This window comes from Amborella trichopoda, chromosome 12 (genome assembly GCF_054954075.1).
Source record: "Amborella trichopoda isolate Santa Cruz 75 chromosome 12, AtrichopodaSantaCruz75HAP2 v2.0, whole genome shotgun sequence".
NCBI lineage: Eukaryota > Viridiplantae > Streptophyta > Magnoliopsida > Amborellales > Amborellaceae > Amborella > Amborella trichopoda.
This window is the reverse complement of record NC_142347.1, coordinates 38,932,506-39,063,261: the sequence shown is the minus strand read 5'-3', so window position 1 is coordinate 39,063,261 and position 130,756 is coordinate 38,932,506. Positions and strand designations below refer to the sequence as shown.

Here is a 130,756-nt window from a genome sequence, read left to right as displayed (position 1 = left end):
ATGCATCCTGATGTCCCATATGAGAGAGCTCTAACACAACTAATCTCTATACAAACATCTTCATGGTGTCACTATTAACAGTGTAGTAGATGTCGCTTAGAAACCCTGTAACCAACCAAATCAGAAATAACAAACAAGCCAAGTGGTGGTTAAATAATAGGAATTGGGTGCCAAATTGGGAACTTGCTGATCTATGTTGGCTCACTTATTCCAGGCAAGTAGATCTATATGGAGAAAAAAGTGAAAAGAAAAAAAAGGAAAGGCTGCCCAGGTCTTGGGAATTGCTTGAGCCCCTATAGTGAATTGGATGTTGCAGCGAACAACCCAGTCCTAGATATCTGAGGCAATTCCCTTGTTCACGGCCAATCAGAACTAAGGACTCTTTATGATGTAGCTCAAAATTCTGCTCTTGAGTATCTACACAATAGAGATAAGTTTAAAGTTTGCAGGGGGAACCACAAAAGAGTAAATTAGTTATTCAGTCTATCATTTTATGTCTTTTATCTATTTTTTTTATCTATTTCTTGAGTCTTTTTATTCACTTAGAGAAATAAGTAGTAATTTCTAGAGTCTTTTATGTCTTTTTATTCACTAAAAGTTTTTTTATGATAAAGACCCACGACTAAATTAGATGGGTGACCAGGCTCAAGTTTTATTTAGGGCTTTTTTTTATATATAAAAGGGATGTCCTAAAGCATATGAATTATTATGTTACGGACTTTTATGTAAAACCTTAGAGTAGCAAGTGCTCATCTTTTACCTCTAAGTTTTTAATACTTCTCTATTATTGGATTTTCACTATCTTCTTCTTTGTTAAAACCCTAGCTCAAGCTACTAGGTCCGCACTAGGTTGGTATCATAGCAAACGGTGATCAGTAAGGAAAACATTATAACACACTACTGTAGCAAGTATTGTAGCATCGATTTTTGTGCTCTAGATCAACAACCATGCCTCCATGACGAGGAAAATGAGGAACAACGACAACTATAGAAGCCTTTTATGCTAGTTCGCGAGAAGAGATTGCAAATATGAGGAGATTGGTCATAACCCTAGCTTTGTGTTTAGCGCATATAGAAGCCCCATTTTGGAGTATGAAATTGAGGCAAATGAAGAATATATAAATCATTTCCATGATCAAGCTCCAAGGAGAGAGGTAGTAGATTGTACGGAGGTGGAAAACCAGTCTAAAGGTTGTGATCCTTGAGTTTTATGGAAGTTTATCTGAAGAAAATCATGGAGAAACTTTGTTCTCATCATATGGTTCTCAAGATTAGCATATTGTAAACTGGGACTCACCATCAGTTTTTGACGACTACTTGGATGATTTGAGTGTTGAGAAACAAGTAGATGATCATAGCATTAATAGTGATCCAATCTTTAGCAATGAACCTCTTGATGGAAATAGTGATGTTGTCCTTGATAGTGATCCCATCTTTGATGATGATTTGATGGGTGATGATCTTTATGAAGAATAGAAAGCTGAAGAAACGGACCAAGAATATTATCGTGACAATAAAGATGTTGTTTTTCTTGATGTCTTACCCGAAAATGGATTATCATATGAGGTTGTGCCCTAAAGATTTGGTGATATTTTCTCATGCGCTTTTTGCTAGTGAGATCAATATAGAAGGTGACTATCGAATGGTTGCTTATGTGATTCCTGATGTTGGAGTTCAATTTCAATCTTTTTTTTGTTTTGAGTGGAGAACCTCTATATCTAATCACTTTGTATAAACTGAAGGAAATCGCAGGGGCAATGCATCATTAATCTTGATCTGCTTCAAAATTCATGGTAGAGTATTCTCCGATGTGTTCAGGACCAAGTTTGTTGTGGTTATGTACTAAAGTATGGTGATTCCCAATTGGGCAAAAACATAGTTCATCCAATCTCTATGGGAAATGCAGTAAAATGACACGCCTTGATCGAAAGTCTCGCCAAGGAATGACCATTCAAAATTTTGAAGAAGATCAATAACAATGCCTACAAATTGAAGCTTCCTAGCCATATTCACAATTCTAATGTTCTCAATGTCCAGCTTCTTATTCCATATTATGGTGATACCTCCAACAACGAGCGGCTGAATTCAAGGGTAAATTCTTTTAAGGAAGAGGGGATTAATGTATCCCAAACTACTGCTATCTAGTATATAGACAAGAGAGATAAACTTAAAGTTTGTAGGAAAAACCGCAAAAGGGCAAATTAGTATTTCTTGGCCCCTATTTTTTTAGATTATCGACTCAAGATATAGAAAACATGCTCTTTTTGGTATTTCTTGACCTTAAATCTTAACTACTTCCTCGTTTCTACTCGTATTATTACTAAACTTGTATGCCATATAATATATCTCAATCCGACTAATTTTAAAATATTTAGATTCTAGAGCACTGTTCTAAAGTTCGAACTTTATACCATTTTGAGTATCATTGATCGAAGTTATGTCATTTGCAAATAACATATACTATAATAGCTCCTCTTGTAAGTGCCTAGTTAAGTTGTCCATAATTAAGACAAAGAGGTATGAGCTCCCTGATGTAGACCTATTGTCGTTGAAAACTCACTCGTCTCTCCACTAGTTGTTCACACATTAATTAGCTCCCCGTCATATATATCTCTCACCAAGTTGATGTAGTATATGGAGACTTATTTTTTTTCCAACACTCACCAAATTAAATATCGAGGTACTCTATCATAAGTTTTCTTTAGATCAATAAAAACCATGTAGAGGTTTTTTTTCTTCACCCTAAACTTCTTGATCAGTTGCCTACGTAGGAACAGTTGTTAACTCCTTGTCGTAAAACCAAATTAGTTTTCTGATACACTCGTTTTATGCCTTAGTCATTGCTCAATCACTCTCCCCCACAACTTTATAGTGTGGCTTATAAGTTTGATCCCTTGATAACTCACACAATTTTTTATGTCTCATTTGTTCTTGTAAATAAGTACTATAATGTAACAATCCTAAACTTTTGAAAAAAAAAAAAAGAAGAAGAAAATAAACTTTTAATACATGATGATTCGTTTGAACATGATGGTCCTTAGGGACCATCTCTACTTTTCAAAGCTTTTCGTTTAAAAGCTTTGTTGCTTCTTTGCTCTTGCCACGTCCACTAAAGGACGTGGGCTTTAGTCGTTTAAAGCGTAAGCTAACGCTCACACCTGTAACGTAATAAAAGAATAAAATACTATATTAGTAGAATTTAAATTTAGAGAGATGAGGACTCCTACCTTAGAAACTTATGAGATTTTTCTCTCTGGTCGAAACACAGTGAACTCCTCTCTCTAGCCGAATTTTTATGGGAAGCTCCTTCTCAAGTATTTGTGGGTAAGTGACATCGTCTTCCTAAAAAATAGTATGTTTTTAATAAATAGTGATATTTCTGCTTTTAATAAAATTGTGATATTTCTTTCTACTATTTTGAATATTTAGACATTGTAAAATTCATGTGCAAATGACTGCCTTATTATTTAAAAATTGACATTTTTGCAATTGATTATAGTATTATTGTGAAATGTTTATTTGTGGATTGATATCCCATAAATTGTGATAATTCCGTATTCTTGAATTTTTATAAGAGTTTTTCTATACATATTAAATTGGCAATTATGCTAGAATGCCTTTACAAACTGCTACCTTTCTAAAATTGAGCCCAAAATATTTGATTAGTTATTTTTGAAATGTTATAGAGAGTGATTGTTATTAATGGTTTAAGTGAAATTCATATTAATGATTTGAGTGATATGTTGAGTACATGATATTGCTGCTTTCGAATGTTTAAAGAGATTTAGAAATAATTTAAGTATGCAAGTGGACTCAGCCGGTTCGCCGGTGAGGTATAAGTGGACCTATCTGGGACGCCGGTAGGGATTAAGTGGACTCATCCGGTAAGCCGGTGAGGTATAAATGGACCTGCAGGGATTAAGTGGACCTATCTGGGACGTCGATAGGGATTAAGTGGACCTATCAGGACGCTGATGGGGTATATAGGTGACCTACTTGGGACGCCAGTAGGGTATTTTGTGAAATCCTTTGAATTATGCATTGACGCGTTAAAGTGTTATGTGCATTTCAATTATTCGGATTATACTTAATTATGCAATTACTGAAAGTGAAATTGTTGATGCATTTCTGTTAATAGATCTCATTTTGGAAAATATTGATATCTTTCAACCATGATTATTTTTAGGATTATGATGATCACTTACTGAGTAGCCAAACTCATCAAACTATGGTAAACATTTTTCAGGATAACTGCGGTTTCATTTGTGTCCTCGTCAAGATCAACTTTGGGAAGATAATGTAGTTTTGCTTAAACTTTCTTTATTTACTTTGTAAGACCTCGCCACTGTAAATTTGTCCTATCAATAGATGTATATATGTTTTGTTTGTCACATCTCAGGAATAACAGTATTGTAAATTCTTGGGGAGTGACAATTATAGTATCAGAGCAATAGGTTTAAGATTTTTAGGAAATTTAAAAATATTTTTCAATAATCAGGTACACAAATTTAGAGGACTAAATTTCTTTAAGGGGAAAAGAATGTAACAATCCTAAACTTTTGAAAAAAAAAAAAAAAAAGAAGAAGAAAATAAACTTTTAATACATGATGATTCGTTTGAACATGATGGTCCTTAGGGACCATCTCTACTTTTCAAAGCTTTTCGTTTAAAAGCTTTGTTGCTTCTTTGCTCTTGCCACGTCCACTAAAGGACGTGGGCTTTAGTCGTTTAAAGCGTAAGCTAACGCTCACACCTGTAACGTAATAAAAGAATAAAATACTATATTAGTAGAATTTAAATTTAGAGAGATGAGGACTCCTACCTTAGAAAACTTATGAGATTTTTCTCTCTGGTCGAGACACAGTGAACTCCTCTCTCTAGCCGAATTTTTATCGGAAGCTCATTCTCAAGTATTTGTGGGTAAGTGACATCGTCTTCTTGAAAAATAGTCTGTTTTTAATAAATAGTGATATTTCTGCTTTTAGTAAAATTGTGATATTTCTTTCTACTGTTTTGAATATTTAGACATTGTAAAATTCATGTGCAAAAGACTGCCTTATTATTTAAAAATTGACATTTTTGCAATTGATTATAGTATTATTGTGAAATGTTTATTTGTGGATTGATATCCCATAAATTGTGATAATTCCGTATTCTTGAATTTTTATAAGAGTTTTTCTATACATATTAAATTGGCAATTATGCGAGAATGCCTTTACAAACTGCTACCTTTCTAAAATTGAGCCCAAAATATTTGATTGGTTATTTTTGAAATGTTATAGAGAGTGATTATTATTAATGGTTTAAGTGAAATTCATATTAATGATTTCAGTGATATGTTGAGTACATGATATTGCTGCTTTCGAATGTTTAAAGAGATTTAGAAATAATTTAAGTATGCAAGTGGACTCATCCGTAATTTTGGTGCCTCACAAAGTTTGAGATATTTTTTTGTAAACATTGAGTCTAGTCAATAACACACTGACAACCACCTATTTTAAAGTGTGGCAGACAAGAGTGATTGTGACAAATACAATGGGAACATACTGGTAGAAGAACCGTTGGCATAAATGAGGGCAGACATCATATATATATATATATATATATATATATATATATTCGTAGGATTATGATATCGAAAGTGAAAGAAGCTTTGAAGAGGATGAAGATATGAATAGCTTTAGGATCAGATGGTATCCCAATATAGGTTGGAAAGTGCACGGGGAGATCAACATTGCTTGGTTGACCAAACTGTTTAACAAGGTGTTGAGAATAAAAAAATGCTAGATAAATGGATGAAAAATATTATATGTCACACCCCAAGAATTTACAAGACTGTTATTCCTGAGATGTGACAAACAAAACATATATACATCTATTGATAGGACAAATTTACAGTGGCGAGGTCTTACAAAGTAAATAAAGAAAGTTTAAGCAAAACTACAATATCTTCCCAAAGTTGATCTTGACGAGGACACAAATGAAACCGCAGTTATCTTGAAAAATGTTTACCATAGTTTGATGAGTTTGGCTACTCAGTAAGTGATCATCATAATCCTAAAAATAATCATGGTTGAAAGATATCAATATTTTCCAAAATGAGATCTATTAACAGAAATGCATTAACAATTTCACTTTCAATAAATGCATAATTAAGTATAATCCGAATAATTGAAATGCACATAACACTTTAACGCGTCAATGCATAATTCAAAGGATTTTACAAAATACCCTACTGGCGTCCCAAGTAGGTCACCTATATACCCCATCAGCGTCCTGATAGGTCCACTTAATCCCTATCGGCGTCCCAGATAGCTCCACTTAATCCTTGCAGGTCCACTTATACCTCACCGGCTTACCGGATGAGTCCACTTAATCCCTACCGGCGTCCCAGATAGGTCCACTTATACCTCACCGGCGAACCGGATGAGTCCACTTGCATACTTAAATTATTTCTAAATCTCTTTAAACATTCAAAAGCAGCAATATCATGTACTCAACATATCACTGAAATCATTAATATGAATTTCACTTGGGACGCCAGTAGGGTATTTTGTGAAATCCTTTGAATTATGCATTGACGCGTTAAAGTGTTATGTGCATTTCAATTATTTGGATTATACTTAATTATGCAATTACTGAAAGTGAAATTGTTGATGCATTTCTGTTAATAGATCTCATTTTGGAAAATATTGATATCTTTCAACCATGATTATTTTTAGGATTATGATGATCACTTACTGAGTAGCCAAACTCATCAAACTATGGTAAACATTTTTCAGGATAACTGCGGTTTCATTTGTGTCCTCGTCAAGATCAACTTTGGGAAGATATTGTAGTTTTGCTTAAACTTTCTTTATTTACTTTGTAAGACCTCGCCACTGTAAATTTGTCCTATCAATAGATGTATATATGTTTTGTTTGTCACATCTTAGGAATAACAGTATTGTAAATTCTTGGGGTGTGACATATAATATTTTTCGTCCATTTATCTAGCATTTTTTTGTTCTCAACACCTTGTTAAACAGTTTGGTCAACCAAGCAATGTTGATCTCCCCGTGCACTTTCAAACCTATATTGGGATACCATCTGATCCTAAAGCTATTCATATCTTCATCCTCTTTAAAGCTTCTTTCACTTTCGATATCATAATCCTACGAATATATATATATATATATATGATGTCTGCCCTCATTTATGCCAACGGTTTTTCTACCAGTATATTCCCATTGTATTTGTCACAATCACTCTTGTCAGCCACACTTTAAAATAGGTGGTTGTCAGTGTGTTATTGACTAGACTCAATGTTTACAAAAAAATATCTCAAACTTTGTCAGGCACCAAAATCCATCAAATTTAATATGTAATAGCTAGGAGTGATTGTGACCTCCTTATAACAATAGTAAATGGTCTCATATGTACAATTTCAAAATTCAAAATTAATTTTTTTCGAGCTTTGGGACACACCCAAGCCATCAAATTTCATATCGGATGGTTATAAGTAAATGTGAAGATAAATGGTCTTATAATATATAATCCCTATTGGTTTTTGCTATGTTAAAGAAATGATGTTGTTTCTTATTATCTTTGCTCCATTGTTTTTATAAAATAGACTTCTAAACAACCACCTCACAAAAGTGGTCAATCTCATTGTTTTTTTAAAAACAACCATTAGGATCAGAAAATTTTGATCGGGATTGAGAACTGGTAGAGACTGAACTGCCTGTTATATAGGTACTCACCTAGTTCCTTCATGGAGCCCAGCGAGTCTATGAGGAAACTGAATTTAAATGAATTTTTTCTAAAATATTTAAGGTTTCTATCCAATCTCATGTGAACCGCCTCCGCCAATTTTGGCCAAACTGTCAAAAGTTTTTGAGCAAGAAATTAAGCAAAATTTAAAAAGATGGGGTCATACATGCGACCACATTCGAAAACTAACAAATCAGCCAAGAATAATATAGTCACTTTCTAAGTCAAAAAAAGTTAATTCTGACTTTGGGGCGATAATGACATATCACTAAGAAAATTAGTCGTCACAAAAAATTTGGTATTGTATGAGAGGGTTCAGAAGTTCCACACTAGTAGTAGCCATAGTACCAATAATAGGGTGCGGTTTCCATAAGGTTGCAATCTTAAACAATCCAATTAAGATGCACCTTCAAATTTATCATAACATTTATAATTTTGGTATAAAAATTTTTTAGGATTATTTAAAAATATATTTTCATATCTAAATATGAAATTTTAAACTCCATAAATGGCTAAAATCAAGTAGATATATAAATATATAAAAATATTGAAAATGGATGGTCTAGATAATGTGTTGCAAGATGCACTAATTCTGGGACTCAAAATCTCTTCTTTTTTTTCTTTTTTTTCGTATTCATACAACTCGATGTTGAGATGATCAATTAGAGGGCTTTTCAACATTAAAATAACCTTTTTCCGATGGATTTTTTAGGTGCATCTTTAATTCAACATTTTAAGGTTGTAACCTTATATAAACTTTTTTTCATAATAATAACCATGACAACAACATCAAGAATTCATGATAAAAATAATATATGAGAAAGTTTATATAAGGTTGCAACCTTATATTTTAGAGGTAAGGTACACCTCAAAATTCCAGTCCAAATGAGTGTTCCGAAGTTGAAAAACCATGCAATTGTTAATCTTGACTTCGATATGTATGGATATAAACAAAAAAGAGAATTTCTAATCCTAAAAATAGTGTGCCCTATAACAAGTTATTTGGACTACGTGTTTTCAATATTTTCAAGTATTTATAGATCCGTTCGATCTACACTTTTTAAATATTTTAAATTTTATAATTAAGGTCGAACATAGATTTTCAAGTCATCATAATATTTCTTTTTAACACAACTTCTAACAAAATTTGAGTGTAAGTTGGTCACCATATACAAACCTCTCCCGTACATATGGTATTTATTTTAAATAGGTGAGGCACTCAAGTGGGAATAAGAGGTGGGCCTTCATTTGGAGAATTGTCTTCACATTGTCACCATCGCATTGTTGCCATACGGGGATTCATTTGAATGAATGCAATGTTTTTTGGAATTGTGTTTGTGTTTTAATATGATCGGTGATGTCATCTGTGTAGACAAAAAAAAGCATAGCACTTTATTGACTATTTATAAGCATAACATGGCTCATCTAACAACATTCTTGCCATGACTGCATCTTTGTGTTGGACTTTAGGGAGCAGTGTCATACTCCTTGCTTATTATAGAAATTCAAGATTTCTCTCTCCTGACTAATTGGGTAGGCTTCTCTCTACGGTTTATGATTCAGGGGACGCAAATGTAGATATGCATACATAAACTACTTTTTCAATGTTAAATACTTAAAAGGAAAAAGTTTATATAAGGTTGTAAGTTGTAACCTTAAAATGTAAATATATAGATGCACTTTAAAAATCCATCCAAAAATGTTGTTTTAATGTTGAAAAACCCTTTAATTGTTGTTTTAATGTTGAAAAACCCTCTAATTGATGTATGACTATGAAAACAAAAAGGATTTTGAGTATAAAAAATAATGCATCTTACAACACATTATCTAGACCGTCCGGTTTTAAGATCAAACATAGATCTACTTGATTTTAACCATTTTTGGAGTTTAATATTTTATAATTAGCTATGAAAACAAATTTTGAAATAACCCTAAGAATATTTTACATCAAAATTATATGTCATGATAAAATTTGAAGGTGCGCCTTAATTGGATTGTTTAAGGTTGCAACCTTATGGAAATCACACCCATAGTTAAACTCTTTTGTGTATTTTCACAAAGGTAAACGTTTATATAGAACCTCTAAACAATCAAGTTAGGACCTCAAAAATTTTACTAGAAGAGGTTGTTTTGAAGCCCAAATATCCTCAAATTGATCATCTCGACATCAAGATGCATGGGCATGAGAAAGAAAAAAAGATGGATTTCAAACTTTAGAAATAATGCATCTTGTAGCGCATTTTTGGACCGTCAATTTTCAAGATTTTCAACTTTTTATAGATCTGCTCGATCTACGTTATTTTTTAAACGTTAAGTTTTATAATTAAAGATGAAACGATATTTTAAGGTTATCACAAAGATTTCCCGTATTGAAACCACATTTCTCGACACTATTTGAAGGTGCGCTTTACTTAAATTAGATAGAGCCTCAGCTCTCTACAAACCGCACCTTTTGACAAATTTCCCTTGATTGGACGATTTGTGACACTTGTACCTGTTACATTGTATACCTATCTCTGCATGTATGTGTATATATTTTTATGGGGCAGATGGCTATGATCCGGTGGGGTGCGATACGCTTGCTCCCACAGGAATAGTAGTATTACTCGGTGAAATTTTTTTGATCTGAACTGTTGAGATCTACTTAAAATTCACTAATGGTAATTTTTCACAAAAATTAGATTTTCAATCTTGAGACAGTATTGTTTTCCACTACATAAAAAGTACAATTTGATTTTATTTTATTTTCTTTCAAGGTTGGTCGTTAAATGGAAGATGTTATATCCCAAAATTTATGGCCCTAAAAATATTCCTCAACTTGGTTTTGCTCAAAGGAGCAAATGAACATTATGCTTCGTCAGGAGCAAAGAATTTCTAAAGTTCATATATGAAAGTATGAATTTTTTGACAATCAGAAATGGTCGATTAACATTGTGTAACTTTGAGCCAGGGGTGGCAATGGACCCGGACACGACTCGGTCCAAAAATTGGAACCGTGGGGTGATTCTTGGACCCGAACGCTATTCGGGTCCGGGTTCGGTCTAGATCCAAGTCTCATATTTCTGAATTTATAAAAGGAAAAAGTTTATATAAGGATGCAACCTTATAATGTAGAACTACAGATGCCCCTCAGAAATCCATCGAAAAAGGTAGTTTTAAGTTGAAAAACCCTTTGATTGATCATCTCAACATCAAGATGTATGACCATGAAAACTAAAAAGATTTTAAGTCTCAGAAATAGTGCATTTTACAGCATATTATCTACACCGTCTATTTTCAAAATTTTCATATGTTTGTAGATCAACTTGATTTTAGCCATTTTTAAAATTTAAAATGTTATAATTAGATAACAAAATAGATTTTGAGATAATCCTAAGAACATTTTACATCAAAATTATATACCATGATAAAATTTGAATACATAGGTATTTTAATTTTTTAGTCAAGTCCACTCAGGTTCAGTTGGGTCCAAAGCCGAATTGAGACCCACATTATATTTTTGGGTCTGAGTCTGGGTCCGCCCAACCCGTTGCCACCCCTACTTTGAGCCTTAAAAATGGTTGTATTTTTTCTCAATAACTTATTCTACATAACCGGCTATCTTGCTTCCATGATTCCGGATCCATAAAGCATATTCCTATTTCTAGTCGAAATCATTGAAATTAAAAATCAAAAGCAGACAAAGGGCGGAGGTCTCATGGACTACAATCCCCCTTACATAAATCCCACCAGACCTTCAAAAACACCAAAAAGCATAGAAACGCAATAAAAGAAAAAGGAAGCAGCATGAAGGAGCAAAAGGTGGTCTTGGTCACTGGATGTGCCAAAGGTGGCATAGGCTATGAATATTGTCTAGCCTTTGCCGGAAAAGGATGCCGAGTCTACGCCTCCGACATCGCGGTTCGGGTTCACGAGATTGCAGGCTTGCCCGAAAATGTAAGTAAACTAGAAATGGATGTCACCTCCGATGACAGTGTCACTAATGGAATCTCTGGAATTTTAGCAGACTCGGGCAGGATCGACATAGTCATAAACAATGCTGGCATTGGCTGCACAGGACCATTAGCAGAGGTCCCCTTGGATCAATTAAGCAAAGTTTGGGAGGTGAATGTACTAGGTCAAATCCGAGTGGCTCAAGCAGTGGTCCCTCACATGGTGGCACAAGGGTCTGGCACAATAGCGAACATAGGGAGTGTAGTCGGGTGGGCTCCGACTCCCTGGGCTGGAGGATACTGCGCTAGCAAGGCCGCAGTGCATGCATTCACAGAGGTTTTGAGGGCCGAGCTCAAGCCACTTGGAATGCATGTGGTGCTAGTGGTGCCTGGTGCAGTGAGGTCAGGGCTCGGGAAGGCTAACACTGAGGAGCTGGGTAAACAACACTGGAGATTGTATGCAAAATACGAAGAAGCCATTGCCGAGAGGGCGAGGGCCTCGCAAGGGAGCAAGGCAACAGATGCTGCTGTGTTCGCAAGACATGTTGCTCGTAGGGTGCTTGGGGTCCGGCCACCCCCGAAGCAGATTGTGTTTGGGCACATGACAGGACTATTCACAATGTTGGCTTGGTCACCTAGGTGGGCGAGGGATTTATTCTTTGCCAAAAGATTTGGTCTCAAGTAGTTACATGTTAATGTTGGCTTATGGCTTAACCCCCAATACAACATATCTAATACCTCGAAACTTGCCAATCACTGCAAATTGATTCTAATAAATTTAACACCCAATAATCGAATATATGGTGCGGTAGATTTGATAAAATATGATGAAATTAAGAGAAAGCAAATAGAAACCACATATTACAAATCATAATAGCACAACCACATATTACAAATCATAATCAAAGCACTATAGATATACAATATATGTGGTTCATCCAAAATCAAGCCATATCCACATGCAACCGACAAGGAAATGATTAAGTACCGATGGAAAAAATTTACAAGTTTGTGGGTTTTGTAGAAATTACTTCATACAATGGTAAAAAAAAATCAAATTGATTTTCCAATTGCAATAACATCATCAATCGACTCTTTGCTTTGTCTCCGTTGACTAATATCATGACCACAAGGAAATTCTGATGAAATCTGACCCAATAATACCAATGGAAAAAATTTACAAGTTTGTAGGTTTTATAGAGATTACCTCATACAATCAAATTAATTTTCCTACTGCAATAACAACATCAATGGACTCTTTGTTTCTCTCCGTCGACTAACACCGTCGCCACAAGAAAATTCTGATGAAATCCGGCCCAATACAAGGGCATAATGGTGTTAGGGTTTGTGCAAGAAACTTCCAATCTCTACCTCCTAAGAACTTCTCTGCACTTCTCTTATGTTTTTCTCTATCTAGAATTCATTTTTATGAGCCTCCATAAAAGGCTCTTTTCACATGACAAAATTACCCCTTAATAAAGAGGAAATACTGTATGGGAGTGATTTTGGCATCACATTCCAACAATCTTCACCTCGATGTAAAATCACACCCTTTCCATGCCGATCATATCCAGTTATTCCCTTTTTGAATAATCTAGATAAATTTAGCCAATGTCACGAGCTCTTTAGTCCAATAGCCATACGCATGTCTTGCTCATCTTTCTTCATGCTTGTTCTTCTTATGCAAACTCCACCTTATTTAATACTCTCATCATTGAGTTCTTGAGGTCATCTTGCCTTCACATATGCTCTACGTGAATCATTTTTTACACACCTACAAGCACAACTGGTGCTTGATCTCATAGCACCAATATCTTGTGCATAAGTCTCTCCCACGAAGCTTTGTTTATGTTCACGGCCTTGGAAATGCTTGCTCATACTCTTCAAATTTTGAAATACCCTCAATCCATTCCAAAATTTTCTTCCTAGGCTAAACACAAGCCAATAAAAAAAACCACAAACAAATTAAACAACAAATCTTATACTAACCATGACAATGATCAAAATCAACACTAAAGTAATATATAACACTTAAGTCATAACACTTAATATATCAAACTTTTATTTTTCAAAGTTCAAAATCATATCTTCCATCAAACTTCTCCACTTCTTCCCAAATTATTATACACTTCCCTTGAGCCATGAAACCACTTGTTGGAAACGAGGAACCGAGGCTAGCTTGATTACCTCTTATTGTTGTGAACCCCCCTACTACAACATATCTAATACCTCAAAACCAATTTGCCGATCACCCAAGAAATCGAACATCTGAATCAAATATATGGTGAAGTAAATTTGGTAAAAATATGTTGAAATTTCGAAAAAGTAAGATAAGAACTCTAATGGCACAACTACATACTATACATCATAATCAAAGCATCATAAACACACAATATAAGTGGTTCACCCAAAATCGGACTACATCCACCGGCAATAGGCAAAGAAATGTTTCGCTATCAATGGAAAAAATTTACAAGTATGTAGGTATTATAGAGATTACCTCATACAATAACATTATCGATCGACTCATTTTTTTGCTCCATCGACAAACATTGTTGCCGTAAGAGTATTCCGATAAAATCCGGCCCTATAGAAAGACACAATGGTGCTAGGGTTTGTGCAACAAGCCCCCAATCGCTATCTCCCATAAACCTCTCTACATTTTTCTTATGTTTCTCTTTAAATTCATTTTTATGGGCCTCCAAAAAGGTCTTTTCATGTGATGGAATTACCCCTCAATAAAGAGTAAACACTAAATAGGAGTAATTTTGGCATCACGTCCCAATAGGCATCATGATGCAAATTCATTTAAGGGATTTGGCCTCTTAGTTCAATGCGCGAGGCACAAGGACCTCACAACCACAGTCTTAAAAATTAAGATAATTTTGGTTCTTTTATTTATTTATCTATTTATTTATAATTTTGCTATGGGATTCCAATTTAGGACGTAGTGCTCCAAAAATCATCATGGCAACCAAATAAGGCCAAACGAAATCCCATAATCTGAAATAACCTGCCCACAATAAATGCACAAGGCCCTCTACAGTTTAATATCCCAAATTAAGATATTTTTTTTTAAGTTTAGTGGTAGGAATCAAACATAGGACCTAGTGCTTTAACCAATCAAACCCAAGTTGAAATGTCATAACTAAAATAGCATGTCAAAGATAAAGGGAAAACTCTTTATGCCCCCTTCCTAAAAGATCTAAATGTCGGAACCCCTCTAAAAAATTTCCTCAACAATTTCCTTGCCATATTTTTTCTTCGCATCTAAACACTGTGTAAAAGTTTTAAGCAAACTGGGACAAAAGTTTTTTTGTTCTAGATTGTTTAAACATTTCACTTAGGGGGTAGATGCAAAGACAAATAGTGGAAGGGATTTACTGTGAAGAAATTTTAGTGGTAGGTACTACGTGTGGGGTCTTTTAGGTAGGAGGAAATTGCAATTTTGTAGAGGGGCAATATGGATTCAAGGAAAAGTTTATATAAGGTTGCAACTTCACACTATTGAAGTAAGGGGCATCTCAACTTCTCAAAGAGAGTGCTATAAAGTTAGAGAACCCTCCATTTGATTTCTTAGACCTCAAAATATATGGATATGAAGAAAAATGAATTTTAAGTCCCAAAATAGTGTATCTTGTAACAAGTTACCTGGACCAATGATTTTCAAGATTTTCAAATGTTTATAGATATGTTCAATCTATACCATATTTAAATTTTAAAATTTAAAATTTCATAATTAGGGATAAAACTAGATTTTCAAGCCATCATAAGGTTTTAGACATAGTAACTACATCTCCATCAAATTTTAATGGTGCACCTTACTTCTACAGTATAAGGAGGGGCCTTATAAAAACCTTCAAAACCCATCAGAAAATGTGGTTTCCCTTCCGTTGATCATCTCAAACTGGAGGATGCCCAAGTTGAAGGTCCTTGCTTAGACCCATCTTATATCCGTCATAGATCTTGACCGACAATAGATGCCCACAATATGGCTCAAGTCGAAGGTCCTACCTTAGACTCATCATATATCTATCTTAGGTTTTGACCAACAACAGATGCCCATAAATGGCTTAAGTCGTAGGTCCTACCTTAGACCCATCCTATATATGTCTGTTTACGAGGAAAAATCATAGATCTTCGAGTGAAGATCCCCAGATCTGACACTACAAACTCATTACTCAAAGATGTGATAGAGAAATGCGATCAATTAAACTCTGATCTAAGAGCTGATCTATTCATATATGAATAGATCTTCTCTTAAATCAACGGCAGAGCCGACATCAATCCTTATAAATAGATTTTCTAAGGATTTTGATTTTAAGGATGTTTACTTGCTACTTTTGATCAAATTCATGTGGTTTGACGGTTTTCTGAATACTTCCTTTCCTCTTGACTGTAAAACATTCCATTTTGAAGTTTGGGTTTCCTAAGACTGGAATTTCATGGTATTTAGATAAATTTCTAGAATATTTTAGCTAGATTAGGACCGGGATCCTTATGGCTTATATCGGTTTCTAGTGCGTTGAGCTAGTGTGGTCCCTAGGGGTTTAGATAGGCATTTTTAATGCTTTTTTTATGGCTTAGGGATCAATTTCTATGCCTTGAGACCTAGAAATTCAGGAAAATTTGTCAATACCAAACTAGGTATCTGCACATTGAAAGACAATGATAGGCTATGGCTTTGGCTTTAAGAGCTTTGAACACTAAGATGCTACTGATTTAGAGGGGCTTTTTAGCGTAGAGGGCATTATTCATACACATGAGACCTATATGACAATAGAAATATTAGAGATTTAGGGGAACGCTATTTAGCAATTGAGCTCAAAATCATTCTATATTTTTTATAAAAGCTGGACTTACAAAGTTTTAGATAGATCACAGATCATTGTGGTAGGCTGATCTCAATAGGTAGGGGTCGCAACAGGAGTTAATTTAATAATATTTAGATTCACGGTGGAAATGGAAGGGACCAAAAAATCCTTCAATCTTAATACCTACGAGTGGAAGACATTGATTGACATATTGGGAGAAGGTTGTGTCCTATTTAATTTCAATGGTCTAAAAAACCTCATAAAGGTAGAGGCATACGTGATGAGGTCGACTTGAAAAGGATAAGGGAGCTAGGGATCAAGGTTGGATGGTTGGACCAAAGGGGCTTAGTACAGTAAGATGTGGGGTACCTAGGAGGTGCATATGGTGTGGTTGCACAAAGAGACTATGATGAAGATTTGATGAGAGAAGCCACAAAGCTATGTATATTGAAAGAACCTCAAGTATGTCTTCCAAGAGGCCTATATCAACATGAGGTATGGCCTCGTATGTGGTTGCCTTGTAAAAAGCCATCTTTGTGGCCCATTGATGAGGTAGACACTTGAGATCTATCTCAGTATTCTAGACCTGGTTTTGGCAATTTTTTCTTCTTAGACCATAAGTAGGACTCCTAATTACCTATAGGAAACCTCTTATATATTGTAGCACCCCTTAGATACAAGAATAAACCATACTAATACCTTGTACTTCCCATAAGATTCAGCCTAGGGATCTCACTCATTGGCATATAAGACCTATTCCATGTTGTCGGGAGCTTTCGACCGGTCCAAAAATCACTAAATTCCAATATACGTTTTGAAAGTCATGGGCAAAATACCAAACAATATCTAAAACAACTATATGGTCCTCCACAGTAACGAACTTACTTAATTCCATATCTATCCTCTACACATTTTTATATTATAGTTTTATGCATATTCAAAATTGTAATCCTGCATCTTTTAATTCGTAAGATCCCTAATCTCCAAACTATATAAATTAGGGTTATTAATTGGAGCCTCCAGAAACTCTTAGAGCTTCAAGAGATCTCTGAGAAAATTTCAAGGGGCTTTCTAATGAGAGCTCCTAACTCTGAAAGGCTTATAGACTCTTTGAGAAGAAGAGAAAAATCTCAGACATCCTAGATCTGACCCTCAAGAAACCTAGAACAGTATATTATCATATCAGATAATAGTTTGCATTCAGTCCTCAGTATTCAATTTCAGTAATATTTCAACCACGATGCTTATGACAACTATTTCATTTATATATGATTTATCAGTCTTCTTGAGTGGTTTCTTTCCATTTACTTTTCTTTTTTTACCATTTCTATTCATTTTCTTTTAATTAAATCATATTATTTTCTTTCTTTATTTTGTTCTTTGAGTCCTTTTTTTTGGTTAATTATTTTACAAAACCTATCATACCCCAAGAATTTACAATACTGATATTCCTGAGATGTGACAGTCAAAACAAAGCAATTTTAGATATCTACCATGCATTGAATCAAAATCAAAACCCCCTTTTATTTGTTTTTTTTTTTTTTTTCAAAATTTTAGGATTATTATATAAACTCTGTTCATAACTAATATTAACATAAAGGTCTAAACATATATACATCTCTTGACAGGACAAATTTACAATGGTGAATTCTTACAAAGTAATAAAAGAGAGTTTAAGTACAATTACAATATCTTCCAAAGTTGATCTTGACGAGCACTCAAAATGAAACCGCAGTTATCCTGAAAAAAATGTTTACCATAGTTTGATGAGTTTGGCTACTCAGTAAGTGATCATCATAATCCTAAAAATAATCATGGTTGAAAGATATCAATATTTTATAAAAGGAGATCTACTAACAGAAATGCATCAACAGTTTCACTTTCAAAAATGCATAATTAAGTATAATTCGAATAATTGAAATGCGTATAACATTTTAACGGCAGTGCATAATTCAAAGTATTTCAAAATATACCCTACTGGAGTCCCGAGTAGGTCACTTATATACCCCATCAACGTCCTAATGGGTCCACTTAATCCCTATCGGCGTCCTAGATAGGTCCACTTAATTCCTGCAGGTCCACTTATACCTCACCGGTGTACCGGATGAGTCCACTTAATCCCTAACGGTGTACCGGATAGGTCCACTTATACCTCACCGGCGAACCTGATGAGTCCACGTGCATACTTAAAGCATTCCTAAATCTCTTTAAACATTCAAAAGCAGCAATATCATGTACTCAACATATCACCGTAATTATTAATATGAATTTTCATTGAAACCATTAATAACAGTCACTTTCACTAACATTTCTAAAATACCCAGTCAAATATTTTGGTCTCAAATTCAGAAAGGTAGCAGTTCGTAAAGACAATCTAGCATAATTGCCAATCTAGTATGTATAGAAAAACTCTTATAGAAATCCAAGAATACGGATTTATCACAATTTATGAGATGTCAATTCGCAAATAAACATTTCACAGACAATGCTATAATCAAATGCAAAAATATCAGTTTTCAAATAATAAGGCAGTCATTTGCACATGAATTTTACAATGTCTAAATATTCAAAAATAGTAGAAAGAAATCTCACAATTTTACGAAAAGAAGAAATATCACATTTAGTTCTAATAATTTTACAGTATCCAAAATTCTCTAACGATAGATAAGAAAAATAAATTTATTTATAAGAATTTACAGCATTTAAAATTTCTTACATAGATAAAATATCACAATTTTATTAAAAAGATTATTTTTCAAGACAATGAGGTCACTTACCTAAAATATTTGAGAGGGAGCTTCCGATAAAAATTTAGCTAGAGAGAGGAGCTCACTGTGTTTATAAGAGGGAGAGCGAGAGTGGAGTTCTGTAAGGCGATGCCCTACCCTTCACCCTATTTAAATCTTTTTAAAACGCCTCCACCTCATGTATGAGGTGTAGCGTAAATGTCCACCTTTAACACATAAAAACCACGTCCACTAAAGGACATGGCAATGCAACAAAGCTTAAACCAAATGAAGGTAAAAGCTTTTGAAAGTAGTGATGGTCCTAAGGACCATCATGCTCGTATGGACCATCACTTATTAAAAGTTTTTTTTTTTTTTTTTTTTTTTGAAATTTTAAGATTATTACAAAACCTAAGATCAACGACTAGTTAGTATGCTAAAAGGAGACTTTTGGTGGGTTCCTTTTCGAGATTGAGTAGACTAGGCATTAAAAAAACTTAGACTCATGAAGGAAGCCCATTTTAACAAAGGGTGCGGTTTGTTTAGAGTCGAGGCTCTAAACAGTCAAAGTAAACACACCTTCAAAATAGTGTTGAGAAATGTAGTTTCAATACTGGAAATATTTGTGATAGCCTTAAAATATATTTTCATCTTTACTTATAAATTTAAATCTTCAAAAATAGTGTATATCGAGCAGATCTATGAAAACTTGAAAATTGATGATCCAAAACTGCATTACAAGATGTATTATTTATGATGCAGGGAGAAAAAAATTACTTATAATAAAAATAAAACAATGACAAAGGTAAGATATTATACCCTATCTCAAGGTCCGCAAGGAAATCCACCCCAACAATAGAATATACCATCTCTCAGGGTGGCAAGAGAATCCACCCCAAAACAAGGTAAGCAAGGAAATCCACCTCAAAAAGATCTTATCATAAGATCAACTTTAATCCACCTCAAAATGATCTTATCACAAGATCAACTTTATTTAATTCTCATTTTCTGATCATTTTCTTATTTCTTTACAAAGAGGGATCTCTTCCTGTTAACTACATTTCAAATAAAATAAATAAATAACTAAAAAAAAACTCTCTCACGTTTTTTCTTCCCTTCCCTATTTTTTCTCTCTTCATCTCCCTATTTTCTCTCTCTCTTTCCGCACGCATCACCTATCTCGCCCTATTGTCTCTCTCGCTTTTTCTCTCTTTCACGTCCCATCCTATTTTCTCTCTTTCTAACTTTCACATTAGAATAAAAGATAACTACCACTTATTATTTCCTAAACCAAAAGATTCTTACTTTATCTATATGTTATTATCTAAACTAAAAAGATATGTCTTCCCAAAACAAATCACACACCCAATTAAGCCCTCTTGACTTATCTCTTCTTACCCCTAATTAAAAATAAAACATAAAGAAAGTCCAATTTTTTTTTTTGGATCATTCTCCCTGGGTTGGGAGAAGCTCGACCTTGAGCTTATCAAACTCAAATCTTGTAAGGGCCTTCTCAAAAGTTGGTGATGAAGCCTTAACATTATCTGTGGTATTTTTTCTTCAATTTATGGCTCATTCATCAAAGGCTTTACGCTTATCAAAATAGAACATTGAGATCTCATGCTCTAAGTTGAGTTCTCTTTTAAACTCACAGGGTTGGATTTTAAATGTTGCATCACACATATCTTCTTCTTCATAGTTGATTTTCAAAATTTCTTCTTCAATTGATATTTGAAATTTCTTATATATCGGTGTCGCCTTTTGTATCGATACCTACCTCTTCATATTCTTCTTCCTCTTGTTCTGATTGTAATATATAAAAGAAATCTCGTAGACCATGTTCTACTACTTTGCTAATACTCTTTACTTGGTATTCTTTGATTCTATCAAATCTTTGATGCAATCGCTGTCACCGCTGATTTATGTCACGAACTTCGCTTCGTACATCTTCTAAGATCTCAATGCCCTCCATATAAATACGGATCTTATGACTCTGATACCAACTGATGTAGGAAAAAAAAATACTTAAAATAAAAAATAAAACAATGACAAAGGTGAGATATTATATCATCTTTCATGATCTTCAAGAGAATCTACCCTAACAAGAGAATATACCCTCTCTCAGGGTATGCAAGGGAATCTACCCCAAAAACAAGGTCTACAAGGGAATTTACCCCAAAAAGATCTTATCACAAGATCAACTTTATTCAACTCTCATTCTCTAATCTATTTACAATGAGAGATCTCTTCCCTTTAAATACACTTCAAATAACATAAATAAATAAATAAAAACAACTCTCATGTTTTTTGTTCCCCTCCCTATACTCTTTATCTTCATCTCCCTATTATCTCTCTCTTTCTTCATGTGTCACCTCTCTCTCTCTCTTTTATCTCTCACTTTTTTTTTCTCTCACATACCATCCTATTTTTTCTTTTTCTCACTTCCTCATTAGAATAAAATATAACTACCACTAGTGGTTTAAAAAACGAATCGGTAACCCGATCGAGCACCCCAAAAACCCATCCAGCTCAGTGAATCGGCGATCCGAATCAAGAATCGGCCGAATCGGTTGAATTAAGCTCTAAAAAAAACTAAAAAAAATATTAAAATTCATTATAAATGTTGTTTTTTAGGAATCCAATAAGAAATCGGGGTATTACATTATCAATTTTCATTTTTTCATCAATATGTTAATATTGAGATATTTTTTTTCCTGTATGAACTTATTTTAACCATTAAATTACATCACACAAAATAAAAATCCTGGAGCTATCATGGATGAAGTACATAATCATACATGGAATACAATAAAGAATGGTTTTTTTATAAGAACCTTTTAGTTTTTTTTGACAAAAACCTTTTATTTTTTTACAAGAAATGTTTGTCGTATTACGTTTTTTATGTTTTTAGCAAGAACCTTTTTTTTGACAAAAAATACTTGTTGTATTATTAATTTTTTATTAAAACTTTTTTTTTTTACAATAACTTTTTATTACTTTTTTATTTTTTTGACAAAAACCTTACAAAAAAAAGAAATTTGAACAGAAAAATAATTGATAAGAACCTTTTATTTTTTTTATAATTTTTTTATTGTTATTGATAAGAAAAAAATTTGACAAAAATCGAAATTGATAAAAAAACCTTTCATTTTTTTATTAGAAAAAAAATTGACAGAAAAAAAGAAAAAAACAATCCTTCATAGGGGATTCGAACTAATGTCCTCCACACAAGAAAGGTATGTGATAACCGGTATGGCACATGCAACTTAGTGATATTGGAAGTGCAAACAAAATAATATAATATATCAATGTTTCACGTTAATACATTTTCACATTATACCACATCGAAGAGGTAAAAGGAAATGTTAGTGAATAAATACTTCCTCGTACCCAACAAAGATAACGCATACAAAGCAATGAGAGCCACGTGACGAGGTGTGCGGACCTGACAATGCACACTGTTAAAGAATCGGGCGGGCGAACCGAGCAAGTTTGAATCACTGACTACCACTTATTATTTCTTAAACCAAAAGATTTTTACCTTATCTATATGTTATTCCCTAAACTAAAGATAGGCATTTCCAAAACAAATCACCAGCCCAACTAGACCCTCTTTACTTATCTCTTATTATACCTAATTAAAAATAAAAAATAAATAAACTCTAATTTTTATTTGTATCATTCTCCCTGGGTTGGGAGAAGCTCGACCTCACCTTATTAAACTCAAACCTTGTAAGGGCCTTTTCAAAAGTTGGTGATGAAGTCCCACCATTCTCCACGGTATTTTTTTTTCAATCTCTGACTCATTCATCAAAGGCTTTATGCTTATATCAAATTAGAACACTAAGATCTCAGGCTCCATCTTAGGTCCTCCTTTAGATTCACAGAATTGGATTTTGAATGTTGCATTACATATATCTTCTTCTTCATTATTGATTTTCAAATTTTCTTATCTTTCTTCACAATTGATATTCGAAATTCTTGTATATCGGTGTCGCCTTTTGTATCAAGACCTACATCTTCATATTCTTCTTCCTCTTGCTCTCATTGTAATCTATAAAAGAAATATTGTAGACCGTGTTCTACTATTTTGCTAGTACTCTCTAGTAGGTCTTTTTTGATTCTATCAAATATTTATATTTGATCCAATTGCTGCCACCACAATTTATGTCACGAACTTCGCTTCGAACATCTTTTAAGATCTCAAGGCTATCCATATCAATAGGGATCTTACTGCTCAGCATACCAACTGATGCAGAGAGAAAAAAAATACTTATAATAGAAATAAACAATGACAATTATAAAAGAATATACCCTTTTTAGGGTTTGCAAGGGAATCCACCCCAACGAGAGAATATACCATTTCTCAGAGTTTGCCAGGGAATCCACTCCAAAGCAATGTCTACAACAGAATTCATCCCAAAAAGATCTTGTCACAAGATCAACTTTATTCAACCCTCAATCTCTGATCTCTTTATAATGAGGGATCTCTTCCCTTTAAATACACTTCAAATAAAATAAATAAATAGCTAAAAAAAACTCTCTCTCACGTTTTTTCCTTCCCTCCTTATTTCTCTATTTTCATCTCCCTATTCTCTCTCTCTCTTTCCTCACATATCACCTCTCTCTCCTTATTTTCTCTCTCTCACGTACCATCTTATTTTCTCTCTTTCTAACTTCCACATTATAATAAAAGATAACTGCCGCTTATTATTTTCTAAACCAAAAGATTTTTACCTTATAAAATAAAAAGATAGGCCTTTCCAAAACAAATCACGCACCCAACTAAGCCCTGTTCACTTATCTCTTCTTATCCCTAATTAAAAATAATAAATAAATAAACTCCAATTTTTATTTTATTCAATTTCCAAAACTTGAAATCCATTTTTTTATGATGCCTATGCATCTTGATGTCGAGATAGTCAAAATTTGAGGATATTTGGGTGTCAAAACAACCTCTTCTAATGAAATTTTTGACGTGAGCTCTAATTTGATGGTTTAAAGCCTAAGGTATTTATAAATTTTTCCTTTAACAAAATGGTGTTGCCATTATGCCATATAGCATCAACATTTATGAAGTAAAGTGCGTACTAGCTAATACAAGGGAGGGCTAATGTCAACGATTTGTAAAGCGCATGCCCTCACATCTACTGTGGAAAGACAGACGTGTGGAAATTGTTCATAAGAAAGAGTAGAATACTTGTTAGGCGTGTTGATAAACGCTTTTAGTTGGATAAATGGTTGGCTAATTGACCCCCTTAAAGTTTAGTTCCTAGAGTTCTTTACAAGAGGATGTGCACTTCGATCCATTGTTATACAAGTGTTCAAAGGAAGAGGAAACAATGCATAGAAGGATTAGTCGACTTAAATACAGAAGAACCAGTGTGGTGGTCACAATCTCTTTTACTGATTTCCAAGACAGATTACACCAATTCTTACTATAAAAGCGAACAGTGGGCCTATTCAAGTACCAAAGGCGACGAGTGAACATGCGGGTTGTTCGCCTAACTAAGCAGCGGATCAAGTTAATTAGAAGTTCAACTTTGTAGGTAAATTCTCAATTCTCCATTATATAAATTGCTATATAGTGATAGATTTTTGTAGCCACCGGCAGTTGAACAAAAGGTCTAAGATTTTCCAACCCTAAAAGTTTAGGTATTTGCCCAGCTAGCTTCTATGGAAAAATTGTTGATGTTTGACTAGTAGAGGAAAGATGCATGCCAATATGTCATCTTCTCTTTTATTGTTCATTTACTCTTTCTGGAAGAGTGTTGAAATAACATGCTGGTCCGCCATTTTCATCATCAAAGTATTTTTTCAACTATTTGAGATCTACTATACAAATCCTGACCCGCCGTTCTGTTCTACCATGTGACATACATTAATACCTACTAACCATAAAATGGGCTGGTGCCTTGGCGGTAGAGGGGATCATAAGAGAAGGTAAAATTACAACTTGCTTTGGCCTGTGTGGACCATCATCTAATGATGCCTAAAGCTAAATCCCAATTGCAAGGAATATGGTTTATAGAGAGAGCCTACAAAACTTGATCGTTGTGGGGGATTCAATCAATGTGATTGATTCGATGGGGTAAAGGAGGGGAATACAAAAGGGCTGGTGAGCTTTGATTGGATTTTGTGGGACAAACTTCAAAGATTTGAACTCTTAAACTCAACCGTCCAACATGATATATATGCCACTAATCCGAAGCTTAAAGCACAATTGGTATGTAATTTATTGTCTTGTTTTTTTTTATTTGTTTTTGGCAATAAACTTTAAGGGTACGAATTCTTGACCTCCCTCACCGAAAGTGATATATCTACCACTAACCCAAAGCTCAAGAGACAAAAAAGCAGACACACATTGTGTGTCTCAAAACTTGGATCGGTGGGGTGGATCGTTCACCTTACAGATCTGTGTTGGATCATTGGATAGGTGATCTAGATTGGTCGGAATCCTTGACCCATAAAAATATTAAAATAATAAAATAAAATAAATAGTGAAATAGTGGTGTATGAGGTGGGGAATGACCTAGGAAAATATTAGTAAACTTAAAACAACAAAAAAAGAAAGAAAGAACAAATGTACAAAGGAGGTAGGTTTTAGTGAGGAAATAGGCCGACGTATAGCTATCTTGGAACCAGTTTAGTACCGACCAATTCTCATCTGAATTGGCGATCCAAATCCTGAATAGCTAGGCTTTAAAACACTATTGGCACCTATTCCAATTTTTGATACATAGAAAGGGGAAAATGGCCATGGCGTAGCTATCTTGGAATCAATTCAGTACCAACCAATTCCTCATTCGAATCAGCAATCTATATCAGGAATAACTGGACTTTAAAACACTATTGGCACGTATTCCAAATTTTATACATAGCAAGGGGAAAATATATTAAAAATAGGGTTGAAACCCTTTACAATATTATTAAAGTGGTCAAAAGATTACAAACTATACTTGAAGGTATGCTTTTAACTTTCGATATCAATCAGGTACATCCTCGAAAAAATATTAAAAAAATTTTAAATTGCCTATTTAGTGTTGGCATCCAAATAATTAGAGATATTTTGATAATTTTACTTCCAAGGAGGCAATAACCAAATGATTGTACTCTTAATTATTCTGACTTCCTAACAGTGAACCATAGCCATTTAGACATTCTTAAATAATTTTTTGAGGATGTACGATATAGAAATTTAAAAACATAAGTCAAGTATAAATTGAAATATATGGACCCCATTAATAAAATTTACGGGTTTTAATGAAGAAAGACATTGATATCATCCATGACTGCATGCAAATGAACTCAGACGCACGTACTTTGGGAAGAGAAGGGACTTCTAAGGCATACCTGCAGTACAGGTTTTGAAAAAAATTTATACAAATTCAAATTTTGTTGTCAGGAGACCCTATTGTACACATGCAACGATTTTGAAAGGGCAATTCTCATTAATTTTAAAAAAAAGGCGCCAGTGTTGAAATCCCGTATTTGTGCATCGGCCAATTGTGTGAGTGTTGGTTTGGCTCTGCAAATTGGAAAGCCTTTATATGCATTAAAAAAACTCTTTATTTGTACATTCGAAAACCTTTGTCTGCATTCAAAATTCTTTGCCTCGGGAATATTTTCATTTGTGTACATTGACGATTTATAGTTATTATTATTATTATTATTTTATTAATTGGGATTAGCTACACGAATTTTTAGTCCACTATTTTACTCTATTTAAGGTCGTACTCTCCATAAGGCTACAAATCTTCGTATCTTTTTGGATTATTTGTAACCACGTCTTTTTAAGCATACCCTTTGTCATTTTCAATCCTTCCACTTGAACTAACTCGCATATCCTTATATGTGCTCTATTATGTCGACGTCACACCTGACCAGTTCACCTAAGTCCACTCTCTCTTAATTTGTATAAATATTCCCACACCAAACCGTGAGAGACAATTTTTTCACATAAAAATATTTCTCAAACATGCGTGAGAGAGATAAAACGAGTTTCCATTGAATTTCTCTTTTTTACATTTTCGGATCGTGGTAGCCGAGGATTCAAGTGGTGCCTACCACTACCACCTCAACCCCATTCCCATTTCCATAACCTTGATGAAACGAAAAGAGAGAGAGAGAGAGAGAGAGGATTAATTGTGGTTTCCTATTTGAATGGGAGTAGATTTGTGTGTGTTATCAAAGGATACTAAGTCGAATGGAAGAGCGAGAACGAGTGAGAGAAGAGAGAGACAGGCTCTGCGCGTGTGTTCACATTGTAAGTAGAGAGAGAGAGAGAGAGAGAGAGTTAGAGAGAGAGTCTTCCAGCGTGTTCATGTGCCTTCATTAAAGGACAGTAATCCAAGTGAAAGTGGAGCGAGAAAGTCTCGAGAGAGGAGAAAATGTCATGTGTTCGTGCGTATCCATCTGTCGTGTTTCCATTAGTTCCATTAAATGAGATCAAAGAAAAACAAAGGCATTATGAATAATAGAGAGAAAGCAGCGTTTAGAGAGAGAGAAGGTGTGTTTGTGGTGGTGTTTACTGGGTTCCCATTAAAGGGGTTGATTGAAATGAAAGAAAGGGAACGCAAGATCGTAGAGAGAGAAAGAGAGTCGCAATTCTGGTAAAGAGAAGGGAGGTGGTGGATTCAGTGATGATTGCAATAATCAAAAGGGATGTCCAGTACGAGAACCCATCTTTCTCTCTCTAACTCCCTTTTTTTTTCAAACCAAATCATTCGAACCGAAAATCTGTCCCCAAAACCCCCTAAAAGAATGAAATTTCATAGCCATGCAAATAAAAAAGAAACTCCCAAAGAATAAAACCCCACCCAACGATCACGGGCATCAGAAAAGAGAGGGAAATCAGGAGAGAGAAATAAACTGTTTGTGAAAGGAAAAGAAGAGAGAGAAAGGAAAACATTGGGACAGTGTGTATAGATGTCACTTCCTACAATGGGAAAATGCTGGTCTCCATATAAACCCTTTCAATCCAGACTTTCTTAAACAAATCAATTTTTTAAAATTTTTTTTTTTTTTTATTTTCTTTTGTGGTGAACAATAATTATATTAACTCTTCATAAAAGCTTTTTTCATGGTTTTGGGGCCCCCTTGCCCATCATTCCTGGAATATTTCAAGTTTATCACTGAGACCCACTTCCCCCTTTTGTCTGGAAGCAGGTGTTGACTACACCCAATACCCCTTTGAAGATTTTACTATTCAAGACCATCCCCTCTCTCTTTCTCTCTCTCTCTAGATATAGGTACACTTGCAGAGAGAAAGAGACAAATAGTCCTTCTTTATTGAAATTTAAAAATCTCTCTTCAGATCCCCCATTTCCCTCTCTTGAAACACGCACTCTCTCTCTCTCTTAAATTTCCCTCTCTTTCTAGATACAGTTATACACTAATTGGTACAATTATACACTAACAGAGAGAGAAAATCACAAATAGAGAAAGAAAATATAAAATCACTCTAATATCTTTCTCTCTCTCTCTCACTCTCTCTAAATTCCCTCCTTTTTCTTTGTTGTTGATTGTTATGGTGGTGTAAGGAGATGAATAAAAAATGCAAGTTTAAATTAGATCCTTAGAATTGCAGAGGAGTACAGAAAGTGTACTGTTGTGAAGTGACTAGTTAGCCAGTTGGCCCTCCTCCTGTCAATCTATCCATGGCCCCTTAAGACTGTAAAAAAAGCAACCTGTTTTAGCCATCTGCCACCCCTCCCACTAGATAGCATGGAAGCATGAACAAGTAATGTCTCTTCAATGGCAACTCTTTTTGGCTCTTAATAATGGGAGGATTTCCTCAAATAAGAACACCCCAAACCCCCATTTGAGCCATTTGAGATTCGGTCCTTCCCTTTCACATGAGGAGTAGGAGAGAAAGAGTGATTTTACCTTTTATTTAGGTGGGTTTTTCTCCTAAGCTCCATTCTCTCTCTCTCTCTCTCTCTCTCTCTCTCTCTCTCTCTCTCTTTTTGGTACATATCTCTCTCTCTTGTTGAATAAAATAAGGGACACAAGAACTTGGGGTGCTTCACATTTCACAGATCCCTATGGAATACTCTCCTACTGTAAAGCTCTGTAACAGTGTTTTTTCACAGCGCTCTTTGTTGAAACTCATTCCTTTTGCTTAGTTTAAAGAAAAATGGTTGTTCTTTTTACAGAGCTTTTTTGCAGGTATTTTGCATAGATAGGAGTGTGGAGACAACCTTCAAAAAAAAAAAAGTAGAGAGAGAGATTAAATAGAAAAAGGAGTGTTCAAAGTCCTAGAGATCAGAAGTGTTTGTATTGAGATCTTCCTCATCAGTTCCTTGGCTAAAAACAAAGAGAGAAGCAGTCCCAAATGGAAGCAACAGACACTCAAGGAATGATAGTTTAAGGGTTTTGCAATGATTGAGTTTGTTTCTTGGTAGATAAAAAAAAATAGAAAGAAGTTTTAGAGAGAGAAGATGAAGTCCATGAATAACTGGCTTGGTTTCTCTCTCTCCCCTCAACTGCCATTAGAGGTTCAAGCAGATGCTCATCAATCTCAGCCTGCAACTACAGTTCCAACCAGTTTCTTTCTTTCCCCTCATCTTAACCCCTCTGGTATTTGCTATGGAGTTGATGCTGAACATGGGGGTTACTACTCTCAAATGTCTTCAATGCCTCTCAAATCTGATGGCTCTCTCTGCATCATGGAGGCCCTGTCAAGATCACATCCAGAAGGTCCAAACCCAACTATCTTTTCTGAAACTTTGATTTCCAAGGCTGTGATTTTCACCTTCTTTTGTATTTCTCGCTCTAAAACTTTGGATAATGGTGATTATTTGGTTCTAAGCTTGTTTTTAATTGTTCTCTGATTTGGGTTTTCTCTCTGTAAAACTTGGTTGTTTTTTCTCTGTAAAGCTTGGTTTCATTGTCAAAGAGTTAACCTCCAGTTTGAGCTTTATTTCTCAAAACTTAGCGCCATTGTCGAATACTCGGTTCTGAGCTTGTTTATGGCGTTCTCTGGTTTGGTTTCCCTCTCTAGAACTTGCTTCCGTTGTAATTTGTTGAGCTTGTTTGCCGGTGGTCTTCTATGTGGATTTTCTCTCTAGAACTTCGTTTCATTGTAAATAGTTGGGGCTGAGTTTTATATTGGGAGTTTTCTGATTTGCATTTTCTCTCTCTACAGGAATGGTGCCATCTTCTTCACCCAAACTTGAAGATTTCATGGGAACTCAACAATATAGTCATGATAGAGAATCCATGGCCCTGAGCTTAGACAGCAATGTCTATTTCCAGCAAAACCCACACCATGAAAACACCAGGAACGCCATGAACCTGCAACATTTGAGGAATGTTCAGTTCCATCACCCATCTTTCCAGCCATTACAGGGAGCCATTTGCTCAACAATGGGTGGGCCTGTAATGTATCAGAGCCCACCATTAGAGGAGCAGGCAAAAGAAACACCATTATTAGAAAACTGTAGCTTACAGCTTCCCACCATGGCCGAAGACGGGTTATCAGGCTTGAAATCATGGGTTAGGCATTTTACTACAGCTTCACCAATGGATCATCAAAAGATGAACATGGGTGGTGATGAAAATGGAAATGGAAGTGTGAGTTCAACTATGAATCCAATTGGGTATGGAGATTTACAGTCATTGAGCCTATCGATGAGCCCTGGTTCTCAGTCAAGTTGTGTAACTGCCCCTCCCCAACAGATGGCCAATAATGGAGTGGTCGAATGCTCGGTGGCCATGGACTCAAGAAAGAGAGCAGGTGGGAAGCTGGTTCAGAAGCAGCCTGTTCATAGAAAGTCCATTGAAACTTTTGGGCAAAGGACTTCTCAGTACAGGGGTGTTACAAGGTAAGTATGAGTACCTCTCTCTCTCTAGACTGCATTTTCTTGTTTCCATTTGAAATTTGATCTATATTGATCTCTCACTCTCTCTCTACAATACTGCATTTTATTGTTTCTATATAATCATTTTTAGGGGAATGTGATATCTTCAGGCACAGATGGACTGGCAGGTATGAGGCGCATTTGTGGGATAATAGTTGCAAGAAGGAAGGGCAAACTAGGAAAGGCAGACAAGGTCAGTCTGAGTTCCTATTCTCTCTCTTTCTCTTTCTCTCTCTTCCTGGTGCTGTTCTGTTTCTTATGTTTCCTCTTTCTTCAACTTTTGACTGGTTTAATCTTTCATGTTCTGATTTGTTGAAATGCCAATGACAAAACACCTGCAGTTTATCTTGGTAAGTTATTCTTAAACTGAACTTACCAAAGAACATCATTGTTTTTTTTGTTTATTTTCACCAAAACATTGTTATTAATATCAAAACTAATTAAGAGAAGGAAAATAGTTTAAGACCCAAAATTTGTTAATCTTCTTCCTTGTATTTTGATACAGGGGGTTATGACATGGAAGAGAAAGCTGCTAGGGCTTATGATTTGGCAGCCTTGAAGTATTGGGGTCCTTCAACTCATATTAACTTTGCTGTATGATTCCCATGGCTCCTATTTTTCTAGAAATTCTATTTTTTGAAAAACTAAATCTAGTTTGACTCTCTGTCTCTCTGCAGCTGACTAACTATCAGGAGGAACTTGAGGAAATGAAGAACATGAGCAGGCAGGAATATGTTGCTCATTTGAGAAGGTAAAAGACAGTGAACCATATAGCAAACATGGGTCTATGTTTCAATCATTGTTCCATTACCTTACCTCTCTATTTATGTTTGTATTATCAGGAAAAGTAGTGGATTTTCCAGAGGAGCATCAATGTATCGGGGCGTAACCAGGTCTCGGTTGTTCGACCTTGATTGCAAATCTTTATATATATATATATATAGCGAGAGAGAGAGAGAGAGAGAGAGAGAGAGAGAGAGAGAGAGAGAGAGAGAGAGAGAGAGAGAGAGACTTAATGGGTATTTCTATTGTACAGGCATCATCAGCATGGGAGATGGCAGGCTCGAATAGGCAGAGTTGCAGGAAACAAAGATCTCTACCTTGGAACCTTTAGTAAGTTCCGTTTCGTCAAATTAAAATCAATCAATGAATACTTCGCCTTTGTTTTGTTTCATTGAGTTCTTCATGGGCATTCGGTATGCTAATATACCGAGACATTCCTAAGGTTACCATGCCCTCTGCATAATCTCAATTAATTACTCAATTCTTAAATCTGATTATGAAAAACTCGTGTATCTATATAATTAAATTCTTCCTTTTTATAGGCTGTATATAGCCGTGTCAATGATGGAAAAAATCCAACAGTATAAATAGTTAATTGATGGAAAACATCCTTGTTCTTGTGTTCTCTATCAGGAAACACTACTAGAGAGAGAGAAAGGGAGAGAGAGAAAGAGAGACTTTTTCAAAAGTGAAATGAGTGATTAAGCTGTTTTTCACTGATTTGATTCTTATCAGTGAAAAGCACACAAACATGACAATAGGACTGTTAAACATATTAAAAAAAAAACATAACAATGGAGCTTTACATGGATGAGTGAGGGAGGGATCAATGACGAGAAAAATTTCTGTGTTGCTGATAATTTAGGTACTCAAGAGGAAGCGGCCGAGGCGTACGACATAGCTGCAATCAAATTTAGGGGTGTGAATGCAGTGACAAACTTTGACATCTCACGCTACGATGTAGAGAGAATCACAGCAAGCAACACCCTTCTGGCTGGAGAACAAGCTAAGAGGATCAAAGGCAGAGAAACCCAAGAGAGGGAAACTCTAGAGAGGGAGACCCATGAACGCATTGACGAGAACCAGGCAATCATATGCAGGCAAAATAGCGTGGGGGACCCAAGTATCCCTGATGGAAGCACCAGCCAAGCCTCTACTGTCCAGAAGCTCGATCAGAAGCTCATTAGCTACAGAAACCCATATCTCTCCTCAAATTTGCATGATATAGTCACAATGGACAGTTTGAATTCAGGTGAGAGAATCGAAGATTCAAACAGGTTTATGAGCCATTTATCAAACAGCTCGTCGATGGTTACAAGTTTGGGCAGCAGCGGAGGTGAGGACCCGAGGCAGGGGAGCCCTGATAAGAGCAATGGATTGTCTATGATCTTCTCAAAGCCAAAATTCATGGGCTCAGCCCCTATAAGTACATGGAGGCCTTCAATTCCAATGGCACACATACCAGTTTTCGCAGCTTGGACTGATACATAGTTGCAGTGGTGACTGCAAAATTTTGCAAGGTATTCAATTTGGAGTAGGTGGGGTTGGATTTGTTGCCATGGTGAATAGAGAGAGAATGTTAATGGTGGGGTTAGGTGAGTGAGATGGGGGAATTCATGATCACTGTGGTCAAAGTGGACCAGGGAAATGTCTGTAGTTTTTGGGGGGAAGCTCAAAAGTTTTGAAATACTAACATGGGAAGATCTGCAACAGGAAGGGTTTGGGATCAATGATTTCATTTTGCAATGATGGTGTTGGAAGATCGATCTCTCTCTGTCTCTCTCTCATGGAGGATGAATGTTTCTCTCTCTAAATCTCTTTCTCTCTCTACTTCAGTCCATTTAGTGGTAGTACGGAGCCAGCTCAATGTTATCTCACGCCCTCTCTAATTTTGAAATGATGTGTTCAAACTTTGATCTTGGAAAGTTACAATTTGACCAAATCTCTCTCTCTAGACAACTTCAACTCAGGGTTGTTTCTCTCTCTCTCTCTCTAACTTTATATAATCAATCTCTTTCTCTCTCTAAGTCTATGTAATCAATATATCTCTCTCTAACTCTATGTCATCAATCTCGTAATCAATCTCTTTCTCTCTGTAAATCTATGTGATCATCTCTCTCTCTAATTTGAAAATGATGGTGTTGAGAGATGAGCGCGCATTCACATCTTGCAGTCCCTCGGGACTTTTGTTTTTCTTTAAGGGCACGGTAAGTACAAAAACCAGGTGGATGTTGCCAATAATTTGTGGTCATTTTTTTGACTAAACTCCCGCCTATTTTTGTAACCTCATCATTTTGTCTTGCTTTTTGCTTTGTGTTTCCAATTGTCTCATAAAAAGCCTCAAATTTTCCAAAATGACATAGATCGATATTCTACACCTTGGGGAGTGTACTGTTCATTTGCTTCCTCAAGTAAAATCCCACCTAGGATTAATTTTATTCAAAAATTTGGGATATCAAACCTCGTTAAAATAAATTTCCTAAATTGAATATAAACAGTCTAGTTTTTTGAGTGGTGAGTTCTTAGGTTTTAAATTATTCAAATTTTGAATTTTATTGATAACTCTAATTTTAAATTTTTTTCTTATGAAAGTATTTATCTAATGATTAGTTGGTTGCCAAAGTTTAATTCAAACAGTCCTCGTCATAGGGAGAAGTTAACTATGCTCCATCGGGAGCGTAGCATGCACGGTCTGAACTTATTAGATCTTTACCTTGGGGTGCCTTTTGCAATGGAAAAATAAGCTCTGGCATTTTTTTGGAGAGGGACTAAAATATCCTAGTAAATATTTAACCGCAAAATTAGGCTCTTCATCCAAGCAACAACAAATTTACGATTGAACATAAAAATTTGAAGAATCATAGTTTAATGTTGGAAATTGATTTTAGAACCATCATAAAGATTTTCATAATCGAAAAGCGATTTCCAAGAATTTGAAGTCAAGCTTTATTTTGTTTTCATAAAACCTAAGCCTTTTAAAAGAAAATTGGTTGTCGTGCTTTAGAAGTTTGTTAGGCAATGAGCTGTGAAGTTGAATATGCTAAAGCCCTTGATGGAAATTTTACAAGGTACCCCCACCTACATATGGCACATCTATGAGAATCGACGGTTGGTATTACTGCTGGTATAGTGTCATAAGGACCTAAGACTCCAAGTTTTTTATTTTTATTCTATAAAATATTTTCTATTGAAATTAACTGCCGGCATAATGTCACAACTCACAAGTTAGATTTTGATCCAGTGATATTGATCAAATGACTCAAGTATTTATTTTTTATTTTCATTTTATAAAACATTTTATATTGAAATTTGGGGGATTGCACTCACAGGAGAGGGGGGGGCACTTGACAAAAGAAGATTTTACCCGAGAGTTATTTTTATGATTTTAATAAAAACTATATAATTTCTTTTTAATTGTTTGTTAGGTGTAGCCCAATGGTAACGGCACTGATTAATAAAAAAATTAACAATACAACAATATTTAGGCTTAACATTATGACTGAAGCTATCCCAACGATTTAGTCAAATCAAATGGCTGGGAACACGGGTCACATGTTTTATGTGTGGATGACAGTATATGTGAAGTTTTCCCCTCATACAAAAGGTGATGTTAGGGCGAATGTCAATGGATGCATGTGCTTACCTTCAAAAATCAATTCTCAGTCCAAAATTCTAAAGGGCTATAATATTGACCTCCACAATCATGAATATTTTTTTTTAATAAATTGTGTATCGAAGATCTAACATTTATATATTTAAATATCCATCAAGTGTAAGTGGCTACCCATTAATCAATCCATGCACCATGTACCATTTCTATTAGTAGTTCAGAGAGGAAATATCATTTTCTTTCGTAAAAGTTTTTTTTTTTTTTTTTCCAAATTTTCACTATGTACTTTCTATTTTTTTATTTTTAGGAAATTTACCAAAATCAACTTTGCATTTTAACAATTTAACCGTTACTATCAACTATTCAAACACTTGGTTATATATATTTTGATGGGTATTTTAAAATTAAATTAAACAATATGGGTAATTTGTTAAATAATTGATCTCTTATATGTATTTCGGTAATTTCCATGGATACTTTTTGAGAAATTTTTCCTTTTTCACAACAACGAAAATTCCCTTGAAAATCGCATATATTCCACTCAGCTGTTCTCACATTTGAAAAGTTTCGGTGTGGTTTATTCCCGCCAAATTTGACATTGTTGTCATTTGTACAAAAGCCTTTTTGTTTCTTCTCCCCTCAATTGAAAAGGATGGGGTACAAACCCTTGAGCTCCATGGTACCTCAACCGTCAATCAAGCAAGACTATTGGAATTGAGGTTAAGTTCTAAATGCAGTTACAATTTTTTTTTATGAATCTTCATGTAATATAGGGTACCTTGAAGGTAAAAGTACATACATATATAAACTTTATTTGTAGAAATAGGGTTATAGTGATCCTCACAAACTATTTTATTTGGATAGTGTAGATCTAACAATATTTTAACCAATGTAGGAAAAATCGAACCAGAAATAGTTAACTAGACGTGGGATTGGAAGCTGTTCAACCAACCTAACCGGTAAACCGGCCGGTTCAATCGGTATAACTAGACAACTCCCGGGCAATCAAAGAAGTGTTAATTTTTTTTAATGAAATATAAAAAGCATATTTAAAGCATGATTAAACAAAGCACATCCAAATGAAGTTTAAAATTAATGAAAAATGGATTTTAATGAATTGTGCCTAGAGATAATTTTCAAATTTTCTAAAAAATATAAAATAAATATTAATGGAAAACTTTTTTTTCCATCTTTGGCAAAATAATAAAAAAAACATTAAAAAATATATTACAAACAAAATTCTTTATTTTTTGAGATTATATATATATATTTTAAATATCTGGCCGGTTCGCCAAAACCAGCCGAAACCAAAACCGGTTAATGGCCGATTCTAATCTAAACGGGTTGTTAGCATTTGAACCACTTATCTTTTTTTATACATTAATTTTTAACAAAAGCGTCACTTTTTTATATTATCTTAAAAAATATTTAAAATCTATACCGTCCCACTAAAATAGAAGGTATAGTGACCTTATAACAATAGCATCATACAAGTATAAATACATTTAAAAAAACAAAAAAAACAAAATAAATTGGTGGATTGGAAAGGTCAATTTTACAATACAAGAAGAACTTTGGGGTGGGTGGGGAAATAAGAGGCACTTTGTTTTAGGGAACGCCACATGTCAGCAATGTAGGGAGCCTTTAACGTAACCATGAATACTGGATTAAGTCATCGCTTGAACAGGGAAATGTCATTTTACCCCATGGGTGAAAGGGCTGCTTTCTAAAATGGTCAAAATTTAAGAGGCCTTTATGGCAACTCATCTGGTTATTCTAATCCCTCCACAGGAAGGAAAGCCCTAAAAGGAGTTAGTATTTAATACTTTTGTGGATAATTAATTGGTGAATTAATTTTAGAATTTAAGTCACGAGCACTAGATTGTTGTTGGTGGGTAAATTTATTGGTGCCAAAAGGAGTTGGAGGATGCAACTCTTTCTCTCTCAAAATTTTCAAATTCTCCTCTATTTTTGATCTCTCTACAGTGTGAGAGAGACGAAGAGAAATAACATTGGTGCGAAAGCCGTTGCATTTACACGCATCTAACATTAGTGCGAAAGCCGTTGCATTTACACGCATCTAACATTAGTGCGAAAGCCGTTGTGTTTAGGCGCATCTGTTTTTTTTTTGCTAACAAAAAGGGGGAAAAGCCAAAGCGAAAATGAGCCAAAATGTTGAAGCAAATAAAGTTATCATTTTGTTATAGTTTTCTCATATCTTTTCCATAAGCAATGGTGCCTCGAACCTGGCAAAGGATCCAAGAGAAGTTTGCAAATGTAAGTGTGCCCCTTTTTTTGGATGCCATTTATAGTTCAAACATAGGTATAGAAGACCCATTGGTGTATAGAGCTCTGTGGAGGTAGTTGTGAGATGGGACCCCTAAGCAGACACCCTTAAGCCAATGACAATGACAAGGTTAAGTAATGTATGCTGGTCACATGCATCATGTAGCAAACAGTGTCCCAAATGCCCTACAACTGCATATTGGCCCTAAACTCCACTGCAAAGTCCTTTATGGGGTACACCTGTGGGGACATGCACCCATTGTATGTGTCATTTCACACCTGCCCATGCATGTGTACCCAAGAGAGAGAGAGAGAGGGTTCAATTTTCCTCTTATTTCTTCATATGTAATTAGCTGTAACATCTTAAAGTAATCATGGTTTTTGTATTACCACCCTGCCATTAATCTTTATATCGTTTGGGTTAGGATTCGAAAAATCGACAATCCAGCTCAGAATCGCGTGATATTGATTGAAATCAAGAGGCAAATATCTCATCCCCAGCTCAGAATCGCTCGATACCGATTGAGATAAAAAAGGACATGCCTCATCCCCAAGTCGCCTAAATTCTCTTTATGCACATGTAGCCTAGTCTAACCTACTAATCTTCTGATTTGGACCTCCGATTCGAGTCGTGTTCCCATTTTTCAAAAATCGGATTGGGCAAGGGCACGATCGCCTCCATTTTTATGAAGGATTATTTGGGCATTCACAAAAAGTTGGAGGGCGTATCATTGGTTGTTATCTTCATGGGTCCCGCTTGTTTTCCGTAGAGGATATTGTTGTCAATTTAAGATGCGTTTTTGTTTGGTGATGTTTCGTGTAAGTGGAAAAAGGGCACGTGCATTGTATGAATGTGAACGTATTTTAGAGATCAAATAAGAGCTGTAAATCTCGCAAGTGGAAAGAGGACATACACCCATCTATAATTTGAAGAGAAAAGGCCAAAGAATCAACGAAGTTGAAGACTCACGAATTCCACACAAGAGGACAAGTTAGAGAGAGAAAGATGTGAAAGAGTTTGTCCAAGAGGCAGAGAAAGAGATGACAGAGGAAGTGGATATTTGTTATAGGGGGAAATTAAAAAGAATGTTAGTCAATCTTTTTCTTTTTTTTTAAAAAAAAGAATTCTCTCAATCCAATGACATCATCAGACGGTTTTTTTTTTTAGTTTTTTTATTAGCTTTTTTATTATGTGATTTTGTTTTTAAGCGATAAGATAAAAAGGAAAGTAAGTTTAGGTGACTGGTCATGTATATTATAGACCTAATACAAAAGCACATAACATGTATCTATCAAAACGTGCGTCGAGGTAGGGGAGGGGGAGGCTCTTGCTAAAAACGTTTGTGTTGATCCAGGGCATAGGCATCAAAATAAGAAATGGAGAAAGCACGTGAAATGGTTCCTAAACTCATTAAACATGCAACTATGTATCCAACTATAAAGATGGGCGTAAGTTCAAAACCAAAAAGCCAATAGAGGTAAGTCTAAATTCTTTTAATTTTCTTTTGTTTTTTATTTTCTTTTTTTTTAGTGTTGACAATGAATTTCATTGCATAAAAAGAAAGACAATTTTTTTTTTTTTTGATATAATTTTATACAAAAAATACAATTATATCAAAGATGTAATCACCAATGATGATCGACAAACACCACCTTTAGCCGGAGCATCAGCCTGAGACTCAGAGTTACCCTCACTACAACAATGTAAAAGCTCAATCGAGCAAGACAGTAGAAAAGAATTAAAGAGAGAGAGAAAGAGAGAGAAGTATGAGAGATAAGGCAGAGAGGGTGAGAGACTAAAGGCATGAGAGAGAAGGAGAGTAAAAGAGAGAATGGGATGTTCTTTCCTAGGTTAATATTCTTGGGGTAAAAGAGAGTTACCCCCTTGAAAAAGTTGTACCCATCTGACCTCTATGTTTGCAAGGGCAAAGACAGATGCTTGTCTTGTGTAGGGTACAATTCGATGTTATTTCATAGGGGTACTTACCTACTTCTTTCGAGCTAAATTCTCCACCAAAATTACCAGGGGCAAATTCCTATTTGCTAGCCTCATTATTTCCATTCCAAGATTTTATGCGCAATTTAATTAATCATGGACCTGGTTTTTATGAGTCCCCCCGACTCGTACTATTTTCATGCTGGCTCCCTTGAACACCTATTATTTGTATCGTTCTTGGATCCAAATATGCAGTGATCCATGATCTACATTGTGATGATTATGAATATATTAAATAAAAAATTTAAAATATGTTTATTATAATTTTTCCAGACCTAGTTTTTCAATAAATTTATTTTTTAGATGGATTTTAGGTCTGAATTTTTAAGGACATGTAATCTCTAACATGGAGATCATGAATATGAATAAATAAATAAATTTTAAAAATCAGAAATAATAATTCTAATAAGAAAACATTTAGACCGTTAGTTTCCATTGTTTTTAGATGGAACACCTACTTGCATCCATCTTTAAGATAGATGCTTTACACTTTCTGGATCGCATATGTAGAAATGCAGTCCAGCCCGTATGAAACAATTTTCCATATTTTCCTAGCCATTGGATAGAGTTATCTAGTTGTGGATGTTCATCTTAAAGATGGATGTTTGTCATTGTGCGCGCAAGTGAGTTTGCTTACTCACAAAATACTTTTTCATTAATCATCGGGTGTTGTTTAGATATTTATGTATTTTCCAAGGGTAGTTACATAAAGTTAAACCTAATAAATCCGTGCATATAATATAAATAATTGAGTGTTTAGTGTTTGTTGAAGTTTATATTAAGGGTTTTGTTAGACTACACCACCACCTGGTGGGATATACTTTTAAATTTTTCAATATTTTTGGACACTTACATACCCTTATCCTATAGTGTAGTAACCTTTTGTCTAGAGGTATTTTAAGTAATTAATCAATAGTAAAGTATAAATTCTTAATATAAACAAACGTATTTATTAACAATAGTGGACAATCACCGATATGGTGTGTGATATCACCCACAAGATGTATTACATGTTTTTTAACTACTAATAAAATGTCACTATTTTTTTTATAGAAATATCCATTCTACTTTTCTAAATGACCAAAAATGCCTTTATTTGAAAACTTTTATATTACAATTCAAGGGCATCTACATGTAAAAAAATATTAAAGATTTTAAGGGTATAGACCATCAAATTGTGTAGCGTAACAAAACCCTTATATTAAAGGTGTTGTTTGCATAAGGTTGCAATATTACATAATCAAAGTAAGGCACCCTTCTAAAATTTTATTGTAAGATGAAATTCTAATGTAAAAAATTCTTAGGATGGCCAGAAAAACTATTTTTATTTCTAATTATGAAATTTAAACTCTATAAATTGTTTAAATCAAGCTGATGTATAAATACGTGAAGTCTTAAAAATGGACGGTCTAGATAATGAGTTGTAAGATGTGCAATTTTTTAGACTTAAAAATATTTTTTTTTCCATATATCATGATGTCGGGATGATCAATAAATGAGATTTCCAACAGCATAACAACATTTTACCACTAATTTTTTAGGTGCACTTTAATTCTACAATTTTAGGTTGCAATCTTATAAAACTTTTTTCCTTAACCTAAAACAAAAGGCATGACGATGTACCACTTAATTTATACACACAATTTAATAATGTACGGCTCTAATGCAATGAGGATTTCTAATTTCCACCATTTCCACGGGTGCAATTAATATTAAAGGAATGCAATCTCGAAAACCGTTTCTTATGTAATATGTAGCATCATCTTTTTCTTCTTTTTTTTTTGAACTGTGCATCATCTTATTGTTACTTGTAAAGGAAGATATGGACAATCAATAATTAAAAGCCAGAATTAATGAATTTGTTGATACTATTTCAGAGAATAACTTAATACAGAAAAATATATTGGTGTTATAGGTGAAAGAGGAAATAAATGTATTTGGTGAAAGGAAAGCAGTTCAACAGGGCTGCAGGCCTATCAAATTAAGTAAAGCCTCACTTCCTAACTCAGGGAAAATTGCAATTCAAAGATTAGAAAAGCTTTCCATCGATCATCTCAGCCTGAACATTGTGATTGTGAGAAATACAGGCTCTAAAAGTAATATATATTATCTAGACCTTTTTTTTCGTTCTAAAAGTAAGTATTCATAGATCCACAAGATCTGCATTATTTTTTTAGTTTTAAATTTTATTGTTGGTGTTGGAAATTGATTTTAAAGCCATCATATATATTTCTGTTGCCGAAAGTGTTTTCTAGACAAGAATATGAGGTGAGGCTTTATTTTGTTTTCATAATTTGTAAGCCTTATAGGAACTTCATACTTCAAAAAATCAACTTTATTGAATAATTGAAGAGAGATAATAGAAAATAACAAGAAACGGACTTTATATAAAGAGGTTTGTTTGTTTGTTGCTTTAAATTGGAGCTGCCACCCCACCTACCAACAGCTAAGTGTTCAGGTGCTGCCAATGCATTCGTTTTCCTGAATGATGATTTTTCAATTTTTGTGAAATCATTCATGATAATCACATGCCCTTTAATACATTTGATGACCAAAACATAATTTCTTAACCCAATTTTTTTTCGCAATAAGAGGAAGGGTCCCCTACCCATTTTCATTAAATAAAGAGCATGATACCATGGATACGGACAGATTCCCTTTGAAAGGGAGTGTTAGCTACATCACGAGGCAAAATGGTAAATCTGGAGGTCGAGTGCGCCAAATTGTAGCCTCTGTAGCTCTAACCCCATGTTTGGCTAGTAGGTCGGCCATGTCATTGGCTTCTCAAAACACATGCTCAAAGGACAGGCAACAACCAAGATATGAATGGTTGTGCAAAAACGCCAAGGGTACATCGTGTTCCCTAATATAGAGCCTACCAACACCATGAAGTACTCGCAAAAACGACGTTAGTGTGCTTTAACTCTTTGATTAAAGGACATGGTTTAAGTTTCAGTTAAAGGTCATGGCCTCCATTCTTACTAAAACTTTCGAAAAATTGACTCCTTTCAAAATGGGGAAAAACAAGTATTGGCCTGTAAGCCCTATTGATCTACCTAACAAAAAAAGTTGATTAGCTGCACTCTCATTTCCAAAGCATGAAATTCTACCGTATAATTAGTATCAATGCCAATTGGAAAAATGAAAGTAGCCATCGTGATCCCGCATTATTCCACGACAACCTGCTCTTCTTGAATTGGGACATCAATTTGGAAGAGATGCTGGGAGGAGGGGTTCATTTTGGTCATGGTGCTAGGAAATCTACCCGTGGGAGCCCCATCTACACAAAGCTTGATGAAATTTGATGGCAGTTTGGACCAATGTACACTTAAGATCTTTAGTTGAGGAGATTCTACCCATTAAAGTATAAGAGTGCTTTCTTGGGAACAAGATCGGCCTTCTATGAGCCATCTATTTTTCTCCTGCCAAATAAACCATATGGTGACCAGGAAAAAGGAAATCCACACTAATGACATACCCTTGGATTTGGATATGAGTTTCCTCCACTTAAATAACAATTATAGAAGATCCTCACCTAAAGGCAAAGATCTACACTGTGAAGAATGATGGAACAATTACAATTAAGCATAAGATGACTTCCTAGTTCCTGTTCAGTTAGACAAAGTGGGCAGCGAGAAACTAGACTAATCCTCAAGTTTGAAGAAGCTTTGTTGCGGATAATCTGCAAGGCAGCGCTGACCAAGTGAACCATTTAGCTGGGGATGAGTGCATGCCTTGCAGAACTCCTTGAAATGGGTCCTTTATATTGAACAAATTCCCATGCATCTTTAACTGAGAAGGACCCATTTGGAGAGTGCATCCATATCAGTTGATCCTCTACTCGAGTCGTAGGTAACGAGTATGATTGCACTCAAATCCAGACTTGAATAGATTTTACCCAAGATTGGGGAGAACTCTATATAAAATATTTAACTTTAAGATTTGGGCTCATACCTAATTCTTTATAAATCCTGAATACTTCCTCCGGGTAACCATGAGTTGGCTAAAAAATCTACTAATTTTCTATTTTTAATCAACAATTGAACTCTATCCCTGAATAAATTCACCCCCATAAAGATACCTCTCCCGGAGTGAGAGTACACCTTCTTAGAGCATGCCTGCCAAAATACTTGTGCTTAGAAATCCGATAACTCGAGTTAGAAATAATTTTCTATGCAATCTTCATCATCTCTGCTTCGTTAAAATCATGAACTCTCTGTACCCCGGGGCCCCCTTTTCCGATTTAAGAGAGATATTATCTCAACCCATAAGTTGTAACTTGCAAGCATCAGCATTTCCCGCCCAAAGGAAACCACATTGTTGCAAACCTTTGAGGGAATACGAAAAGATAACTACATTGAAGATGCGCAAAGATATATTTTAAAAATTATCCTTCACCAGCAAAAGAAAGATAGAGAGCTTTTCTTCTAAATGCTTTCCCGATAAATCATCGCATTGGGAGGATTATGCATCCTTGAAAAGAGGCAAATCCAGGTTTTCAGATGGTAAGGAACCTTCCCCAAAATTAAGTATAGAGATGACACAATGCTTAATAGGAACATTTGCCCCAAAAAAGAAAATTTTGCTCTTGAATGCATTTTAATGCTTTGGCCAGTTGCATTGCAAAACTTGTTTAACGAGGATTTAAGCAATTCTGCAGAGGATAAAGATGACTCACTGAACATTAATACATCATAAACATAAATCAAGTGATTAACTCCTATGTTATTATTGTGATGAAAAGGCTTTAAGGAGTTTTTAACTTGAATAGCATGATCCAATTGCCTACTTAGGAACTCTATAATGAAAACGTAGAAATAAGGGGCCAATAGATCGCCTTGATTAACTCCTTTATTAACACAATTTTTTCACCCAACTTCCATTAGACTCCATTCTACAACGAGGTTTTGATGAGTCGGCTGATGCACTTGTTCGCTAGTGTACTCCATCCGATATTTGTTTTACAGATGGATTTTAGAACAAAAAATTCAGAACTTGACCACTAAGATCATGAGGTTCCAAAAATAATAATTTTACTATTTTTGAAGTACTTTATGGTGAACTTTATTTTTCGCATCATTTTGTTACTTCTCGAGAAATTGTTTGATTTGCACTATTTTTGGAGCGACAAAGATATAGATCCAAGACAAACTTTTTTTCAATGATTTCAAATGTGTTTCATATTATTTATGAAAAACAATATAGAACCAAAATAAATACAATAAGACTATTTACTTTTGATACATGAAAATCACAATCATCATTTATCATTGAATGTGAAATCTGATGGATGAAGATGTCACATTGATAAGGTACAAAATCCAATATAAAATTTTTCGAATGTTGTGACACTTCAATATATTGATTTCACATCCAATAGCTAAAAAGAATTATGACATCCTTGCTCATAATATACAATCCCGTCTAGAACATCTTTTATTTCATAGGTGGTTGCATACAATGCACTTCGTTTATATAGTTTTTTAATAATATCATGATCGGTAGTATGATATTACAACGTGACCATATAGGTTATCATCATACAATCAAATGAGTAGGTTGGTGATAGAGAGAGAGGGTGGGATGTAAAGATTGAATAATGACTTTGGGTGAGACCCACTTCATACATCGCCAATGATGGATGAAGATTTTCTCCATTTAAAAAAATAATATTATTAATGATTAAAAAAAAAAGAATGTTGGATAATATTCTAAACTTAGACCATGACATAGTTGCAATGTTCTTTTATATCTCGCCAGTGATTGTCCGACGAATTCATATATATATATATATATATATATATATATATATATATATATATATATATATATATATATATATATATATATACAGGATAATCTAAACTTTACAACCCTTGAAATTACAAAGGTTCAAGATAGAGAGAGTTGTGAAGGGTGGATTTATCAATTTTGTAATCTATTTTAAAAAAATATATTACTTTTGTGTGGCAATTTTGTAAATATTATTACAAGACAAAAGGTATTATTACAAGACAAAAGGTACTTTTGTCATCTCTATAAATAATTGAAATTTTAACTAAAAGACAATAGTATTTTACAAATAAAATTCCATGACACTAACTTTCAAAATGCCATTGTATTTTTGTGAAAATTTCAAATTTGTCATTGCTTAATGGTAAAGTTACATATTTAAATATTTTTTAAATAAAAATGTAATTATTGTTTTGATAAATACACCTATCACAACCCCTTCTAACTTGAATCTTTGTATTTTGAGGGGTTGTTAACTCTAGACAAACCATATATATATAGAGTAATGGTCCTATATAAACACTATCGGACAATCTTGACCACACGATAAAATTGGGACGGTGATGAAGGTAGGCGAGATCACTATTTATTTTCGCTTATAGGCGTTAAAAAGACTTTTCTTATATATATATATATATGCGAAAGTATATAATGAAACTATTTATCTTTTGCACAATATAGTCACAATTAAATTTTACTATTGGATGTGAAATTGAGTGTCTGTATTTATTTCATTGACCAAGCTTAAAATTCCAAAAATAATTTTACGGATTTTATGACATACCCAAACTATCGGATTTCACATCGGATGGTTATAAGTAATTGTGACCTCTTATACAAAAAGGTAAATTACATTATATATATATATATATATATATTGCGATTTGAATCTATAGAAAATAAAATAAAATTTAAACACTACTAGACATCCGTAATCGTTAGATCGTCTAGATTCAATTTGAGCCATTGGGTTCATATATTCATTTGAGTTAGTGGGCAAATCCCATCTTTTTCCCTCTTATATATATATATATAGTGTACATTTAAAAAAAGAAGTAAATGAAATTAAAGAAAAATGAGAGCATGGCCTAACTGGATTGGCTCTAGTTAGGACCATCCTCATAACCTAATGGCTAGCCCTAGAGCCACATTTTGTCACCCATGTCTAGTTCTTTAGGGCAAGGCCCCGGCCCTAGTTGGGCACATCCCTCAAGCCCTAATAGCAGGGCCCTTTTCTTAGGGCAGAACCCGACCCTAGCTGGGCGCATCCCTCAGACCTTAGGGCCACATTTTGGCTCATGCCTTAGTTTTAGGCCTTAGGGCCACATTTTGTGGCTCATGCCTTAGTTTTTCAGGGAGGGTCCGGGGCAATACCACCCCATGTACCCCTTCCAAAAGCCAAGGGAAACAAATGGCTCTAACCACCTACAAATATTTTTGGTTAAATTATAATCTACTGATTTACCACAAACTTAGATCGAGGGCACTATCGTAATAAATATCATTGGATTCCATCCTCTTACCCCACCCGAAATTTCGCCGAAATTAACCAAAACAAACGAACAACCTACAAACAAAAGCTCCCACCCCAACCTTCCTAATATCCAAAGACTACCCCTACAAATACCCATGCTATGTCCTATAATCAATATCCTATAGGGTCATTCACGATAATTTTTAAGAACCAACGGCAGAGACAGGAATAAAGTGGCGAGTGGGACCCACGTGTTAAAGGGTCACATCGTGTCGGCGCGACACGTGACATGAGGGCCGCATGGAAACGTCACGTCAAAAATCCAAGTAGAATCTACCGCCGTTACTCCATTGGCCGGCCGTCTGACACTCAGCCGTGATTGCGACACGACACGATCGCGTGCCTCGCCGCCGTTTCGTTGACTGTCGAGGTTAGGTCTTTTATACTGGCAACGACATCGGTGCAGAATCGGACGGCTCATATTTGATATTTTTAACACTTGGGACCCTACATCGTGCGTCTTTTGCGTACACGTGGCAGCCTTATTTGCTTTTTTCTTTATTTACTTTTTATTTTTGTTTTTTATTGTTGGGATTTTTCTTTTTACGGAGATTTATAAAAAGCGCGAAGAAGGCGCCATACTTTCTCTCTCTTTTTGTTTGTTTTTTATTTTTTTAAAAAAAATTAAATTCTAATGTTACTAGTAAGATATTGTGATAGGGTTCTAGCTCTACCAAAAGGGTGCGGTTTGTATAGAGCGTAGGTCCTAAAGTATCAAATTAGAGCTTACTTTCAAATAGTGTCGAGATATGCGATTTTAGCATTGGAAATATTTTTGACAACCTTTAAACTATATTTTTATTGTTATCTATAAAATTTAAAACATTAAAAAGTATGCACATCGATAGATATATAAAAACTTGAAAATCTTGAAAATTGACAGTAAAAAAATGTGTAACAAAATATATTATTTTTAAAACTTGAAATCCAATTTTTTTATCATGTCCATGTGTCTTGATGTCGAGATGATCAATTTAAGGATATTTGAGCATCAAAATAATATCTTCTAGTGAAAGTTTTGAGGGAAGCTCAAATTTGATTGTTTAGATCTTCGGCTCTATATAAACTTTTCTCCTACTAAAATGAATAAAGCCTCACAAAATTTTTTTAACTTTTTTGTGAGAAAACCTTCAATTTGATCATCTTGGGTTTGACCATTATGGTTGCGAAAAATTTTATGATTTCAAGCCTTAAAATAAGGATGCGGTTTCTATGCAGCCCAGATCGCATGTGTAAAAATGCGGGCCTCGTAATAAATCTATTTTTTAGATGGATTTTAAGACTTAACTTTTAAAGACATGTAATTTCTAACATAGAGATCACAAATATGAAAAATAAATAAATTTTAAAAACTAAAAATAATAATTTTAGTAAAAAAATATTTGGACCATTAGTTTCTATTGTTTTTTAGATGGAACACCTACTTGCATTTATCTTTAAAATGGATACTTCATACTTTTTGGACTGCATATATAGAAATGCAGTCCGGCCCGCATGAAACAATTTTCCTTAAAAATAATGTATACCATAACACATTATCTAGACTCGTCCTTTCTATTCTAAGAATACGTGTATATGAATATGCTAAATTTGTACTATTTTTTGAATTCTAAATTTTATAATCGATTTTGGAAATTACTTTTAAAACTGAGATTTTTGATACTAAAGTACTTTGAAAACAAAGATTCGAGGTGAGGATTAACTTTGTTTTCGTAAAGCCCAAGAAACAACACCATTTTATTAAAAAAGAGTTTAAAATTTCGATGGAATATTCATAAACAAGAAGTTAAAATTACAATGTTCTGTTACTACTATTGTTTTATCCCGATAAAAAGAAAAAAAAAGAAAAGAAAAAAAAGAAGAAGAAAGATTGGGACATGTTTTTGGCGTTATCAGAATGTCCAAATGAAATGAACGGAAAAAGCTACCAAAATGTACGAAAGAAATGAAGGGGGCAAAGTATTAAAAAAAGGTAACGTAAAATTCTTTGGCATTCAGAAATGGAGGCCGCTTAACTGAAAAGGGTGGTGAGAAATTGTCCTTATTCACCCCCTCTCTTTAACTTTCATCTGCACAGGAAAAAGAGAAGGGGATTTGGATCTATCGACACTACTTTACAGACACAGATAGAGAGAGAGGGAGAGGGAGATTGGAGGGAGGTTGTTTATTAGTGTTTCGAGACTCGGTACTACTTGAACTCGACCGAATAATTTGGACTCCCTGGTTTATAATTTTTTTATTTTAAAAATCATTTCAAATCGAGACTCACCTAGTGAAATTTGATTTTGTAGGAGATTGTCCCTATTTTTTGATGGAACTGGGAATCCGTCTGATTAGTGGGAATCACTCCGTTTTGTTAATGACTTGAATGACTATCGGTGGACTCGGAAATCTAGATCAGAGAGCTAGGTAGTTGCCATTTTAGGTAAAGGTTATGTTGATTTTTGTTTTCAAATTTATTTAAGATATTTTTTGGACCCTAAGAGAAAAAATTGCTGATGTCTGATAAAGTGAAGAGCTGATACAGTGCACAACATTAAGTTACTACGTTTTAAAACTTTGGTGCAATAATAGAGGAAAATCGCTTTAGGTTTGGCCAGGACGAGGGTTGATAGAAAAGGACAAATGGGATTCTTCAGTCTTTTGCTGAAGTATTTTCTTATGTGAAGAGGCTATCAGGAAAGATGACACTAAATGGCTGAATTCTTTTTATTAATTAACATTGCGATAAGGGAAAAGTCTACATAGGGCCGCCGCTCTAAACAATCAAAATTGAGCCTACCTCAAAAATTTTAGTAGAAGAGATTGTTTTGATGCCCAAATAGTTTCAAATTGATCATCTCAACATCAAGATGTATAGACATGAGAAAAAAAATGGATTGCAAGTTTTGGAAATAGTGTATTTTGTAACGTATTTTTGGACTGTCAATTTTCAAGATTTTATAGATATGTCGATATACACTATTTTTGAAGCTTTAAACCTTATAAATAAATATGAAAATATATTTTAAGGCTATCACAAAGATTTTCAATATTGAAACCACATTTCTCGATACTATTTGAAGGTAGGCTCTAATTTGATTGTTTAGAGCCTAGGCTCTTTACAAACAGCACATTTATGATAATCATATTTGAGTGTCCATATTTTTTTTCACTACTTTTAACATGTTTTTTTGGGTTTACCTTTTACTTTTTTTTTAGCCTTTTACTTCAACCAACTTGATGATGATGAATCATCTTTGAGTGAGATTGTTTTTGTTGCTTTTTCTCAGCTCAACATTAAAAAAAAATAAGGAAAAAAAAAAAGCACCTTATGAGCTCTCCACATATCAATGGTTTTGCATTCTTGTGTCTTTTTTTTTTTTGACAATATTACTTTAATTTATTAATCAATCATGGAATACAATATCTCAAGAGCTGATTACATCGGAAATGACAATAGATTACATCAATGCTCCTCACTTTCCTAAATCATCCACAATGCCGTTTGCCTCTCTATACACATGTTGAAATGGTATATGTAAAGTTGTAAACATATCCACAACGTTCATCCATTTTCTTCTGAATCGCCATGGTGGTCTTGATACCTTATTACACCAATTTATCAGGTTAAGAGAATCACCTTCAACCATTGTTTGTAACATCGCCATCTAACCGCTAACCGCCTGGTTAGATCGGAACCCGCCAGTGGCCTGTTCCGGTTTGGGCGGTTGGGGTGATCAACTGATATTTTAAAAAACAAATGCATATAAATTCTCAAAAATAAGAAATTTGATTTTAAATGCATTTTAAATATTCTTTACATTATGGTAAAGATTAAAATTGTTTTTGTCATTAATACTCACTTTTTATATTTTCCCATTTTTTTTAGAAAATTTTAAAAATAGCTCTTGAAAAATATAAAACGGGTTAAAATCCATTTTTTTCATTAATTTTCAATTTCATTTGAATGTGTTTTGGTTTAATCATTCTTTATATACTTTTCATATTTTAGTAGATTTTTTTTGCATTTTTTTTTTTAACATTTTTTTGACCGCCCCCAGGACTTGCCCGATTAGATCGGTTGAATCAGCCGGTTAAACCGCCATGTTCGGTTAACCAGTCCTATTCGATTTTGCAAACACTGCCTTCAACTATGCATAGCAATCGAATATTCTTTTGATTCATCAACTGCACTACTCTCTCTAGAGCCTCCATCTCCGCTTCATTCACCATACCCATTCCACACAGTCCAACATAGCAAAAAATAACTCCCCATTCGAATTCCACCAAAGCCCGAAGGCCCTGGGTTATCGAACGAACTTCCATCGAAATTTAACTTTACACACCCTATCTTTGGTAGTGACCACCTTCCTCTCGGCCTTACCTGTGAGAATAGAGCCCGAGGCAATTTCAACTTAGGTTAATTTCGGTATGCTTCCGGTTTAGAATTGATGATTGTGAAACACATGATGCATTCATAACTTAGAGCCCTTTACGTGTACTAAAAAAAAGAAAAAGAAAAAGAAAAAGGGAGCTTTTTACATGTTTTTTAGCCAAGCTAAATAATCATTGTTCTCTTTTGGGCTAAGCAACAAGATTATTCAACGAGATTGGAGAACTCTTTTCTATGAAAAGTCATGACCTACTTGTTTCATAATGGAATAAATAACGCATGGGGTGCGTTTCCAAATTTGAGAAGCCGGCAGATTGCACTCTCTAAAAGCCACAAAAGATGTTTGCCTAAAACTGGACAGATTTAGCTGGATATTGTTTTCCTGTCGTAATTCTATGAAGTCGATATTGTTACTTTACCGGGAACCTTTCTCACCAGTTGAATAAGTTGTGATCATCTTTGGATCGTTTTGTATGTAATATTTCGGTGGTTGTTGCAAGACAATCATGCCTGCATTCTCATTTTCAAGATTCGACGTTATTCCTTTCACACTGTTGCCAAATTTTACGTGTATTTTTTATATAGAAATGTTGCACTTAACTGGTCAAGTCATGACATGAAAGACTATAACAAGCAATATGCAAATGAATGGTCATCATGGATGGTAAACTTTCAAGTGATCCACCGAATAATTGCATGAATGGGAGAATAACAAGGGAGTAATTTTAATATTTAAGAAAAAAATTATTTAAGCGGTCAAAAAATCTCAATTAACACTTGTCCTTGTTTGGACATTGGAACTTTGAACAAGCACAACAATCCGACTCGCATCAAAAGAAGAAAGGGTGCTCCCATCACTAAGCTGGGTCGTGTCACATGGGTCAAATAACTGAAATGCCCAAACTTATTTAGGGTTATCCTCTAACATAAGCGATTTGGGCACCTTTAAGAATTTTTTTGAGGAGGTACATAAGTGAATGAAAATTAAAAAGTAAGCCTCTAGTGTTAATTGAGATATTTTGTGACCCTCGTAATAATTTTGTAAGGGATTTTGACCCCTAAATGATGTCCCTTAAACTTATAATTTTTTTTTTTTTTTTTCAAATTTCCCAAAGTTTTTCCCTCTCTTATTCTTCACGCTCTATTTAATTTGTTAATTATGACAAAGTTGCTGAAAGAAAAGTATCCATCTACAGGCAAAAGCCAACATAGACAATGGTATGGTATTTACTCATGCAACTAGACTTGTCTCTATTAGATGGTAATTGATTTGGCTACACAGGTTTGTTGGGGAATTCATGATATAGAACTAAAATCATCATTTCTAACAAGTATGCTTGACGTACAGATTTAGGTCGTGGTTCAAGGGCCATAGAAGATAAGTTGCAGAAGCTTAAGAGGCAATCTATGGCTTGAACTAGGGTCGAATTTGCCTTTTGATTGGGAATGAATGCATCACAATGGGCCTCCGCATGGCGAGGACAAGATCGCCTAGCTTAAAGAGCATACTTTGACCTTATAAAAACCTGGCGTTAACATGGCCAATATTCCCCACATAACTACTCACAACTCCCATTGTTTCTGCTATGTAGCGATTGGTGCCAACGATAACAAACATTAGGCTACGTCTTGTTGAATATGCTATTCAAGAAATATATGTCTGCTCTACTTGAATGATATGACATTGATTCAAAGCCAACTTCATGTGCACAACAGAAGGGCTTTTGATTGGTTTAACATTCTACATGGTGAAGTGCAGCAGAACCTTCTCCATAAGAATGTCATTCATCAATTTTATTTTAAGTTGACCGGATTTTCTTGTTCTTCATTTCTTTAAGTGCACTCATCAGAAGGATTTGATTCACAACTCTGGAATCTTTCATTTCAAATTTTCTAGCAAATAAATAACTCTATAGGACTCTAAAATCGATTCTTAGAAATACATTCCTGAAATTTAATAGGAAATTTTAAAAATAACTTGTCTCATATCTTGTGTTAAGCTCCTTTAATTAGAGAATCATATAATGTGTGAACCAACACCATGAATGACCCAACACCACCAAATCATGGGGAATCATGTCATGGTTACTTTGCAACAAATTTGATGGAAAAACCTTTAGACTTGAAGGAGTTCTGGATCTTTTTGTGAATGAGTGTTTACAACTCAGTAACATGCTCCTTTCCATATAACTTTTTCTCTTGTTTGGCTGGATTTTCATCAGATTTTCTTTATTCTGGTGCCATATAATCGTAAATGCGATTCTATAGATGATTTGCATCAACAATATCCAAAAACTCCAAATATTTAATGAGCTATGAGTCTTGGAAGGTGCCAAAATATGATTCTTAGGAATACTTTACAAATTAGATCAGCCTCAAAATCATCCCTCATCTCCAAGTCGATCGGGGCTTGCCATATATATATATATATATATATAGAAAGATAATCAAGTCACGATTCTAATGCACTAAGTTTCGTTGAAAAATGCCTCACGAATCGAGAATAATTATTTGAAAAGCAAGAATAGGTCATGAAATTTGAAAATTGAATAACCATAAAGCACCTCTACTTCTCCAAATTTTTTCACCATCATCTGGTATAAAACCCCTGCAAAGTATCCATCATCAAAAAATTGTCGCCGAGAGGAACCACATATCTAAAGCCCGTATCAAAAATCTTTGAGGTTTGGGGCTTATCGCTCTGAAAAACTACTAAAAATGGTCATTAAACAATTTCAAGTATGCAATGACCCAAAGCTTCTTGTGAATCCCACCAAACGGTATAAGAATGACACCAAAATTTGAAGCTAAAGGTTTTTAGCCACTTGCTACTATTTTCTAAAGTTTCGGGCAGATCGGCCACCGTTTTCTGGGGTCTCCTCTGTAAAGTTCTCGCCTCCGCCATGATCAACAACTATGGACCATATTACTTAAAAATTTGACTTTGCCATATCTTTGTACTCTGAAATTTTAATAAGCTGATCGTTAGGGGATATCTATCTTGTAATAATTTTAACCACCATTTGCATCAATTTGCATATGTTTTGACCTGCTTAAATCGTGCTGTTTTATTGAACATCCGATTATAGATGTGGGTCGAATTGACTCCAGAGCTCATAAAGATTTTATTTCTAGGATCCTCCAATACCCAAAATGACAATCCCTCAAATCTGGGCCCTCCATTGTTTCTCTTGTTTCCGACACCCACACCAGATTCTTATTGGTGCTAACCGTCTCACACATTTGCAATCCGTGGAGTGCATTCTCCATCTACCCTACTTTTCAAGAATTTTCCAGTACAATGAGGCTCAATTATCCCTCCTCCACTTTTAAGTTGGCCTTTTGGTATGCATTCATGTTTGGCTATATTTTTCACATACTCTTGAGAAAAGCATTTCTTGCTTATCACAACATTTGCTAGATTCGAATTAAGTGCTCAAAGCTCAATACTTTGACATTTTTAAAAAAGTCTTACTCAAATATTTATTTTAGAAAAAATTTCATATAGAACCCTAATTCCCCATATTATTTCATGATAGACCCTCCTTCCGTTTTGTTTTTCAAGCCGCATAAAGAAACCTCTAAATATTTCACTTCCTCTTTAATTGACTTTTGACCATAAAAATTAACCTCAACAAATCTTTTTATACCCTTTGAACTAAAAAACCTTTATTAACCCTCTTTTTCCCTTTCCACCCATTAAAAACAATTTTGGGTTGAAATGATATAAAAATATTTTTTTAAGTTAATTTTTATGATCAAAATTCAATAAAAGAGGGAGATAAGAGATGAAGGGGTATGGTGAAATCTTTAGGGGTTTCTTTATGCCGCTTGAAAGAAAAATGGAAGGAGAGTCTATTATGAAATAATATGAGAAATTAGAGTTCTATATGAAAATTTTCTTTTATTTTATGTCTTTGATTGCATAAAAAAATACAAATTCCTTTATTCACCTCAACGTTCATTATTGACAAAAATACCCCTTATGTTGACATTTTTTATAAATCATGAGAACTAGAGCATGTGAACTCAAACAACCTTATATTTGGTGGAGGGGCAAAACAAAAATATAAGCCATTTCCCTCATGTCACTCCTGACAGAAGCATTATAGAACACCATACTAGATAAAGTATGGCACAATACATGTGTAAGAGGGGAGGGGATGAACAGTATGCAACTCACTCAAGAACGTGATGATCGTGTGTGACTTCAACAACTCGATATGAGGACCACTATGCGCATCTTACCACAACTATTGGACACAATTGTAAACTAGTAAACTGAGTCGTCCGATGAATTATAAATAGATAACAAAGATAAACAAACACAATACCTATAAAAGGTAGTAATAGAGCATGGATGACCCTTTGCATGCAAAAGAAGTATTTTGTATCAAATCCATCAATAATCGATTAAATATAGGTTTTTTTTTGCTTCTCTGTTATATGAAACAGTGAATGTATTTAATAATATGTCTATATGCACCTTGGAACTTCTTAACCTATAAATAAAAACGCAGCTCTACGAGGCATACCCTGTTAGAGTACTGTTTGAAGTTGTCTTGAGTTGTTTCTACATCCATTCTCGCAATCAAAACAGTTCACCACATGTGAATTGTTGGGTATTGTGGTGGGAAGATACACCCAAACATTAACCCTCTCTCACCCTTGGATCCACCCACTCTGGGTAGATCTTAGGGTGATCTTTTCTCTCCCTCATGACCTCTTTTACTCTATCTCTCTCTCTCACTAGGGCCTTTCCCACTCTCTCTTACACCTTACTTTTCTCTCTCTATCTCTCTCTCTACAAATCTCTTTAGGAGCCTTCTCCCCCTCTTTCTCTCTTTCCTCCTCGACCCAACATCTAAGGGCGACCGTTATGTCTCAAATGTATGTTGCCTATCTTGAGACATATACCATGTTAGATATGTATTTGTGTTTCAGGTGTAGTTTCAGTAAAGCGACTCTCTATTTTTTCTCTCTCCTCCATTTAGTATATTTCTTTCGTTGCCGTTTAATAGCTCTAGGTTTCTAATGGCAACATTCGAAACTAATATTTCATGTACTCATTTTTTTTTTAATGATTTGCACAGTCTTGATTAAAAAATAAATAAATTACATAAGCCTGGGGCCCTAAACAATCAAACCAAGATGCACCTCGAAAATTCACTAGAAAAAGCTGCTTAGATGTTAAAAAGTCCAATTATCTAGACCTTGAGATACTAGACTTAAGAAAAATGGACTTAAAATCTTGGAAATAGTGCATCTTGTAATGCATTATCTAGACTGTCAATTTTCAAGATTTTCTAGTGGTCATTGATTTGCTTGATCTACACTATTTTTTAAATATTAAATTTTACAATTAGAGATGAAAATAAATTTTTAGGCCATCATAAATATTTTTGATACTGAAATAATATCGTTCGATACTATTTGAAGGTGCACTTTACTTTGATTGTTAAGGGCATCAGCTTTATGTAAACCTCACCCTTTTAAAAAGGGTCACATATGAGTTATGGCCAGGATATCTCAATCGCAAAATTAACTTTTAATATTTTTACGACAAAATAGGTAATGGATAATAAAAACAGGTAGTTTTCAGTTTTCCAAGTTATCAAACTATGGAAATTGACTGAACCAATCTTTCAAACATGTTGAATTAGATAAATTGAGACTTTTTTAGAATTTTAGGGATTTTCACAAATTCTTACAAAAGTTGGGGTAAAGGTTGACATAAGATGTGTGTGGCAAAAGTGATTTGTTAAATTAATGTATGGAAAAGTATAGGATGAGACAATTTATCTTTGATACAAAGTTTCACAATTAATCTTGACAGATGTGAAATTAGATGGTTGTATTTATTCTATTACCAAGCTCAAACTTCAAAGGAAACTTTTTCAAACTTTGTGACACACCAAAGCAATCAGACTTCACATTGGATGGTTGTACATAATTATGACCACCTTATATAAAAAGTAAATAGTCTCATTGTATACAATTCCTTAATTTATTAAGAGAAAAAACTTATGTGAAAACGTTATTTTGATGCTGGAAAACACTCCAATTGATCATATTAAGGTAACGAGAGAAAAAGGATTTCAAGTCACAAGAATAACACATCTTATAACATATTATCAATACTAACTATTTTTTAAATTTTCAAACATTCGCCTATTTGGCCAGCTTTATATAATGGGAAAAGTTTATATAGAGCTGAGACTTTAAATAATCAAATTAGAGCCTACCTCAAAAAATCACTAGAAGAGGTTGTTTTGATGCCCAAATATCCTCAAATTGATCATCTCGACATCAAGATGCATGGACATGATAAAAAAATGCATTTCAAGTTTTGAAAATAGTGTATTTTATAATGCATTTTTGGACCGTCAAGTTTCAAGATTTCCAAGTTTTTATAGATCTATTGATCTACACTATTTTTGAAGCTTTAAATTTTATAAATAATGGTGAAAATAATTTTAAGCCTATCGCAATGATTTTCAATATTGAAACCACATTTCTCGACACTATTTGAAGGTAGGGTTGAATTTGATTGTTTAGAGCCTAGGCTCTGTACAAACCGCACCCTTATATGATATGCACTTAATTTTAAAGCCTTGAATGTTACAATGGGAAAAATTTATACAGAGCCGAGGCTCTTATCAATCAAATTTGAGCCTACCTCAAAACTTTCACTAGAAGATGTTGTTTTGATGCTCAAATATCTTCAAATTGATCATCTCAAGATGTATAGACATGAGAAAAAACTGGATTTCAAGTTTAGGAAATAATATATTTTGTAATGCATTTTTAGACCATCAATTTTCAAAATTATCAAGTTTTTATAGGTATGTCGATCTACACTATTTTTGAAGCTTTAAACTTTATAAATAAAGATGAAAATATACTTTAAGGCTATCACAAAGATTTTAAGTATTAAAACTGCATTTCACGATACTATTTGAAGGTAGGCTCTAATTTGATTCTTTAGAGCCTAGGCTCTATACAAACCACACCTTTTTACTATAGAATAAAAATAAATTATTTCCATGCCAAAACCTCATCTCGAGGCAAAGTTTGGAGGTGCACCAATTAACTGCTCCAGATGGACGGCTTGTATAAACCGCTCTCTTGAGTGAGAAAACATTTTCCGGGATTTCCCACGTGGAAAAAGTGTTTCCCAATTGGTTTTTGAAATAGGGGTGGTGGCGACTGCTAGCCGTTACCCGGCAATTTTTTTGAATCTCTGCAATTCCTTTATCGATGGAACCCTATTTCTTGCTTTCGCAGTGAAGACATCCTAAGCATAGTAAATCTTACTTTTTTCCATTAGAAATTAGGGTTCTTAGTCGTTTCATTTGTCGTAAATCATGCTTCCTCCCTGTAAAATTAGGGTTCTTTTGTGTATCTTGGATTTTAGGTTTCTTTGTTACCAAACTGTAACATCTGTCCGACCCTTTCCAAATTAGGTTTTTTCTTTCTTTTTGCATCTGGGGTTCATACGAGGTTTCTCACCCTGATGGCCTCCACTCGGAAAATTTGGGTTTTGCTTTAATGGTAAAACCCTAACCCTAGTGCATATTTCTAGCCTTTTAGATTAGCTCTTTTCAGGTAAATTTTTTCTCTCTGATTTCAAAGAATCGATGACAATAGATACTCTATTATCAGGATGGATCATGGAGTTCCTTCTTGATCAACGAGTTGAGGATTGGGTGATCAATAGCCTCATTTGTGTACTCCCCCTCTCTGATAGAAACTTGTTCTTGAAGAAATTGATCCTCCTTCAAAGAATATCCTCTGATATGTCCAAGGGTTTAATCACAGAGAGAATTCTTGACTCTCTCGAGATGATGTCAGAGCTCGAAAGGGGAAATCAAGTTTCTGAAAATTTTAGGGTTTCTTTGAGTGATGCCTATGTTGCAGTTGCAGCAGAGTGCTCTGTGAGGTTCTTGAGAGAAGAAAGTGTCAATAGTAAGGAGTACTTGGAAACCCTAAGAAGAATTTGGGAGGAGAGGATTGCTCATATAACGAATGAAGATAATGGGGGTTTTGTATCAGCTCGATTGAAGGAGTTGAGGGTTGAATTTGAAGCAGCAGTCGATCAACCTCATTCTATAGCCTCTCTTTTAAGTGCATATAAATATCGGGATGCTTTAAATTCATTGAATAGGTTATTGGCCGTAGCTAGGAACGAGATGGGGCCCAGTTTTCTTGAACTAGCAGCTGAAGCTGCATGTATGGAGTCGGGAGATTTGTTAATAGAGGGTGAAGAAGGCCAAATTATGGAGAAAGTGGGTAATGATGAAGAATTGGCTGATTTGGATGCTGTTGGTATGGCTTTAGATAATACTCATAAGACGGGGGTGCCAGTCAATGAGGAGCTTTCTACACCATCCATAGGTTAGTGTTTGATTCTTTGAACATTGTTCTGATTTCTTGCTTTTTATGTTGAAATCTTGTATCCTAGCAATATCATGGCTAGTTCAGATGTGTTATGGTTTTGGTGTCAATCTATCAATATGTCATACAAGTGTTAGAATGCTAGTTGCATAAGTGTACAAGTTGACATGTTGATCAAGGCATACGAATCTTAGTATCGTGTCTAGATTGTGACATGAGGAAGGTGATTGGATAGGGCAATGGTGTGGAAGTTGGAGTAAGAACATTTATTTTTCTTTTCTTTTTTGGAGTAAGAATGATTTTTAATGCACACATGCGCATAAGTTGTTTTCATTCAACTACTACATGCCAGAATCAAGTAAACCATAGTTTGTAATTGTTGCCCTCCATGTATCATTCAATTCATCCTATGCTCTCCTATGTCCTAGAAAAAAGAAGAGACTCGAAATTTGATGTGATTGTGAGAAGCGAGACACCAATTTACTACAAGGTTCTCTCTTAGAATTTTGAAACTCTTGCACCAAGATATTTTATATGTTCGAAGGGAAATACTACTGTAATTAGTGGCCCGGTGAATTTTTTAGACGTGCTGATTTTCTAGCAGGATTTGGCTCTCAAAATATCTTTAGGATATGGTTGACATACATTGAGGAATGATTACATCATATGACTAAAAATAAAGTTCCATGTAACCCTTATTTTCAGAAAGGTCCATGCAGGCTTTTTTAGGCTAGGCAGTCCTACTATGTGTATGGGTTGATAGAATTGGCATCATAGTTGTATTCCATCAGTCCATCTCATTGCCGTCCATCATTTGCGTAGTGGCCTAATCATCCCAAATGACCAAAACATGGTCTGCATAGAAATTTGCATGTTCTTTTCCCTTTAGTCTGCTTGGAATACTTGCAGCCAATTCTTTGATGCAACTAAGACTTGTTTTTTTTCTTTGCTATCATTTTTTGTTGAGGCTAGAAAAGAAGTGGTGTATTTGGTCACTCCAGTTCCTTCCTTAATGGTGAACTTATGAGTCATGATGGGAACCAATTGTAACTATAATAGAAGTAGTTAGGGCCTTAGCTTTGACGAGATCCCTCCTATCACTCTTATTATCTCAATCTCCTTAACCACAACGGGCATGCTGTTCATGGTGTAAAATCTAAATAATCATTTGGCAAGCAACAACCTTGAGCTCGTCATATCAATTATGACCATTCATAATGACCTTTCTGACATGCTTCACCTTGACTACCTCAACATCCTTATCTATCAAATAGAAAACATAATGTGCACCTTTGGTTTTGTTAGTACCGTCAGCTTATCTAGAAGGCAAGGCCGTTCATAGGAAGATTGCCAAAATGTTAAATCATATTCCTGTTTGTCTTGTCTATCCATGCATACATCATAGTGGCAAACTGATACTTTGTCTGCGGGCTGTGCCTCCATAATTGGCCTCTCTTAAGCTCATTGAAGCTCAGGGCGTTAATAGAAATCATCACCTTGACTACCTCAACATCCTTATCTATCACATAGAAAACATAATGTGCACCTTTGGTTTTGTTAGTGTCGTCAGCTTATCTAGAAGGCAATGCCCTTCATAGGTCGTTTGCCAAAATGTTAAATCATATTCCTATTTGTCTTGTCTATCTAGGCATACATCATAGTGGCAAACTGATACTTTGTCTGCGCGGGCTGTGCCTCCATAATTGGCCTCTCTTAAGCTCATTGAAGCTCAGGGCGTTAAACCTTGGATTGTACTGCTCAACTGCCTAAAACATGGAGGTTGCCTGCTTGAGGCAACCTCCAGGTCTTGTACAAGCAAACCTGTACCCCATCTTTGATGTTAATTCCTTCCTCCATCCTCCCTTCTCTCCCTTAAAATTATATTGAGCTATGAGGTATTGGGATTCAAGAACATTCCCTTTCCATCCTTTCCATTAGGTTCTTTTAGTCTAATTGTAATCCTTAGACCTTAGCACTTCGTCGATGTTGTGAAGACCCAATTCCCTTTCTCCTTCCTCTCCTCCATAAATGTTCCCCTTTTCGTTACTTTCTTTGCCTTTCTTTGTTTCCTCTATTTTTTCTCAACACTTTAAAGGATGACACTCTCAACAATATCAACGATGTTTGGTTGATGTTGTTGACTACCGCTTTTGTTTTTTCTATTTGCAAAAGTTACAATGTGTTAATGCAACTTCATGGATGTTTTCCACCTTGTGTTAGTTTGTTTACTAAAAGCACGTAACATGATGTAGAAAGAATTTTATGGGGAAGAAAATCCAATAATCTATTAATTAAAAAATTGAAGAGGCAGCCTACAAGCCAGGCTTCAGTAACTTGCACTGGTTAAACTAGAAATAAGATATCAAAAACTCTACTCTCTATGCAAAATCCTAATAGAAACTATTTATAATAAAGTTTTCACTTAGATCCCGAGAAATCTTGATTCTCATTGAAATAGAAGCCCAAATTAAAAATAAATTTGTAATAAGATTTTTACCGTTGATAAAACAAAGTATTCCATAATCATTGTAACTACTTTCTTAGATAACTCCTACATCCTAAAAATGCAAAAAAAACCTAGAATCGCTTAAAAACTTTAAAACCCTAAAAAGAACCTTAAAATTAAAATTAAAATATGTACCCTTTGAAATTAAACAAAATTTTAAAATAAAAATATTGTCCTGCATTATTCTCCATTGGTTGGAGAAAACTCGAACTTGTCATCGATTTTTCAAGTGTGCTAAAATGAATTCAGTGTCAAAACCACCTTTTTCAACCTTCTTCTTTGTTGGCTCAAAGATTATTTGTGGTAAGAAGAAAACTTCAAGAAATGGATCCTCATATGTATATCGAGGCATCTATACAAATTTATTGAGTTTGGCTATCCCTGAACTCACATTGAAAATCGTGTAGGAAATTTCAAACTCAAAATTTCTAGCCTTTATAGGCTCTCTCGATATCTATTTTATTACTCTTTGAATCCAAGACCACAATTTGCGGTTTATGAGTCGACTATGCTTTTGTTGCACTACTCTAATTCCAATGCCCTAAATCTCTTTAATGTTCCACCTCGTCGATGTCCTTGAGATCTTTATCTTAAGAGGTCTTGTTGTTCATCCGGACATGTATCGAAGATTGGTGGCAAATCCCAATCTACAACCTGCTGATTTTGGAAATAACTTGATGAAAATAAAGATTTTTCATGGTTAGTCTCCTCAATATCATGAACCCAATGGTATTTATAAACAATGAGATTAGGTCTCCCCCGGTTTTGAGACAAATTATACTCGTCAAAACGAGGATTATCCACATTCAAATTGAAAACCCTAGAATTATGGTCCATACGTCTAGGTCTTCTATCACTTTCCTCTTCACTCGACTTCTCTGTGGAGCAGAGCGGTGAAAGGGTTTATTTGATTCCTTCTTTGGCTAAAAGATCACCATCTTGCGCATGATTGATGCCAACAAATTGTTTTGCAGGGTTCTGAATCTGCCTCCTGAGATTCCCAATCTTGTCATCTCTAGCATGATGGGGTAGGTCTATGAGAGCCCCCCCTTCTGCGACTCCTCGCTGCCATAGGTTCACCAAAATCATAAACCCTATTCAGAAAAAGAAGTACACCCTAGCTGAAATCAGTAAGTTCTAGGGCGTAATTAGTAAACCTTGGTTGAAATCAGCAAATTCTTGGTTGAAATAAGTAAAGCATGGCCTAAATTCAGCAAACCCTGAACTTGACTAAAGTTTTCCCACCTTGCTGCCCAAGAAACTTATGCTCTAATTCCAATTGGTGTAGGAAGAATTTCGTTGGGAAGAAAATCCAGTAATCTATTGATTGAAAATTTAAAGAGGAAACCTACAACCCAGGCTTCAATGCCTTTGCACTTGTTAAACCAGAAGTAAGGTATAAAAAACTAGACTCTATGAAAAACCCCTGGCAGAACCCCCTATTTATAATAAAGGACTTGACTTTGAATCCAAGAAATCCTAGTTCTAATAATGATATTTTACCCCTAATAAAAATGGTATTCCATAAGCACTCTAACTACCTTCCAAACCACCCCTAAAAGCCTAAATATATATATAAAAAAACCCTATATTCGCTTAGAAAACTTAAAAACCCTAAAAATAAATCCTAAAATTAAAATTAGAACGTATACCATTTGAAATTAAACAAAATTTGAAAGTAAAAATACTTTTGTCATGCATCATGACATTTACCAAGAGGATGGATTTGGGATTAATAACTTAGGCTAATAGATGATTGGGAAACCTCAATTGGTTAAACCTGCCTTGATTGTTCTTCTAAGCTCTTGTGACAAACTGTGTAGTGCTGTATGGACTCAAAATTTTGGTTTCAATCACTCTTTTGAAAAGCAATTTTTCTTTTTCCATTTGGTTTAGAGTCTCCGTTTTGATGTATCACTTGAGAAAGGGTGTTTTTTTTTTTTTTTTTTTGTTATTGTTGGGTTGGGGGGAGGGAGGGGGGAGGGGGGGGGGGGGAAAGGGTGGGGAGCGGGCAGTGCGGGGTGGGTTGGGATTTTGTTGGTTAAGAACACTAACCAACCTTCTGCCCTTTTATATGGGTTTGAAATGATTGAAATGCTCTAAACCCTCAGTTATTTCTTCCCTTGGTTTTCAAATGGTGCTAGGTAGTCATGTGGGTGTAGGTGCTAGGCAGCAGGTGGACTGCCTGGGCCTTGATTAGGAGAATTCAAACGACAAGCCTCGAGTAGGCTTGATGCTATTGTTTGGTTGACCTTGATATGTATCGTTCTTAGGATTGTATCAGAATGATGATTTCTTGGATGGTTAATATTTCCTTTTTTCTTCGAAAAGTACAAGGTAAACTAAAATATTGATTTTAAAAATATAAAAATGTAAAAATTCAAACTTAGGGAATGTCTTTGTGTTTATCAAGATTATGCTGCAAACATATCACAACTAACTAAACTCATGAGGTTTTTTGTTTCTTAAAATCTTGAGAAAATTTTGCAACGTTTTATAAATCTTGTGACATTTGTTAGTCCATGTATGCTACCATTGAGAGCCTTTGCAAGCATCTTGCATAAATTTCAAGAACCAGATTCTATATTTCACGGTTAGTTTTCCGTGAGGACTGAAGTTTATTTCTGGATTGACCAGGGTAGTTTTGGCTCTTGGGCCTAGCTCTAGAGATGCCAAACATGCATTATTTGCCAAGATTACAATATTGTAGGTGCAGGTGTAGCGCGAAAACTGCATAATTTGATAGATTGTCAAAGCGTCTAGTTAGGTTAGTGGGGATACTTATTAGAGCAATGTTCTGAAAGAAAGGAATTACACAAAGTGAGTAGTGAATTTCTTCCCAATGTGGGTTAAAAGCCCTTCAGGCTGCATTGGCTTATTGGGGGTTTGTGTAGTTCTCTTCTGTTCTTCTATTTACATTTCCTTCCCAGACAGCTCAAATAACTAATCCATTATGAATGAACACTGACTTTTTCCTTATGTAATTCCTAGTTTATATAAAACAGAAAAACTTTAATGACTATGCTTTTCTAAAGTACCTAGATGTGAATTACCCAGATATGCGCAAAAGAGGTTCCTTTTCTAGGGAAGAATTCGTTCTAGGTGAACATCTGATGGAAGGCATGGTGGTTGTGGAGTCGCGAAGGAATCGAGTGTTGGGAAAAGAAGATTGTATCCATGCAACTATGCACAGTACTCATATAAAGGTGAACAAGCACGATTGCCTCTTGACTCCTGAAGCATCCAATGAAGAAGAAGCTCTTAAAAAGAGTTCTTTAAATTTTGCAGACAGTGTTTGAAGATCCGCTACCAGATGCCCGACAAACGGCAGCACAATTAGGACAAAGATCCACCACATGGACCATAGATCGAACTGATGAGAGTTCTGAAGATATTCTGAACCAGATCGATGTGGAGAAACGGCTGCCTCTGAATGCTGAAACAGGCGATAAGGAAAGTTCTGTGCATTCTCAAAGGAATCAAATGTCAGGAAAAGCAAAACTTTTGCATACAAAGACACATACCAATCTTATAGAGGGGAACAAATATGATCGTTTTTTGACACCTGAAGTATCTAAAGTACAAGAAGCTCTTAAAAGAAGTTCACTAAATTTGCAAACGGTGGTTGAAGATCCTCTACCAAATGCACTAGAAATAGCAGCACAATTATCAATGGAATCGAAAACAGATCAGACTGTTGAGGAGGGATCTGGAGAAACTCAGGACCAGATTGTTGCAGGCGAGCACCAGTCTGTTATTGCTGATAAAGGCAATGAAGCGAGATCCATGGAGGAAGTCAGAACTGAAGATCAGGGTCAAAGTCATAGGGTGCCTTTACCTAGGCCTAGCTTGATGGCGTGGAACAGTACTGCCTGTGCGCAGGAGGTAACAATTTTATACTGCTTCAATGACGAGCTTATATGAGGATTTAGTAATATTGTCTTTTCAATCTTGCTGAAACTTTAGTCGTTTTATTAAGGAAAGGAAATATTTTGAGTATGTGTTATACTGTTGCAGCATATGTGAAGGTGTTGTACCTGTGACTTCTTCTGTTTTGCAGAATATCATGGTTTTATAACCTTACTGTGCTATAAAAGGGCTGAGCTTATGATGTTTTTTTTTAATATTTTTCACGGGAAAACATAATAAATTTATACCAGTAATGTAGCATGACTAGTGACACCATTCCGAATGATCATTTTACTACAATCTGACTTTGGCTTTATCATTAAGGCTGTGTTTGAGAAATATTCCAGAATAGATTTTGGGATGTAATGTGCAATATGGTCTTTGCAGTCTATTCTCAGTGATTTTGGTAGGCACAATCTCGTGCCTGACGCATTGCAGCATGTCACAAATAAGTGGTGTGTTGCATTATATTTAAAAAGGGGTTGGCACCCCTTTTTTTGTCAACTGTATGACAGGAAGAAAAGACAATTGTGCCCTGCCTGTAAGCCATTATCCATAAGCAGTAACTTGGTCCAAAACCTAAACAACTGGAATAATTCCTTTTGTGTCTTTTGAAAGCCATACCATAATTTAAGATGATGCTTTTGCTTTAACAATTTTTCTACCATACTGAGGTTTGTTGTAAGTTTATAATTTTCTCCTGGGTAATCACCATGGATTAATTAACTTTGGACTTAAATTATTCAACCTTGAACAGCTCTTACATCACCTTTGTATGCATAGGTTGTGAAATAATCTGTAATCTTTGTATCTTGAGAATTTCAGAATGCCCTTGTGTCTTTTGTAACCAAATATAGCTGTGCTTCTTCGTTAATACTGGTATGGTAAATGATTGTCACTATTGTGGATTTTAATGTTTGTTGTTAGAAACTTCTCATGGTGGATTCATTTGGAAGTAGCAAAAAGAATGTAATGCAACCTTTGGCAAGTGAAAGGTAGTTGGTCTTTTGTATTATTAGGGTCATAACTGATTTTGAATCGCTTGAGACCTGAAATTGCTTGTGAAAAGTTTATTATGCTCAAAACTTCTTTTTTTTTGGTGTGAAATTTTATGTTCAAATCTGTTTTTAAAAATTCATATTTTAATTTTTCTTGGTGGTAATATTTCTTATTTTCTGTTTATTTATGGGGAACGGAACAGTAAAATTCCCTTCTGCCTTTCTCAAACTATTTTGGAATTCTGATTAAAATTTTGGCCTGATATCAACCTTTGTTACCTGTTCCTTTGAATTCTATGATTTCTTGGTTGAGAAGTTTAAGCTACTTGAATGGTTCCATGGGAGAATCTTTGATGTGCATTTTATATTCAAGTGCGTTCTATGTGTGTCATAAGAATAATGTATCTTGATACTTTATACTTTCTTTTGTGATGTTACAAACAAGGTTCAAAATAATGGATTAATGGTATAAAGGTTTAGATTGTTGGGGCCCCGAAATGATGTGTAGCAATTTTGGAATATAATGGTTTAATGGATGTTATTTAAAAAGTTGATGTGGCAGGTTATGCTTTGAAAAAGAGGGATATAACACGGTTGATTGTTTTGAACTTTGGAAAAGGCGATTTACCAACAGTCACAATGTATTATGACTGTTATAAACTTTAAAATCATTGATAATTGACCATATTAGTGGTTTTGACTATGTAGGGTACACCACATTGTTGTTGGGATCAGGGGATAATGAAAGGCTAGAGAAATCCTATGATTGGGAGTGCCATATGAGCAATACATATTCTAGGGATCGAGATCCCCAAATGATAGGGATCTTGTTCCCAACCTTTTGGGGATCTTGCTACCTACCTTAAAAATTGTATATATGGTCTAGGAGTATGTATACTCTTTAAAGTAGGGATCTCTTTATTTATAGCTAGTAAGAAATGCAACTATATTTTGAACTATAGTTGTATTACTAGTTGGTTATAAATAAATAAATTCATCCGTTTGGTCGTTATCTTGGCCCTTAAGGTGGGGATGGAGATCCTTAACGGTGGGGATCGAGATTCCTAGTAGTGGGGATCAAGACCCCAAAATTAAAAAAACTGAGATGCTTTTCCTGGAGCTGTGGAGCGAGATTTTGGAGGGGGATCCTGAAACTATGGTACACCAGCCCTTATTGAGCTTATATCAGAGAGGGCAAGGCCCTATCCATTAAATCAACTACATACGACTTTTTACCTTGCCATGGTCACAAAGTAAAATGAAATAGTATGTGATGCATAAATGAAATGAAGGATGTATAGACCAAATTTTCAGAGAAGGGAGATGCAGATGAAAGGAAAGAGGATGAAGAAGGGAGAGTGACGTGAGAGTAAATAAAAAATAGTGAAAGGGCAAACTGCCTAACAAACTGGATAGGACTTATATTTCCTTTTAACTTAAAATAAACAAGAAATAAGAATTAAAAAAATGTCTTCTAGAACTCCTCCTCAAGCTGATGCATAAATGTCACCCATGCGTAGCTTGGAATAAATTGTTTGAAATGAAGTACGATCAAGAGCTTTGGTGAAGATGTCTACCAACTGATCCCTAGATTTCACATACGAAGTGGACCCTTGCTGACTAGTGACTTTCTTTTGAACAAAATGACAATCTACTTCGATATGTTTGGTTCCCTCATGACTTCAGATTGCTGGCTATAAAAATTACAACTTTACTATCTCAATACATCTTGATAGGCTCCGCAACAGTAAACCCCATCTCCTGCATCAGTGTCTTAGCTACATCAATTCACATGTAGTATGTGCCATTGCTCTAAATTCAGCCTCTGCATTTGATCTAGCCTCAACATTTTGTTTCTTCTCCATGTAATTAGATTTCCACCAATAAATGTACAGTAACCTATAGTATACCGCTTGTCAGATGGAGAACTTGCCTAATTGGCATTTGGGTAACCCTCAATGGTCCAATGATTGTTTGACTTGTAAATTAGGCCTCTACATGGAGCTCCTTTTTAGATACTTCAAAACTCCATGCACAACATGCTAGTGGGGAATCCTCTGAGAGTGCATAAACCGACCCACTACACTTATGTAAAAGCAATATCAGGCCTAGTAGTGGTCACATAAATTAGCTTGCTTACCAATCTTCTGTACCTTCATGGATCATCAAACAACTCTTCTTATCAATTAATAACATTGTATTTGAATCCATAGGAGTATCAACTGGTTTAGCCCCTAATATTTCAGTCTCTATCAACAAATTAGTCACATACTTTTTGTGACAAGTGAATTCCATGATTTGATCTGGCTACTCCAATTCCTAGAAAGTACCTTAGCTGGCTCAAATCCAATGAACATATATTTCAAGCTCTTCAAATTATTAATTCCTTTGTGATCATTTCCTGTAATGTCGATACCATCAACATATGCAACCAAGACAATTATCTTGGAGTCCCATTTCCAGATGAACACAAAAGGATTCACATGATTGTGTCGAAATCCATATGCCACAACAATTTCACTAAATTTCGTAGACTATGCATGTGTGGACTGCTTTAGGCCATAAATAGCTTTCTTCAACTTACATATCTTGTATAACTCCCCCTGAGCAACAAACCCAGGTGGGTGCTCCATATAACACCTTCTCAAATAAATCACCATGGAGGAAATCATTTTCGCATCAAGGTCCCACAGTGGCCAGCCCTTGTTTGCTGCAATAAATATAACTAATTGAATTGAAATATGTTTCGCAACAGGGGCAAAAGTTTCAGAGTAATCAATGCCAAAGTTTTGGGTGTATCGTTTGGGAACCAACTTGGCTTTTAATCTATTAATGGTGCTATCAGGCTGATATTTTACTACATAAACCCAGTGACACCCTATAGTTCTTTTTCCAGCTGGAAAAAGTGCTTTATGAGAAGATTTAGGGATAGAAATAGATGAAAGAGCTAAAGCAAAACTTTGAAATGATTGGGTCAAATTTGCAAAGGTAACAAAACGAGCAGTGGGATGTTGAGTACACGACCTTATACCTTTATGTATGGCAATAGATGCATTACCATCACTAGACACAGAATGTGAGTCACGAGCAAGAAGTAGATACCATTATGATGTGTAGAAGTAATAGGTTTAGCTGGTCTAGGCAACTGAGATGAAGAAGTATCAACAGGAATAGGAAGAGGAATTATAGAGGATGAGGCTTGTGAGACTTCTTCTGGAGCAGGATAAAACAAATTCACATCAAGCATGCGGCCCTCTTTAAAAAAACAAGCAACATTTTAAAAACAGGTAAGATCAACACAATCAAATTATTTCATAAACTAGGATGATAGCATTGATACCTTTATTGAAGCGTAAATACCCTAGAAATATACACTTGACAGCTCGAAGATCTAACGTATCATTACTAGTACCTAATGCATGAACAAAAGCAAACACACCTGAAAACTCATGGAGGAAAAAAATAATGGAGTATCTGGGAAGAGAACATAGTGTATTTTTCCATTCATAAGTGAAGAGGGCATATGATTAAGTACATAGAATGAGGTCAACAAGGCATCTTTCGATAAACTTTTGGAATAAGCATATTAATTAGCAAAGAGCAGGTTACTTCAAGTAAATGTTTTTTTTCTTTCAGCGGTCCCATTCGGCTGAGGAGTATGCACACAAGAAGCTTGATATAAAATCACATTTTGATCAAAACAATTTTGAAATTCTCTAGAACGATACTCATTAACATTATCAGACATATTCTTATTGAATTGAGTTTGGATCTCCTGGTGAAACAATTTAAAAATAGAGAAAATCTCATATCTTTCTTTTATTAAATATAACCATGTCATTCATGAATGATCATCCACGAAAGTTACAAAATATTTATGGACAGACAAACTTTGTTCTCTAGCAGGACCTCATATTTCATTTCAGAATGAACAACTATAAACAAAACAAGTCTTTGTTTATCAGTTCTAGGACGAAATGACACCCTATGATGCTTGCTTAACTGACAAGCCTTATATTCTAAAGTAGACACGTACTCCAAAGAAGGGACTAACCAACTTCAAGTTATTGAGAGAAGGATGGCCCCAACCGCGACAATGCCTTTAGAAGGGAGAAACAACATAAGGGTGGCAATGGGCTGTCGGTTTGGCCCAAATCGATGGGCTTGTCCCTAAAAAACTTTGGCCTGGGCCGGGCTGGGGCCATGACTGGGCTGTCCTAGTTTGTCCCGACTCGCCCCCTCATTTTTCTTTACTTTTCCTTATATTTTTTGAAAATATTTTCTAGCCCGGCCCGGCTTGGCCAGGTCTAGGGCTGGTTAGGGTCGGGCTGGGCTTTGGATGGCCCTACAGGGAGTAGGCTTGTTCTAGGGCCAGGACCTGCCCAGCTCGGGCCATTGCTAGAACTAAAGCAACATAATGAAGAGCAGCACCAATCAAATTCAAATAGTATAGGCCACTTGAGTCACATTGCAATTGTCTTCCTCGTCCTTCGATCCTGAAATACACAAGAAGAGTATAATAAGTTATAGAGCAGCGAAGATCTTTAGTTAATTGCTCTGAGCAGCGAAGATCTTTAGTTAATTTGCTCTCAGACAATAAACTGAAAGAAAACTTTGGAGTATTTAACACAGAGGACAAAGAAAGGGAAGTAGGCATAATTGTGCCTTGTGCAGACACACTAGACAATGATCCATTAGCCAAAGTAACAAAGGAATTAGAAATATACTTATCTGGAGCATTGTTCCAAACGGCGGACCGCCAAGCGCCTAGGTGGTCTAGAGGGCCCGGGCTTAGGCGGTCACCTAGGTCCTGCACCTCGCCTAGGGGCAGGATTGCCCCTCTTGAGGGGCATTTTTGCGTCCTTTTGGAAAAGTAAGAGGGGAAAAGGTGGGTTTTAGGTTCATTTCAAACCTAAACCCCATTAGAGCCCATTTTAGAGAGAAAAACCTGAAAAAACTAGATTTTTGTGATTTCTATTGAGATTAGGTTTAGTTTTAGAGGTTTTATAGGTCTATTAGAGGGTGTTTTAGAAGATTTTGACATTAGATCTACTGGGCTGCCTAGGTTCTGAGCTCTCGCCTAGGTGTTGGGTAGCTTGGATCCCCTGACTGCCTAGGCATCGCTCAACAGGTTTTGAAACACTGATATGGAGATACAAAAACAGAAGGCTCACCACATGTGGTCAGAAGCTCCTAAGTCAATAACCCAAGGAGTAGGTTTTTGAGATGTAAGAAACACAAAGGTACTCGAGTTAGCAGGGGTGGCATTGGAAGTAGAAGGATGGTCACTAGGCTGCTTACTTGTTTAACAAGTTTATTATATTATTCTCTTATAAGTAAAATAGAGGCACCAATAGAATTTGGCTGTCGGTGATGATTACGAGGCCCATTCATATAAACATCATTGCCTCATATGTTTAGGTAACTTGATTTGCCCAAGCAGGCCTACTAATCTTATCCCAACACTTAACAACTGTATCATTTGTATGCCCACGATACATACATTTTAGATTTCCACGACTGCTGCCTCCATCACCTCTACCACGGCCCCTTCCTGGGTCACAACCACATCCCCTACATCTGCTTCCATCACCTCTCCCCACAAATGTATTCAATGCCAATCCATCTTAATAGTAGTGTTAGACGGTGTAGGGGAGGTAGATATGGTGAGACGTTGAATTTGTGCGTACACATTATTAAGGGGTGGCAGCTCACCACTTGCCAAAATCTGATCACGAACAGGATGAGGTACTCATGATTAAGACTCGATAAAAAATTGGCAACTTTGAATTCTTTACGCTCTGCAATTCTACATTACTAGATATAGGTTGATACGAATTCAGCTCTTCTTACGTACCTTTAAGAGCACTATAATATTCATTCATGTTCTTATTACCTTGTTGCAATTGAAATATTTCCTCCAACATTTTACTTACCTTAGATTTCTTATCTGATGAATATGTTTCTTTCAGTGCCGCCCAAAATTCCTTTAGCGGTTTCAGGAAACATCACATTTGCACTTATTTGAGGCTTCATACAACACAACCAAGTCATGTTTATGTAATTCTCTTTCATCCAATCTTTATATCTATTATTAGAGTCACTTGGTTTAAGCTCAGTTGAGTGTTTCAAACTTCCCCTAGCACCAACGGATACTTCAACAAATTGAGCCCATATAACATAATTGGACTCATTTAATTTTGTTGAAGTAATTTGTATCGCCACATGTTCTGGAAGACGGAAAGTCCCGGGTTTAATTTTCACAAGCCATGAGCAGTGAAGAAAAATTCAGCTGCCCGGCTGCCTAGACAGCCGTTGAGGCGTACTAGTCAACAACCGCCTAGGCGGTGAGCTCTGGGTGGGCATGCATAAGGCGGGTGCCTAAGTTGGCTCAAGGTGGGCGCCCACCCAGTACCATTCCTTAAAAAAAAAAGAAAAAAAGAATTCAAATCCACCCAAATAAAAATAAGGTTTGGTATTGCCCTTCTCTCTCTTTCTCTCTCACAGGTTCATCCATGTGCTCCTTTACATATGAGAAGAAGAAGAAGATGGACTTCAAGTGTTCGATGCGCGGCCTCTGTCTCACACACACATACACACACAAAGATACACATGGACCTATATGGTCCCTCTTTATATGTAAGAAGAAGAAAAAGAAGAAGATGACCTCCAAGTGTTCGATGCGAGGTCCCTCTGTCGCACAGACTCTCTCTTTCCCTCCATATCCTCCAAGTGTTCGAGACCTCTCTCTCGCAATACATATCCAAAAGAAAAAAGAGGATGATCGTTAAGAATTTCATGCGAGACCTCACGCACACACATACGTGCACATGCACATACACACATACATTCACAAAAAACACACAAAAAACAACATATGGCCCCTGCCCCAACCCCCTTCCCTTAGGGCCACCCAGATATCTAGATGCCCGCCTAGGCAACCGCATCTGCCTTCTTGAACATTGGCCATGAGTGTCGGTAGTAAAAGATAAAGCGGGTCAATGGTCAACCAAATATAATCATTCACGCCAAGCCTAGTAGAATGCTAGGAACAATTTTTTATTAAAAAAAAGGAGAGAAGTACTTATCTTTTAGTTCTGAGCATAGCCACTTTCTTACACTTGCACAAACTAGGGCAAAACCACATTATCCAAATCTGAGCATCACCACGCTACCACTCTTTGAGTAGACTAGAGCAGCACCTATCCACACGAAAAACTTCGGGCTTTTGAGAGAAATTTTTGGTGAATCATCTATGATTGTCAGCGAACCTTGAAAGTAGGTAATGATTCTTTTATTGGTCTCGATCTTTAAAGATAAATAACATGAACACCACCACAACCACATTAAACGCAGGCCCACATTGGTTTCTGTGCCAAAAAAACAAAAGAAGACCAGGAGACAACCCAAGGGTTCAGATTGAACAACCCTAGGAAGTAACTCTCCCCCCGACCCCGCCCACCAACACAAAAAGGAAAATCAGGAGGGAGAAGATTAAAAGACAAGTAATATTTATTTGTTTATTTATGTACTTTGTTCGAATGGAGAAGAGAATCAAGAGGGAGATGATTACTAGGGAAGAAATATTTTAGGATAGAAAAGAAGAAGCAAGAGGGCAGAAAAAAATCATTGCTTTGATATCGTGTTAGAGAAGGGAGAGAGAGATGAGGAAGAGGAAGGGAGAGTGATGTGAGAGTCCGAATTGGGTCTCATGCACCTCTCACGCCACTTTTATATTAACAAAATAATGAAAGGGAAATACTGCTCATACAAACTGAAATAGGACATATAGGTCCTATTAGATAAAAGAGAGATAAGAATTAGGAAAAGGACTTTTAACATGCAAAGAAGAAAAATTAAGTGCTGCTGATTACACTGTGACATGCGTAGTTCTGATTTCAGAAATTCTCTTGCTACCGTTTATACGTAAGAGTTGTGAATGAGGCCTATGCTTCTCTTGAGATAATTCTAAAATTATTGTCTTTATGATTACATGGTTTGTATACCATTCAAAACATGTTTCCTTCTTGAATAGGACGATTGGCTGGACATCTTCAGTTATTTCTCCTATTTGAATACTCATTTTCTATTTGTAGTTCTCAGGACATGTGCTTCACTTCCCCTAAGGGCTTCTGTTAACTGAGTTTTCAGGTTGCCATGGGGCTGAGAAGCTTTAATGATCTAAATGGATACCTTTGGTTTGTAGGAATCATTTTCTGTTTGGGAATCAGGAGTCTCCCTAGTGAACTTAATTGGGTGAACTTAATTGTTTAATTTCCTTGTGCTTATAATTGAGGTAAAGTATGAAATGAGTAACTGATGTTTCTAGTACAGAGTATAATGAGTAACTGATGTTTCTAGTACAGAGTATGCTATCATAGTGCCGTGGTAGTTAATGGCTTCACAATCCTTTGTATTAATTCTACTTTTTTGTGTGTGCACACATTACTTGTTGGTGGATTTCCATGTCTTTTAGTATTCTTCCGAATGTCTAGAGAGGTGAAAGGTGACAATGTCGACAGGAGAGTTTAAGAGTTTTTTATGCTTCTTTTTTTTTTTTAATTTTGTTTTATTTAATTTTATTTTTTAAGTTTGTTTCAGCTATAAAGGAAACAAATCAGCCATTCCGTTTATCTTGCATGCTTCTATACATTTCTGTAAAATGGACATTACTAATCAAATCAGCCATTCCGTTCATGGATTGCAAACCGTTTACATACTTCTATACATTTGTGCATGTGGGACTATTTATTTATTCAACTGATTTCATTTATATTTTAGATTAGTCAGTGAGGTATTCCTACTGAATCAAATTTTCTTGGGCAGTGGGATGATGGATCGATTGAATCCCTTTCTGAAGAATCCACAAATCATTCACAAGGAATCCATTTGCCCAGCCCAAGGACCAGGCATGTTTCCCCTTTGAGGATGGACGAAGCTGGTAAAAGATTGATGAAGAGAAAAAATAAGAAGTGGACTCTATTAGAAGAGGAAACATTGAGAGAGGCAGTGAATAAGTATGGAGTCGAACTATTCTCGCTCTCCCTACTCCTTAAGCATGAATGCGTGTGTGTGCAAATATAAAAGTTTTAAGATCCATGCGTTCCTCCATCTTCAAAAACACTTTTTGAAGTGGATAAGGGGCATGAAAAAGGTCAATCCCCTCCACTCCAAAAACACTTTAAGAGTTCCAAATCAAATCTTATTTTGAGGAGACTGATCTGAGGTGGTGAGAAGCTCTTTTGAGTCCCTTACAAACCTTAGAAACTCCCTGAGTCAACTTGACTCGCCCAGTTGCTGAATATTATGAAGAAAATACTCAGATGTACCAGTTTATGGTTATATGTAGTTTTTTTGTTTTGTTTTATTCATTAATGCCATTTTCTAGGATGGTAAGGATACTTGATGACATACTGGGTTCAATAGGATGCCTGTGCTTGTATTTTTCCGGGGCTGTCCTTTAATAAAAAGTCTAATACTTCTGTTTACCTCTGTGAAGGTATGGTCAAGGAAACTGGAAATTGATTTTAAATTGTTATTCTGAAATATTTGATGGTAGAACACAGGTACTTTCGAGAGCTTTACTTCTCTGGTTGGTTTCTTTTTTGCTCTATAGATTATGTTTGCTGATTTTGTGTCTGTTTGTCTCTTCACATAGGTAAATTTGAAGGACAAATGGCGGACTATGATGAATAGTAAAAGGGGTCTGGATGCATCAAGAGCCTAAATGTACATGGTCAGTTGTCATCCCATTCAGTTATATTTTATATGTTTTAACAGTATCAAGGCATGCAGTGCTCTGCTGTATATTGAACTGAGCACTTGCTGAACCTAGGAGGAGCTTACGTGAATGCATGCGTGAAGAACTAAGACGTTATTTTTATAGTGGTAATAATGTTTAATGAAAGAAAAAAGACAATAGTGTTTTGAAACAGGAGCACTGTGACCTCAGTGGCCAAGAATCTGAAACGCGAAACCCTGCTTGTTTACATGCATGCTCACTAAACTATTTATCACCTTGTTCACTTTGCTATTTACATTAGCCACTTTCTTCAGGTTAAAATTTGAGTTCAAATAATTGAGTTTTGTGCAAATGCACTCAAGTTGTTAGGGGGCAAGGTCACCCTCCTGAGGCGATCTCATGCCATTCACAGAATTCCTTTAATACACTGCAGAATTCCCTTCAATGCACTGGGGAAAGCCTTGTAGCGCTTTCGCATTCATCAGCCCATGTAGGAATGCTTTGGCTAGGTTGAGGGGGGTAGGCTACTCACCTTTCCATGGTATTAGGAAAGCCTAAGGAAGACCTCTAGTAGCATTACAGTCCTCTAAGGTGTTACTCACATGCAATATTTGAGAACTTGGATTTGGATCCGGACTCAGTAGGGTTCTAAGCCCTAGTCACCTGGATTGACTCGGTGATGTAGGAGAAATTTGAAGAAACACAAACATCAACAAAAAGCACCTTGACACAAGCAATTTTTGAGAAACCCTAAGGCTTTCTCCCATGTATGGCTCAAGCCTTGGGCTTATTTTACAAGACAGTCTTCCTTTTTTTAAAAAAGAATACATGAACGACTCTCCAGCCCATCCATACCCTTATTTATGTTGAAAAATTATTGTTTTGGGTAATATTTATCCACAATTAACTTTTGACCAAAAAATCCTAACTTAAGTATAAATTTCGTAATGACATTTTTACCCCTTTGAATACTACTCGTGAATAGTTCTTTGTGAATAGTATTCATGAAATAAAAAAAAAATTATAAAAATTTGAATGGTGGGCTCTGTTCACATGTTGTTCAATGATGAAGCTCCTTTAGGGGCTATATTGTCCCAATCAATGGATTTCTTTACATCTAATGGTTCATAATTATATTCATCCCATTTTGGTAGATGTTCCATAGCTTTGTCCAAAGGAGGTCCCCTATGAAGCTCCAACAAGTCAAGTTGACCTTCTTGTCATTTTACTATTGGCGGCGGGGATTATGAATTGGGCCGGATCATCTTCTTGCTGGTCATCATCAATCATGAGCATGACCACACTCCCTTGCGGATTGTCTTTTACTTCAATGTTGCCAGTGGTATCTTTGTTGTCATGGAGGGGATTGGTGAAAACTCCTATCGTTTGGTTGGACTCATTCACAAGTTTTTTTGGCTTTAACACCCTTATCGATGAGTCCTTGGAGGACACGTCTAAAGTGTATGCAATCTTGTATATCATGTGTGTGATTCGTATGCCATTTGCACCACTTTAACTTATCTTTTGCTTCATGTGGGGCCTAACTATGTGGGTAGGTTTTTCTAAAGGCACTTGTTGAGAACTTGGTTAGGCAGTTCTTTGATTAGCGTGAAGTTCATATCTTGCCATGGTCTCCTAGAAGTGTTTCCTCCTGTCACCCTATATTGATTCTTTCGATTCTAAAGAGTTTGCTTGGACTGTCGAACAATCTCTTACAGATTGTCGTTGAAGACAATCTCATTGGCTTGATTGCTGGCATTGCTTTTCTTGTTGTTGTAGTTACTCTTATTATTTGAAGAAGAGGTTACCATCTTGTTCTGTAGGGCTGGGACCGTCAATAAGTAGGCAGTGACATGTGCATCGGGGTTCCCTTTTCTAATGAACTTGGTTTGAAACTCAGGGAACATGAACCCGTAAGAGCTGAGGGTGTCCTTTACATCATCCTTTAGGGTAAGGCATCGTGGAATCCCATTCTTGCTAGGGCATTTGTGAGGGCTATCATGTGGGTTGTTGGTAGAATGGTAACCTCGCCAGCGAACTAGTTGGCAAGCATACATTGATGGGAATGCCTATATGACAGGAGAGAAACTATCTCGGTAGTTTATGGGTTCGAGTGTCTCGAAAGACCTTATGAAGTTCAGCTCTATGGGTAAACTGACCTATAAGCTCCCTAACAGGCTGCGAGTTAGGCTGCATGACAGGGGATGACCAGTTCGAAATCTGGCCAGTTTGTTGTCGTGGTCAACCTAAATTATTAGCATCTGCTCTGGCTGGTTGATGGGCCGAGGCTTGTATACTATAGCCTTGATCTGCTAAAGAGTTCAAAAAGTTTGCACATCAAGGTTTTCTTGAAATCGACCAATAATGATGCCTACCTACCCTACGACATTCAATTGCGGACCAATAACGATGCCTACCTACCCTGGATTTCTTGGTTTCTAGGAATATAGGATCATGTGAATCCTAGTAGTGTGATGGGTAATTGGAAAGGGTGTGGACGTCATTTTCCCTGCCTTAATGTATACTAGATTGGGTAGTGATTCCAAGTTCTTGGAATACCGCCGCTAGCCTAATCCCTTGGCTATTGAGGGTGGTCTTAGAAGCGAATACTTCATAACTATGGGTCGTCCTATGAGATCTTCTAGGGCTAGCAACATGTAGTTCTGGCCGACAAACTATGGATCCCTTTACACATGTGTTTGATCGACTATGAGCCTGGGGGCATGTCCATCGCATACTAAAATATATTGCCTCTCGAATTCATGTATATGTTTTCAAACCCAAGCATGGATAATATGGTCGACTCAATGTCAGAATCGCCACGGACGTTGACTCGACAAAGAGACATCTCCTGGCTATGACTCACTACAAGCCACACAAAAATACTTGACAACTTTGCCCTAAGTTTCTAGGGTAAGGTAGGTATGGCGGGGATCCTAACCAGCAAACTTTTGAAATACAATTAGGTTCGACTGGTACCCACCTAGGTCTGAGTTTGCCACGAATAGAGTGCTTCGGTCCTACTATATGTGGGCTAATTTTAGAGTAAGAATGAATGGAGGGGAGCGGAGCTCACATAAAAGTTGTGCAGTCCCCAACTGTCTTGACTCTAATAAGCCAAGTGCCGCTCATGACTTGAATATCGATTCTCCACCCCCCACCTTTTTTCTAGATCTCTTGTCGATATGAATGAAAAGTGTGGAATTCACATTGATTTGGATGCTACAAGTGTGTCAACAGGTAATATCAACCAAAAGCCAAGCTATTAAGAAATGACAAAAATTGGAAGAAGCAGGATACACAATAATTAAATGTTATCATGGATTAGGAATGAAAAACCACATGTGTTTACACAAGATTCTGAGACCTATAGAACTAATCAAAGTTTCTTCTGTCTAAGGTCACGTCCAAACTTAAGATTTAAAAGAGTCGAAGAGGTGGGTCCCGTCAAAATTAGATCCATAGAGTAATCAGCCTCAAAGACTTATTCTTTTAAATCTGCAACCCTAAAAAACAAAAAACCCTAGAAATAAGCCCTAAAACCAAACTATAATATACATCCTTTAGGGGCTGTTTGGGTACCTGAAAATCTATTACATGACAATATATTACAAGGAAATATGACATTTCCATTGTTTGGGTACACTTTAATAGTAAGGAAATGGAAAGAGATTACCCGAGATTTCTCAAGAAATCAGGAAACCCATTACGCGCGGTGAAGGGTGAAAAACCTATTACGCGTCTTGACAGGTAATTGGGGGAAATCTTTCGCGTGTGTCTCTCGGTGATTTTCTCTCCCAAAATCTGTTTTTTTTATTTCTGCTATGATTGCTTATTCCTTTGTGAATGTGCTTCAATTTTTTTTCTGTTTATTTTTTGTGTTTTCTCCTGCTTTTAGTCACTCAAAGAAAAAGTATCAAGTTAGAGAGAGAAACACTTCATATCTCAGTGCTTTTATCTTTGTTGACTGGTGTTTGTTTGTCATTCTTGTTGTCCATTTGTCGCTTATAAATCTTGGATATCTAGAAATATATGTAACTTCTATGACATGGCGGATTTGGGTTCTCTACTTTATGAATCAAAATCAGTCTGTTTATTTTTTTGGGCTGTTATTCTTGTTAATAAATCCCAAATCAGTGGGTTATATTTTCTTTTGTGCTGCTATTGTTTGCTGATAAATTTGAAAGACTTGAGTTCACTCACAGATAATCGCCAAATCAATGTGCTTGAATTGTTTTTTTTTTTTAGAACTTTTTTAAATTAATTTATCTCTTCAATCTCCTCCAATGCCCCAACATAATTTCTCCTCCAATGCATTTCATAAAGCCTTCTAGGTTACTAGCCAAATTTCATCGAATTTTTTTTGTCTTTTGAATTTACCATGGAAGTTTTCTGGAGAGAGATGATCGAAAAACTTTAGCATAAGAAAAGAAAACATAAAAAATGTGATGGCTTATCATAATAAAAGTACGTTATTCCAAAGTGTTAACATCTTGAAAACATGTGATTCCAAATCAAGACGCAAAGGCATACAAAAGGTGTGGCTAATTTTTATGCCTGATGCAATCAGTGTTTCAAAAAGCGTTAGGCGGGTCCTAGGCGAATTGGGGCTCCAGGCCGCCCAGCGCCTAGGCGGGCGCCCAGAACCTGGGCGGCCTAGTTAAATCCAAATAAGGATTCTGCAGTTATTTGAGTATCAGACTATCAGTTATATTCAAATTATACTACATATTAGTATCTAGCATTCATTCCATAAGCATAACCATAATCTATAAGTTGGTTCATACTCCATAATCCATATCTAATTATAACTTAAAATATTCCAACCAACCAAATTATAAAACTATGAAAGTAATACTTGAAGATTCAAAAGAATCTTCAATAGTTCAAATGTTCAATACACAATACTTCAATTAAAGTTCAAACTTCAAAGTAACAAAGTTTAATAATTATTCAACAATCAACATTCATTCTTCATCAGAAAATCTTAGGTCAGCTGCGTTGGCATCATATTCATCGGAGTAAACGGAGTTGTCATCCTCCTCGACATAGTGTGACTCGTCTTCCTCCGTCTCTTGCGAATCTTCCTCTTCTTCCTCCACCCTTGTTCTTTGTGCAGAAGCTCTAGTGGCCTTAGGAGGGTCAACTGATGTCCCTGAAGCATCCATGTCCCATCTCAATCCTTAATGCCCCTCGACATCATCATCATCAACTAACCACACTATAGCATTGTCCATATTTTTTGATCTGATGGGGTCTCTATTATCTCTTTTAGCAAATGTGTCATTGAAGAATCGATTGTACTTGACATAGACAAGGTCATTGAGCTTCTTTGATTCAAGCCTGTTCTTTTTCTTTGTATGAACCTAACATAATCAAATCAAAGTGAACTAATTAAAATCTAATATCTATGGTTCATGTATTATTTATAAAATTATACAAATTACCCTTATGGCTTTACCCCTTCAAAAGTACTCTAATTGCGCGCACAACCGGATGAAGAAGTGGTTAAGTTTAAGATCCGAATGACCAACTTTTGTAAATTTGGAAAATTATGCCCATGTTGGCTCCACCAATGGGCTGCAAAGAAATAAAAAAAATCATAAATAAATAATAGAAATACTTGATTACTTAACAGTTGAACTTGATGAAGATGAACTTAAGAATATTAGTAATATAATAATATTTAATACCTGAATTAATTTTGGTCCTTTGCCTCATCGCCATTGGACTCTATGCGCACTTGTAATTTATCAGCTCATCAGCGCATATAATATCCTACATATCAGGATCAGGGACTAGCACCTCCATACACTCATTAAATCCATTTGTAATTGTGTCATTTGTTTGTATATCCTTGTCAATATAAAAAAAACCTGGCTTCAAATAATAACCAGCTGCATGCAATGGGCGATGTAGCTGCCGATCCCACTTCTCATCAATAATCTCCCAAACAGGCTTGTAGTGGGTTTCTTCATCATTGAAATTTTGGGCTATCTCTCTTTTGTATTTCTCCATAGCATCATATATGTAGCCCATAGAAGGCTTATCACTATCAACCCTGTGAAGGACTTTAATAAGAGGAAAAAATACCTTCAGAGCGTCATTCACCTCTCGCCAAAAAGCCTTAAAAAGTATAATATCTCACACCTTCTTCCCAACCTGAGCCTTAGACCACTTGCATTCTCTCCACTTATCCGAGGTAAACATTTGCCTCAACTGCACTCTCCTCGAATGTATGCTATCTAGGTATAAGTACCACGTTGACCCCAGGCTTCACAATATCTTTCTTCTTTGTAAAGGTACAGATCATGCTGAGCGTGATATGGTGGCTATAAATGAAATTCGTAACATACATGGCCTTCTTCACTGCACCTTCTTCATTGCACTTGATACCTCGGTTAAACCGCCAAGAGCCTCAAGCATGAGGTCCATACAATGTGCTGCGCATGGTGTCCAAAAGATTTTAAGATAAGCTATTCGTAACAAATTAGATGTAGCAACATTGTCTGTGACAACCTGTACAACAAGATGCTCTCCAACCTCCTTGATTCCTTTCTTTATCACTTGAAATATGTAATGGGCATCAATAGACCTCAAAAAAACAGTCCCTACTAAGCAATTCACAAGCAAATTCATTTGACTTCTTCTCTTCCTATCACTCTAAGCATCGGTCCCCATACTGAGCCCATGCATCTTTCTTAAGTTCTACAGCTTCCTTTGTGCACTCACTGCCTTTTTTAAAAAAGGCTCTGAAAGCTCATATGGGGTTGGGGGTTTTATCCCAGGGCCAAATTGGCCAATTGCCTCTAGTGCAACTTAAAAGCTGCTCAAGCGAGCGGTATTGAAAGGAATGCCCGCCTCATAAAACCATGTAGCCAAATAATGCGCAGCTCTATCTCTCTCTTCTTTCTTGATTGGAGGCTTCTTACTCTCAGAGCCAGAACCATAACCAATTATAACTCCCTTCCCCTTACCCCTAATAATGGATTCTTCAACCTCTTGACATCCCTCTCCAATCCTTTCCTCATCACTATCATCATCATCAAAATTGATTTAAACCCCAGACCTAATCTTTGCTATAGAGGCAAATCTCTCATCTTTTTTCATTTTCACCAAGCTCAAAAAATTCTTTATTTCCTCTTTAGCAGCATCAGGAGTCTTTTTACATGGGGCACTTGATACTGGCAAGATGTTTCTTGAAGCGGTTTATGCCCCCTTTTGTATCCTTTTCACAAAAATTGCATTTTATGCAATTTTATCATTAGGATCTGGGTTATAGCCATATTTCCAACCGGGATCACCACTCCTATTAGATCCCGAATAAGACATCTAAAAAATAATACAAATCACTTACTTTGAGTTTGATTGTTCAATCTTCAAACTTTCACCTCAAAGACGTTTCTAAATACTCAAAATCTTCTAAAACACCCTCTAATAGCTTTGCAAAACATCAAAAAGTAAATATAATATGAATGAGTGATGTTTTGATCAATTTTGGTTAACTTTGAGTAACCCTTCGATTTTAAAAAATTCACCACAATCTAATTTTTTGGTGGTTTTCTCTCTCTAAATTTGGCTCAAACAAGGTTTAGGTTTCAAATGAATCTTAAAACCCTAATTTTTGGGCCTTAAAAACAAAAACGAATGACACAAAATGCCCTCACGATTTTTTTCCCGCCCCTGGGCGGCCGCCCAAGGTTGGGCGCTGAGCCCGCCTAGGCGGGTTTCTTACTGCCTAGGCGGCCACTAAGGGATTGACTGCCCAGATTGGCCGCCTAGGCCTAAGCGATGCGCTTGGGCCTTACGGACCGCCTAGGCACTGGGAGGTCCGCTTTTTGAATCACTGGATGCCATTATAAAGTTTAAACTACATACTAATTGGGATTGTACTCTCACCCATCTTTTGGGTATAAAGCCAAAAAAAAAAAGAAAAAAATGGTGTGAAGAGTAGATACTTTGGTGTCAACAAATATGGTGTCAACAATACCGAGATGGTTTTTGGACTTGGGAAATTTTGTCATTGAATTGCTATACTTACTCTCTAACACACACATACATTATCTCTCTCTCTTTTGGTGGATGATGATGAACTTCTCTATCAGTTTCTATATCTATGATAATATTAGTAAATCTTGTTGGAACAATGATAATTTTATTTCTCGTTCTCATTCTCTCTTCAAAATGGTGATATGATTAAGATCAATACTTTGCACTCTCTCTATCTTTGGAATGGTGATTATTAATTCCTTTATTTCTCTCTCTCTCTCTCTTTAGAATGGTGAGGACCTTACTATTAGAAATTCTTTTTGGAATGGTGTGATGATACTTTAATTCCAAATTTCAGTGAAATTTTGTGACAATGAAAAAGAAATGATAGTTTATAGGCAATTGCTGATAACATATTGGTAATGCATTTTCCATATTCTTCCAGACATAGCCAAACAAACAGCCCTCTTCACATCCTAATCTTTCGAGATACAGATACAGACTCGATTTCTGAATCTCAACAAGTCATCACTGCTCATAGAGAAATCGTCTCTTTTTTTCAGTTTCATCTCTTCCAAAATTTTCACGAGATGAGGTCTTTCTTTTGTACCAGCCGAATCTATTGAAAAAGCTGGGGTTCTAGCCTTATGCAAGCTGTGATACTTACCCCACTACCCTGGGGCGGAGCTGGATGCCATCCTGCTACATCATCCAACAACTTCATTTCCCGGACCATTAGATGGGCCATTGATAACGCTGGAGGGTAAGGCATGGGAGAGGGCTAATAAAATTATAACACCTAATACTATATGTGTCCATGACACATAACAACCAAAATGAAATTACTGTCAGAAAAGCTAACACTCCTAACCTAAACGAAAAGATGAGTAAATTGATGGACCCATGGTGCATTTTGACACAGTGAACTATCACTCTAAAATATTCTTTTATTTTAAGTATTTTATTTTATTTTATTTATTTATTTTGTTTTATCAACACTATTGATTATATTTTTTCAATTCCAAAAATTTAGGGTCGTCACAAGGGTCAAACAAGATTTTAGTTTCTCTACCACAAACAAGGAGCGTACCTCTAATTACTGAGGTGGGCGCCTTAGCTTCCTGCTCTGTAAGTGTGAATACCCGACCTTGAGTCTTTGGTATGTTTTCGAGCTTCGTCACCGAACAGTTCTTGATTAAGTGGTCGGGCTTGCCACACTGCTAACATGCTCCCAACTTCTTGTAGAACTCAGCCGCAGAGTGGTTGTTTGACCCACAATATGAACAAGTCGGGCGTCGGTTATCTCTCACATCTCTTGGAGAGGTCTTTTGAGCGTTCATGCTGCCTTGATTAGGCCTTCCCCTAAAATCTCTCCCATAAGGTGGCCGAGTCTTCTTCCCGAAACGTTCAGACGGGTGCGGACGTCACTTTCCCCTCCTTCCTCAACCGAAACTCCTCGCAATCTCTCTCAATCTTCATAACGAGGTCTACTAATGGGGAGAACGTCTTGAGGTTGGCTGATATTATTCTCCCTCTGATATCTAGCTGGAGGCTCCTTTCAAACTTGCTTGCTTTACGTCCTCTATATTGATGATGTGGGGCGCGTACCCAGAGAGCTCTACGAATTTGGCTGCATATTGCTCCACTGACAGCCTCCCTTGTTGCAGCTCAGTGAATTCAACTTCTTTCCTCTCTCGGACGGAATCGGGGAAATATTTTTCGTCAAACGCCACTAGGAAATTCTCCCAGGTGGCTTCAATCTCTAACTCTTCCCAGGATTGCCTCACCGAGCTCCACCAGTGCTCGGCATCTCCTTCTAATATATAGGTCCCCAGTCTAACTTTCTATTCATCGGAACAATGCAACACTTCGAATATCTTCTCTACTTGCATATGTTTGAAGACGTTTTTCAGCACCTTGGGTCCCCTATGCGGAATGAAAAAAGAAGTCGGTCAATAAAGCCTGAATTACAGTGGAATTCTCGACAATCCCAGAATTGCCCCAGAACGGGTAGAAATCTTCCTAAGCACTTCAAAAGGCCACCTGCCAAGTTTCGTCGCAATCCGACATTTCTAATGCAGTGAACACAAAGAAACAGTTTCGAAAAATCAGCCTCTAGCACCTTGAAACGGATCCTATAACTAGAAATCTATTTTCGGTACATTAAACAGCTATGGGACCACCGCTATTGGATTCGGCACAATCGAAAACCTCCAGGGGTCAAGTTTCGAATTAATCGGGCGCTCCAGGACAAAGTTATGGATAAAAGACTGAAAACGGGTAGGCTGCACAGTGTGGGGGGTAGCCTTGCGGCGACCCACTGAAGCAACGACAACTTGCTTGCCTTCTGCAGAAAGGGACTGGGTAGCCTTCCGGCGTACCTCGGCAATATGACCGACAAGTGACTTGGCGGTGACAGGGTGCATGCTGTGAGTGGTAACGTATGTGCCACCAATGTAGGGTGTCTTGGCGGAAGTTCCACCAGAGCTAAGAGATGGGGAGTTAGGGTCCTTTAAGTCCCTCACGCTTATCCAGGTTAAAGACTTCGGAGCTAAACACTGGGTCTTTGCTCAAAAGGAAGGTTGGGAACAAAGTTCGAAGAACTTGTTCTTGGGGAACGTTCGCGAATGCAGGGATCAGAAAATCCCCGATTCGAATAAACGGGTTAAGAAACCCAACAACCATGTGATGTGTGAAAACAGAAAAACAAAGGAAAAACTACCCAAACAAGAACGACCCAACGAAAGGGTAGTAAGTGTCAAGTGCCCTCCCTGCACCAAATCACCATTAATGGTGACTGTTTTTACAGTCTCGAGCAGTGACTTTCGAGAGCCATATCTCACTTGTCCTGAGTAGAATCGCGCTCAAATTTTGTGAGCGTGTTTGTCTCGTCAAGACGAGCGTTTCAATATGTGGCACGCCCCTTGACGACGCTCGAGGGGGAGAAAGCTAGAGAGAGGTTGGCAATTCGCGGCAAAAGTTACAGGAAATTCAGCAGCGACATGTTCCGCTTGAGCGGCCATATGACGACGCTCGCGTATTGGTTTGACACGAGACCAGTTCCATCGCGTGCTTAAGGTCCAGGGCTACCATTGGTCTGAACGCCGTGCGTGATGAAAGGTCGGATTGCACGCGCGAAGTCGATAAAGTTGCTGTAAATTCCGGCTGCCAGAATTCAGATTCCGGGCAAAAACCCAAGACTGCAAAATCTTCGTTCGGGCACGAAATCGAATTGCGTTTGTTGTCACGCGATCGTGACGGCATGCTCAGTGCGATACAACGAAGAAATCACAAAGAAACATCAAGATATGAGCACACTATCGATTCGAAGTTTTCAAGATTCTCACGAATTTCAAGTCACATGATTGTGGCTTAAAAACACGATCCGTGGCTCGAAGTTGGTATTAAATCGATCGCCATGACGAGCCCTACAAGAAAGCAATCATCTTTTTGTCAAACGGGCACCAGATCAACCCCGGATCATCTATGAAAGATCACGTACATTCTAGGGCAGCAACATGGACTGTTTTTGAATTCCATGTATTGTTAGGCAGGGGCAAAATAGTCATTTTGTACCTATTTTTAGATTTTATTTAATTCAAATAAATTGTAGTTGTCAGCAATTAGGGTTAATTTTGATCAATCCACCCATATTTGGGAAAAAGTCTATATATATCACGTGATATCATAGTACAAGGGACCCTACTTTGCTTAATAAAATTTTGATTTTTCTTCATTGTTTGGTCACATTTTAGGAGAGAGAAGGAGAGAAATTTTTGGGTCGGTACCCCTGAGCTTAAAGTAAATCTCTTTCTCTCTCTTCTCTTTTTCTCTCTCTTCTCTTTCTCTCTCTTCACTTTCTCTCTCTTCTCTATCTTTCTCTCTCTCTCTCTCTCTTTCTCTCTCCTTTTTCACAGACGGCAGAGCCCCATGGCCGTCTGTGTTTCACTCTTTTTCCTTCTCTTCTTCCCTCTTTCCTTCCCTTGTGGTCTCGCATGACCACGACCCTAGCTCTTCCCTCTTCCCTGTAGTCCCTCACGACCATAACCGTCCCCTCTCTCTCCTTGTGGTCCAGCATGACTGCAATTTCTTTCTTTTCTTATCATTTTATACCTTGCACGTCCACCTGCTTCCTGTGTACCCTCGGGTCTACCTCCTCCTTTTTTTGGTAGTCTCCCATGTCCACCTCCCTTTCTCTCCTTTTCTGTGCACCTTCACATCACCCCCCTTTGTGCACTATCGCGTTCCTTTTTTCCCTCTCACGATCCGTAGTTCTGTGCAACCACCATTCCCTAAACCTTTCTACCCAACGTCGTCTGTGCACACCTTATTGCCGCTTGTGAAACATAACCTATCGCCGTGTGTGTGAAACATAACCTATCGCCGTCTGTGAAACATAACCTATCGCCGTCTGTGAAATCAACCCATCGCCGTTTGTGAAACCAACCCATCTCCGTGTGCCCCTCTCCACACCATTGCCGTGTGCCCCTCTCCACACCATTGCCGTGCGCCCCTCTCCCACGCTATTGGTGCTCTCTCTCTAACCCTTCGTCATCTCTTTCTACCTCTGCCACCCTTCACTGCTGAGCCCTCTTCCCACAGCAACCTTACTTATCCACCTTCGTCATCTCTTGTCCACTCACGAACCACCTCAACCATCTCTCTTCATCGCAACCTCTCCCTGCTGTCTACTGCCTCCTCTCTTTACTACTCAGCAACCAACCCTCTCTCCATTGCTGATGCTCTCTGTCCCTCAGCCACCACCCACAACCAGGCCATCATCCATCTTCTTCTCCACTCCAACCAGCAGCCAACCACACCAGCCATTGCTCTCTCTCTCTAATCCTCTGCTGTTCACGCAGTCCCTCCTTTGCTCCGAGCCATACATCTTTCTCCACCTCGCTGCACTACCGTTGCAGCCACAACCTACACCTTCCTGCTGCAACCACCTCAGCCAACTCCACCTCTCTCTCTTCTCTCACCCACTTCCCTTTCTCACACTGCTCCACCACCTGTAATTCTCTCACTTCCATCTCCTTCACCCTGCTGCGTCTACCTCCATTTTCGCCATTTGCCCATCATCTCCGCTGCCCCATAGCGACCTCTCACGCTCTCCCTGTCGTCTCACATTTCCGCCCCCATTCCATCCTCTGCAGCCTGCTCTCACCCCATAGCGACCTCTCACTCTCTCCCTGTCGTCTCACATTTTCGCCCCCATTCCATCCTCTGCAGCCTGCTCTCACCCCATCGCAGCCATCTTGCTGATCCAACTTCTCCCACCATCTTTTCCACCTGCCTCCTCTTCTTCCGACCAGCAACTTCTGCCATCTAGTTGGTGCCCTCTCATCGCCCCAACCTTCGAAATCTCGTGATCTCCTCGCGCTCTAACCCTCCGCAACCTCATGTCCTCTTCAACCTTAAGCAACCTCGCTCACCCCCCATTCTCGGCCCTGTAATTGCTGTGCTTTCTCTCTCTAAGAATCTACCAAAGAAAACCCACAAACGAAACACTCCCTATACCTTTCGTTGTATTTTCTTCTTTTCATTTTTGTTCTCCTCCTTTCGTTTCGTTCCTTCTAATCGTTCTATTTCAAAACTCTCTCTCTCAACTAATCTTTTTTTTTTATATATATATTATCTAACGTTACCTTCCCTTATTCACATAAAACCCAAATAAACCAACGTTACTTCTCTCCCAACTAAAGTTTTCTTTTTCTTTATTGTATTAAACCATCCTATTTTACTTCTTCTACGTTACCTTTTATTTTATTCCATTTTACTCCTTCCTTTTATTTCATTCCATTTAATTCACTTTATTCCATTCCATTTATTTTGCCTTACTCACTTTATCCTATCACAGCTTACTCCTACTCCATTCATTTATTTTATTTTAATAATCTCATCTTATTTCATTTTCTTCCATCCCTTTTATTTTATTTTACTCCGCTTCATTTTATCCCATTTCATTTTATTCTAATTCCGTTCTCTAATTTTTATTTTAATTCATTTAATTCATTTTCATTTCACCTCATTTTCCATTACTTTTATTTCACCATCATATTTATTTTCACTTCCTCTCTTTCTCTCCATCACTTGTTTGACCAGAGGGCAGGCTGAGCCTTGAGTTGTCGTGCCAGTCTAGCGGTATTGTCGTTGTGCTGGTCTGAGTTACCATGCCTATCTTGCTGTCACGTCAGACTAGCCATCGTATCAGGCTGATCGGTGTTGGTTCTGCCGTTGAGTAGTATTGCCATTGTGCCGGTTTGAGTTACCGTACCCGTCTTGTTACCACATCAAATCAGTCACCGTACTGGTCTAGCCACTGGCCAGCCTAGCCGCACCGTGTCACGGACCCACGTGCCGTAAGTCCCGTCTCACAACCCTAATGGTGGACCTGGTGGTGTGGTTTCGGATTCGAGATGGACCCGGGACCTGAGATCACTCTCTTGGGAACCACGTAAAGACGATGTGGGCAGGAGTTCCAACCGGTGAGAGAGGAATTAGGGTCATGAGGCGGGACTTACCTCACGTGGGTCCATGACACAGCGGCTAGGCTGGCACAATGGCTAGACCAGTACGGTGACTGATTTAACGTGGTAGTAAGATGGGCACAGTAACTCAGACCGGCACGGGGGCAATACTACTCCATGGCAGAACCAACACCGACAAGCCTGGCACGATGGCTAGTCTGACGTGGTAGCAAGACGGGCGTGGTAACTCAGACGGGCATGGCGGCAATATTGCTCAACGACAAGACTGGCACGACGGCTCAAGGCTCAGCCTGCCCTCTAGTCAAACAAGCGATGGAGAGATAGAGGAAGTGAAAATAAAAATGATGGTGAAATAAAAGTGATGGAAAATGAGGTGAAATAAAAATGAAAGAATTAAAATAAAAATTAGAAAATGGAATTAGAATAAAATGAAATGTGATAAAATGAAGCAGAGTAAAATAAAATAAAGGGATGGAAGAAAATGAAATAAGATGAGATTATTAAAATAAAATAAATGAATGGAGTAAGAGTAAGAGTGGTGTGATAGGATAAAGTGAGTAAGGCACAATAAATGGAATGGAATAAAGTGAAGTAAATGGAATGAAATAAAAAGGAGTAAAATGGAATAAAATCAAAGGGAAGGGGTAGAAGAAGTAAAATAGAATGGTTTAATAAAATAAAGAAAAAGAAGCTTTAGTTGAGAGAGAAAGAAAGTTGGTTTATTTGGGTTTTATGTGAATAAGGGTTTTATGTGAATAAGGGAAGGTAACGTTAGATAATATTAAAGAAAAAAGATTAGTTGAGAGAAAGGCTTGGGTAATGGGTTTTTAAGTTTAGATAGAGAGAGTGAGTTTTGAAATAGAACGATTAGAAGGAACGAAATGAAAGGAAGAGAATGAAAACGAAAAACAAGAAAATAAAACGAAAGGGATGGGGAGTGCTTCGTTTGTGGGTTTTCTTTGGTAGATTTTTAGAGAGAGAAAGCACAACAATTAGAGGACCGAGAATGGGGTGTGAGCGAGGTTGCTTAAGGTCGGAGAGGACATGAGGTTGCCGAGGGTTAGAGCGAGAGGAGATCACAAGATTTCAAAAGGTTGGGGCGAGAAGAGTACGGGAGTTGCAGTCAGGAAAGGGGCAGCAACTGGATGGCAGAAGTTGCTGGTCGGAAGAAGAGGAGGCAGGTGGAAAAGATGGTGGGAGAAGTTGGAGCAGCAAGATGGCTGCGATGGGGTGAGAGCAGGCTGCAGAGGATGGAATGGGGGCGGAAATGTGAGACGACAAGGAGAGAGCGAGAGGTCGTTATGGGGTGATAGCAGGCTGCAGAGGATGGAATGGGGGCGGAAATGTGAGACAACAGGGAGAGAGCAAGAGGTCACCATGGGGCAGCGGAGATGATGGGCAAATGGCAGAAGTGGAGGTGGACACAGAAGGGTGGAGGAGATGGAAGTGAGAGAGTTGCAGGTGGTGGAGCAGTGTGAGAAAGGGAAGTGGGTGAGAGAAGAGAGAGGTGGAGTTGGCTGAGGTGGTTGCAAACAGGAAGGTGTAGGTTGTGGCTGGGATGAGGCTGCAATGGTAGTGTAGCGGGGTGGAGAAAGGTGTATGGCTAGGAGCAGAGGAGGGACTACGTGAACAGCAGAGGATTAGAGACAGAGAGCAATGGCTGGTGTGGTTGGCTGCTGGTTGGAGTGGAGAAGAAGATGGAGGATGGCCTGCTTGTGGGTGGTGGCTAAGGGATAGAGAGCATTAGCAATAGAGAGAGGGTTGGTTGCTGAGTAGCATAGAGAGGAGGCGGTAGACAGCAGGGAGAGGTTGCGATGAAGACAGATGGTTGTGGTGGTTCGTGAGTGGACGGGAGAGGTTACGATGAAGAGAGATGGTTGAGGTGGTTTGTGAGTGGACGAGAGATGACGGAGGTGGATAAGCAAGGTTGCTGTGGGAAGAGGGCTCAGCAGTGAAGGATGGCAGAGGTAGAAAGAGATAATGTAGGGTTAGAGAGAGAGCAACAGTACCGTGGTAGAGGGGTGCACGGTGATGGGTTAGTTTCATACACAGCGATAGGTTATGTCTCACAGACGGCGATAGGTTATGTTTCACACACACGGCGATAGGTTATGTTTCACAGGCGGCAATAAGGTGGGTTGCACCGACGGCGTTGAGTAGAAAGGTTTTGAGAATGGTGGTCTCACGGGACTACGGATCGTGAGAGGGAAAAAAGGATCGTGAGAGTACACGAAGGGGGGTGATGTGAAGGTGCACAGAAAGGAGAGAAAGGGAGGTGGACATGAGAGACTACCAGAAAAAGGAGAAGGTAGACCCGAGGGTGCACAGGAAGCAGGTGGACGTGCAGGGGATAAATGGATAAAAAAAGAAAGAAATTGCGGTCATATTGGACCACAAGGAGAGAGGGGAAGGTTGTGGTCATGAGGGACCACAGGGAAACGGGAAGAGGTAGGGTCGTGGTCATGCGAGACCACAAGGGAAGGAAAGAGGGAAGAAGAGAAGGAGAAAGAGTGAAACACAGACGGCGATGGGGCTCCTTCGTTTGTGAAAGAGGACAGAGAAAGAGAGGGAAAGAGAGAGAAAGAGAAGAGAGAGAGATTTACGTTAAGCCCAAGTGTACTGACCCAAACAAATTTCTCTCCTTCCTCTCTCTTCCAAAACGTGACCCAACAATGAAGAAAGATCAAAATTTTATTAAGCAAAGTGGGGTCCCATGTACAATGATATCACGTGATATATATAGACTTTTGCCCAAACATGGGTGGATTGATCAAAATTAATCCTAATTGTTGATAAATATAATTTATTTGAATTAAATAAAATCTAAATTAGGTACACAATGACTGTTTTGCCCCTGCTTAAGAATATATGAAATTCCAAAACAGTCCTTGCTACTGCTATCCTAAAACGTGCGTGATCTTCCATGGATGATCCGGGGTTGCTCTGGTGCCCGTTTGACAAAAAGATGATTGATTTCGTGTAGGGCTCGTCTTGGCGATCGATTTGACACCATCTTCGAGCCACGTATCGTGTTTTTAAACCACGATCATGCGACTTGAAATTCGTGCAAATCATGAAAACTTTGGATCGATAGTATGCTCATATCTTGATATTTCTTTGTGATTTCTTCATTGCCTTGCGCTGAGCATGCCGTCACGATCGTATGACAACAAACGCAGTTCCATTTCGTGCCCCTACGAAGATTTTGTAGTCTTGGGTTTTTTGCCCGGAATCTTAATTTCGGCAGCCGGAATTTACAGCAACTTTATCGGCTTCGTGCGTGCAATCCAACCGTTCATCCCGCACGGAGTTTGGACCAATGGTAGCCTTGGACCTTACGCACGCGATGGAAGTGATCTCGTGTCAAACCGATGCGCGAGCGTCGTGATATGGCCGCTCGAGCGGGACATGTCGCTGTTGAATTTCCTGTAACTTTTGGCGCAAATCGCCAACTGCTCTCTAGCTTTTCTCCTCGCTCGAACGTCGTCACTGGGTGTGCCACATATCGAAACGCTCGTCTTGACGAGACAAACACGCTCACAAAATTTGAGCACGATCCGACCCGAGACGAGTGAGATATGGCTCTCGAAAGTCACTGCCCGAGACTATAAAAACAGTCACCATTGAGATTAGTGTGCATCCTACCCCTTTTCGGTCTTTTACCTATAACTTTGTCCTGGAGCGCCCATTTAAGATGAAACCTCAGGGGATTTTCGACCGTGCCGGATTCAATGGCAGTGGTCCCACAACTATTTGATGTACTGAAAATAGAGTTCTTGTTATAGGGTCCGTTTCTGGGTGTTAGAGGCTGATTTTTCCAAAAATATTTATTTGTGTTCACTGCCTTAGACATGTCGAATTGCGACGAAACTTGACAGGTGGCCTTTTGAAGTGCTTAGGAAGATTTCTACCCGTTCTGGGGTAATTTTGGGACTGTCGAGAATTCCACTGTAATTCAGGCTTTTTTGATCGGCCACTCTTTTTATTCCGCATCGGGGACCCAAGGTGCTGAAAAATGTCTTCAAACAGCATGCCCCGCTGAATGTTGTGCTTTGAGAGAAGCGAGGAGGACAACATTTGAAAAATTTCCTTCGGCTTTATTACTTTTTTCTTCCTAGCCACAAGACCACGCGAACGCCGAGGAGAAACAAGCAATGTTATAACTAGGATGCTCAGACGTTTGAATGCATTGTTCGCAGGTCCATCCATGGAGACTTTTAGGGGGATAAGAGACTTTTTTGAGGGATCCTGTTGAAGTCCTCACCTTCAAAGGACTATTTGTGGTCCTAACAGCTAAGGATTTTGTACGGACCTCGTTAGTCAAAAATTAGGCCTGTCTGGCGGCCAAGTGCCATGCTTGTGGGCACTCTTCCCATTTGGTATGGGTTTCTTTGTTTTGTTGTTTGTTCTGTCTGCTGAAGGGCCTTCGGTTGGCAGCCGTCTTCTTTGTGCACCAGAATGTCCTAGGCGGGCAGGGTACCTCAGTTTATCGAGGTGACAGGCTTTGGGTACGACCCTGCCTTCTGCTAGCTGTCAACAAGCAGGATACCTCTCTTCTTTGTCTGAGGCGCCCTCTGAGGGCTCAATCCTGGTTACTGCATAACAGGTCCAAGGTCTGGCTGACTTAGCCTTCTTGGGGCGTCTTCAACATCTTGGAGCGTGTTAGTGACCTCCTGGGAATGGTGCTCTTCTTCATGAGACTTGTCTTGCCTTCTTGGCGAGTCTTCTGTCCTTCGAGTCCTTTTTCAAATGGACTCAAGCTGTCGAAATATTTCCTTGGTGCTCGTCTTTTTGGGTCTTGGTATTGTGAAACCAGGGTATTTTCTCTTTAGAATGTGGGCTAAAGCCGCCTGTTGAGGCGAGTGTTGCATCAACTTGTTTATTGGTCCGAGCGCCCTTTGCGGGTTTCACTTGGATTGGGAAGTGGCACCGTCGAAACGGTTTTCACCAACCTCTTTTTATTCGGGGTTCTTTGACCCATGACCTTTCGGCCATGTCCATCATTTCTTCCATTTTTACTCACGGTGCCCTTTTTGGGTTTTCACTTCTAGAGTAGGGAATTGGGGAGTGAGTTGGTTTATGCCTGCTAGTGTTGTGTATACCTGTTATGCTTGTCAAGCTATAGTTATGATAGTCTATTATGATGCTCGTGAATGAAAGATTTGGTAAATTGCTAATGTATATGATATCTGCATTGAAACTGATCATCCCTAAAAGGAATCACTCATGACTCATCGTTAGATATAGTTGTCACACATGGCATCTGGATCTACTTACTGGGCTTTATAGCTCATTCCTTTGACTTCCATCCTTGTAGATTGATAGCAGCAGGTCAAAGATAGGTGGCATGGGGACTGCGACCGGTGGTTGGAGCCGTGCTATTTTGCTGAAGCTTCTGTCTATTGTATGTTCCTGAATGGCAGCTTGGTCATAGTTTTTGTTTAATTCTGGAAGTAATGTATTGGCCTTTGATGCCTGGAGCTCTTTTGTAATTCTTTGGAAAATTTATATATAATGTATTTACAAGCTGAGGTCTAGGTTATCCAGCTTTTAATGTACATGTGTGTTATGGGGAAGTTTTGTTTTCTTTCGTGGTTTGCTTTGAATACCGTTTTTTTAAGGAGTTGAGCACACTCCCTCCTGAGTGGTATTTGCTACCCTTGATCATGCGCACTCTGCCCTCCGGCAAGTACAGTAGGGGTTAGGGGTGGGGTTGTGACACAAACCCCTCCCCAGGGAAGACCTCCTCAATTCCAGGGTCACTAACTAGCCAATCTGAAGCATTCTCCATGTCTTTCGAAGGGATAGGATCCTTCTTTGGTTGTTTTTTCTTCTCCTTGAGCCTTTGATTCTCTCTAACAAAAACCAAGTCATTGAGCTTCTTTTGTTCAAGCCTATTTCTTCTCATTATATGCACCTTTAAGGAAAAATGTATAAGAAACTACTATGAGTCTATGATCTTCTTACCTTCTATGAATCTATATTACAAAATGAACTTATAAACAAGAAAAGCATATAAAAATGTAAAATAGTGAAATACCATCTCAAACGAACTCCAATTGCGCTCACAACCAGAAGAGATAGTTGTCAAACTCAAGATCTGTGTAGCCATATTCTAGGGGTTTGGAGCGCTACTCCCATGTTGTCTCCACCATTGGGCTACAATATGTGGGCAACCTTTATAATTAATTTAGGTAGTTAACATTATTAGAACTTGAAACTTGAAAGAAAATTATAATTTATAAAACAAAAGTCAAAAGTATACTACCTGGTTCGTCTTTGTTTCTCTGTCTTAATGCCATATCTTTCCCAAATGATATCAAAGAACACTTGTACGAAATTAACTCTTCAGTTGATATCTTATCTTGGATATATGGACCGGAAACTAATTTCTCAAGGCACTCATTAAAACTTTCCATAATTAACCTTTTGACTCAATATCCGCATCTGCATAAAAGAATTTGGGGTTCAAGTAGTACCCTGCTGCATGCAATGGTCTATGGAGCTGCATATCCCATTTGTCATCTATAATCTCCCAAATTGGGGCATACTTGGCTGCATTATTGACCAAATTCTCTACAATCTCATTCTTAGCCCTTTCCATTGCATCATATATAAAACCTATGGAGGGCTTATCAGCATCAATCAAGCGCGAGACATTCACTAAGGGAAGAAATACTAATATCACATGTTTCACCCCACGCCAAAAATATTTGGAAAGAACAATATCCCGTGTCTTCTTTCCCTTGGCATCTCTAGACCACTTGCACCTACTCCACTCCTCTGATGCAAACATAGACCTTAATGCGATCCTCCTCTTATACATGCTCTATAGATTAAGGTAGGCAGTGGCAAATCTAGTGGCCCCAAGCCTCACTAGCTCTCTCTTTTTTGTAAACTTGAGCATCATGCAGGTAAGTATGTGACTGTATATGAAGATTGTAACCTCATTAGCCTTAAAAATAATTCCTTTAATAGTAAGCAATTCACCAATGGCCTCAAGTATAAGATTTATGCAATGTGCAGCGCAAGGAGTCTAAAATATATGAGGCCTCTTTTGTCGAAGCAAATGACCTACAGTTAGATTGGGAGCAGCATTATCTGTGACCACTTGAATTACAAGTTCCTCCCCAACCTCCTCAATGCCCTTATCAATGAAAGAAAATATATAATGCGCATCATGAATATCATTGGAAGCATCAATTGAGCGCAAAAAAACTGTACCCGTGGCATAATTTACTAACAAATTCATGTTACTCCTCCTCCTATCACTCCACATATTTGTCATTAAAGAAACCCCAAATTTAGCGCATCCATCCTTATGGGTCTTGAGATATTCGTTAGTATACTCAACTTCTTTCTTCAGTAGTGGCTCTCCAATCTTATAAGGTGTTTGAGCTTTCAAACTTGGCCCAAATTGTCCAGTTGCTTCCAACATTGTATGGAAGCTATTCAAGCGAGCAGTGTTAAAAGAAATACCCGTTTGGTAAACCACCGAGCAATATACTGAATCACCCTAGCTCTATCTTCTTTCTTAAATCTATTTTCAATTGTCACTTGTTTTTTCCCATTTCCTCCCTTGCCTTTCTCAAATGCTGTCTCAGGGCTAGGTGTAAAAAACCTATCTATAGGCCCTCTCATACGAGGCTTTTTAGACATAAAATCCCTCTTGTTATTAGAGCTCTGAGTACCAACCATGGCTACCTCTTTTTCGCCCTCTTCATCCTCTTCTTCAGTGTCAATATTATCATAAAAAACATGGACCCCTGACTTTAATTCTGCTATATCTTTTTTTTTTTTGCAATTTTTTTACTCTTTTCACCTCCAATGTATTCCAAAATTTATTTCTTTACAAGATATGGGACTTTCTTACGTGGGCCAACATCACCTCTAATACTAGCAAGATGTTTCTCAAAACTATTTATACTGGCATTAGAAACATGTCCACAGAAATTGCACATAATTTTATTCCTACATTTTTATCAGGGTTAACACAATATTTTCATCCCGGATCTTCATTCCTACTAGACCCCGTAGAAGACAGCTCAAATTGGAAAAATAAAACTCAAATAAAGATTACAAACTGACCTTTTCTTCCCAATCTTTGATCTTCGATTTTGGTTACTTCAATCGAGCTACAAATTAACTCAAAAGTCTTCGAATGCCACCAATAGCACCCTAAAAATAATTTCAATGAGAAAAGAAAACTTTTTCAATCCACAAAAAGTACTTTCGATTCTCAGAAATTACTTCAGATTCTCATAAATAAGTTTAGAGATTGAGGGTTTCTTGTTTTTTCACTTTGGGGGTTCAAAAATAAACCCCATAACCTTTGTATACAAACTTGGGGGTCAAAATGACTCCTTTTTCCCTTTTAAAATTCGAAAACTCCTTATGGCCTTGGGCGCCGCCTAGGCACCCACCTAGGTACAACCGCCCGTGTTGGGTTGCTTGGGTCGAGGTGTGTGGTATTTTGTTCCTGGCCGCCTAGGCGCCGGGCAGACTGTTTTTTAAAACATTGTTTATTTTATTTATTTATTTATTTATTTTGGTTGTGTATGTGTATGTGTTTGTGGTGGGGCGGGGGGGGGGGGGGGGGGGGGGGGGGAGATTTGTTTTATTTCATGTCCGAAGAAGTTCCGCAAAAATATATCCTTTGTGCCTTTTGCAATAGTGGCATACTTGGGATCTTTTGCATACAAGGGAAATTTTATGGATGTATGTCTGAGAAGAAGTTATTTCGTGGTTATTGAATGCATTGGAGAAGGGTCAGTTTGGATGTGCCATATAAGTCGCAGAACTGAGCTGCCTTATTGGGGATGAGCGTCCCAAATTATCGATTATAACATACAAAAAACACGGATTCACTGTGTATGGATGTGCTACACCAGACACCAAGGAGAAGGGCCTGCTTTTATAGGACCTCTTTGTCTGCAACTTATGTGGCATCCAAACAGGCCCTGAGAGCAGGGAAGAAAGAGGATATCCTGGACTGCAAAATTAGGGCATTAGATGTAAAGCTGCACATGATATAAACTTATGTTTCATGGATAGGCTAAGACCATGGGGTACATCAGTTTGTTTGTCATTTGAAAGTATCTAGCATGGATATAGCAGCCATTTGTGTGTGTGTCGCGCGCACGTGCGTGCATATAAATGTAAAGTATGAATTGAATATGAATTTGAGGGTTAGCTTTGAAAAAGAAAAAGAACAAAAAAACAGGAGGGCTATGGACAAAACTGGCTTCTGCTCCTAAAATCAGAAACCAATATCTGAGGCTGCTAAGGAGCAACAATCTTCATGAATGTTGGAGACCTATGATGACATGAGCTTATCATGGCGTAGAACAGATCATAGAGGATATTTGTGGAGGTTTCCAAGTTGAATTTAGAAAATGAGAATAGAGAGGGGTGTTTTGGAGTTCTTGTGCATATGCAGTATAAACAGTGTATTAAAACTCGATAATTTTCAATCTGGGTCACTGATCCGGATGCAGAATCAATCAGGACCGACTTTGTTCTGGAATGGTATGGGTCCTAACCTGGTTCCCCCCTAAAACTACTCTTTTCATGTTTTTCTTTTTTTTGTTTCTTTAAGCTTGTCTAATGTTTTATGTGGTTCCTCCCTAAATCCCCACCCCCATAAACCTCTATTTTAATTTTTATTTTATTTCATTTATTTTTTAAATTATTTTTGGATCACCGATCCATCAGATCATTTGAGAGCAATCTGGATTGCTGATCCAGCTGATCTGGACCAGGATTGGGGTTGGACAATCTGCCCCATTGATCCATTTTTTTAAACAGTGTATATGTCGCACGTCTTTTATTCCTCCCCTTATCATTAATTTTTATGTGAACTGGAATAGTAGTCTTGTGAAGTTCACTTTGAAGCTTGGACATTGCATATCTTATGAAGGACTTTTCTTTTAGGGGGGGCGATAGTTCAGCAGTAGGAATGGAATTTGAGATTTAGTATTTGCTAACTGCTCATGCCCTACCTCGATTCCTACTAACTGCTCGAGCCCTACCTCAATCTCCACTGCTAACTGCTCAAGCCCTACTTCGATTCCTACCTTATGAAGGACTCATCTTTATAGAAACTTGGATGTAGTAGCCTGACTCTATGAACACATCTCTCTCTCTCTCTCTCTCTCTCTCTCTCTTCATTTGATCTTGAGATCTGAGTTGGCAAAATTGAGATTAAGGTCTGTATACTGTAGCCCTTATTCATGCATGTAATACACACATAAGAGATCAACTATTTAGCATCTTACCATATCTTTTGATTTAATTTCAAAATACCCATCAAATACACATTATCATAAGTTGGAATAGTTGAAAAAGGTACTGTTGAATTGTTGAAAAGTTTGGTGTATTTTGATAAATTATCCTTTAATAAATTTGCATGACCGTCTTCTTTTGTTTTTTATTGATAACTTTAACTTTCATTTCTTCGCATAAGATGTGCAAAATTGTGAAATGATATAAATAAAAAAATCACTAAGGAGAAGGTACTCTTCCCCTGGATGGAGGGTCATCAGTTTCCAATCTATGCGCACAGTGGTTGAACAATCAATGACCCACTTGTCATCACGATGGATGCGTATTATATTTTCTGGTGGGAAAATTCAACTCGTTATATACTTGATACTGAATCTCTCTCTCTCTCTCTTTCTCTCTCTCTCTCTCTCTTACGCAGACACTTCACAAGCTAGTTCAGGCTCAAGCAAGAGTTATATTGGCAAATCCATCAAACATTTGTTTGAGACTGTCGGACCAGTATGTAAATGCATACTCCTTGTATTGGTAAATGTATTACGGAGAGATACCAAAAAGCTTAATTGAAAGTCTTCTTTATTATTGTTTTAGAGAGGGCCATCCCTTTCGTAGATGCTGATTTTGCTAATTCCCGGATGGCATTAGTGTTCTTGGATCCCTGGGTTCGCAGATAATTTTGTGTGAGATAGACTCTTTAAGAAGTCTGATGCAGAATATAGGGCACTGGCTTACTCAACAGTGGAGTTACATGGATAAATTACTTAAGGTTTTCTAGGTTTATCTGCACAACCCAACCATTTATGTAATTGCTATTACTTCCAGTACCTCTTATTGCTAACCCTAATATTATACCTTGCCAGAACAATTGTATTATGTTATCAGGAAACCTTGTAAAGTAACAATGGCTCTCTTGCAACCTGTTGATAGTAGAAGTTATCTTTTTGAAATGGATACCAGAAGGCATCTTCATGGCTTTTATTCGTACTTTTTTATTGTCAGTGAGTTTCTTGTGTCTGCCATTTCCATGGAATTGTACAAACATGATCCATTGTTGTGACGAGAATGAACCTATAGCAGCCCCACTCTCTCTCTCTCTCTCTCTCTCTCTGAAACATCTTTTGGACCTCTCTCTTTGTCAGAGTTTCTTGTGTATGCCATTTCCATGGAATTGTACAGACATGATCGATTGTTATACTAGTGAGAGAATGAACCTATGGCAGCTCATCTGTATCTCTCTCTAACCTCTTTCTCTTTTTATCTGGAAACATCTCTCAACCCTCTCTCTCTCTCTCTCTCTCTCTCTCTCTCTCTCTCTTCCCTCTCTCTACAAGTAAAGATGGAATCTAACTCTAACTTTTGAGCCAGTCTCTTGTTGGTCAAGGGAGTTGAGAGTTCTGGGGGGTTGCAAACTTTATGGAACAGGATAGTTTTGGTCAAGATAATCCATTCATCACTTCACCTTTTTTTTCTTTACTGATTTAGAACGTGGGACCAATTCCAAAATTGAATAAGCATTTTATGTTTACTATCAAAATAGATGCTTGGGCAGCTGCACCCACTTGGACTAATGACCTAGCAGACACATTCACTGGTTTCACAAGAACTAGCTTAAGATGCCGAGGAATTTTATGCATTTTTTTTAAAATATGGGTGCAGTTTCTATAAGGTTGCAACCTCAATTAAGGTGCACTTTCAAATTTGATCATAACATATAATTTTGATGCAAAATATTCTTAGGATTATCCAAAAATCTATTTTCATATTTAATTATAAAATTTTAAGCTCCAAAATTGGTTAAAATCAAGTAGATCTAAAAACATACGACAATTTTGAAAAGGACGGTCTAGATAATGTGGTGTAAGATGTACTATTTTTAGGAGTTAAAATCCATTTTTCTTTCATAATCATACATATCGATGTCGAGATGCTCAATTAGAGGGCTTTTGAACATTAAAACAATGATTTTTGAAGTGCATCCGTAGTTCCTCATTTTATAAACTTTTTCATTTAAATATTGAAGTAGCGAACTTCTCTGATATTGTCTAGAGAGAGAGATAAGGGGGGGAAGGAAGAGAGATATGTGAGAGAAAGGAATTGAATGTGTTGAGAGAGAGCCTTCAGAGAGAGAGAGAGAGAGAATTGAATGTGTTTTGAGAGAGAGAGAGAGGGGAATAGGTGCCTTGTAGTTTACAATGTATTGATGGCATGAATCTATATTCTATATGGTTAATGAGGAAAAAGAAAAGCATATCTTCTGTGGGCCTTGGAGATGCACCAATCCCAGTGAAAATGTTATTTGCTTTGATGAAGACATCAACCAATCAAATCTCATTTACCCTGACTTGTGAAACAAAACTAGTTACCAACCCAAACTTCCCAACATCTTGACTCAAAGTGACATCCAAAGTGCCCTTCTGCCAATGCTTATCATGTTAGGAATACCAAACCATTTCTTGTATTTGTTAGAGTTGCGCCTTACGCGGTCTACCGTTTGACCTGGAAACCTTGAATAAACAAATGATGCAAGACTTATTTGACTGCAAGGAGAAGACCTAATTGACATGACATCTGTTTTGGAAATTTATATAAACCCCATTTGTCTGAGTTATCACCAAACCTCCTATTTTGTTTGAGAGAGAAAGTTCAAAAATATTATTAATCTAGAACGATATTATAGAATTTGAAATAACGGCTTCAGAGAGGGTAAAACCTCCTTTGACAAGGGAATTAGCTAGCACATTAGCTTCCCTATACACATGAACAAAAGAGACAGAAAAGAAAGAGGCGAGATCCAAAATCAGAAACAACAAGGATTTCAACTCCCAAAGAAGCTTCTGATCTCTTTTGCATCATTTCACAATATTGAGGGAATCCCTTTCAAAATGTAAGAAGTCCCCAAATTCCTCTCCACAAGGGAGCGAAGGTCAAAGAGAAGGGCAAAGATCTCTACATAATTCGCAGTCTGCACCCCAAGTGGCCCTGTATAGGAGAAGATCACATTACCCAGCCAATACCGAAGAACCCCTCTAAAACCAGCAAGACCCAGGTTACCTAATGAGCTACCATCAAAGTTGAGCTTATAAATCCCCAAAGGTGGGACCATCCATCTACCTTTGGGCCTACACTTTTGGAAACCCAAATAGAAAAGGTTAATTAGATTACTTCTTACATCCACTTCAGAAATATTATGTCCACAACTCGCAACAGAGAGGTACAACCAGATGGAATGCAAGATTTTCTCCAAAACTTTTCCAATCGGCAAAGAGATACCTTCAAACATTCGTCTGTTTCTCTCTCTCCAGATCTCCCATAGAATGACACCTCTAGAGATTTGCCATACAACACACTCAATCCTTGGTAAAGTAACTGAAAGATTATGAAGAACCCCAATCACCGACAGTAGCATTACCAATGCAGCCCCAAGCTTGTCTAAAAACCACTTCCAAATGCAACTAGCAAACGAACAATGGAGAAAGAGATGGTCACCATTTTTTCCGTCTTCCTTGCACATGAGACATATATTCAGTAAAATTTTCTCTTTCTTAATCAGATTATTGACTGTGAGAACTCTGTTTTGAACCGCCAACCAAAAAAACCTTGCACTTTGAGAGGCAGGGTCTATTTCCACTTGCTATTTCAGACATAGACCATCGCGCCCTATCATGATAGAGTAAATGATACATAGATTTAACTAAATATATCTCACTTTTGTCAATCTCCCAAACTACCTCGTCAGAAGCATTATGTGGGATATAAACATCCTTCAATAGTTTATGGAGATAAGCAAACTGAGAGAAAACCAAATCAGAAACCCTATTATAAAGCAGAGTAATATTTCACTCAACATTACTACCCCTGCAAACAAAAAGCTCGACAATAGTGGCTTCTTGATGAGTCATCAAATGATAAATCAAAGTAAAACTTAATTTCAATGGGCAGTCCCCCAACCATTTATGATGCCAAAAGGAGATGTTACAACCATTACCCACACACCACCGAATATCACCATGTATAAAGTCTTTACACGAATTGATAGCCCTCCAGCTGACTGACATGTCCTTACTCCATTCCTATTCCCCACCCACATACCAAACTTATCTGTTCCATACTTTGAAGCAATCACTTCGTACCAAATGTGGTCTTTAAGAGTAAGACATCTCCACTACCATTTACAGAGCAGAGCTTGATTTACCAGTTTGATTTTCCTAATCCCAAGGCCCCCTTCCTTTTTAGGCATACACGCTCTATCGAGCGACGAAGTTGGAACTTCTTCTTCTCCACAAAGGACCTCCACAGAAAGTTCTTTATCATAGTCTTATTTTCTTTGCTATCGAAGTAGGAATTTGTATAATAGACATCTGATAAATAGGCAAGTTTGACAGGCATGCCTTAATGAGCGTAATCCTCCCCCCAAAAGATAAATACTTAAATTTTCACAAATCTAGCTTAACTTGGTTGCACTGCAAAAATTTATCCCAAATTACAATAGGGAGATGACCATCTGAAATTGGCATACCCAAGTAGGTAATAGGGAAAAATTCAATCTTACAAAATTTTTTTTATACTGCAATAGGAAGATGACCATCTGAAATTGGCATACCCAAGTAGGTAATAGGGAAAAATTCAATCTTACTACTAAACTCCTATGCAATGGAGGAAACCTCCACATCAGGGCATTTTATACCCACCATGGCTGTTTTCCCAAAATTAACCTTTAAACCCAATGCAACTTCACAACATTTCAAAAAAATAGCAATATTTGCAACCTACGCCTATTGTGCTTCACAAAAAAAAAGGATATCATCAGCATATTTCAAGTGTGAAAGACACGGTCCCCCATTAGGCATTTGAAAGCCTGCAAAGTGATCATTCCTCATTACATTGGTAAGCATTAAACTGAAGCATTCTGCATATATAGTAAAAAAGAAAGGGGAGAGATGATCCCTTTGACATAGTCCCCGAGTGGCCTTAAAAAATCCCATCGAGCTCCATTTATAAAGAATTGAAAATCCCTATAAATTACAAGAACATCTCCAAAATATGGGTGTATGATCCATAGCACATCATGCAAAAATTATGATCCCCATGTTTTGGATGTTATTTTTTTGTACATATTTTGGAAGCCGGAAATAGATTTGCTTTTGAGTTTTATGCTTTTGTGTTTATTTAGTATCTTTGAGATAAGACTTGATGGTGGAGATTGAAATGATTTAGATGGCTAGAAGCTCACAATAATCTTTGTAAGTTTTTGGGTTCAAAGTTATTTAAATATTGGGGTTAGGGAGTTGATAGAAAACTTGGATTATTTATTACTTTTTTGTAACAAAAACATTTTTAAGACTTGTGCTTCTGTTATGTTGAATTCTTCTCGACCTTCTCTTTGTGCAATCTCACATGGTACTTTAAGCAACATCTAGTACCAATTCCCACTGATAGATGGTTAGAAAATAAGTGTAAGTAAATTTCCTTGTGAGAATGGCATTAGACTCGTGGTGGTAGTACCACCTGAACCGAAGGTAGAAGTTGAGGCCTCTATTCTCATTAACATTTTAAAAAAAATTGACTCTTTTAAAAAAAAAACGGGTAGGAGCAGTAATTTCCACTGATCCACAAAAAAAAAAAAAAAAAAAAAGTGAATCTTCTCGTCGTGCGTCCCATCCAGTTGATCTCCAACCATCCATACTTTGGAATCAACGGTGAGATAACCTTGGAGCATCATATACCACATGGCATTGGACTAGCGCTTTCATTGTTTTGTCCATAGTGGCTGCTATTTGGGGTGGGATTGTTATAGACTTGCACCAAAGATGTCGAACCTACCAAAATTTCATATTTGCCATTAGGAAAAGGTGTAAGTTTTACCCATGCCTCGAGGGTATACAGGCTCTTTGTGGCAAATTTTCCAATATGTAGTCCAAAAACTAACCAAAGAGGATAAAGTTGACCATTTGAGGGTGACCACATCAGCATAATCAATTCCTCAAATTTTGGGCTAAGCGACAAAATATTCTAAATATTTTAAAAAATAAAGTTTTAAATTATTTTCAAGCTATTTTTTTAAGCAAACTTTTAAAATATTTTCATTTTTTTTTTTTTTTAAAGCTTTTAGTTAAGTGACGAGGTTAACTTGACGCCATCTCTAACAAGAACACAACTGGGGTGGGTTAGCTAACCCTTGTTTAACCCCTACACTAGGGTTCGTTCACCCACTTCCCTCACCTTTAGTGTGAAGGTGAAGCTAAGTAATTGATGAAAAAATCATGTGCAAATAAAAAAAATATGCCCCTTTCAATTTTGGAATCCATAATAGATAAACTGCCGGTCTTTTCATTGTAGAAATATAAGAAATCTAATAAAAAAAATATAACCCTTTCAATTTTGGAATCCATAATAGATAAACTGCCGGCCTTTTCATTGTAGAAATATAAGAAATCTTAAAACCCAGTGAACTAATTTGATTGTTTTCTGCTCGGTAATGTTCATTAGGGGAAAAAAAAAATTCTAATGGGTTCTAAAAATCTCGCATTCAAATTAGGAATCATCGATGTAGATTAAATTTGGGAGGGGACTAACTAGGTTCTTTTACATAATTGGTCAGTTTTATTAGAGGCTCAGGCTTTATTGTCAGTAGAATCATTGACCCGGATGAGAAAATTGAGCACTTCCCACCAAATTTGTTTTCTATTTTAATTTGTATTATTTTATTACTTTTTTTTACCATGTTGATTCGGGATTGTTGATCTGCATCAATATACCTGAGGGCCAATCCAACAATGGATTCAAGGTTTTAATATGCTTGTTATTATTTTCTTGGGGAATTAATAAAAAAAATAAAAATTGATTTTAATCAAACGGAAAATTCGATTTACAACTTGCAACGAGGGTATTTATTGTACCAACATCCTAATCACCAATAAATTCTAGAAGGAAAAGTATATAATGAGATCTTGCCTTGTATCTTTTGGTATAAGATAGCCACAATTAATCTTGATTTTTAGATGTGAAATTAGATGGTTGTATTTATTCTATTGACCAAGCTCAAACTTCAAAATAACTTTTTTTGAACTTTGTGACACACCCAATCTATTAGATTTCATATCAAATGGTTATAAATATTTGTGGTCTCCTTGTATCAAAGGTAAATTGTCTCATTGTATAGAGTCCCATTCTAAATTTCTGCGGTCACATGTATGAGTATTTTTAAGACGCCAAATTTACGGGAGGTAACATCCTCAACCTAGCTGAACAACATATAGAAAAACAAAGGAATATAAAAAAAAAGCGAAAAAGAAAAAATCATACTCATGTTACATATGCATGACTGTCGTAGGATTGAATGGATATTATAACGCTTTTTGACGATCAAATCTAAGAATTTAAATTCAAATTGCTTCACTGAAAACACTCATTTAGTGATTTTCATTGAAAATACCTATCTAGTTAGGATCCCAAAATTTCAGAGAGAGAAAACAATCTTAAACATGGAGTAAGAATATGCTTGCTCTCGTGGAAGCCCGAGTTTAAATATAAATGTTCCATGTTTTGATTCTTTGATCGAAGACTTCCAGCAATAAAATATGCTGTTGATCAAATCAATGTCTTGAAAAATGTGGATCCAGCCTGATCTGCTTCAGTTTTCAGTGGTCCAGACCGATTCTTTCAATATATCAGGATTCAGGTGGTTCCAGTTAAGAACTGACCACATCAGTTCTATAACATAACTGACCAGTTTTGTGAGATAACCATTTTTTTTTTACCATTTTTTATTTTTATTTTTTCTTGATTTTTTTATTTCTTATTAGCTTACTCTCTCATCACCGATCCAGATCTGCTATTCACCACCCCGGATGACCAATTCACCTTGCCGATCTGGGTTTTTAGAAATTGAATCAAATTGTTTTATTGAAGCTTCAAAGGAAAAAAAAATTATCGGTGCTTAAGGCCAATTTTTATTATCATTATCCATGTGTGGATAATAAATAAATGAAAAGTTTATATAATGGTGGGGCGCTTGGTCTCAGTTGTTATTCTTAACCAGTGGTTCTTCATAGTGGACTTAGTCTCAAGCTATTATTTTACAAGCGTGCAAAGGAAAATAAGGTATCATATTTTGGGAAATTTATCAAAATAACTGCAAGATATAATTACCAATTTTCTATTTTTATTTAATTTTAAAATATTTCATAAAAGGGGCATGATGAAATAGGTTCAAAACGGAAAAGCATTAAATAAAGTTAAAAAAAAGGGTGTGGTTTGTATAAGGTTGCAACCTTAAACAATTTAATTGAGGCGCATCTCTAAATTTTATCATAAATATAATTTTGATATAAAGTTTTTTTAAGATGGTTTTTTTCTAATTATAAATTTTAAACTTTAAAAATGGTTCAAATCAAGTAGATCTATAAACACATGAAAATCTTGAAAATTGAAGGTCCTAATAATGTGTTGCAAGATACACTATTTCACGGACACAAAATCTTGTTTTCTTTTCATATTTATTCATCTTGATGTCATTAAGATGATCAAGTAGAAGGATTTTCCAACATCCAAAAACATTCTTTTATGATGGATTTTTGAGGTGCACATTGAATTCTACATTTTAAAGTTATAAAAAGTTTTCCAAATAATTTATCCCATGTGTAGTTTGCTAAATTTTATTGATTTTTGAAAGCGCGAAAAAAAAGACCATGAGACAAGGAATTCAAAAGTCTGAGGGGTATGACGGTCTATCTTTAATATTATTAAAAGCAACGGGGATCTCTTTTGGCAATTAATGCCAAGAATAACATTATTTACTGCACTTTCTTCAATAGTTTGTAGTCATTAGTTTTGAAACTTTAGAATTTAGACTTTGAAATACGAGCTAGCGGTTCAGCTCACTTCTCCAATCTCAACCGTCCATTATTCAGGTTAATATCTCAGGACGGACACACGTGTTAACGACTTTTAACACGTGTGAAACACCATCCTTGCTATAAATGCATTTCTAGATGTTAGCGAGTGCAATGGATTCTGTCTTCATCCTATGTGTGACACAAGATAGTTTTGAGAATATTTGTATTTGAAATCTCTCTCTTCTCTCTTGTTTTGTCTCTCACTCAATCTCTTATTCTTTCCCAATCTATGAAGCTTTCTCAATGTCCAACAAATGAAAGATAGATAAGCACTAGTCCTTCTGCAGTTTCCCAGTTTTGTTCAAAGCTCTCTGTAATTCCAATGGTTTCACAACCAATGGAATCTGATGAAAATAAGAGTGAGTTTAGCTGTGTAATTTGGTTAGCTTTTAAGAATTTTAGATGGCCTTCTCTTTTGTGGTCTTCTATGTTTCTTTAACTTTAATTTGATTGAAAACCCAGAAAAAGTTTATGATATTAGCGTAAGTTTTGATGCTATTTTTAGTTGAATTGGTTGTTCTTCGAGTTTTATGTTGTTTCTGCTTAATGGGCACTAATGGTTTTTCCTTTTACTCCTGTAAATTGCAATTTTTGTTTCATTTTATATGGAAAAAAAGGTCCATACTTTGTGTTCTGATGATCTTAGTGTAAGTTTTGCTGCTGAATTGAGTACATAATTTGCCGAATTCATCTAGTTTTATGCAGTTTTTTCACTTGATGGATTATAAAGACTTTCATTTTAAATTTAAACACAGGTAAGTCAGAAAAAAATTGAATCTCTAAACCTCTCACTCGAATTTGGCTGGTTCATAGTCTAAAATGTGTTGTGATAATAGGTTCTGCTGCAGATTTTGCACATTCAATTCAGTTTCTAATACGATACAATCTGATGAAGGGTTGGAGTAAGTTTTGATTTCCCCCTTTTAAATTCTTTTCTGGTGGTGGGTTCTACTTCTAATGATATCTCTGAAAAGCGAAAACCTGACGAAACCAGGCTGAAAATAGGCTAAACCACGATCCAAAACATCTATTTGAATCTGATCAGTTTCAAGGATTCCAATTAGTTTATGATAATGGATAGTTTAACCAATTGTCTCAAATGGGTACTGATGAATTCTACACATATTTGCAGAGAAAATGGAAAACCGTGAGAAGGACCGAGAAAAAACAGAGGATTCGTCTCACAAAACCGAGACAATTTCAGAAAAGGAAAGCTATGAGAAAGACCAGGAGAAAACGGAGAATTCATCTCACAAAACCAAAACAAATTCAGAAATGGAGAACCATGCAAAGGACCAAGAAGAAACACAGGATTCATCTCCCAAAACTTACAAGAATACAGACCAGAGCTCCCCTCGAGGGGTCCTTGAAATCCCAGTTTTAGGCCTTGATTCTGATAGCAATAGTAGCAGTAGCAGCAACAGAGATACAGAAACTTCAATCGCCATTAAAACTCCAACTTCAGAGCACCATGGATTACAGTGGAGGTCTCTGGTTAATGCTTTAAAGCATAAATCGATGAGAAAGTTCTCTACCTTTCCACCATTCGGAGGAAAGAGGAATTGGGTTCGAATCAGAGACACAGAGGAGAAAGAAGAGCTCCCTGTTTTGAGGCCTCAGGCTTCATGGAGATGCTTTGATCATGAAGAACTCATGTCTGCTACTAACAATTTCAGTTCAGGTTAATCATTCAAAACACTCGTTCTTTTTTCATTCTTTGAGAATTTCTCACCAATATTGCTGGATTGTTAATTAATTAATTTTTTAAATAAAAATCCCTTGGATAGACACTGCTAAATAGAGTAAGCATTCATGAGATATGAAAAAATATGGCTTCAAACTATATCCAAATTTAAGTCTATTGCCAATTTTTTTAATAGAAAATTTCACCTATATTATCAATTTGTTAGTTATTACTTATTACATTCGTACACTTTTTTTTTGTAATTTTTTTAAATTATCAAATTACCAATATTTCTTGATATTCAAGATAAAAAATTTAGTGAGCCTTAAGTTTGAAAAATTGTTGGATCTAGAAGAATTGAAATTTTAATAGGTCTCAAATTTCAAGAATTTAAGGTGCCTAAAAGAAGTTTCAGATTTTGAAAATCTTTCAACCTTTCAAAATAAAAAAATTTTGTCTTCAGATTTTCAAAATCCAAAATTTCCAGAATTCATTTTGTTTCCATAACACTCCAGCCATCGGCCCTTTGTTCCTTGGGAACTAGCAAAACTCTCAGATTTTCGAAATCCGAAATTTCCATACGAATTCAGATATTGAAGATTTGAGATAGGATTATTTTGGGCAAAATCAAAAATAAAATAAAATTGAAAATTTAAGGAGGATTTTTTTAATAATGATATTTTGGAGGCTATGTGAGTAAAATTTCTTTTTTTTAATCCAAGAACAAAAAGTCTCATTTTGTCTTTCTAATTTTGGTTTTCTTGTAGGCTTTCCTTTTTATTTCTAAAGTTTCCCCTTTCTATTTTTAAGAATTTTGAAGAAAAACAAAAGTTTTGAAAACCTTCCAAGAATTCACTACTAATAAAAACCAGAAGTTTGAAAATTTCATCGGAATTTACTGTGATTTTTTTATATAATTTCATCAGAATTCACTGTGTTTTCTTTATGATATAAAGTTTATAGATTGATAGTCACTCTTTAGAATCCAAGTTCAAACACAGATTGTCCGATTTTGACCTGCAATGTGGTCTAGTCATTGTTTTCAAAAATTCAAAAGTTGAGTTTTAAGTAGGGCCGGGTTCCATACCGAATTTTCTTTTTAGTCAATGATACTTTAGATGCACCTAAATTGACTATGCAAGCCTAACCGTTGCGGGCCCAACCCAACAGTAGAGATTCAACAGTTCATGGGATTGACGGCTTGGATGCTTTGGGCATCCACTGTGCATCTATGCATCTCTTTCATGAGAAGGTCCCCTTTCCATTTTCGGGGAATGACGGAGTACACTTACTATGCATGTGAATCTCCACTCGTGATAGTGGAGACGGAACCATGGAGTAGGCTGGGCCCCATTTCACCGTGGTCTCCACCCTCTACGGCTTTAGTTCATTGAAAATAAAGCAAACAAGAAAAGAATGAACACAATTGAGAAAACACCAAGGATTGAACACTTTCTTCAAATAGTATACCGAAAATTGACTCGGCCAAGGTATTTGGCCCTTAGCCAAGGACCGAGCCCTTAGGACTTCAGAGCCCCAAAAACATAAAAAAAAGTAGTATCTATTTTTTTTTTTTTTTGCTTGGGGCTACTGGTGATCTTAATGCCAATCCCAAAATTTGAAATTCAAAAGTTCTCTCTTAGTGTTTTGCACGAGAGAGTAGATGTACAGTAGGCTCCTGCTCGTGTACACGCTCTTAAAACTTTTGGGTTCAAAGAATTTAGAAAAAGGTTTGGTGAAGGTGAATTTGGCCCAAAATCCAAGACTATGTCTGCCGCTATTCATAGATGTTTGTGCCGCTTTGTTTCACTTCACCTAACCAAAATATTCTTCCAACTATGTTTTTTATTTATTTTTCTTTATGTTTTACTTTTAACTTCCTTTGTCTTTCACTTTTGTTTTTAAGTGAATTTTTAATTCATGCTTTTCTTCCAGTCTTTATTTTCCTTTGATATTTGCTTTATTGACTTCTTTTTTCTCCATTATGTTATTATTCTCATTGTTAGTCTTAAATATCAAAATTTTCATTAATATCGGAATTGCTTCACTTTTTTTTGTCTATATTTTGTATTGTTTCTATCATTTAATTTATTCGACAATGGTGTTGTGATGATTCTAAGAGAGGGAATTTTGGACAGAGAATTTGATAGGAAAGGGGGGGCATGCAGAAGTTTACAAAGGAATCTTAGTAGATGGACAACTTGTAGCTGTTAAGAGGTTAATAAAGAGGGAGAGAGAGGATGAGAGGATTGGAGATTTCTTATCGGAGTTGGGGATCATTGCACACATAAACCATCCAAATGCGGCGCATTTGATAGGGTTTGGTGTCGAAGGAGGGCTTCACCTTGTTCTACAGTTCTCCCCTCATGGCAGCTTATCGTCTGTGCTTCACGGTACAAAATAAGAACCAATTAAATTGAAAAGAAAAGAGATACTCACACACACACATATTGGAAGACTATATTGATTTAAGATTTAGCTAAAACCAGTGATAATATGTCAAAATAGGCAATGTGATTCATTTTTTTGAGATTATAGGGAGCCATGGCATATTTTAACAAGGAAATGAATTTTTATCCTCATAAAAAGTGTCCTTATGGCTTTTTTACAATTTTTTAGGAAATAGGATTCTCCAGTTACCCTGTAAGAACAAGAGCAACAACAAAACCAGTAGTAAAAGAAGGACAAGGCTATTCACCTATGAATTTTATGCTATTTCATGCTTACTAATACGGTGGTGGAGTTGCATTTCAGCCTTGTTGACAAGGACGAAGAGTTATGCAAAAAATTTTGTTTTACATATTTGCTAAATTTCCCTAATATTCATGTATGTTTCAGAAGAGAATATTAAAATTTCAGGTACTAATCAGGAGCTAGAATGGGGGATAAGGTACAAGATAGCCTTGGGGATAGCAGAGGGGTTGATGTACCTTCATGAAGGCTGCCATAGAAGGATCATTCACAGGGATATTAAGGCATCTAATATCTTGCTTGCTCAAGATTTTCAACCACAGGTAACTAATTTAGTATTACTTCCACTGTTAAAAAATTTTATTTCAGTATTCAGGGCCCTAAAACTTATGTTCATAAGGGACACTGTGGCCAGCTAAAAAAAAGTGAACATTGTGTCCATTAGTCAAAGAATGAGAAAATTTCTCAATTTCCTTTATTAACTATACCTTTCATGGATTTTATTTTATACATCATTTTTTTAATATTTGAGGTTCTCTTTTCTATGTTTTTAGATTTCAGATTTTGGGTTGGCAAAGTGGCTGCCTGATCAGTGGACCCACCATGTAGTTTCTCCCATCGAAGGCACATTCGGGTTCGGCAAATTCGTCATTACTCTAAATTAAAGAATATTCCTTAACTATTCCAATATGCAAAAACCTCACTGAATCACTCACTATTAGAAACCAAAGCCTCTTGGTTCTATGGTTCAAGATTATTTGTTTGGAGAACAAACAACCCTTTATAATTGAGTTTATCATACTATGTATATTTGATTTTCGTGTATGATAGGTCATCCTAAACTTCTTTGATTTTAAGGATACATGTTAAGAAACTCACAGCAACATGAGGCTCATCTTGTGTATCTATTATCAAATTCATGCTATCAATTGTATATTGCGTTGGAAGTTTGAAATTCAAAAACAAAGCCCAAAGATTTTCTTCTTTTTCCTCTTTCTCATATCACTTTTGCAATAGGTACCTTGCACCTGAATACTTCATGCATGGCATCGTTGACGAGAAAACAGATGTGTTTGCATTTGGTGTTCTTCTACTCGAGCTCATCACTGGGCGACGGGCCGTCGATTCTTGTCTGCAGAGCCTCGTGATGTGGGTAATACCTTCTCTTGCTTTTAACCTGATACTCCTCATATTTCGACAATTCATCAAACATTCTTACTTGTTCGTGGATCCATTTCTTCAGGCAAAGCCATTGCTAGATGCAAAGAAAATGAAGGAATTGGCGGATCCCAGACTTGGGGATACCTACAACACTCGGCAAATGGGATACATAATGTTTACTGCCTCGTTGTGTGTCCACCATTTAGCAATATCACGACCACGCATGAATCAGGTGAGGCCTTTCAACCCTTAAAAGCTGTCAAAATCCCTTTTTAAGTGGTTTGGACCCTTTTAACTAAGAAGACATGGTTTGGTGCAGGTGGTGAGGCTCCTAAAGGGTAAGGATCTGATGGCCGAGACATTTGTTCAACAACCAAAGACATTGGTTGGGAGCCAACTCTTTCTTGACGGAGATGACTATACGTCATCACGGTACTTGAGCGACCTCAATCGCTACAAGCAACTTGCTCTTGAAACCTAAATGCATATAGAGTTTCTCTCTTTCAAATTTATGTGAAAAGATAGTCTTTTTGAGAATCTTTTCTGAATTCTGTTAACGTTTTCTGACGTGAGAAGGAAGTCACCTTGTGACAATGAGTTGTATATCTGAGATTTTCCTGCAATTGCAAATTGATGTAAGAAGCAAGTCATCTTGTGACAATCCCTTGTTGAATTGTATGTATTAAGGTTTTCTTACAATTGCAAATTGATGCAAGAAGTCATATTGTGTGCCTGAGGCTTTCTCTAACTTGAATATTACATAATAGAGGGAAGCCACCTAGTGGCAAGCAAACCCTTTTCTGAAGGGAGATGTTTGTATAAGGTATCAACCTTATACTATTGAAGTAAGGTGCACCTCAAAAATATGTCAAAAATGCAATTTCAATGCCGTTCAGCCTTGCGATGATATGGAAATCCATTGTTGCCCCCAATTATAAAATTTAACGTTTTAGAAATGGTGACGATCAAGCAGATCTATAAACATTTAAAAATTTTGAAAATAGACAGTCCAGATCATTGTTAGAAAATGAACTAATTTGTAGGGCTAGGAATCTTTTTTTTTTATGTCTATAAATCTCGAGGTCGAGATGATCGATTTGAGAGTTGAGTTTTCCAACATAGGAACAACCTTCTCTAGTGGGTTTTTTAGATGCGCCTTACTTGTACAGTATAAGGTTGACACCTTATATAAACTTTTCCTTTTTAGGTTTGGTATTATCTTTCATGTATCAATGTAGCATGAATATAACTTGGAGCCCCACACTGTTTCTGTTCATTTTACATTTTGGGTGGATGGGCTAGGAAAAAGGATGACAACAACCCGTGTTTCATGAATTTAATGAACAATGGGTAGCGATGCCAGGTATAATCACATATGGAACTTAAATTAGGAAGGTAATATTAAAAATAGAACAGTTTAAACGGTCAAGCAAACCAAGTCATTCGAGACAAAGAAAAGGAAAAGTTTAAAGATTAAATTAGCACAATTGGATTGCATAATTGAGGCATTGACCTCTTTCCTGTAAACCCCAATATCGCATCAGGGAAGGTGCTAACATGGTAGTGAAACACATTCATTTGTGGTGTCACCTTGAAAATCATTTGTCTTCAGTTATATAATACTAAATTTCTATGACGTTTTCTTTTTTTGAATGTTCTCTGTCTATGATCTGTGAAAGAAATAGAATAAATTAAAAGTTACAAAGAAAACTTATTTGAAATCCGATCCCTCTAACCCGACGCCCGGAGTTGGTGGCGCGAATGAGATTAGCAGTTGAAGCGCCTGCATCCTCAAACCCCAGAATTTTGCTTGAAAAGTACCTAGGACATGTTCATCTAAGGGTTGTAGAGGATTAGGGTTACTCCAAGATTTCCTAGTTCTGAGGTTTGAATGAACTAAGGTATGGATGATCTAGGGTTAAAGTTTCTCAAGCTTAAGGGATTTTTGGTTGATTTCCTGTGATTTTATGTGAAGTTTAAGTTGTTGAATTATAAAGAGACCATATATCTTTTATACATGGAGGTCACAATCATTTTTGTCCCTTAAATTTCAAAATGGATAGTGGTAAGAGTGTCATTGAATAGACACAAAGTTCCTAAAAAAAAAATTCTCAGACTTCATGACCCACCCCAAGCTATCGAATTTGACATCAAATGATTTTGATGTACAAAAGATAAATAGTTTCTTTATAGACAATCCCGGTTTATATAAGCTTCAATTAGGCCACACGGCAACAATGTAGCTCAAAGGCTCAGCATTGTGCACTGTGGGTGAGGTCAGTAGCACTTCTACGAGTCTATGTTGCTGATAAGTCATGCCACTGCTATGTAAATCGTACAAGAAACATCAAAAACTCAAATTAGATCCCCACATAAAATCAATATATATTTGTAGACACTTCAATCCTGATTGAGAAAACCGTATGAAAACCAAAATCCCCAAAAGCAACCATCCCATAGACCTAAACCCCTTCCCAACACCTAAAAGAACCATACCTCACAGCTCAACAATGGGCAAAAGTCAAAATTCAGTAAAGCAGCTTTAGGCGACTCCAAAAGGGAAGAAAGGGGACGAAAAGGACATTGTCGTTAATGCGGGTTCTACCCCCATTTTAAGGCGATGGTGAATGCAACTTACGTTGAAAATTCATTGATGCAGATAATAACTACATCAAAATCTGATTGGCCAAAAAGGCGGTCTAGACCTGACAACGAAATAAGGGAACTATTATCATTATCGAAAATAGAGGTACAATTGGCGTTGATGAACCTCACAACCTCACCAGCTCTTGATTGGTCAAAAACAACAGTTTACCCGCTTGACAACGGAATGAGGGAAATATTAATCATTACAAACAACGGACATCCAATTTGCGTCAACGCAAATGGCAACATCATCACTTCCTAATTGGCTAAAGCAACCGCCATATGCCAGACATCGGAATGCAGGAAATAACATCTAATGATTACACCATCATTAACAGGAAGACATTGGCAGCTTCGTTGACCAACCTATCAGCTTTTGATTGGACGAGACCACCACCCAAGAACAAGTTCCCAGGCGGACAGTTGGCATCATCATGATTTGCCGAAGGTACAACCCTCATCGACGAATTTGAAAGCCTCATTTCAGCCCAAAAACATGCAAATGGAGCTTCGAATATGGGCAACGCATATGGCAAGTCATTATGTATACAACACGGCACCACCCAAAATCACGCTGGCTGTAACATCAAGATACTTTGTTACGCAACTGTAGTCATTACGGGCAAACGATGGTCACAGTTTCGTTGGTGACATTGACAGCCGCAATGGCCATCAATGACCCAGATTCAATCTCAGCATTGGATGCAGATTTCGAAACTTATCAAATTTCCAATTAAGATGCCTAGACTTTGCCCGTTCGAACCCTAAATCAGCCAACTCGAATCAAAAACCATAATTCCTTTCCTATCTTTCAATCCTCAAATCCCAACAACTTATAGACTTCAATCAGCAAATCTTTGACAACTCAAGAAAATCTTCAAGAAAATCCTCATTCTGAATGATATTGAATTGGCGCTGTCTCCAGGTGTCGGGCCCTGAGGCCTAGCTTCAGGATTATTTTACTTTATCCATTTCTTTCTTTCCTTTGTTTGTTTTATTTTAACTCTATTTCAAATCTTTTCCAAATGCCTCCTCCTTTAACCCGATTTCCAAAATCCTCAAACTGATTCTAAAAGTCGGCTCTGTCGGCCGTCTAAGCGAGGAAGGGTTGTCTGGCTTGACTCTCTCCCCGACTTCAATTCGACGGGATCCTTTCTCTTCCTTCCCCACTCTGGGATGAGTTTAGGCCCAAAAACAAAGCCTGGAACTCATTGCTGGCCAAAACTTTTGAGTATAAATAATATTAAATCACAAAAATCTACATCTATGATCTATAACTCACTTGAGTCAAATCGGACTCCCACGAGTTACTAAGAGTTGCCATATGGCGATGGTGTACACCTCACATTATATTATATAAGTAATATTATGTTTAATTTAGTCTTCATAGCTTCGGTAACTTGATCTACATTAAAATTTTTTTTTTGAGTGAGTCAGTGGGGAGACGCCCCTACCCTTGGTAGCAATTGAGCCTACGACGCTGTTGCAAATAGATGATCTACATTAAAACTTGTATGAAAAATCAAATAAGCAACACACTGCATTATAAGAATTGTGGACCACCATTGAAAACCATAAATAGGGTCAAAGAATTAGAGGGCAAGAAACAAATGGTGTGCCCTGTTCCTCCTGCATTTTTGAAGAACATAGTTCTTGTCCTACAAAACACCGCCACTACAAGGCGTGATTGCGTAGCTGAGGTTAGAAAGAGAGAGAGATTAATGGTGGCGAAAAGGACGAAATCGGGTAATATCGAATAGGAAAAAGTTTATTTTGAGCCGAAGGCTCAAAACAATCAACTTAGAGTCCACCTCAAAATTTTATTAGAAGAGGTTGTATTGGTGGCCAAATATCTGATCATCTCGATATCAAGATGCATGGATATGAAGAAAAAAAAAAAGATTTCAAGATTTGAAAATAGTGCATCTTGTAACACATTTTTGGACTGTCAAATTTTCTTTTAAGTTTATTTATAAATAATTATGAAAATATATTTTAACGTTTTTACAAAAATTTCCGTTTTTGATCCTACATTTCTAGAAAGGTGGGCTCTTATTAGGTGCAGTTTGTATAGAGCCGAGGCTCTAAACAATCAAATTAGAGCCCATCTTCAAATAGTATCAAGAAATGTGGTTTCAATACTGAAAATCATTGTGATAGTCTTAAAATATGTTTTTATATTTAATTAATAAAATTTAAAGCTTAAAAAATAATGTAGATCAAGCATATCTATGAAAACGTGAAAGTCTTGAAAATTAACAATAAGAAAATGTATTACAAATACAATGCACTATTTCCAAAACTTGAAATCCACATTTTCCTCATGTTTATGCATCTTGATGTTGAAATGATTAATTTGAAGATATTTGAGCATCAAAACATTGAGATGGGCTCTAATTTGATTGTTTAGAGCCGCGGCTCTATATACACTTTTTCGATCAAATATAGGAAAAGAGGAGAGAAAAAGAAAGGGAGCAAGGGGTGGTTGTAAGAGGATAAAGTAACATTGGTAACAATGGTTTTGGAGGAAGAGGGGGAAAGTTCTGGTTCACTTCCATTTTCTAGTACTGGTTGATATTTTGCTATTAGATGTGGCCATTACCGTTATAACGGATATTTTAACTGTTTTTCAAAATTTATAAAGTCATCTTCAACAATGTGTTATCCATAAAAAGGCCCCACTCTCAATCCAGTATATCCACACTCTTTCATCCATCTATTACTCTCTCTCAAACTTCTAGAGTTTTCTTCTCTCTTCTCCTCGCTCTCCAATTCCATGCTCTTTCAACTCCATGGATCTATTCACAATCTCATCTTTCCTCTTTCTCACTCTTCTTTTTCTCACATTTCTGGACCAGCACTCTGAACTACTGAAATGGCATCAATTTCCCTCACTTCCTCATGGTCTCTCACAAACTCTAATGGCAGAACCCTTCATACAAAAAACCCATTTAAGAGAACCAACAATCTCTCCTTTTCTCTCTCTAGAAAGCCCAGAAGAGGAAATTCTGTTAGCTGCTCTGTAAATGAGGAGTCCTCATCTCCATCTTCCTCTACTACAGTTGTTCCGGAGAAGATTTATACTGAGAAAGAAGACGGCTTATCTTCTTCTACTTCTCAAGAACAAGGAAATGGGCGTGATGAACCCGAAGAAGTTGATTGGAAGGCTGATGAAGAGTTCAAGAAATTTATGGGGAATCCTTCTATTGAAGCAGCCATTAAATTGGAGAAGAAGAGAGCTGATAGAAAGCTCAAGGAACTTGACAGAGCATCAGGTGGTAACCCACTAACCATGTTCTTCTCTAACATAATTAAAGACAGTTTGGCTAGAAAGAAAGAGAAGTTGGAAGAGGCAGAGGAAACTTTTAAGGCTTTGGATTTCAACAAGGTAAGCACTTGTTTAGAAAGAGAGAGTGAGATGGAGATAAATAGTCTTATTTTCTGAAATACTGTAGTTACATTTGCATCTACAGTTGAAGAGCTGTTTTGGGTATGACACATTTTTTGCTGTTGATGTTCGAAGATTTGGAGATGGGGGCATTTTTATCGGAAATTTGCGAAAACCCATTGAAGAAGTGATGCCCAAGTTAGAGAAGAAGCTATCACAGGCAGCAGACCGAGAAGTGGTTCTCTAGTTTATGCAAGAGCAAACAAATGACATTACAAAGCAGGTGGGCATTCATTGCGTTAAAAGAGACTCTTCTCTTGCTAAGTTTAGTAATTTTTGGACAGGACATTGAATTACCTGCCTGTATTCTTTTTTAGATAAATTCGCCAACAGGAGAAACAGGAATTTGGGTATCTTGGATGTGATTAGGGTGATTCAGATTCATTATAAGCCCTATATTTAGAGATTTTATCTTTCCTGTAGTCTTCTTGGCAAATGAACCAATAGGAAAAAAAAAATCTTTGTTTTGAACAGGGCAATTAATTATTCAATCTGAACTCACATTTGTAGGATTTTTATCTTCCCATGTATTCTTTTTGTTGCATTAACTGACTGAAGACAAGATTTGAGTGCATTGGTTTTGCTCAGGGCAACTAAAATTGTATTTTGAGCTCATATTCATAGATTTTAATAATTGATCTGCAGAATTTATCAGAGTATATTAGTTTTTAAATGTTGGTATTCCGATCACTCTGGATCCCACTTTCAATGCATCACACTCAAATAACTTTAAGAACTACTTACTCATTATCATGCTTCATATTCTCCAAACAAAACCCATTAACATATTTTGTGCATTGAATTTGGTCTTCTTATGGGTGGTTTGTGCAAGAATTTGTAATATGAAGTGTACCCCTATAAGCTAACTTTGTGTTTGGAGGAATATAGGATTTTACTTATTTATGTGTTTGTCTTTGTCATTAAGGTTTGTGTGGTGCAACCAAAAGCTGAACTAGATCTGCAATTTGAGTCAACCAAACTGAGCACTCCATGGGGTTATATCAGTGCCGTTGTCTTGTGCGTTGCAACCTTCAGCACTATAGCTTTGGTTAGCGGCTTCTTTCTCAAGCCTGATGCGCCTTTCGATGATTACGTTGCTAATGTGTTGCCTCTTTTTGGTGGATTTCTCTCCATTTTAGGCATTTCTGAGGTATGTGTCACATTCGTTTTTCTAATTATTCGAGTTAAATATTTGTATGGTAAATCTCAATTTATATTAAACATAGATTTCCTATGTCGGGCAAAACTTCCAACAAATCTTTCATAATATTATCTGGGCAATGCCCAAATATCAGAGGTGATTATTGGGAAGACTGTCGAACTAATTGTTTCTTTCTCTGTGTTTTATTATTGATAATGACCTCTTTTGGCTCATGAACTGTCATGCATATGTGACAATCCCTCTACATTATCTACCTTTTATCCTTAGTGACCTAAGGTAGTGTCCATACTGCTTTTTTTGTGATTTTTAGGGTTTTCAATATATGTATATATACTTCTTGTTCTACCTAAGACTGTTGCTTATATGGACTCTCAATGAGCCAATTCATGATAAAGTTTAGTTTGGTACATGCTTTTGATAATCCTTGCCATTTCATTCATATTTTCAAATAAGCAGACGGAGGACATCTGTCGAACCCAGGTATAGACTTATCAACACCCTTTCCATGATTATGGCTCCACTTCCCTTTTGTAGAATTCAATGTTCAATTGAAGGCACCTACTTCTTTTGTTGTAACCTCAATCAAACCATCCACATTGCTTCCCCCATGTGTAGGTCAGGCATATTATAGTTTACTGTCAATTTGTTCAGTCGTGGTTTATTCCTGGTGTTATAACTCTTGCTTTGGTTTCTGCCTCTCATAATCTTGCCAACCACTTTAATTGTGTTATCTCCCTTTCTATGTCCTTAGTTGACTAGTTGCATTGAGGGGGTCTGTTTGGTGCTATATTTCCCTTGTGGTATTTATGTCTTTTGTTATTGTTTTTTCATTCCTAGTTGTATACCGGCAGCTAATAGTAAATTAGACATGTTTTCTAATGTTTTTGTTTATTAGGAATTTTTTTTTATCATTCTGTAGTCGAATGAACATATTTCCACACATAAGGATACATTTTGCAATATCAAATAGGATAACATTGGGCACTTACAATGAAAACTTTTTTGCGGTCCTGAGGGATGTCTTATGTTAACATCACTTTGTATACCACATTCTAGTGCTTCCTATGAACTCACATCATAAGAAGCATGAGAGGAAATATTTTGATCTAGTGGATACTGATTTGGTTGGGAATCGAACAAAAACAGTGAAAACTGTCCATAGTGTCAACTTCCGCCTTGACTATCCCCTCCTATCATTACTCTTAGAAGTAGTAAATATAGTCAATTTCATCATTTTCTGAGAAAGTTGTTCATATTTTTTTGCAATGACTTGCCTTTTCGAGTATATAACATGGAAATTGCTTAGTAGACATTTGAATGGTAAGTCAAATTCATGCCTTCAAGTGAGACCATTTTTTTCTTTCTATTCTCTTATTGATATCTTGTCGTCTCAGAGTTTATTATATGCAAGCAAAAAGGTAGGTCAGCTTTGCATATTTGGATCTTCAATGGTTGAACCCTTGGCCTACTGCCCACAAACCGGGGGTGCCTTCCACTAGGTAAAAGTCGAGGCCTTTTTTTTTTTTTCTTTTGGCTTAGAAGCCATTTGGGAAATAAATACTTTGTCTTTTTGTGAGTTTTGAGATTGTTTTTTTTTTGTTCTTCCATTGATTCTTTGTCATCTCAGAGTTTGTTACCTGTAAAAAGGGTAGGTGAGCTTGGTCTTTTAGGGTCTTTCAAGCGTTGAACGCCTGACCTTATGCCTACAAATCAGAGGTCTCTACCACTATGCCACTGCCTTAAAGACATATTTATGTGGAAATTGTTTGGAAACTATGTTGCTGTTTATGAAGTCCTGATGTGGACCCCTGTTACTTGTATTTGATCTTGACAGATTGCCACAAGAGTAACTGCTGCTCGCTATGGGGTTAAACTTAGCCCATCTTTCCTAGTCCCATCTAACTGGACTGGTTGTCTTGGTGTGATCAATAACTATGAATCCCTTCTTCCAAATAAGAAAGCCCTCTTTGATATCCTTGTTGCCCGAACTGCTAGTGCATATTTGACATCATTAGTCCTTGTAGTTTCAGCTTTTGTGGCTGATGGAAGCTTTAATGGAGGAGACAATGCCTTGTAAGTCTATTGCACAAACTCTGTTGATTTTATAGTACCTCCCTACTTTGTTTTTCACATCATAGGGACTGTTCACATCTTGATCAAGATTACATTTTCATGTATGGATGAGTATTGGACAATGATTTGGGGAAAATTTACCCAAGACATTTTTTTAGTTCTTTTTTGCAGGTACATAAGGCCGCAGTTTTTCTATAACAATCCATTACTGTCATTCATCCAATATGTGATAGGCCCATATGCAGATGATCTTGGGAATGTATTGCCTTATGCTGTGGAGGGCGTTGGGGTGCCTGGGGATCCCCTTGCGTTTGCTGGACTTTTAGGTGTGTGTCATTTCATATCCCAGTTAACTGCAGAAAAATTCCCCCAAGTTCTAAAAATATGTAGAAATAATGTCTTTGAAATCTCATGAAAACTCTCTCTCTCTCTCTCTCTCTCTTTTGCCATAGCCATCTTCCTCAACCTTACGTATTCATACAAATATTAATATTGATAGATGGATCCATATGAAGATGTAGATATATATATTTGGACTCTTAACTTCAGGCATTTGATATGTGTAGGGATGGTGGTTACATCACTAAACCTTCTTCCTTGTGGCCGACTCGAAGGAGGCCGCATAGCGCAAGCATTGTTTGGGCGTAACATTGCCATCATTCTTTCCTTTGGGACTTCTCTACTCCTAGGCATAGGAGGGCTCAGTGGCAGTGTCCTTTGCTTAGCTTGGGGCCTTTTCGCAACCTTCTTTAGGGGCAGAGAAGAGATACCTGCAAAGGATGAGATCACTCCCTTAGGTGAGGATCGGTATGCATGGGGCATTGTTTTAGGCATTATTTGTTTCCTCACTCTCTTCCCTAATGGAGGGGGAACCTTCTCAAGGTCGTTTCTAAACCCCCCATTTTTCATGGGAGAGATGTAAGTACTGTGAAAAGTATGGTTGTTGGGTTCACAATATCATTCCACCCTGTAAAATTAGATTGCATCAGCAAAATATATGGTTGTTTTGTCCATGGCATCATGTTTCAATCTGTAAAATTGAATATCTACTGAATGATATGGCTTTTTAGTTCGTTATACTCTTAACTCAATGTGTAAATCGAATTGGACATAGTTTGCTGCATCTGAACCTGTTCTATAAATGTAGATAGTAATGGCTGGACCATTTAATCATTCTTTTATACACCAACCTATCAAATTAGATTATCAGTGAGGAAAATGGCACATACCCAAAAAAAAAAAAAAGTAAGGAAAATGGCTGTTTAGGTAGGAATAGGTCTTCAGCTTTATTATCTAAAGTGTCTATTTCGCCTTCAAAATAAGTGTTCACGAATTAGCAAGATATGTAACTTTTTTAGCTTCAAATTTCATAATCGATATTGGAAATTGATTTTAGAGCTATCTTAGAGATTTCTGATAACCAAAGTGCTTTCTGAATGACAATTGGAGGAGGGTTTACTTTGTTTTCATAAAACCTAGGCCTTATAGAACGTGTATCCATATATAATGTTCTATTAGGGTATTCTCATACATGGATCATTTCCTGTACACAGTATTTTTGGATACTTAATACTATTACACGTTAATATAATAACCTTTTTGTCTATAAGTATTTTAGGTAATTAATCAAGAGTAAAATAGAAATTCATGATAAAAAGAAAATCATTTATTAATTATAGTGGAGAATGACGTCATCCAAATGAAGTGTGACATCACCCACATAAAGTATTAATTGTTTTTTAACCACAAATAAAACACGATTATTTTCTTATAGAAACATATATTATATCCCTCCTAATGGCTAAAGATATCATTGCTAAAAACATTTGTATTACAAAGCAAGGGAAGTGTCCAAAAATGTTGAGTGCATCAAAGAAATACTCCATATATAGAAGTATCCTAACAAAACCCATATATACACACACATTAGGATCGTATACAATGAGACAATTTACCTTTTGGTGCAAAGAAGTAACAATTATTTATAACCATCCGATGTAATATCTGATAACTTGGTTGTATTACAAAGTTTGAGAAAATTTCTTTTAAACTTTGAGCTTGGTCAATGACATAAATGCAGCCACCTAATTTCTCATCCGATGATCAAGATTAATTGTCATTTCATTGGGCCATTATGATATAATGAATCTTCACTTCTAGAAAACCATGGTTTGCATTTATATGACCCCAAAACTTGCACATACTTTCTCTTCATTCTACTAATCAATCATCACAAAAATAAAATTCAATTTGCACTCTAGATATGGTCAAAATTAGTCCCCTCCAATAGCGGATCTAGATTATTCATTTGTTGAATTTTAAGATCAAGGCCTTTATTGTTATTTTTTTAATATTGTTATCTAATGATAATAAAACCATCTAAAAAAATTTGAAAGAAAGAAAATCATTCCAAAACCTAGATCTAAGCATCTTATCAAAATGAACAGCCTATGTTAGTTTGGCTAGACAAACACTTTTTAAATTGTGCTTTCAAATTTGGCTTTTGGTGAATGTTTATTGAAACGAAAATAGTATATATTTATAAATTAGGATCAAACAAATGATCTTAATATAGTTTTTAAAAATCATTTCATTATATTACTCTACAACTTACCATAACATAGTTTTTTAAGATCATTTCATCGTATTACTATACAACTGTTGCCTAAAATCCCTCCCTATGAGATAAATCCAATGAAGAGAGAGAATTATACCTATTCTTTTGGCCTACTCTATTGATGCTGTTAGGGTTGAAAAGTCAAAAGAAACAGGAAGGGATGAGGACTAGTAATACATGTCATGGATGCTACTTTTGCTATCAAAAGGGTAATGACAGAGTAACTTTATGGCTTTGATAAGATGAGCGTTAACTTTAAGCAAAGAAAACGTATAGTGCAAACAAGATAAAAATATTAACGAGCAAGAAAGAAACTTTATGGTGAGCATCAATGCCCGCAAATTTGGATTCCTCCCTTCTTCTTCTTTTTTAATTTAGCACTTATTAACCAGTTTTTTTTTTTTTTAATTTAGCACTTATTAACCAGAAAATAAGATAAAAAGATCAATGATCAAATAACGAACCAATTTTGAAGTTAGGATAAGTGTAGAGCCGAGATTTGAGAGGGTGTGGTGAAGCTCGTTATCGCAAATCCTGAATTTTATTTTAAAAATATTTTTGGAGAGATAAGAAAAGCTTTATGTAAACACAAGAGCTTTTTTTTTTTTGTTTTTGTGTTATGCTGTATCTAATTTCTCATATTTATAAGAAAGAAGATGGGGCCATGTGTTCTCCTGCCTCTAACTTCCCATGTATATCTATGAGAAGGAAGATGGGTCTAACATTCAATTTTGCAACAGGTCTTTGAAAAACAAAACTCCCAGTTCTCAAGGATGTTGATCCTCATTTGAAGAACCTTATAAAAAAAACTTGAGAAGATAAGTATTTATTTATATATGGCATAAATTATAAATAAATCTAAAAAAATAATTATTTATTTATATATGATATAATTTTTTTATCAATAGATAAACATTAAAATAGAGGATTGTATATAATGAGACCATTCACTTTTCATATGTAGATGTTACAATTACTTACAATCATCCAATAAAATCTAATAGCTTGGATGTGTTATGAAGTTTCAAAAATTTTTTTTATAGACTTTGAGCTTGGTCAATAAAATAACCGGAGCCACCCAATATCACATCCACTTTACAAGATCAATTGTGACCACCTTGTACTTTGCACCAAAAAAAAATGGTTTCAATATATACTTCCCTTAAAATAGATATCCATGGACCCCTCAACATGAAGAGTCTAGCCCACGCCCACGCGCCATCAAGATTGTGCCCAAACCCTAATTCTGTTTAGGGCCTGACCAGGCCGAGCCGAGCTGCGTTGGCCATTGCCCCCTTAGGAGCAAGAAATATTTTCATATCATATAAATCTCTGCCCCCTCTCTCTCCTTTCTTTCCACACCGCCTCATCACGAAACATTTTATAAGGGCAACCCCGACTGTAAATGCCCTTCCCTCCCGACGTCTCTTTTCTGTCTCTGTATCTCTCTAGAGAACGAATTCCACAATGAAGCTCAGGCTGAGATCACTGGAATCAAAGGAAACTATCAAGATAGAAACCCCACCTTTTCCTTGCTCTCTTCAAGCCCTCAAAACTGCCATTGCTGAATCTCTCGGTACTTCTCCTGCTTCTCTTCACTTATCATTGAACAAGAAAGATGAACTCGATGGCCCCCCTAATGCATTGATCGATTCATATGGCGTAACGTCTGGTGATTTGATCTTTTACACTCTAAACCCGGTTGGGTTTTCTCAATCGATGGAGAATTCTGCCGCATATTCTTCTTTTTGTTCTTCTTCTCTTGTGGATGCTCATATTCAGGTAGGAACACCCATTTGCGATAAAGATATTGTTGTTGCTGGAAACCCAAGTTTTATAAGCGAACCCAACTCTGATAAAGATTTCATTGTTGAAGAAGAACCAATTTCTCTTTCAAATTCAAACTCTACTTTCGTAAATTCTGATGAGGAAAAGCCTGGTTTTGATGATGCCATGGCGGTGGATGATGAGACGGTTTTGGGGAAATCATTATCTGTTCCATGTTTTCTTAGGCGTGTCTTATCAGAAATGGACCATAAAGCGCTGGATGGCCATGGCCTTCTGATATTGGCTGTTCATGCTGTTATGTTAGAGACTGGTTTTGTGGGTCTTGACCCTCAAACTAATCGACAAATTGATGGTTGTTCAATTCCTGAAGGTTGGGCTTCAAGGATTTCTGTATCTTTGAGATACACAGTCCCTGAGCTGTTGAATCGAACCGATGGGGTGGAATCTGTTGTTTTAAAGTTTCATATTTTGGGAAAGTTTGTTCTTCTTTATGGGTCACTATGCAATGGCTCCTCAGATATATACCGTCTCTCCCTATATGTAACTCAATTTCTTCCCGCTATTTTCGCCTTGAGCAAGAGTGGGTCAAAGGGTTCTTCTTTTGAAGAAACTGGAGAATTGGGTTGTTCGAAATTGAGTCATGAGAGAGAAGGATTGGGTTCTTTGAAATCGAGCTATGAGAGAGAAGTCTTCCAGCTTTGGAAGATCGTTAAGGACCAACTTTCCCTGCCCCTCCTTACTGCTTTATGTGAGAAAACAGGTTTACCACCTCCTCCCTGTCTTTTGTGCATACCCACTGAGCTAAAACTCAAAG

At 36.7% G+C, this 130,756-nt stretch overlaps 6 protein-coding genes across 39 annotated transcripts in view; all 6 read left to right on the top strand.

Moving 5' to 3' along the window:
- The first annotated feature begins 11,538 nt into the window (after window positions 1-11,538).
- LOC18446905 (short-chain dehydrogenase ptmH) lies at window positions 11,539-12,369 on the top strand. The gene has a single exon (XM_006857010.1). It carries the CDS (start codon window positions 11,539-11,541, stop codon window positions 12,367-12,369), a length of 831 nt encoding a protein of 276 aa, XP_006857072.1.
- Window positions 12,370-29,662: 17,293 nt separating this feature from the next.
- LOC18446904 (AP2-like ethylene-responsive transcription factor ANT) lies at window positions 29,663-33,813 on the top strand. Of its 2 annotated transcripts, XM_011629764.3 has the most exons (9): window positions 29,663-29,925; window positions 30,374-31,052; window positions 31,199-31,281; window positions 31,430-31,438; window positions 31,594-31,682; window positions 31,766-31,839; window positions 31,931-31,981; window positions 32,125-32,201; window positions 32,737-33,813. In XM_011629764.3, exons 1-9 carry the CDS (start codon window positions 29,667-29,669, stop codon window positions 33,360-33,362), a joined length of 1,947 nt encoding a protein of 648 aa, XP_011628066.2. In that variant the 5' UTR covers window positions 29,663-29,666; the 3' UTR covers window positions 33,363-33,813. The 2 variants fall into 2 exon arrangements, with proteins under 2 accessions (XP_011628066.2, XP_088709875.1); XM_088853749.1 differs by lacking the exon at window positions 31,430-31,438.
- A 24,638-nt stretch (window positions 33,814-58,451) lies between these two features.
- Window positions 58,452-102,725, top strand: LOC18446903 (uncharacterized). 5 transcript variants are annotated; one of them, XR_016045817.1, is made up of 8 exons: window positions 58,459-59,862; window positions 65,426-65,574; window positions 65,657-66,253; window positions 76,102-76,292; window positions 76,775-76,841; window positions 76,934-77,011; window positions 96,815-96,901; window positions 102,200-102,725. XR_016045817.1 is itself a non-coding variant. In XM_020675192.2 (8 exons), the coding sequence occupies exons 2-7, from the start codon at window positions 59,139-59,141 to the stop codon at window positions 77,000-77,002; spliced, it is 1,797 nt and encodes a 598-aa protein (XP_020530851.2). In that variant the 5' UTR covers window positions 58,636-59,019; window positions 59,131-59,138; the 3' UTR covers window positions 77,003-77,011; window positions 102,200-102,725. The 5 variants fall into 5 exon arrangements, 4 of the variants coding, with proteins under 4 accessions (XP_006857070.3, XP_020530850.2, XP_020530851.2 ...); XM_020675192.2 differs by lacking the exon at window positions 96,815-96,901 and having other exon boundaries at window positions 58,636-59,019; window positions 59,131-59,862; XM_088853747.1 differs by lacking the exon at window positions 102,200-102,725 and having other exon boundaries at window positions 58,638-59,019; window positions 59,131-59,862; window positions 96,815-97,055.
- An 8,057-nt stretch (window positions 102,726-110,782) lies between these two features.
- Window positions 110,783-116,914, top strand: LOC18446901 (receptor-like cytosolic serine/threonine-protein kinase RBK1). Of its 28 annotated transcripts, none has more exons than XR_016045804.1 (9): window positions 110,783-111,031; window positions 111,521-111,574; window positions 111,805-112,353; window positions 114,495-114,749; window positions 115,216-115,370; window positions 115,602-115,681; window positions 116,065-116,196; window positions 116,291-116,440; window positions 116,528-116,914. XR_016045804.1 is itself a non-coding variant. In XM_088853737.1 (9 exons), exons 1-9 carry the CDS (start codon window positions 110,995-110,997, stop codon window positions 116,687-116,689), a joined length of 1,578 nt encoding a protein of 525 aa, XP_088709863.1. In that variant the 5' UTR covers window positions 110,783-110,994; the 3' UTR covers window positions 116,690-116,914. The 28 variants fall into 28 exon arrangements, 13 of the variants coding, with proteins under 13 accessions (XP_088709863.1, XP_020530925.1, XP_020530926.1 ...); XR_016045803.1 differs by having other exon boundaries at window positions 111,509-111,574; XR_016045802.1 differs by having other exon boundaries at window positions 111,509-111,574; window positions 115,195-115,370.
- A 5,115-nt stretch (window positions 116,915-122,029) lies between these two features.
- On the top strand, window positions 122,030-126,550 carry EGY3 (ethylene-dependent gravitropism-deficient and yellow-green-like 3). The gene is given in 6 exon segments (XM_011629763.2): window positions 122,030-122,242; window positions 122,328-122,525; window positions 123,228-123,452; window positions 125,299-125,537; window positions 125,709-125,863; window positions 126,104-126,550. Coding segments are annotated over 6 exon segments (1,371 nt in total). The 5' UTR covers window positions 122,030-122,044; the 3' UTR covers window positions 126,460-126,550.
- A 2,617-nt stretch (window positions 126,551-129,167) lies between these two features.
- LOC18446899 (putative F-box protein At1g23770) overlaps window positions 129,168-130,756 on the top strand; it is an 8,752-nt gene continuing 7,163 nt past the window's right edge. The window contains exon 1 of one of the 2 annotated variants that reach the window (XM_011629712.3): window positions 129,168-130,756. This exon is cut by the window's right edge and continues 460 nt beyond it. In XM_011629712.3, the coding sequence (XP_011628014.1) occupies window positions 129,622-130,756 (1,135 nt within the window). In that variant the 5' untranslated portion in view covers window positions 129,168-129,621. The other variant, XM_006857004.4, reaches the window with a different exon arrangement.

Excerpts from the sequence above, each read along its gene's own strand:
- LOC18446901 (XM_020675265.2), top strand. The coding sequence starts at position 110,995 with ATGGTTTCACAACCAATGGAATCTGATGAAAATAAGA. Across the intron at positions 111,032-111,508 it reads GGAATCTGATGAAAATAAGA|GTTCTGCTGCAGATTTTGCA; the intron begins GTGAGTTTAGCT and ends TTGTGATAATAG. Across the intron at positions 114,750-115,194 it reads CTTATCGTCTGTGCTTCACG|AAGAGAATATTAAAATTTCA; the intron begins GTACAAAATAAG and ends TGTATGTTTCAG.
- LOC18446905 (XM_006857010.1), top strand. The coding sequence starts at position 11,539 with ATGAAGGAGCAAAAGGTGGTCTTGGTCACTGGATGTGCCAAAGGTGGC.
- LOC18446903 (XM_006857008.4), top strand. The coding sequence starts at position 59,106 with ATGACAATAGATACTCTATTATCAGGATGGATCATGGAGTTCCTTCTT. Across the intron at positions 59,863-65,425 it reads GCTTTCTACACCATCCATAG|ATATGCGCAAAAGAGGTTCC; the intron begins GTTAGTGTTTGA and ends TGAATTACCCAG. Across the intron at positions 76,842-76,933 it reads TATTTGATGGTAGAACACAG|GTAAATTTGAAGGACAAATG; the intron begins GTACTTTCGAGA and ends CTCTTCACATAG.
- LOC18446904 (XM_011629764.3), top strand. The coding sequence starts at position 29,667 with ATGAAGTCCATGAATAACTGGCTTGGTTTCTCTCTCTCCCCTCAACTG. Across the intron at positions 31,683-31,765 it reads CAACTCATATTAACTTTGCT|CTGACTAACTATCAGGAGGA; the intron begins GTATGATTCCCA and ends GTCTCTCTGCAG. Across the intron at positions 31,840-31,930 it reads TATGTTGCTCATTTGAGAAG|GAAAAGTAGTGGATTTTCCA; the intron begins GTAAAAGACAGT and ends TTGTATTATCAG.